The sequence below is a fragment of the Arvicanthis niloticus genome, chromosome 4 (assembly GCF_011762505.2).
Source record: "Arvicanthis niloticus isolate mArvNil1 chromosome 4, mArvNil1.pat.X, whole genome shotgun sequence".
NCBI lineage: Eukaryota > Metazoa > Chordata > Mammalia > Rodentia > Muridae > Arvicanthis > Arvicanthis niloticus.
The window spans coordinates 85,805,853-85,950,031 of record NC_047661.1 but is presented as its reverse complement, the minus strand read 5'-3'; the positions used below and the strand labels follow the sequence as shown (position 1 = coordinate 85,950,031).

Genomic DNA, 144,179 nt, shown 5'->3' with positions numbered 1-144,179 from the left:
ATTCAATTGAACATGGAATTCTGAAAAGTTGGCTGAAAACAAACTACAAGATGACTCATATTATAATCTCTGTTTGGAACTCATGTATTTAAAATGTTCATTGAAAACATATGAGATGAGGGGTTTGAATGCTGGAGCTCTGTCAATGCATATTGTAAAACTCTCTGCCGTTAAGAAGCTCATATTTCAGTTCAAAGAGACCGACATTAAAAAAATAAAGTATTAAAAAAATACAGTATTATGACATCCACGTGGGGCAGATAAGTGTTCCCCTACCTCATATATCCTACAGTCTGACTGTCTCCCAAGAGGACAGCTGCAACCAGGGAAACAGGTGAGACCCTATCTGAATACCCACATGACTTTGGACCCTTACAGAGTCCAGGAGATGTGGGACCTATCTCCTCTGCCTAAACCCCATCTTCCTTCTGGTCCACACATCCACCTAGGGCAGATTGGCATGCCCACCCCCTCCTGCACCCTATAAACATATTGCCTCCCAGGAGATCTGCCATGACCAGGGACATAGGTAGCTGTATCCAGTTACAGACAACCAGGCCAGTTAACACCAGAGATAATAAGATGGTGCAAGGCAAGGGCAAGAAAAGCCAATGTAATTTGGCACCATCAGAACCTAGTTCTCCTACCACAGCAAGCCCTAGATACCCTAACACCTCTGGAAAGCAAGATTCTGACCTAAAAATCCTATCTCATGAAGGTGATAGAGGCCTTTATGGAGGTTATAAATAACTTTCTTAAATAAGTCCAGGAAAACATGGGCAAACAGGTAGAAGCCCTTACAGAGGGAGCAAATAAATCCCTCAAAGAAATACAGAAAAACTCAATCAAGCAAGTGAAGGAATTGAACAAAACTGTCCAAGACCTAAAAATGGAAATAGAAACAATAAAGAAATCACAAATGGAGGCAACACTGAAGATGGAAAACCTAGGTTAAAGATCGGGAGCTACAGATGCAAGAATCACCAACAGAATACAGAAGATATGAAAGAAAATCTCAGGCATAAAAGATACAATAGAAGATACTGACACATTGGTTACATAAAATACACAGTGTAAAAATCGCTTCTAAACCCAAACATCCAGGAAATTTGGGACATAATAAAAAGACCAAACCTACAAATAATAGGAATATAAGAGGGTAAAGAGTACCAGTTCAAAGGGCCAGAAAATATCTTTAACAAAACCATAGAAGAAAACTACCCTAACTTGAAGAAAGAGATGGCTATAAATGTAAAAGAAGTTTACAGAACAAGAAAATAGATTGGACTAGAAAAGAAAATTCTCCAGTCATATAATAATAAAAACACTAAAAGCACAGAACAAAGAAAAAATATTAAAAGCAGTAAAAGAAAAAGGCAAACAAACATAAAGGGAGATCTATCAGAATTACACCAGACGTCTCAACAGAGATGCTATAAGCCAGAAGATCCTGGACAAATATTATCCACACCTCAAGAGAACACAAATGCCAGTACAGGCTATTGTACTCAGAAAAACACTCAATCACCACAGATGTAGAAAACATGATGTTCCATGACAAAACCAAATTTAAACAATTTCTTTTAGCTAATCCAGACCTACAGATAAAAGGAAAACTCCAAGACAAGTATAATGACTACATCCACAAAATTTAACCAGCTTACAACAAACACAAAAGAAGAGAATCACACACACACATAATACTTCTTTCAATAACAAAAATAACAGAAACTAACAATTATTGACCTTTAATATCATCTCTTAACATCAATAGAAGTCAATTCCCCAATAAAAAGACCCAGGCTAACAGACTGGATATATAAACAGGATCCAGCACTTTGCTGCATACAAGAAACACATCTCAGAAACTAAGACAGAGACTGCCTCAGAGTAAATGGATGGAAAAAAGTTTTTCAAATAAATGGTCCCAAGAAAAACACTGGAATAGCGATTCTAATATCCAATATAATAGACTTTCAACCAAAAGTAATCAAAAGAGATGGGGAAGGACACTTCAAACTCATCATAGGAAAATTCCACCAAGATGAAGTCTTAATTCTGAATATCCATGCCTAAAATACAAGGGCATCAAACATTATTAAACATTATTAAAGTTCAAAACAAACATTGAACCTTACACAACAAAAATAGGAGACTTCAGCACCCCACTTTCACCAATGGACAACTCATTGAAACATAAACTAAACAGAGACAGAGAAAATATGAACCAAATGGTTTTAACAGATAGATACAGAACATTTCACCCCAAAACAAAAGAATATACTTTCTTCTCAGCATCTCATGGAAACTTTTTAAAAATTGACCATGTGAATTAATACAAAACAAACTTCAATGTGTACAAGAAGTTTGAAATAGATCACTATGGTCTAAGGCTGGACTTCAATAATAACAAAAACAACAGAAAGCCCACATATTCATGAAAACTGAACAACTCTTTACTCAAATGATAACTTGGTCAGGGAAGAGATAAAGAACAAAATTAAAGACTATAGAATTCAATGAAAATAAAGGCACAGCACACCCAAACTTAAGGGAAACAATGAAAGCCGTGTTAAGAGGAAAATTCATAGCACTAAGTGCCTTCACAAAGTAATTGTAGAGATCCTATACTAGCAACTTAACAGGACACCTGAAATCTCTAGAACAAAAAGAAACAAACACATCCAAGAGGAGAAGGGGGCAGATAACAGCCAAACTCAAGCCTGAAATCAACAGAAACTGAGAAAATTAAAAAAAAAATCATCAGATCTTACTAAGAAAGTGTATATATATATATAAATGTATATATATATATACATTTATATATATATATTCAATAAAACAGGAAAATCACAATGAAATAGATGATTTTTCTAGACAAATACCATGTACCAAAGTTAAATCAAGGTCATATAAACTATCTAAACTGTTCTATAAGAAAATAGAAGCAGAAGCAGGCATTAAAAAAAAGCTCAGGGCCAGTTGGTTTTAGTTTAGATTTCTATCAGACCTTCAAAGAAGAGCTAATACCAATACTCCTCAAACTATTTCACAAAATAGAAACAGAAGTAACACTACCCAATTCTTTCTATGAAGTCACAATTTCTCTGTTACCTAAACCACACAAAGAACCAACAAAGAATGAGAACTTAAGACCAATTCTGCTTGTGAATATCAATGCAAAAATATTCAATAAAATTCTCATAAAGCAAGCCCAAGAACAAATAAAAACTATCATTCAGCATGATCAAATAGGCTTCATCCCAGGGGTGTTGGGATGGTTTAATATCCACAAATCCATCAACATAGTAATCCACAATATAAACAAACTCAAAGGGAAAAAACCCACATGATTATCTCATTAGATGTTGAAAAAGCCCTTGAAAAAATCCAGCACCCCTTCATGTTCAAAGTCTTGGAGAGAAGAGGAATTCAGGTCACAAACCTAAACATAATAAAAGCAATATATAGCAAAAAACAACATCAAAATAAATGGAGAGAAACTTGAAGTTATCCCACTAAAATCAGGGATAAGACAAGGCTGCCCACTCTCTCCCTACCTATTCTATATAGTACTTGAAGTCCTAGCTAGAACAATTAGACGACAAAAGATCAAGAGAGATCAAGGAGATATAAACTGGAGAGGAAACAGTTGATGGTATACATAAGCAACCCCAAAAATTCTTCAACAGAACTTCTACAGCTGATAAACATGTTCAGCAAAGTGGCTGAATATAACACTAACTCAAACAAAACAGTAGCCCTCCTTTATACAAATGATAAATAGGCTAAGACAGAAATTAGGAAAACAACTCCTTTCACAATAGCCACAAATCATAAAATATCTTGGTGTAACTCCAACCATACAAGTAAAATATCTGTATGTCAAGAACACAAGAATGTCAAGTCCCTGCAGAAAGAAATCAAAGAAGAATTCGGCAGATGGAAAGCTCTCTCATGCTCATGGATCAGTAGGATTAACGCAGCGAAAATGGCCTTCTTACCAAAAGCAATCTACAGATTTAATGTAATTCCCATCAAAATTCCAACTCAATTCTTCACAGAGATAGAAGGATAAATTCTCAAATTCATCTGGAATAAGAAAAAACACAGGAGAGTGAAAACTATTTTCAACAATAAAAGAACTTCTGGGGGAAATCATCATTCCTCACCTCAAGCTGTACTACAGAGCAATAGTGATAAAAAAAAAATGTGATATTGGTACAGAGACAGACAGGTAGATTAATGGAATAAAATTTAAGACCCAGAAATAAATATCTATGGTCACTTGATTTTTGATAAAGAAGACAAAACCAGTGGAAAAAGAACACATTTTCAACAAATGGTGCTGGATCAATTGGTAGTCTGCATAAAGAAGTATGCAAATTGATCCATTCTTATTTCCTTGTACAAAGCTCAAGTCCAAGTGGATACAGGCTTTCCATATCAAACCAGAAATGCTGAATCTAATAGAACAAAAAGTGAGAAAGAATTTTAAGCATATTGGCATAAGGGAAAATTTTCGGAACAGAACACCAATGGCTCAAGGCTCTTAGATCAACAATTGACAAATGGGACTACATGAAACAAAAAGCTTCTGTAAGGCAAAGGACAATGTCAATATGACAAAACAGCAATCTACATGTTGGGAAAAGATCTTTATCAACCTTACATCAAATAGGGGGTTAATATCCAAAATATACAAAGAACTCAAGTAGTTAGACTCTAGAAAACCAAATAACCCTATTAAAAATGGGGTACAGAGCTAAACAAAGAACTCTCAACTGAGGAATCTCAAATGGCCAAGAAACATCTCAAGAAATGTTTAAAATTCTTAGTCATTGAAGAAATGCAAATTAAAATGACCCTGAGATTCCACCTTATACCAATCAGAATGGCTAAGATAAAAAACTCAGGCAACAGCAGATACTGCTGAGGATGTAGAAAGAGGAACATTCCAAAATTGCTAGTGGAATTGTAAACTGGTACAATCACTATGGAAATTAGTCTGGTAGTTTCTCAGAAAATTGGAAATAGTTCTACCTGAAGACCCATTTATACCACTACTGGGAATATACTCAAAAACTGCTCCACCATACCACAAGGACATGTGCTCTGCTATGTTTATAGCAGCCTCATTTGGAATAGTCAGAAGCTAGAAACAACCTAGCTATTCCTCGACAGAAAATGTGGTTCATTTGCACAATGGGATACTATTCGGTTATTAAAAATGTGAAAATCATGAATTTTTGTTGGGAGCCGACTTTTAGCAGAAAGTGGCTATCAGCTTTGCAGCCATCTTGAGCCATATACCCTGACATGAGACTTGTATTACAATAGCCTACAACAGCTGAGCACACTCTGATAATCTTGGTTTAGATACCTTGGGTGTGTGAGATTAAAGGTGTGTGACTTAAAGGTGTGACTTAGAGATCAGATTTAGAGACAAGACCTAAGGGCATGACTTAAAGACGTGATCTAAAGACATGGCTTAGAAGTGAGACATATAAAAGGCGAGAAGCAGACAGGAGAGTTCAGAACAATTAGGACAGTACAACGCAGAACAATTTGGAGTAACAGAGATTCAGACACTAGGAGTAGGAATAGACATCAGACACTCAGAAGAGAACAACGAGGAGTACAACTAGGAACCAGGAACTAGAAACTCAAGACTTGGGACTTGGACTAGGAAGAGAGACTGAAGAATAAATGGGATTGAATCACACTCTGTCTGGTCTCCATTCTTCAAGTCCGTCCTCACTCTCTCTCTCTTGCTGAACCCTGACCTGCAGACCGGAGCGGCAGCTTGGGCCGGGAAACAGTGGCCACCAAGCATGGAGTGGAGAGGGCCGCAACATTTTTGGCTGCCCAAAGTGGGGCAGCTCAGGCGACAACATTTTTGGTGCCCAAAGTGAGGCTCCAGCTTGGGCCTCAACAAATTTTGCAGGCAAATGGATAAAAATGATAAATGGATATCAGAAAATATCATCAGTGGGGTAACCCAGTCCTCAAAGGACACACATGGTATGTATTCACTGATAAGTGGATATTAGCCATAAGTTACAGGATATCAAGGATGTAGCCAACAGACACTAAGAAATTTAACAAGATGGAAGGCTCAAGTAACAATGCTTCAATTCCACTTAGAAGGGGAAAGAAAAAATCATGGGGGGGCAGAGGGTGGGATGGATCTTGGTGGGAGGGGGAGAGGGAAAAGAGGGGCACGATCAGTTATGGTGGGGAGACAGGAGAGAAGCCCAAAAGGCTTCATGAGAATGAATGGAAATATGTAGCTGTTGTGGTTGGGTGGCAGGGGGAACATCTAGAAAGTCCCAGTAAACTGGAATGTCTGAGGCTCTCAAGACTAAATGGGGATGGCCTTAGCTAAAATGCCCAACAATGGGGAGATGGAATCTGACAAGATCACCTCCAGTAGGTTGGGGTCACAGTAGAGGGATGGGGTTATCAATCCACCTTCAAAATTTTTGATCCAGAATTGTTCCTGTCTAAAAGAAATATAGGAACAAAATTTGAGCAGAGATTGAAGGAAGGACATCCAGTGACTAGCCCAAATTGGGTTTTATCCCATGGGCAGACACCAAATCTTGACACTATTACTGTTGCCATGTTGTGCTTGCAGACAAGAGCCTAACACAGTTGTCCTCTGAGAATCTCTACTAGCATCTGACTGAGACAGGTGCAGATACTTACAGCCAACTATTGGACTGAGGTCAGGGAACCCTATGAAAGAATTAGGGGGGAATTGAAGGAACTGAAGGGGATGCCTACCCCATAGGAAGACCAACAATATTACCTCACTTGGACCCCTGGGAGCTCCCAGAGATTAAGCCACCAACCAAAGAACATACATGGGCTGGTTCATGCCCCCCCCAGGCCATATGTATCAGAGGACTGCCTTGTCCAGCCTCAGTTGGAGAGGATGTTCCTAATTCTGTAGATACTTAATGACCCAGTGAAGGGGAATACATGGGGGTGGTAGGATGAGTTGGGTATGGGTGGGTGAGAGAGGTGGGCAGGTGGGGAGTAGGGTGGAAAGCACCTTCTCAGAGGCAAAGGGGAAGGTAAATGTGGTGAAGAATTCTTGGAAGGTGAACCAGGAAGGGGGTAACATTTGGAATGTAAATAAATGAAACAATTAAAAAGTTCAAATCTCAAAAAAATTATGCTGTAAACTCTTATCTGAGGATTTTTAAATTGCTCATTTGGTATGGTTTAAAATCTACAAAATATGTAATGAAATTTGACTTTAAACATGTTAACAAATGGCTTATAATTAAAATCCATACATGAAAAAAAAAGAAAGAAAAAGAAAAGAATATTCTGGATATGTGTATCAAGATGTGGTCAAATGTATAATTTACAATGTGTTTTTAACATTGAATAAATGATGAATATAAATAATCTATAAAGAATTAACAAAACAAAACAAAATGGAAAACCAAAACTAAAAAAAAAAAAAATTCTCAACAGCAACTAAACCAAGATGTAAGAGGATTCTTCCAAAACACAATTAAAAATATGGCAATAGGAACTGGTGAAATGTGAAGAACATATACTGCTCTTCCAGAGAACCTAAGTTTGGTTCACAGTACCCATATTAATCTGCTTATAACTGCCTCTAATTCCAGTATTAAAAATAAAGGTGCAATTTTAAAAAGTCATCAAATTGAATAAAAACAAAATATTGTTTTGCTATTGCTATGAAACTATTGAGAACAAAGCTTTTTTTGTTTTGCTTCATTTTTGCTTTGTCATTTTTCACAACTGGATTGCATTTTCCCCTCTCTTCCTCTATGTCCCTCCCTCCATGTCCCTTCTGCCCACCTCAATGCACTCCTCCCACATTTATATTTAGAAAAGAACAGGCCTCCCATGGATATCAATGAAGTAGCATATCAAGTTGCAGTAAGACTAAGTACTTCTCATATTAAGGCTGGATGAGGTTATCCAGTAGGAAGAAAAAGGCCCCTAAAGCTGGCAAAGAATTCAGATATGGCCCCTACTTTCACTGTTAGGTTTTTCACAAGATGACCAAACTATACAACTATAACATATGCAGAGAGCCTATGTCGGGCCCATTCGGGATTCCTGGTTTTCTGCTCTGTTTCTGTGAACCTCTATGAGCCCTGGTTAGTTGATTCTGTGGATTTTCTTGTGATATTTTTGATCTCTCTGACTCCTAAAATCCTTCTTCCCCCTCTTCAGCAGAAGTTCCCACACTCCACCTAAAATTTGGTGGTAGGTCTTTTCATGTGTTTTTATCAGTTGCTGGATAAAGCCTCTCTGATTACAACTGGGCTAGGCACCAATCTGTGGGGCACTGAGCTGAGAGACAACCAGGTGTCTGGTCGAACGAGCTTCTGAACCCCGGAGACCCTTTAGGGATGGTAGGATGTTCAGTTCTGTTCCTGGCCCCCTGGATCTCTCAGCTTCCGCCCTTCACAGCCCCTCTCACAGAGAAGTTGAGAGGTCTATGACCATTGGGTCACGTAGGAATGGTGCCCCAGGCTTTTCTCACATGCATATGAGGCATCCCCAAAAACCTCAGACTAAGCCAATGAGGTTACCTGCTGCTAAAACCTTCACCCACCCCAAACTGTATATATTGAGCTTAATTGAGAAGTAAAGTGCACACAAGAACCATCCTGTTGTCCAAGAACTTCCGTTGTGGACCCTCCCCTCTTCGCCAGCTAGCCAGCTCCAGAGCTGTTAACACTGGGCAAGGGGTCTACCACCTTTCCCTGCTACCTGGCCGCACTTCCCGGTTTAGCAAAGAGCTGTAACACTTCGGAACCCTCCGACTCTCCCGGAACCTGCCTGGGACGCCAGGCTGGCTCCTTGTCAGCTAGTCGGCTCCTTATCGGCCTAGCCCGAGCCTGGACCGGTTCAGCGTGGAGAGACAGGTGCAACATCTGGGAGAGACCAGTCAGCGACAGGGCACCGGAGGCAGTGGCAGGGGCAGGCAATCTCCCCTCCCTGCTCCCGCCCTGACCCCAGCTGTGAGATCGTCGTAGGACACCCTCCAGAACAAGGGTCTTACACCAACCAATCTATGAGTTTATCAGAATATCTTTAGGCATCATTTTGTTGCCATTTTTGACAGTAATGCTTGGTTCTATCTTAGGTCTCCATCTTCCTCTAGTTCCTAGGCAGTGTCAGGGCCAGAATCCTTCTTGTGGCATGGGCTTCAGGCTGGTTGGCCATTCCCATAATTTTTCTATCACATTTATCCTAGCACATCTTGTAGGCAGGACAAATTGTAGGTAGCAGGTGAGGTGGCTTGGGTTTGTGTCTCAATCTCTTCACTGGAAGTCTTGCTTGGTTACAGAAGATGCACAGTTCAGGCTGGGTATCCCCCAATGTTAAAAGTCTTAACTAAGTTTTTAAGTGACTTCATTATTGGTAAACAGAAAAGCTACTAATTTTTGATTCTTGATTTTTTATCCTGCTTCTTTTCTAAAAGTGTTTATCTTAGGGTTGGAGACTTGCTCTGTGGTTAAGAGTACTCACTATTCTTGTGTATTACAAGGATGCTTTTCCTAGTAACCCAATGCTGTTCTCCATCTACAACTCCAGTTCTTGGGTATCTAGTTCACTCTTACGGTCTCTGTTGGACCCAGGTATACAAATGGTGCACATACATATATTCAGGCAAAGCACTCATATAAATAAAATAAAATGCAAAACATTCTGACACAAAATATCCAGGAAATCTGGGAGAAAATATGAAGAGACCAAATCTATGAATAATAGAATAGGAGGAAGGAGAATATCAGCTCAAAGGCCCAGGAATATTTTTAACAAAATAGTAGAAGAAAATATTCCTAATCTAAAGGATATGACTATAAAGATACAAAAAGCACACAGAAAACCAAATGGATTAGACTAGAAAAGAAAGTCCTTTCATTATATAATATCAAAACACTAAATGTACAGAACAAAAAAGAATATTAAAATATTCAAAGAAAAAAGATCAAATAACATATAAAGGTATATTTATTAGAAATACATCTGATTTCTCAATGAAGGCATTAAATCTCAGAAGTGCTTGCATAGATGTACTGCAGACTAGAAGATCACAGATGCTAACCCTGCTTACTCTGCCCAGCAAAACTTTCAATCACCATAAATGAAAAAATAATATATTTTATAATTAAAACAATTTTAACAATATCCTTCTACAAATCAATCCATACAGAGATAGAAAGAAAACTCCAATGCAAGGAAGTTAGCTACATCTATGAAATAACAGAAAATAAATAATATTATCCTAGAAAAATCAAACAAAGAGAATCACCACATATACACTATCACCATCACTACCAAGAACAACAAAATAATAGGAATTAACAATCACTGTTCTTTGATATATCTCAATATCAATGGCTTCAATTCCCCAATAAAAAGATGAAGATTAACAGAATGGATATTAAAACAGGAACCATCTTCTTCTGCGGTTAACAAGAAGCATACCTCAACTTCAAGAATTAACAGTACTCTGTGTAAAGGGTTGAAAAAACATGGACCAAAATGGAACAAAGAAGCAAGCTAGTGTAGCAATTTTAGTATGTAACAAAATAGACTTCAAATTAAAATTAATCAAAAGCGATGGGGAAGGAAACCCAGCTATATTCATCAAAAGAAATAGCCACCAAAATGATCTTTCAACTCTTACCATCTATGTCCCAAACACAGGGTACCCACTTTGTAAATGAAACAGTGCTACAGCTTAAATCACACATTGACCCTTAATACTCTGATAGTGGAAGACTTCAATGCCCTACTCTCATAAATGGACAGGTCATTCAGACAAAAACTAAACAGAGAAATGCTGGAGTTATAAACCAAATGAACTTAAGAAGTATTGACAGAACATTCCACCAGAACCCCAAAAAATAAACATTCTTCTGAGCTACATCACTGAACATTTTCCAAAATTGACAATATACTATAAAAATACCATAAAGCAAGTCTCAATAGATACAAGAACATTGACATAAGTCCCTGCATCCTATCAGACCACTATGGATTAAAACTGGACATCAACAACAAAATAACAGAAAGCTTACTTATGGAAACACATATGTCTATACTTAATGAAAAATGAGTCAAGACAGAAATAAATAAAAAAAGACTTTCAAGAATTCAATGAAAATGAATATAGAGCATATACAAACATATAAGACAAAATGAAAGTGGTGTTAACAGGAAAGTTTATAGAACCAAGTGACTACATAAAAGAAAAAAAAATTGAAAAGATCTCATACTGCCCTGTGGGGAGCCAGAGGAAGATTCTTTATCCATACTATGTTGCTGTAGCTGATATGATTATGTTGGGCAGAGATAATAGTCAAAAATATTTTGGAAAGAATCCTGATGTAATAGTACAACCCTATATAAAGTATCAGGTTGATTGGCTTATGCAGAGTTCTGAAGCCTGGCCTATTGAATGTGCCTCATTTTCTGGTCAGATAGATAATCATTATCCATCAGATAAATTGATTCAGTTTTGTAATCACCATGAATTTGTTTTTCCATCTTGTACTGTGCATACACCTATTGAGGAAGCATTGCTAGTTTTTACTGATGGTTCCTCATCAGGAACAGCTGCTTATGCCTTTCAAGATCAAGTAGTCTCCTTTGCTACATCATCAGTGTCAGCTCAATTGGTTGAATTACATGCTGTTATTGCTGTGTTTCAAGCATTTCCAAATCAACCCATTAACATTTATACAGATAGCTCATATATAGCTCAATCTATCCATCTGCTAGAAACTGCTGCACAAATAATGCATTCCTCAGAAGCAGCTGATTTGTTTTTACAGTGCCAACAATTTATTTTGAGGAGAAAGTATAAATTCTTTATAGGACACCTGAGAGCCCACACTGGGCTACCAGGTTCTCTCTCTGAGGGAAACACCAAGGCAGGTCTAGCTACTCGTGTAGCTGCAGTGACTTTATCAGATTCACCATCTAACTTAGATCAGGCTATAAAGGCTCATGAGTTACATCACCTTAATTCTAAAACTTTAAAAAGTATGTTTAAAATTACCAGAGAACAAGCTAGACAAATTGTTAAACAATGTCAATCATGTGTTACACTTTTACCAGTTCCTCATTTGGGCATAAATCCAAAGGGACTGATACCAAACAGTCTCTGGCAAATGGATGTTACTCATTATAATGAATTTGGCAATCAAAAATATATACATGTATGTGTAGATACATATAATTGTTTCATTTATGTGACATTATAATCTAGAGAAACAAGCAAGCATGTGATCACTCATATGCTTGCTACAATTGCTGTACTGGGTGTGCCTAAACAGATAAAGACTGACAATGGCCCAGGTTATACAAGCTCCAGTTTCTGCCAGTTCTGTGAAAAATTGGGAATACGACAAAAAACGGATATTCCATATAATCCACAGGACCAACGTATGGTAGAAAAGGCACATTGAACCATTAAATGTCAATTTAAAAAAATTAAAAAGGGGTAATGGTACCCTACCAAGGGATCCCCCAGAAATATCCTTCATCACACACTCTTTATTTTAAATTTTTTAACTTTGGATTCTGAAGGAAAATCCACTGCAGATAGATTCTGGCATCCAGATACCAAAAAGAATTTTGCAACAGTCCTCTGGAAAGACCCATTAACTGGAACCTGGAATGGGCCAGATTCAGTGCTTATCTGGGGAAGAGGTTCTGTCTGCATATATTCCCAAACTGCAGATGCCACACATTGGCTGCCAGAGAGACTGATTAAACATATAGACAACAATAACAAATCCAGGGAGGAGAAACCCCCCTGAGAAGTGTATTTTTTCTTTGCAGGAAACATGAAGATGCCTTCAAACTGGAACAGATCAACCAGCAAACTTGACTAGTGAAGTCCCCAGTGTAAAAGGAGACATCACCATCAGTACCTCCAGTGTGGCTCTATTAGACTCTTAGTTCCCCAACTTATGATTTTGTGGGAAACATTATTTAGACCCAGGAGAAAACCCGCAACCACAGTCACTATAGTTGTTTTTTTGGGTTTGAGATTGACTGGAGCAGGAACAAGGATTTCCTTACTTGTTTTGTTAATATCAAAGCTATGATCAGTTCTGTATTTCTATAGATTTAGATTCTGCTATAACACATTTGTAAACAGAATAGAAGAGGCTTATACTTTTTACTCCTTTGATAGACAGAGTTATGTGTTGCTGTTATACTAACTGTTCAGGCATTGTTAAGTCACTTGTCTCTCGGGTCTATGCTGTTCAACAAACTGATGGCTTTTGTACGAAACCCATACAGGTCCATTATTACAGGCTGGAAGTTGGGATTTGTAAAACCTCTGTCATCAAGACTAATGAGGATTAACCCCTAACTTATGCGCTAAGCCGGATAGTCAAAGATGGGTAAGAGAACACTTCAAGACCCTTACCCCTAAAAAGGGAGGCCTCACCATCCTAAGACAGGAGCTCAACCAATGGCTGTTGAGTATCCAAAGACAGGAAAGGGAGGCTGAGGTCATTTGTTCCAACCTAAGACAGGCACAGTTTCCATAAGTTTTCCCAGCCTTCCCTTTTGAAAAAAATTTAAAAAGGGGGACCTGTGGGGAGCCAACAGAAGGCAGATATCATCCTTGCAGCCATCTTGAGCCATATACCCTGATAAGAGACTTGTTTACAATAGCCTACAACAGCTGAGCACACTCTGATAACATCTTGCTTTAGATACCCAGGATTTTCCCTTGGGTGTGTGAGACTTAAAGGTGTGTGACTTAAGGGCATGACTTAGAGATCAGATTTAGAGACAAGGCCTAAGGGCATGACTTAAAGGTGTGACTTAGAGGTGTGGCTTAGAAGTGAGACATATAAAAGGCAAGAGGCAGACAGAAGAGTTTAGTACAACTTGGAACTAGGAACTAGGTTAGAGAGTACAACTTAAGAGTACAACTTGCAGTATGAATTAGGCATTGAGGAAGAAGCCACTTGGACTAGAGAACTCAGAAGAAGAATTATTAGTTATTAGGAACTTGGCACTTGGAGGAAGAACAGAGAATTAGGCAGTAGACATTAGGCACTTAGCACTTGGAAGAAGAAACTTGGAACTTGGAGGCACTAGGGACTAGGAACTAGGGACTAGAAACTCAAGACTTGGGACTTGGACTAGGAAGAGAGACTGAAGATTAAATAGGATTGAATCACACTCTGTCTGGTCTCCATTCTTTGAGTCTCCATACCTCGTGTCCATCCTCTCTCTCTCTCTCTCTCTCTCTCTCTCTCTCTCTCTCTCTCTCTCTCTTGCTGAACCCCGACCCACAGACCAGAGAAGCCTGGGGCAGTGAGGGCTAACAAGTTAGTTAGTCCCCAAGGCCTTTTGGCAGTGTGGGTCCAACATTGACAGAACGGTCCGAGACATTTTGGCCCCCAAGTGTGGGGCAGAGTGGCTCCCACATTTCTGGGGTAGCTCAGGCCACAACACTGCCAATCTAACAGCACACCTGATATCTCTTGAATAAAAAGAAATAAATGTACTCAGAAGGAAAAGATGGACAAGAAATTAAGGAATTGAGAGCTTGAATCAATAAAATAGAAACAAAGAAAAAATAGAATCAGTGAAACAAAGAGTTGGCTGTTTGAGAAAGTCAACAAGATAAACAAATGCTTATCCAAACTAATGAAAAGACACAGAAAGAATAATCCAAATTAATAAAATCATAAAAAGTTGAGGCATAACTACAGATACCAAGGAAATCCAGAGAATCAGAAGGACATAATTTAAAAACTCATCCTTCACAAAATTGGAAAATCTAAAAGAAATGGACAATTTTTCTCAAATAGAACCTTGTATCAAAAATAAAACAAAATTAGAGACAATTTAAATTGACCTATAACCTCTAGTAAAATAGAAGCAGTCATTAGAAGTCTCAAAAATAAATAACACAGGGCTAGATTGTTTTGGTGCAGAATTCTACCAGATTTTAAAAGAGGAGTTAAAGTTCATTCCACAAAATACAAACAGAAGGATCACTGACCAATTCATTTTATGAAGCTACAGTTATTGTGATATCCAAACCACATAAAGACTCCACACAAGAAGAGAATTATAGATCTATTTCCCTTATAAATATAAATATACTTTATATGTGAATAAATACATAAATATAATACTTGAATCCAAGAACACATCAAAAAGATTATCAACCATAATTAAGAAGACTTCATCCTAGAGATGCAGGGATGGTTTAACATATGAAAAATCAGTAAATGTAATCTACCACGTAAACTGAAAAAAAAAAAAAGACCATGTCATTAAATTCAGAAAAGACATTTGAAACAATACAGTCATCCTTCATTATAAAAGTACTGGTAGAGATTAGGTATATAAGGGACATACCTCAACATAATAAGGTATGCCATCATCAACTTCAATGGACAGAAACTCAAAGCAATCCCACTAAAATCAGGAACAAGACAAGGTTATTCAGTCTCTTCATATCTATTCAATATAGTACCTGAAGTTTTAGCTAGAGCAACAAGATAAGTGAGAGAGATCAGGGGGATGGAAATTGTAAAGGAAGAAGTCAAAGTATCTTCATTTGTAGATGAGAGGATAGTATATATAAGTTACTATAACAATTCTACTAGGGAACTCCTATAACTAATAAACAGTTTCAGCAAGATTAACAACAACAACAAAATAAATAAGTAAAGAAAGAAAGAAAGAAAGAAAGAAAGAAAGAAAGAAAGAAAGAAAAAAGAAAGAAAATAAAGAAAAAAATCAGTAATCTTCCTATATACAAACAACAAAACAGGCTGAGAAAAAGGCAGGGAAATTCCACCTTTCACAGTAGTAACAAATAATCTAAAAGCTTGTGGCTAGGGCAGACAACTAGCTGGTCTGCTTCTGTGAATACACCATATCCTGAGACATCCTAGAGGAGTCACTGCACTCAGAGAAGTAAGAACCCTCTCCCACCACCCTACTCTCCAGAGCTAGAACTGGGAGTCAGAATGCTCAGGAACCATCAGGCACCCAAACCCTGCCCCTGCAGAATACCACTCCTCTTCCACCCCTCCCTTGGTCCTTGTGGCTGGGGCAGACACCCTGCTGGTCTGCTCCATTGAAGACACCATATCTTGAGACATCCTAGAGGAGCCACTGCACTCAGAGTTGCAGGAGCTCAGGATCACAGGATCACAGAGATATCTGGACCCTGAGGAGTTCTGACACAAGTAAGATAACTGGAAAGTCAGGCTCCAGTCAGAGACAGCCAGTGCAGATAGCACTAGAGTTAACCAGATGGCAAAAGGCAAGCACTAGCATGTAAGCAACAGAAACCAAAGTTACTTGGCATCATCAGAACCCAGTTCTCCCACCATAGAAAGCCCTGGACACACCATCACACTGGAAAAACAGGATTTATAATTAAAATCACTTCTCATGACCATAATAGAGGACTTTAAGAAGGACATAAATAACTCTCTTAAAGACTTACAGGAGAACACAGGTAAACAGGTAGAAGCCCTTAAAGAGGAAACAAGAAAATCCCTTAAAGAATTGCAAGAAAACACAACCAAACAGGTGAAGGAATTAAACAAAACCATCCAGGATCTTAAAATGAAAGTAGAAACAATAAAGAAATCTCAAAGGGAGACTACCCTGGAGATAGAAAACCTAGGAAAGAGATCAGGAGTCATAGACTCAAGTATTACCAACAGAATACAATAAATAGAAGATTTCAAGTTGTACTACAGAGCTAGTAATAAAAAACTGAATGGTATTGTCATAACAACAGACAGAATGATCAATGGAATTTAACTAAAGACCCAGACACAAATATACATATCTATAGATACCTGATTTTTGATAAAGAAGTCAGAAATGCACATTTGAAAAAATAAGCATCTTCAACAAATGCTGCTGGTGAAACTCGATGTCTACCTACAGAATGCAAAAGGATTCATATTCATTGCCCTGCACAAAAATTAACTCTAAGTCGATCAAAGACCTAAAAATAAAATCAGACACAATGAATCTGATAGGAGAGAAAATGGAGTATAGCCTGCAATGGATTGGCAGTCGAGGCAACTTTCTCAAAAGAAGCCTGATATCACAGTCACCTAATAACTATTAATAAATGGGACTTTGTGAACCTGAAAAGTTTCTGTAAGGCAAAGGACACTGGTAATGAAGAAGTAGCCCATGGAATGGGAAAATTTTATCAACTCTATATCCAACAGAGGTCAAAAATTCAAAACCAAAAATTCAATGAAAAATGTGGAACAGAGCTAAGCAGAAAATACTAGAGGAATTCTAGTAGCTAAGAATCATACAAATACAGGAATAAAGCCATGACACAGGGTGACAACAGGATATCTAGTAGTAGTTCTGTTGTATTGATAGTGTAGTAGAAGCCAGAATCCTCCAACCAGAACAATGACTCATTGTAATGAACATTGGACACAACAGTATACTGTGTGACACACCATACCTTCCATGGAGAGTTTTTTTTTTCCTTTTGTCTGGAAGTTGCAAGGGCAGATAGAGGATATGGAGGGATGAGGATATGAGTAGAACTGGGGTGCATGATGTGAAATTCAATATCAGTAATTTTTAAAATGGGGTGCAGATCTAAACAACATTTTCAATATAAGAATCTCAAATGGCTGAGAAATACTTAAATGTTCAGCATCCTTAGCCATCAGGGAAATGCAAATCAAAACTACTTTGAGATTCCAATTTACAACTGTCAAATGGCTAAGATCAATCACAAGAGAAACAGTACATCCTGGCAAGATATTGGAGCAAATGAACACTTGTCCATTGCTGGTGGGAGTACAAACTTGTACAACCACTATGGAAATAAATGTCCTCAAAAATTATAAAGTGATATACTTTAAGACCTAGCTATACCATTCTTGTGCATATACCCAAAGGATGGTCCATTTTACTACAAGGACAGTTGCTTAACTATGTTCATTGCAGCTTTATTTATAACAGCCAGAAACTGGAAACAACCTAGATGTCCCTCAACTGAAGAATGGATGAAAAAGTGGTGTATATATTAATAATCAGTTGAAGATGACATCATGAAGTTTTGAGGTAAATGGATGCATCTAAAAAAATAATAATCCTGAGTGAGATAACCTGGGTTCAGAAAGAAAAATATGGTATATTTTTATTTGTAAGCAGATATTATCTGGTAAGCAAATGATAATCAAGTTAAAATCCAGAGATGAATGTTTTTGATGAACATAGATGCACAATTTTTTAGTAAAATACTTGCAAACCAAGAATAGGCATACATTGAGATCACCTACCATAATCAAGTTGGCTTTGTCCCAGATACACAGGGATAAAAATAGTTCAACACATGTAGGGCTAATAAATAAAAAATATAAATGGATTAAAAAAATAGAACTGCAATAATATAGGTATGGGGCTATTGCTCAGCAGTTAAAGGTACTGGCTACTCTTCCAGAGGACCTGTTTAATTCCCAGCACTCACATTGCACCTCATAACCATCTGTAACTTCAGTCAATTATCTCATAATAGTTATCTCATTAGATGTAGAAAAAGCCTTTAACAAAATCCAACATGCTTCATGAAAAATGTTCTACAGAAGGTAGGACTTGGGACAACATAATAAAAGCTACATACGACAAACCCATGTTTAACATTATTCTAAATAAAAAAAATCAAATCAATCCCATTTAAACCTTCTTGTATACTGGAAGGACACTAAATCAACATTCTGGAAAGATGGTTGCACACTCATGTTTATTGATGAGCTATTTATAATAGGTAGGAAATGGAAATATCCTGGATGCTCATCAACAGATGAATAGGTAAAGAAAATGTTGGTTTGGAGGGGAAAAGGGGGAAAGAGAAATGGTGCAATTATATTCTTTAAAATAGAAGTAATTAAATTTCAGGCTTGGAGGGAGAGTTTGGAGTGAGGGGAGGAAAAAGAAAATCATGTAATTATATTATAATCTTCAAAGAAAAACAGAACAAGATAGGGATGTCCACTCTTCCTACTCTCAACATGAAAGTAAATCTTTCAGAGGGGAGATGATCTGTTGAGCTGGTTGCTGAAGAAATAGGAAATACAGAATGAATAATGGAAAGTAGTTATGTCTTTGAAACTAGTTTCAACATGAGGATTGCAATTTTTAAAAATTAAATTAATGTTTACTTGCATTGGTATTTTGCCTGCATGTCTTGGGCTGGCTTGTGCCCAAGAATGCCAGAAGAGGGTGTTAGATAACCTGGGACTGGAGTTACAAATGGTTGTGAGGTGGGAACCAAATATAGGTCCTTTGGAATCATAACTAGTCCCTTTAAATGCTTAACAACCTCCTCACACTCACATTTATTGTAGTCCCATTGACTAAATTAATAAAGGAACCAACCTAATTTCTTTCAACAAATGAGTGGGTAATGAAACTTGGTGCATGTATAAATTGTGCACTATTTAGCTTTAGAGAACAATGAAATGAGAAAAATTGCTGAAAAATGGATGGACTTAGAATTTATACTATTACTATTAATTTATTACTATTAAGTAAGGTCACTCAAGATTCAGAAAGGTGAAAACAAATCCACAAAGCATATTGTCTTTCATATGTGGACCCTGGTCTATTGTACACACACTGTACATATGGTTATAGCAGTATAACAGAAAAGAGAACAAGACAGAGTAATAAGATACAAAATGCTACTAATGAATTCACATACATAGTCTGATTGTGTAACTCCACTGACCAATCTTTCAAGGGATAACACAATCTCAATGTAAAGTAATTCCTTAAAGGGCCAGTGTCCACATGTCATTCCATGAGGGACTGTTACTTTACAGTAACAGGATAAATTTTAAGTTATGTTTTTCATTAATATTCTTGTAGACTATATATAGTTTTAAGTACTTCCAAACTGACTATATTTTATTCTTTAGAATTGTAGCTTTTCAAATCATAGCGTATAAGATTGCTGAGATATGTTTAAAATATCAAAATTTTGATAACTCTTAACATACCAGGGAATACTGTTTTATTGTTCTCAAATCTCAAAGAGTATAACACGGTAATTTAAAACCACCACGAAATTTGGGTTTTAACTGGACCTTGCATTTATAAATTGTATCACTATTGATGAATAAACATACGTTTTACATTTAAAAATTTGAAAAGAATGTGCCAATATTGCTGACAACTTAATAAAAAAAGACTAAATAACCACCATATTGAGCAAAATAACCACCACTGAAGGACAAAAGCAGCTTTAGAGTTCTTTTGTGATAAAGATGAAAACTTAATATGAATTCAATTGATAGAGTTGGAGTTTGAGACTAGAAACATATTGTGAATATTTTTGTTGTTTGTATAGGTATGTATGTCATGTTGTATGAAGGACAGAAAATAACTGGTATATTTCTCAGAAATGCTTTGAATCCTTTGAGATAGAATGTGTCACTGGCCTAGAAATCCTTATTCTGGGTTCCCTAGCACTGGAATTACAAGTATATATCATTGTGCACTGCACTTTTCAGTTTGGTTCTGGGGACCAAACTCAATATCCTTATCACCCTGGGATAATCTTGTTATAAAGGATTCAAGCCATCCTTCAAGTATCATAAAGTGTACCAAAGGAAATAAACACTTGATGAATTTAGTGAGTAGCAAAACATTGACAGAAAAATAAACAAGCAGACTAAAATAAAAAGAATATGAAATTGACAATAAAAAGTATGTCAATCATGATTTTTTATTGGATTTTATTTAATAAACTCTTGTAGATGAGTAAAACTGCATCAGGATGTTTTCTCAATATGAACCTCTATCTTTGAGGAAAACACTTTACATCAGAGATGTTTAAAATGGAATTTGGAATATTCCATACTGTGGGGAAGCTCATTAAGTTTGGAACATAAACTCAAAATAGCTTCAGGAAGTCCCTGAAGATGACAAGACTTAGTAAGCCCTTCCCTCCTCTAGCATGAGTAAGTTGAAAGAACTGCTGAAAGATACTCTGAGACATGAGTGTTGGCCAAAAGTAAAGACCAGCTAAGTAGCCTGAAATAAACAGAAATCGGCCCTGATGCCTAGAATGGGTACAGGCTACTTGGAAAAGATATTCTTGAACTTGCTGAGCTACCTGCAGGTTGTACATTGCACTCCAGGTTCCCAGTGTTTAGGAGCTGTCATCCATGATGGCATGGGGTTGGTGATATTGCCTTGAGTTATTTCTGTTCCTCTAAGTAAACTCATATATATTCTGTAATAGACTGGTTCCCTATCTGGTATGAGCAGATTTGTGAACTTGGATGAGGTCACCAAGAAAATGAGTAGGTAGAAGCAGAGAAGCAAACAGAGAGACTGAGGCACACAGAATAATAGATTGGGAAGAGAAGGAATCATCAAGGAGACAGAATCAGTCATATACTGAGGCCAAATTGTTGTCTTCTGAAGTAAAATATGTATTTAATATCAAAGGGGAAAAAGCCACATCTGGGTTATCTTTGTACCAAATTAAAACATACACTGAATTAAAAGAACTCTATAGAGGTTAAAAGCCACATAACATGCACAGTCCTAGACTTTATACCATTTTGGATCTACAGCTCTAAATGATAGAACCAAAAAGAAGTGAGGTTTGGCAATGTACATTAGAATCTACTGAAAAATCTGAAAGTTGTCAAGCAGGGTAGTAGATGCCTGTAATCATTTGGGGGCCAGAGGCAGAAGTTACTTAGTTTTGAGACTGGGATTACACAGTGAAACCTTGTCTCAAAAAAAAAAAAAAAAAAAAAAAAAAAAAAAAAAGCTCACCCACAAAGCTTGACATTAAAAACATGATATAAACAGTCTAAGCAAGAGCCCCATTCTGATAAAAAAAATATACATATATGGAGGCAGTAAAAAAGCAAAAAAGTGTTTTTGGTGAACTCTCAATGGGAGTGAATTAGTATTTTTACTTGCTGTATTCTCTACAACCTAAAGCACTGTACCTTTAATAAAATGTGCTAAAACTTTAACCAAAGGAACATAATAAATCATGAAATTAAATTTGACTAACAATAACCAGAGAATGGAAAAACATGTAACTGGTAGCCTTTACAAGACCTGTTTAGATGAGTAGAAGAACAAAATCCAACTAGAATAGATTGGTAGGTCCTCAAAATAATAAACACAGTTACTGTGGTGGGAAATTATACAGCTAAGTGTACACTCAAGAAAATCAAAACATATGTTCGCTGAAGCTTCTATACATTCATAGGAACATTTTTAGTATCCCCCAGTGGGAACAATCCAAATGTACATATCAGATGGATGGGTATTGGTCCATTTTGATCTATAATTTCTACAATCAAACATATGCTGAAACTGTTGGAAATGTCTGCACTTATTTCTTAAATAAAACAATTCAATCTACATTACAGTTTATCTAGAAATATTTAATATTAATTTAATACTTAATATTTAGATTATATGTGGTGAGTTTATATGTAAATGTTGATCTATTTTTATGTGTTAGACTTCAACATAGATGGATCTTGATATTCTTGGTGTATTCAGGAACAAACCTTCCAGATACTGAGGTTCCATAAGATAGAATATTGCTGAGCAATAAAATGCAAAGTACTAATATATGATATGAATAAATCTCATGTGATTGGGAAAATGAAAAAAAATCACAAAAAATATACTATATGATTCCATGTACAAGAAATGCTCACAAATGGCAATTTCTACTGAAGCATGATGTTGTATATGTGATGATAAAGAATGGGGTGACAGCTAATGGTTACAGGATTTAAATGGGGGTATGGCAAGTGTTCTGAAATTATTGATGCTTTTACCCTTCTGAGCATAACTTAAAGGAAAATTTTATGGTAGGCAAATTATACTTCAATAAAATGATTACTACAAAAAGCAGAATCTAATTGATGTTTTATTACTATTTAATACTTTGCTTTACAATTTTTTCCTTGTTGTTTCTACAGTTTTCTGGATCATATTTCTAGATATTTAATGGTTTAATTTGCTAGTCTTGCTAGTCAGCTCCAGCTGTTCACTATACTCTCAAGCTATCCCAAATCAAAGATTAACCAGAGAAAATGGACGCTTCTAAAGAAAAACTATCGTTGGAAAAAAGTTTCACATGTGACTACAGTCCAGATTTACTTTTCAGATAATCTATGCAATACATGTATATACATATACCACAAAAGAAGCTAAGTAACATATAATTTAAAAATATAGAATTTTTGTGTGTGTATACCATATGTATGTAAATGCTAGAGGTCAGAAGCTGGCATTCAGTCCTCTGGAGCTCAAGTTACAGGTGTTTATGAGCCACCACATGTGGGAGTTGAGAACTGAGCTTAAGTCCTCTGGAAAAACAGCAAGTGCTCTTAACTGCTGAGTGAGCTCTCCATAAATTACATATTTGTAAGACAATTTTTAAATCAAAAAATAAAGTATATCACCAAATAGCCTAAATTTCAAACCATTCTTCAGGAATGCAATATTGTAGACATGCAAAAAACATATGCCTTTGCATTGAAAAAATTTCAATATGTTTACTATAATAGATTTTATTGATGAAATAAAAATAACAGCAAATTGTTTGTATAATTTTTATGGGTAAGAAGACCAAGACAGTTCACATATAAACTCAATGGTAAAGGTATGCTTACAGCTGACTTTATATCTTGGATTGTAGAATTTTAGTACACAATATTCTTAGGGTAAGACCTGAGGAATTTAGCTTAAAACATTAACAGAAACCTTATACAAAATGCAAAATTTGAAGAATTGCATTTCACAGAAAAATACCCAAACTTTTCTTCTAAAACAAGCAAGTCAAAATACTTTATGTAGATTATTGACAAGTCATATGACACAAACCTTTTTGGAATTCAAGTTTCATATACAAAGACACTTTCAGAGCACCTTTACAAGTAACAGAGCAGTCCCTTATAACTTGTAGTTGCTTTTGGTTTTAGTCCTCATCATACACAGCTGTCTTAAGTATAGATGAGAAACTCGAGAATGAATTTTTAACTTTTAAATTATCTTTCTGAGTAGCATGACAAAAATTTCAGTGTTCTGTTGAGGACATTAATTATCCTCTTCATTCAGTATATTTATATTGTATATAACTTGCCTGTTATTTAAGTAGACACTTAGTTGGTATCAAATGTCATGACTTTATAGTGGTTTTATTAAAAGATCTGGTATCACCTCCAGTTTCAGGTATCCACTGGGGATCCATTACAAGTAGGAGGGGACTACTGTAGTAATCTAAGTGTATAACCCATTCACATTTTATTGTTTCTGGTGCATCTTCCTACGCAATTCTTCAAGAGCTGCTTCTTTTTCTCTTAGAATTTGCTTAAGTCTTCTTATTTTTTCATCTCTTATCGTTTCTTCTAGTTCTGGTGGTGTCACTGGAAAAATATCTTCAGTATAGTTTTTATTAAAATAATTACTTTGTTCAAAAGATGTGCTTAATGTGCCTTTGTCCTGCTTCTCATGAGAACAGTCTTCTGCCTCAGTTCTCTTGTCTTCCCTGGTTGTACTATGGCTTGTGACACTGTGATGTTGTGATAGGTCTGATGTTGGTAAAATACTACTAAGGAGCTGGGAACTAGCAACATCAGTTCCATTCATGATGTTCATGACCGTGTCACCAGCATTCTCAGTTTTTCTCCTTTTTGTGTAATCCATCTTCTTCATGGTTTTTGCTTTTCTTTTCTTAAAGGAACTCTGTTGCAATGTTGAATAAGAAAAAAAAAATGTTATTACTATGCTACATGCTCCCAAATCAAAGCTGGCACGCAAATAATAGCAATTAAATTTGACTCCACAAATTTCAGTGGGGGCAACTATAGTATAAACTGAATTCTACTAAGTGGTAGCAAAATGAAAAGTCACAATCATTGTCCTGGAGAACAAGCTGGCTTATTTACACTTTCTGGCTTAAACTGGGTTTTATAAGCCATGCTGTCCCATCACTGAAATGAAACTATAACTAAGAAGTACCAAGTTTTTCATTTCATTTGCAAAGTAGGCACATGGAGAAACTTTTCCTTAAGAAAGTTAAAAAGGTTGAAGATCAGAATACTAGATTATAATGTCTAAGCATAACTATAGTGATGTACATTATTGACTATATGAGCTGTTTAAAATGTGTTAATTCTCCAATGAATATTATGCTTATTATATTTTCCCCTACACTTACCTCCTTTAAGTAATTCTTTAAAATAAGATAACTATTTGTAAAGTTTTTGACTATTTTCTTACATTACAAACGGAAAAAAAGAAGTTGACTAAAAAATACTTAGAACTCAAATTAACCAGGAATATATTTTTAATCTGTGTGTAAAATCTATCATTATTTAATGTGAGATATCTGCAAATTTGGCAAAAATCATCACTCAATCTAAAGTTCACTGAAAACCAAATAAAAGATAATTATAGCCATGTTTGTCACACATACAAAAATGCCATATACTTTAAAAATTGTTACCTGTGTTTTTTCTTCTTCCTTCACCACAAAGTCTGTATCTTTGTAAGAACTACTTTTCACCAAACTGTTAAAGGAATCAAAACCTTTTTTAGAGACCAGATGGTCAGGAATTCGAGTAAGACATACTCTCAAATCTTTAGTGAGACCAAATAACTTTTTATATTCAGCATCATTCTTCAGATATGATGCCTTAGTATGGCTTCCTTGAGAATATTTCTTGCTACTTCTTTGTTGAATATCTTTTTTTAATATTGATGCCATCTCATACTGGGTCTGGAAACGAGAAAAAAGAGAACACGATATTGCTAATTCCTTGGATTATTTAAAGGGCTAGCAAATAATCAATTTTCTAATCTTCCACAAGAGACCAGTTCATGCTTTAAAACATCTGCATTACAATTATATTTACCATGCATCCAATCAACTGAATTTGAATAAATACAAACTTAAAATATTCACAAAATAAATCTTTAATTTATTGTACAGAATAGTAACAAAAGGTCTGTTCTCAAGTAAATAAGGTGATGCTAGGTATGACAACAACTTTAAAATAATCTAGGCTGGGCATGGTACCCTGTAAGCCAGGTACTCAGGGCCAGCCTCAGCTACATATTGAGACACTAAAAAACAAAGGAAGACAAAACAAAACAAATTACAGTAAAATTTGTACAAAGACTGTAGTTTTTTGGAAAAGTCTAATGTCTTCAACCCATCTTGCTTATATTACAATTTACCTCCTTGTATTTAAAATTCAATGATTTCTGTACTGAAGGGGACAGCCACCAACATTAAGTCATTATTTAAGTAAGCAAGGAAAGTGGCTACACATGTATTTTAAGAAGAGAATGGTGGCTGACAGATATATTATTCAATTAGAGTCAACAGAAAGAAAGGCTGGAAGAAACACACTTGTCTTAAAACAACAAAACAAAACAAACTCCTGCTATGTCTTAAGTTTAAGGCATGAATACCCAAAGATATGGATAAAATCTTATTTGGCTGAAAGGCTCTGATGACTTCTACTTCATCCTTTTCATGACACTTAAAAAATTGTATTTTTTTTCTCATGATCATCACCAAAAACAAAGCAAGAAAATATTTTAAACCCTGTCTCTTATATACAGTATACACATGTACTCATAGTCACATAATTTTACTCATCTTTGAAGACCTATCACTCTCCAACTCTTCTGAACATTGTTCTGTGATTGACTTTGTCTTATGGATTTGGTGAGCTAAATAATGAAAGAGAAAGATATTGCTTAGGCTCTACCACTTGTACTCCTCAAATATTTATTCAGATGAAAACTTTAAGCATGTGTGATGGGAAATGTGTGTAGGAGACAGGTATCAGATAATTTTGAGAATTAAGAAATAGTTTCTACACATATCTATAAAAAGAGCACCCTGACATGGAAAATTACCTGTGATTCTTGGTCTCTGAAAACACACTGTTGAGAAGTAATAGTTGCTGCATCAACAGAGGAACATGTTTTCTCTATGTTCTGGACGAGATTTCCTTTTCTGGGGGCATTCTGTCCTGTCCTAAATCCATCTGGAAAAACTGGATTTATAAATACAGTCTTACACTGTTTAAGGTAGTGAGTGGACTGGTTCACAGTATGTGGATTTGTGACAGAAAGAGATGGTCTCTCCACTTTTTCATTCTTCTCTGCTCTTAGATTGGCCATGGAAGCAAGCTGGGAATTTGAAAGTGATTTTGTCTTCAACTGAAAAGATTTACTTTTAACCAAAACACTATTTAAAACCTCTTGGGATATTTCTTTGACTGGACTTGAACTTACTACCTGTGATGACTCTTTTAGAGGAGTATCAGAAGAAACAGGATTCTGCTGGTCAATTTTTGATGGCAGACCATATGTCCCCGTTTTATTCAAGAAGAATTTCCCATTACACATTATCAAAGCATTATCTTTAACAGGCACACTTACAAACTGTGTCCTGCTAGAACTATTGTTTCTAGAACTCAACAGAGGTGTATCTATTGTATTACTTCCCAGATTTTTCCTATCTACAAAAGTGTTTAAAACCTTTGAAGCCTCATTATTTGAAGACTTAACAGGAACAAGACATGGAATTCCAGGCTGTAGATACTCTTGAAAAATTGAGTTCACTGGAACAGCTTGAGGATGCTGACCACTTTTCAACTGTGTTTCTGTGGCAACATTTGGTGGAATTTGTGAGGTATTGAATGTCACTGGCTTGGGGTAAGTTTCCTGAGTTTTCTTGATAACAAAAAATTTCACTGTATTTACAGGAGGTACATAAATAACTGTTGGTATTTGGGAGGCCTCAACTTTTCCTGAAGTACTTGTGGTTGCAGTTCCAAGTATCTTTTGCTGAACCAAAGGAGGCAAAGATGATGCAAGTACGGATTTCATTTCAGCATGGGCTGGAATCTTTAAATGATGCCCAGAAGGCAAAACTGAAGAATTCACATTTGCTGGGAGTCTTGGGGTATTGACTATGAAATAAGATGAAGCATTTTGTGTTGAGGGAGGGAGGGTAAATGTTTGCTTGGTGAGATTATGAATTTTCACACCATGATTCTGAATGTTAGAAATTGGTGGTGTAAAATTTTCAGTCCCCACAGAAGTAAATCTATCTTTTTCTGATGTATCTACTACTGTTCCTGTAAGGAAATATTTTGTAGTAGTGGCTGGCTGAAAAACAGGCAATTGAACTGATGCACTTGTGGAAGAGCTGGAAATCTGAGTTTGAAAAGTAACTTGAACTGGTTTTTCAGTACTCCCTTTCAAACCATGAGACATGACTGGAGATTGAGCTACTGGGATAAGATTTCCAGAAGATTTAGGAATTGGAAGTAATTGCAGAAGTTTTTTTCCATCGGTGCCAATCGTAGAAACTACTTGGTACATGCACCCTGAAACACTTAAAAGAACATTTTAAGTAAATAAACACAACATACTACAAGTTCTATACATTTTATTTTAAAACAAGTATTTTCAATATTTTAGATAGTAAAATTTAATAACAGAATGTAATGTTAAGTTTGCAATGTAAAATAAAATTATATCAACTTTAATTCAGATCTTACAAGCAGGTTATGTAATCTTAACATTTATTCCAAAATGAAAAGGTTTCTAATTCTTTATTCAAACATAATGCTATTAGAAGACTCTTCACACTATAATTATTCTTCTCTTTTAATTCTTTCCTATTCTCTTCCTTTACTTTTAATAAGCAGGACTCTGATTCCAACTCTAATTATGCTTCTTATATTACTCTCTCCACCTCCAATTTGTTCTATCTTCTTTCTTTGACAAATTCTACTGCCAGCTGTTTTCTGTTTGAGATCTCATGTGGCGATACCTCAATTTCCCATGTTTTTATACTGTAGACTTAAGAGACATGCTTATGTATCAAAAAATTTCCTTTTTATTATTTCCGTGTACATTAGGTTTTATGTTTTACACTGAGTATAGCAAATGTTTCTAATAATTTACTATCAAGCAATTCATACGCAATACCAGGTAAGTTTAGTCGAGAGGTTTTTCCATAAAGGTTGAGCACACTGGAGAGAAAGAAAAGTTTAAAACTAGTCCATCACAATGTCCATTATTATGAGCTGTGTTTTAAATACAAATTGCCAGCTCTATAAAAAAAAACCAAGATAAAGAAATCTCTGTATAATACATTTTTTGTATATTACTTTGCATAGACTCACCAAATTGTTTATATTTAAAACCACCTTTCAGATCCTAAAAAGTACAGTGCTCTCAAGGAATGCAGGACAGTCATATCACAACTCTACTTGGAGCTTCAGTCTCGACATAAATGATACTTCCTAAAAGATGCAGTCTCTAGCTAACTTAGCTGTTTTTGTCCTTCATAATAAAATGTCATTTAATTTCATTTATGCCAAATATTATTATTATATATCTATGTTTATGTGTCTACAGATTGTCTTTCATGCTAACTCCTAAAAACATAAGTGTGGAGTACATATTCCATTGGCTCAATATAGTCTTAGATGACTAAGAGTAAATAAACAAACACTTAAAAGGACAAATATTAATTTTCAAAAGTGTAAAGTTCTGTTTTACAACCCACAGGTGTGACTTTAAAATTAAGTATAAATGAAAAAAAAAAAAAAAAATCCACACCCAACAGTCTATGTATCCTCACTACAACCCAAATAACATGTTATCTTCAGAAAGTTTTGAAACAGTCTTCTATGTATAAAAATGCATACTAGGTGGGCAGTGGTGGTGCATGTCTTTAATCCCAGCACTTGGGAGGCAGAGGCAGCTGGATTTCTGAGTTCAAGACCAGCCTGGTCTACAGAGTGAGTTCCAGGACAGCCAGGGCTATACAGAGAAACCCTGTCTTGGGGGCGGGGAAAAAAAAAGAAAGAAAAGAAAAGAAAGAAAAAAAAATGCATACTAATTTTTAGTAAAGTTAAAGAGAAATATGTGGAGGGGGTCTTAATTCTTGCTTTTGGAGTTTGAAGACCCACCTGCATTAACTCTGCATAAAGTACACTGTAACTCAACATCAATTTATTCAGCAGTAAATGAAAATGTACTCAGTGTGGGTCAAGCATGGTGGCTCATGCACATCATTTTAGCACTTGGAGTGGAAGCAACTGGAGTTGAACCTGAGCAACAATACAATACCAAGTCTTGAAACTAACCACCAACCAGCCAAGTACTAAGTTTTATGGTTTAAACACTAAGCTCTGTTAGGGGAAAGGGTCAATAAATTATAGCCTGTATTCTAAACCTAAGCCATTCTGGTTTTATGTTAGCTCACACCTATGTATAGTTTTCACATTTTAAATGGATAAAAAACACTTCAAAAAAATTCTGTACCACAAAGAGTCATGAGATTAAATTACAGTATCCAAAACTACATTACACAGTGGCTGCTGGCTGCAGCAACAGAGGTGAATATTTATAAGAGAAAGTATGGGTCTCAAAGTCTAAATATTTGCTATCAGAATCCATAAACAACATAATTGCTAAATACCTCATTAAAACTAGGTACCTAACACAGTCAGGTAATTATCATGAAGTAAGATGAATGATATATTTGAAGAGATGGTTACAACTGCACCTTTTCTTTAAATACTTTTATTCCAAGACTTTTAACCAATTTGACAACACATCCTAGGTAAAAGAGTAGAAATTCTTTTATTCTATACTTTTCACCACATTGTCTCTTAAGTTCTAATTGATTCTATTTCATCAATAAAATATTTCTGTATCATTTTTGGGATACAAGATGTATATGCAACCTCTCCTTTGTCATTTTATTCAAATCTTGTGAGCTGAAACTCAACAAGGCCAGAATGTCTTCCTTTCCACATTTTCAAAATTCCTTGGAATTTCATCTGAGGTGCCTGTATCAGAGTATATAAATTCTGTTTTCTCACTTTGCTATTTTAACCTATTAAAAATATCCTGTTGACATTAGCTAAATTTCCCTTATCTGTTAAAATTCTTTCCACATTGTTTTTCACCTTTCTGGTTCAAGGAAACATTATCCCTGTCTGAGCCTCCTACAACAGCTTTATAATTGATCTTTTCTTTCCATTTAGGTAGGTAGGTAGGTGTAGGTGTGTGTGTGTGTGTGTTCTTTGCCTTTCAGTTCAATGGGCACACTAGTCTTAATAAAGCCATTTCAGTGATTCCCAACAATTCTTTAAGCAACTAAAAGAAAATAATTATTTTTTGATGCAATGGAAGCCAAACAAAGAAAGGGTTTGAATAAAATTATATTAAAAGTTTCTGGGTGTAAAATAGGATTAAGACTAAATGTCTACAGTAGAAATAATGACATGAGTCATCATTAGTTTTAGTAAGACTAATTTAGTGGAGAAACTTATTGACATGTGGACATAAAGACAGTAAGTATATATAGCTAACAACTTTTAACTGTCAAAGGGGAAAACTTTACTCAAAAGCTTACGACCATTATTTACAATTTCTCTACATAAAATCTCTGCTCATGTAAGAGAAACTCCTTTATCCTATGTACATTATTTAACTAAGTATTCTAAATGTTCTTAGTCCATCTCCAATAACATCAAATGAAGTTCTTAATTCTACCACTTCCATAAAATATCTGCTGGTGACACCAACTCAACTTTTGTCATATAAACATTATTGATTTACTCCAGTTAATATAGGAATACAATGTCTTTACTACTATCAACTTTTTAAAAAAAGAAATTAAATATTGTTTTTCATAGTAACATTGAAATTCCTTAAGATGAGAAACTCAATATTCCTGCAATTTTTTCAAATACTAAGAATAGTAAATCCTCAAAAATATTACACAAAAAATGCAGATCATTCCAATTGAGAATCTAAAAAGCTCAGTTCCCCTTTAACATAAACATTACATTTATTAGAAAAATTTGCATAACTAGAAGATTCAACAGAAATAACCTGTTTTTAACATTATTTGTGTAGAAGCAATATTTCAAAAGACATATAACTGAACAAATAACATTTTAATAATTCATATGCTATATGTTAAAAGGTTTCCCTATTTTTGCTTGACAAAAAAATATACTATATACAGTATATTTTCTTTCTTTCTATCTATCTATCTATCTATCTATCTATCTATCTAATCTATCTAATCTATCTATCTATATTTCTTTTTACATCTGCCACTTACCCACCAAAGACAGAAAAACAAATGTGGCTTTTTCAAGCCTACATATTATTAGAGATTCATATAAACAGACCACAAATTCTTTAAGGCTAGATTATTCATATCTCCTCTGTGTCTAATAGAGCAAATTTAACATGTTAGCTGAATTGATTCCTACAAGCTATTAAAATATAATTTGATTTACTGCAATAAAATTAAATGAGTTCTTAAAACAAATGTAGATTTCTAAAGAGAAAAGTGATAAATCAGAATAAAATTCATATATACTCTTTCAACCAATATACATATTTTCCAGATTTAGTAGGAATCTTCGACTTAACAATTTAACCAAAAATCACTAAATGACTCCACTTTCTTCAAGATATTCCATTTTCTTAGAGATCATATTCTATAGTCTAATGTCATCAATAGGTTACTTAGAATTATTAGCCAGTTTGGTCACTTAGAATGATTAGCACACTAATTACATTAAACTATATGAACTGAGAAATGATACTGAAAAAAATACTAAATTTTAAGACTTAATAAGAAAAAGGGGAAATATAAAGATAACAGGCTTCTAATTCTGGCTCTTACACATACTGGCTAAGCAATTTTGGAAAACCTACTTAAGCACAGTGGTGTATATCTATAGCTCCAAGTACTCAGAAACTCAAGTAGGAGTGGAAGGGTCACTGAGTCTTGGGGTTCAAGACAGCCTGATCAATGCAGCCACAGCCCATCTCAAAATTAAAAGTCTTGCTAAATGTGCTAACAAAACTATGTAATTTCAGAGGTTTCTGGTTTTGTTTTTTACTACTCTATATGAATATTCATCACTCATGTATTAGAAATGAAATAATGAACATGTTGAAAGCTAATGAAATTTTATAGTTTTAAAAATAATGTATTTTCATCTGTTAGGAGACCAAACTTTCCCTTCTTACTATTTATAAAAATATGTAAGAAGTTATATGCTGTAATTCATGTAATAATAATAACTATATATTATTTATATAATAATATCACCATTAATTCTAATCCTAAAAGCCAAGCAAGATAGACCTCCACGGTCATCAACATTTAGCTGAAAAAATACAAAAATTTAAAATATTTTCAATACAGAAAATATTTACACAGAATTACATACTTTCTTTAAGGAGTCTTATTCATACTTTATACAAAATGCAAGGTTCAACAATTCAATTGCATAAGCAAGATTAGTGACAGAATCCAGTTAGTTTATATGGTGTTAATGTCTCTCCTAGTCTACTCTGAAGTTTTAAAGATAAAACTTTAGAATCAAAGGCTTCAAGTAGCAATGAAACATTTTCTTTTCAAGTGAACAAAGCCATATGCTGAGAGCAGTAATTTTAACTGGACATCTGTGTTTGTCTCACTTAATTCACAAATATTGACAAGAAAACTGGTATAACATCTTCCCCCAAAACAGTAATTTCCTAATCAGGTATGTATATTTTTCATTCCATTCCTTTAAATCTAATCCATAATTTCTACCATCTTATCCAAGCCCTCAGATTTCTCAAGTCACCTGAAATACAATCCTCATTCTAGATCAACACTGTCATTCATTATTCAAACTATACACCTAATCTTGTAAATACTATTCCAAAAGTTTTCTGAGTAGTCAATCTCCAATAGATGAAATAGCTACCAGACTGAAGCAACCTTTAGAGCTATTACGCTGCCTGTGGTACACAACTGAGTAAATAAGAATTCAATGCAAATCTTAATAAATTAAATGAGTACTATACTATAAATATACAGATTTATTGCACTGCTCTTATAAAACTGAGTTTCCTATTTTTATGCCTGATTAAATTAGATAAGCTAAGTAACAAACATTATCACAATACTGCTCCAAATGTTATATCAGAAAATTTAAGAAATAAAAGCATGAAAGTTTAACAAGGTGTCAAAACATAAACCAATGAAATCAATGAAGTTAAAAGTACTTATGAAAGTAACCAAAACATAACTGAATTTAAAATATTTTTAGACTTCAAAATTCACCAAAATTGCTAGAAAATGTTTAAAAGAAAGCCCAAGGGCACATTAAAAAACTTTAATGTATCACTTAATCTTACTTCTAGGATTGGAAAAGAAAAGGATCTTAAACACATAAGGTATATCATCTATATCATAAATATACAGGTAATATAATAAAATTATTTATTAAAAAGTGTTTTTTTTCTACTTTAGCTCTCTGTATAGGATACAATCTGTCTTTAAATCTCCCCAAAGTACATACTACCAAAGAGCTGTCTCTAATGATACACGATACAATGGTTCTTTCTATATCAACAGCTCATTATTTACTGTTAATGACTTTTTTTTTGTCTTTTTTGGTACTTGGCATAGTAGCAACTTCCTATAGACCCAGCTACTGGGATAGCTGATGCAGGATGGTCACTTGTTTTTTTGTTTGACCAAAGTTTTAAGGGAAAACGTTTTTAAAAAAAAATCATTTTTTTTTTCATTGCAATTAGGGTTTGTATATACTTTTAAGTAAAAGAAACCTACCTCGGCTAAAATCAGGACACAAAATCGTGTTCTTAAACTTAGAGCAAATATTTAAATAATCCTTTTTTCTTAAACTATTTCTTTACTGTTGTTATCAAATTATTCCCAGGTACCATTATTTTTATCGGAAAGTGAAGCATTAGTCTCATAAATAGTAACAAACAAAGCTGCAATAAACACCAGGTAGATTTTCTTTTTTCAACCACAATCCCCTTTTAGGAGTTTTGCTCTTAAATTCCATGGTGTTCATTTATCTTCTACAGACTTATTAATCTTTGCTTCTCAACAAATATACTCATTAACCTTGGAAAGCATAAATTAAAACATTGTTCCTCAATGATTATTTTGTTGTTCTTGCTTTTATTTGGATTAACACAAAATGTTACTGGTGTTACATTTTCTAACCAAAGAAGATTGTCACAACCCTTCACAATCATAATACTAGGTAAACCAAGGCTGGATTGTGGGCAGCCTTGGCTATGAGTTTCCTACTCAGCCAGAGCTATCCTGTGTTCGAACTGTTCCTTTGTAGAGACAACCAATGAGACACACTCGTTTCAAATGTGCTACCTGGAAAAACTGTCGTCACATTTTAAGTTTTTACTTTTCTCCGGATTAGTTGAAATTTTCAAATACTAAAGTCCCTTGTTCTAGAACACATTTTCTAAGTACATTAAAAATGGGACTATTTTCACTTGAAGGTCCAGCGCCCAGGATCTGCACTTGCTAATCCACGATGGGTGTTTTGGGGCGTCTTTGGGATTCTTGGAGCACCGCCATGTCGGTTTTCTTCCGGGGGCGTCTACTTGGTCCGCCTATGAAACTCGAGCGGATGGCGTCGGGCACGTCCGAGTCCAGGAGATGCTAACTGCGTAGCAATCACGGGATGTTTTACATTTCGGGGAGGACTGGGAGCCAGGGGCTTTGGAGCGCGCAGGGTGGGGTGGGTGGGGTGGGAGGTGTGCTGTGTAGGCGCTGCGCTCAGACGTCCCAGCAGCTAGCTCCCCCTGCGCGGCCGAACCTCAGCTGACGCGGCCAGGACAACCTAAGTTACAGGGTGTGGGCGGGCGCGTGAAGGGCTGGGAACTGGTACTTACCAGTGCGAGCCCGACTTTTCCTCTGCGGTTTTCAGAAAGACGCTCTGGAGATTATTAGACATTTTAAATGGGTGGGAGGGGACCGGACAGTGAGTAGCGTGGGGACAGCGTCCCCCAGTAGGCGCGAACCAGAGCGCGAGTGTGGAGCAGCAGCCACTGAGGGGAGCTAACAGACGTGTGTGCCGGAAGATAGTCTAGAGGGCGGATCCTCCGGCTTCCGTGGGAAGTGGCTGTAGAAGCCGGAAGACGCAAGACCGCGACCATACCCTCCCTGCTAAGGGAAGCTCACTGTTTTCCCGCGAGTCTCTGGCTACGTGACGCATCACAGTTTAGTCAGAGCAGACGAGGGGGTGTGGCATCAATGGCACCGCCCTCAAAGGGGAGGGACCGCGCCCACTAAACCGAGCCCCTAGAGCCAGCAAGCCTATGCATACAGCTAAGAAACATACGGTTACTAAGGAGAATGAGTCGCCGTGGCCCCGCCCTTATGACGTAGTCCAATCAACAGCGAAGGTTGATGTCTCTTCTTCCGGATCAAAGGAGGAACCAAAAGAGAAAGTTCTTTCACTGCCTACACGGAATGAAATACTTCCGGTGTCAAGCTTAAATTGTCTGCACTTGAACATATGCTTTTGCAAGCCAATGTAATAATGATTTAATAATGCAGTTTGATTCAGTAGACATGGGCAGGCATTTACTAGTTGTCATAAACTGCTGAGAACCTTTACATCCCTTCTAATGGCTAGAAATGATTGTCTTTTTATGTTTCTTGAAGTTTTGCTTCTACATTAATGGATTAACCATTTTCTCCATTCCGACACTCATACCTCAGTTAAAACTGTATCTTATTGTCATGTATTCAATTCCTTTAGTCTCTGTGCATTAAATCCCTTTTATAAACGTTTTGAAATTCTTCTTTAAATTTTCAGAGACCAGCTCTAAAAATTCTCTAGACTCCTACAGTTAAGTGACTATATGAGAATTGGGATCATACTGTTTAATGGGTAGAAGGAATTCTAGTTTAATTAGATGTAGAATATAATAAAAATGGTTTCAAAGATACAATTTTATTTGGCATAGGTAATATTGTATGCTCTACTGTTTAAATTTAGGACACTGATAAAGTAGACAATTTGAAGGTTTACATGGTTATTTAAAAATGGAATTACTTACCAGGCTTGGTGACACACATATGTAGTCCTAGCACTTGGAAAGTACAAGCAGGAGGATGAGGACTTTAAGGTCACCTTTGGCTACACAACAAGTAGAAGGCCACTAAGTAATATATGAACACTCGTCTCACAAAATAAGGAAGAAGAAAAGGTTTACTCATTTCCCCTAACTGCTAAATGTAAAAGATTTTTAAGAACTTCAGGTCTTGATATGTTAAGAGAAAGTGACATTCTCCTATTTCTGTATAACACAATTATTTGTCAATAAAGTGCCCCCTACCCCCTAATACTAAAAACATTAGAGAAGGTAGGTAGCCCTTAGTGCTTTCAAACTTTCTGAAATCTTTTGTATATAAAATCAAAGATACTAGGAAAAAACAACAAAACAAACAAACAAACAAACAAACAAAAAACCAAATGCCTTTTGCCACACATTATGGTGCATGCCTTTTATTCCAGAACTCGGGAAGAGGTAAGTCTAGTCTTCATAGTGAGTTCCAGGTTAGCTAGGGTTATACAATGAGACCCTGCCTTAGACTGTGTGTAGGGGACAGTTGGGGGGCTGCCTAGCTTGTTTGCTATCTTATCAATTGCCATTCATTAATTATATTTTTCATTCTGGCTTTTCTTATTCATCAGGACTAAGGCTTCAAAACTAATTATCACAGGTTGGGCTATTCAGACGTTGGGAGGACAAGAAGTTTATTAGAGATCAGTTTCTGTGGAAGAGAAGGGAGAAAATTTGGCAGAGAGAAGTTAGCTTGAGATACTACATTTCAGCAAAAACATTCTCTGTCTCAGTCCAACTCTGCAATAGCCTTCAAAGTTTTTCCTGTAGAGGAAGAAAACAGGAGCATTTACGATTAATGATAATCAGTCACTGCATCCACGCTGTGACCACAAGAAAAATAGAGTTTCATCCCCATGTTTAAGAAAGAATTCTGTAGGGCTGGAGAGATGGCTCAGCAGTTAAGAGCACTGGCTGCTCTTCCAGACATCCTTAGTTCAATCCCAGCAACCACATGGTGGCTCACAACCATCTGTAATGGGATCCAGCACCCTCTTCTGGTGTGTCTGAAGACAGCTACAGTGTACTCATATAAATAAAATAAATAAATCTTTAAAAAAGAAAAAGAATTCTGTAGTCAAGGCAATTATGGAAAGAGGCTGATATCTGAGGCATGTCTACTGGCAAGAGTCCAAGTGCTATAATAATAAGACCATGGCCACATCAGAAGAAAATCCTGGGAGTTAGATCACAGCATCCTACATGCTCATTAAACAACTCATGCAGCTGTTAATTACAATTAATGAAGTTTATCTCACTTAAAATCTTTAGTCAGCAACACCATTATTCTCTCACTCTTGAAGAAATGGCAGTATACTTTACTGTATTTCTCTCTAACTTTTGATATAGTCGGTATGCTATAAAGGGTCCATTTCTGTTTATTAAATAAACAAATTCTTATTCCTTTTTCCTCTTTTCTCAAATTTTTTCTCTCCAACTGATTATATCCATGCCCGTGATTTTAATTACTACCTCTTACCTACTATTACTCTACAAAATGTATACATAATAACACATTCTAGACACTGATAAGTGCTTTATAAATAGACCCTCATTTGCTGCAATAAACTAGTAAAATCACTATTCATTAAAGAAAAAAATCCACTAAGAAGATGTTGCAATTCTAAACAATTATGCACCAGATACAAGAGCACCAGAGTTCATAAAAGAAACACCACTAAAACTAAAATCATTTATTGGTCCTTACACAGTAACAGGGATGATTTAAATAATGCACACACACCAATAGACAGGTCATCCAGACAAAAACTAAATAAAGAAATACTGAAGGTAAATGAGATCATTAATCAAATGGACCTAATAGATATTTATAAAACATTCCATCTAAACACAAAAGAAGAACTTCTTCTCAGTAATTCAAGGTACTCTCTCTGAAATTTAAACACATACTTAGACAAAATTCAAGTCTAAACAGTTGTAAGATTGAAATAATGACCTGCATCCTATCTGACCACAACAAAGTAAATTAAATTACATTAAATAACAAACTCACAGAAACAGCAAAATTCACTATTGAATTAAAAAAAAAACAGATTAAGATAGAAGAAAGAAATTTTAAAAATATTAGAACTAAATGAAAATGAAAACACAACATACACAAGCCTATGAAACACAACGAAGGTAGTTCTAAAATCACAAGTGCCTACATAAAACAAAAACTCTGGAGAGATTTCAAATAAGTAAATCAACAGCAAATCTGAAAGTGTTAGACCAACAAGAATAACAACAAAACAAAACAAAACAAAACAAAACAGCCCCACAAAAACCAACAAATCAATCAATCAAACAAAAAACCAAAAAGAAAGGAAGAAAGAAATTACATCCAAAAAAAAAAATAGCTAGCAAGAAATAATCAAATTTGTGTTGGAAATCAGTAAGCTAGACACACATAAACAAAACTACAAAGAATCAATTGAATAAAACATTGATATTTTTGACAAAAAAAATCAATGAGATTGATAAACTCTTAGCCAGATTAACTGACACAGAAAGAAGATCCAAATTAATAAAAATAAAGACAAACTGGGTGACAGACACCAAGAAAATCTACAGAATCGTAAGAAATATTTAAAAAATCTGTACTTCATCCAATATGAAGCATCTTCAATAAATGGTGCTGTTATAACTGGCAGTCAGTATTTAGAAAAATGAAAATAGATCCATATTTGTCACCTTGCACAAAGCGCACATCCAAGTGGAACAAGGACGTCAACATAAAACCAGATACACTGAATCTATTAGGAGAGAGAGTGGGAAAGAACCTCAAACTCACTGGCATGGGGGGAAATTTCCTAAACAGAACTCCAATGGCTCAGGCTCTAAGAATAATTATCAATAAATGTGACTTCATGAAACTGAAAAGCTTCTGTAAAGCAAAGGACATAGTCAATAGGACAAATTGCCAACCTCCAGATTTGGAAAAAATCTTCACTAGCCCCACATATGTAGAGGGCTAATATCCAAAATATATAAAGAACTCTAGAAGCTAAAAAAAAAAAAAAAAAACAATAAAAAATAGGGCATAGAACTAATCAGAGAATTCACAACAAAGGAATCAGGGCTGGTGAAGAACCACTCAAAGAAATGTTCGAAGTCCTTAGTTATCAGAGAAATGCAAATCAGAAAGTCCCGAGATTTTACCTTACACTAATCAGAATGGCTAAGATCAAAAACTTAGGTGACAGCACATGTCCACCTCCAGTAGAAAGACTGGGTATCAATTTGGTGGAGGGATGGGGTTACCAACCCACAATCAGGAACTCTGACCCAGGATTGTTCCTGTCTGGGAGAACTGCAGTGACAAAAATAGAGAGGAGATGGGGAAAGGAAATCTAGTGAATGACCCAAATTGGGGGCCATCTCAGGGGAAGGCTCCAGGGCATGAAACTATTACTGATACTGTGGTGTGCTTATAGACAGGAGCCTAGCATGGCTGCTCTATGAGAGGCCCAGTAAGCATCTGACTAAGATGGAGGCAGATACTTGCACCTAGCCAATGGTCTGAAGTTGGAGACTCCTGTGATTTAACTGAGGAAAAGTTGGAAGAGATTGACCCCATGGGAAGATCAGCAATCTCAACTAAACTGGACCCTGAGTTGTCTTGGACACTAAGCCACCAACCAGGTGGCATACACTGGCTAGTCCAAAGTCCCTCACATATGTACACCAGAGGACTGCCTGGTCTGGCCTCAGTGAGAGAAGATGCACCTATTTCTTTAGAGACTTGGGGCCCCAGAGAGTAGGGAGGCCAGGCAGGGTGTGGAAGGGTATGAGCAGTGGGGACTTCTTCTTGGAGACTTGGAGGAGAAATGGGATGGGAAACTGTTGGAGGGTGGAATGATACACCACCCCAGGGGGATATTCATTCTCCTGCTGCCTCTCTGCCCAACTCCATCAGACCTGAGACTCTTGAACCATACATGTGAGCTTCCCTTCCCCCACCTTCCTATCCCACTATGCCTGGTCCTCCTAATTTGGACCTCCACCTGAACTTGTGGCAGAGCTTGCCCCCTCCCCTGCACCCAGACTACCTGCATCCAAGGATCGTAGGTAAGACACCCACTCCAATACCTGTGCCAGCTGGGACCCCCACAGAGCCCAGCAGACAGACGATCTACCCAGCTCCGATTGAGCCTCATTGTCCTTCCTGTCTGCATCTCCACCTGAACCAGTGGCAAATCAACATGCATGACCCTGGACCCCAAAGCTAGCTTGTCAGCCAGGAGGTCTACACTAACCAGCGGACACAGGAACACAGGGTCACAGGAACTCAGGAGGCTCGCTCTAACCAGGAACATGAGAGGCCTGCCCTAACCAGAGACAGCATTGCCTGCCTCCTAGGAGGCCTGTTTTAACCCAGTTGGAGACACCCAGGCCAGTTAACACCAAATATAACCAGATGCCGAAAGGCAAGCACAAGAACATAAGCAACAGAAGCCTATGTAATTTGGCACCATCAAAACCCAGTTCTCCTACCACAGCAAGCCCTGGGCTACCTTAACACACTTGAAGAGCAAGATTCTGACCTAAATTCCAATCTCATGTCGATGATAGAGGCCTTTAATGAGGATATAAATATCTCCCTTAAATAAATACAGGAAAACACAATCAGGTAGAAGTCCTTAAAAAAAAAAAAAACCAAATAAATTCGTTAAAGAAATACAGGAAAATACTATCAAACAGGTGAAGGAATTGACAAAACTATCCAAGACCAAGGAATGAAAATAGAAACAATAAAGATATCACAGATAGAGAGAGAATATATAGGATAGAAATCAGTAGCTACAGATGCAAGCCTGACCAACAGAATACAAGAGATGTAAGAGAGAATCACAGGTGTAGAAAATACCATAGAAGATATTGACATGTCAGTCAAAGAAAATACAAAGCGTAAAAAATTCCCAAACCAAAACAGCCAGGAAATTTGGGACAAAATGAAAAGACAAAACTAAGAATATTAGGAACAGAAGAGGGAGAAGATTCCAAGTTCAAAAGCTAGAAAACATTTTCAGTAAAATTAAAGCAGAAAACTCCCCTACCCTAAAGAAAAAGATGGCCATAAATATACAAGAAGCTTAATGAACATCAAATATATTGAACCAGAAAAAAATATTCCCACCATATAGCAATCAAAACACTAAATGTACAGAACAAGAAAGGGTAAAAGGCCAAGGGACATATAAAGGCAAACCTATGAGGATTACACTAGACTTCTCAAGAGAGACACTAGAGGCTAGAAGATCTTAGACAGGTGTCATGGAGAACCTAAGAGACCACAGGTATCAGCCCATGCTACAATACCCAGCAGAACTCTGAATAACCATAGATGGAGAAAATAAGATATTCCATGAAAAAAAACTAAAATTAAACTTTCTACTAATGCAGCCTTACAAAGAATACTAGATGGAAAATTCCAGCACAAGGAGGGTAACTACATCCAAGAAAACACAAGAAATTAATCAGCTCACAACAAACACAAAAGAGGACAAAACACACACATAATACCACTCCCAACATCAGAAGTAACAAGAAATAACCATCATTGGTCTTCAACATCTCTCAACATCAACACAATCAATTTCTCAATAAAAAGAAACTAGTTACCAGACTGGTTATGTAAACAGGATCCCACATTTTGCTGCATACAGGAAACACACCTCAGCAACAACTACCTCAGAGTAAAGGGCTGGAAAAAAGTCTTCCAAGCAAACAGACCCAAGAAACAAGCTGGAGTAACCATTATAGTATGCAATGAAATAGATTTTTAACCAAAAATAATCAAAAGAAATTACTTTTCTTGAGGATCCTTCTGGTTTTCATCTGTGCCAGCTGATCCTGTGCTACAGCTCTCCATATTGTCATGAGAGAGCTCTCACCATGAGAGAGCTGGTCTCCCAGGAGTGCTGACACACCTGTGAGCACAGGTAAGAGCACCACTTCTCAAACTCTTGGCTCAAGAGGAACTCACCCAGAACCATCAGGATACAGGAACTATGGAACAGCATGGGACAGGATCCTTCCGGCTTCTATCAGCAACCTGGAGCTAACCATATGCCAGAGCTCTCAATACTCAAATTCCTCCTGGATTCCTCTAGTCTCCCAGGGGTACAGACACATAGGCTGGCAGGAGGGACAAGCCACAGTCAGAGAAAACCAGAGATAACCAGATGGTGAGAGGCAAAGGCAAGAGTATAAGCAACAGAAACCAAGGCTACTTGGCAATATCAGAACCCAGTTCTCCCACCACAGTGAGCCCTGGATACCCCCAACACATCAGAAAAACAAGACTCTAATTTAAAACCACATCTCATGATGATGACAGAGGACATTAAGAAGTACATAAATAACTCCCTGAAAGAAATACAAGAGAACACAGGTAAACAGGTAGAAGCCCTTAAAGAGAAAACACAAAAATCCCTTAAAAATTTACAGGAAAACACAACTAAACAGGTGAAGAAAGTGAACAAAACCATCCAGGATCTAAAAATGGAAATAGAAACAATAAAGAAATCACAAAGGGAGACAACCCTGGTTTTGAAAACCTAGTAACAAAGTCAGGAATCATAAACACAAGCATTACCAACAGAATAAAAGAGATAGAAGAGAGAATTTCAGGTGCAGAAGATACCATACAAAACAGTGACACAACAGTCAAAGAAAATGCAAAATACAAAAAGCTCCTAACCCAAAACATACAGGAAATCCAGGGCATAATGAAAAGACCAAATCTAAGAACATTAGGTATTGAAGAGAGTGAAGAGTCCCAAATTAAAGGGCCAGTAAATATCTTTAACAAAATTATAGAAAAAAAAAAAAAAACTTCTCTAAACCTAAAGGAAGAGATGCCCAGGAACATACAAAGCTTCCAGAACTCAAAATAGATTGGACCAGAAAAGAAATTACTCCCATCACATAATAGTCAAAACACCAAATGCATAAAACAAACACAGAATATTAAAATCAGTAAAGGAAATAGGTCAAGTAACATATAAAGGCAGACCTATCAGAATTACACCAGACTTTCCACCAGAGACTATATAAAATCTAGAAGATCTTGGGCAGATGCCATACAGACCCTAAGGGAACACAAATGCCAGCACAGGCTACTATACCCAGCAAAACTCTCAATTACCATAGATAGAGAAACCAAGATATTCCATGACAAAACAGAATTTACACAATATCTTTCCACAAACCCAGCCCTACAGAGGATAATAAATGAAAATTGCAATACAAGAAAGGAAACTAAACCCTAGAAAAATCAAGAAAGTAATCTTCTTTCAACAAACTCAAAAGAAGATAGCCACACAGACATAATTTCAGCTCTAATAACAAATAAAACAGGAAGCAACAATTACTATTTCTTAATATCTCATAACATCAATGGTCTCAAAACCCCAATAAAAAGACAAATAACAGATTGGATATGTAAACGGGACCTAGCATTTTGCTCCATAAAGGAAATGGACCTCAGTGTCAAAGACCTACACTACCTTAAAGAAAAGGGCTGGAAAACAATTTTCCAAGCAAATGGTCCCAAGAAACAAGCTGGAGTAGCCATTCTAATATCAAATAAAATCCACGTTCAACCAAAAGTTATCAAAAAAAGATAAGGACACTTTATAATAATCAAAGGAAAAATCTACGAGAAGAACTCTCAATTCTGAACATCTATGATCCAAATGCAAGGGCACCCACATTCATAAAAAGAAACTCTACTACATATCAAAGCACACATTGCACCTCACACAATCATAGGGGGTGGCTTCAACAAATCACTCTCATCAATGGACAGGTCACGGAAACAGAAAATAAACAGAGACAGAGTGAAACTAACAAAAGTTATGAACCAAATTGACTTAACATATATCTATAGAACATTTCATCCTAAAACAAAAGTATACACCTTCTCAGCACCTCATGGTACCTTCTCCAAAATTGACCATATAATTGGTCAGAAAACAGGCTGCAACAGATACAAGAAGATTGAAATAATCCTATGCATCCTATCAGATCACCACAGACTAAGGCTATTCTTCAATAACAACAAAAACAATGGAAAGCCCACATACACATGGAAGCTGAACAATGATAACTTGGTCAAGGAAGAAATAAAGAAAGAAATTAAATACTTTTTAGAATTTAATAAAATGAAGGCACAACATACCTGAACTTATGGGATACAATGAAAGCAGTGCTAAGAGGAAAACTTGTAGCTTCATAGTTCTAAGTGCCTCCAAAAAGAAACTGGAGAGAGCATACACTAGCAGCTCGACAGCACACCTGAAAGCTCTAGAACAAAATGAAGCACATACACCCAAGAGGAAAAGACAGGAAATAATCAAAGTCAGGGCAGATATCAACCAAGTAGAAACAAAAAGAACTATACAAAGTATCAACAAAAACCAGCAGCTGGTTCTTTGAGAAAATCAACAAGATAGATAAATCCTTAGCCAGAGTAACCAGAGCACATAGGCACAGTACCCAAATTAATAAAATCAGAACTGAAAAGGGAGACATGACAACAGAAACTGAGGAAATTAAAAAAAATCATCAGATCTGACGACAAAAGCATATACTCAACAAAATTGGAAAATTTGGATGAAATGGACAATTTTCTAGACAGATACCAGGTACTAAAGTTAAATAAGGATTAGATAAACCATCTAAACAGTCCCATAACTCCTAAAGAAATAGTAGCAGTCATTAAAAGTCTCCCAACCAAAAAAAGCCCAGGAGCAGATGGGTTTAGTGCAGAATTTTATCAGACCTTCAAAGAAGACCTGATACCAATAATCTTCAAGGTATCCCACAAAATAGAAACAGAAGGAACACTATCCAATTTATTCTATGAAGCCACAATTGCACTTATACCTAAACCACACAAAGACTCAACAAAAAAAGAGAACTTCAGACCAATTTCCCTAATGAACACTAATGCAAAAAATTCAATAAAATTCTTGCAAACGGAATCCAAGAACATATCAGAGCAATCATCCATCATGATCAAATAGGATTCATCCCAGGGATGCAGGGAAGGTTTAATATATGGAAATCCATCAATCCACTATATAAACAAACCCAAAGAAAAACACCACATGATCATTTCATTAGATGCTGAGAAAGCATTTAACAAAATTCAATACCCCTTCATGATAAAAGTTTTGGAAAGATTAGGAATTCAAGGCCAATACCTAAATATAATAAAAGGAATATATAACAAACCAGTAGCCAAAATCAAAATAAATGGGGAGAAACTTGAAGCAATCCCACTAGAATCAGGGACTAGACAAGGCTCCCCACTCTCTCACTACCTATTCAATATAATACTCAAACTCCTAGCCAAAGCAATAAGACTACAAAAGGAGGTCAAAGGGATACATATTGGAAAGGAAGAAGTCAAAATTTCACTATTTGCAGATGATATGATAGTATACTTAAGTGACCCTAAAACTTCCACCAGAGAACTCCTAAACCTGATAAACAACTTAAGCAAAGTGGCTGGATGTAAAATTAACTCAAACAAACCAATAGCCTTTATCTACTCAAAGGATAAACAGGCCAAGAAAGAAATTAGGAAACAATACCCTCCATGATAGTCACAAATAATATAAAATTCCTTGGTGTGACTCTGTGGGGCCATGAAAGGGGACTTGGTTTTTGGTAGAAGGGTTGTATACAAAATTAACTAAAAAATTAGTATCCCTCCTATATACAAACAGCAAATTGACTGAGAAAGAATTTAGGGAGGCAACACCCTTCAGAACAGCCACAAATAATATAAAACATCTTGGTGCAACTCTAACCAAGGAAGTAAAAGATCTGTATGACAAGAACTTCAAGTCTATCAAGAAAGAAACGGAAGAAGGTATCAGAGATAATAAGATCCTCCATGCTCATGGATCAGTAGAATTAACATAGTGAAAAGTGGCCTTCTTACCAAAAGCAACTTACAGATTCTTTGCAATCCTCATCAAAATTCCAACATAATTCTTTTTTGTTTGTTTTTGTGTTTTTCAAGACAGGGTTTCTCTGTGTAGCCCTGGCTGTCCTGGAACTTACTCTGTAGACCAGGCTGGCCTTGAATTCAGAAATCTGCCTGCCTCTGCGTCCCAATTGCTGGGATTAAAGGCGTGTGCCACCACTGCCCAGCCCAACATAATTACAACAGACCTTGAAACAGCAATGCTCACCTTCATATATAAAAACAAAACACCCAGAATAGCTAAAACAATCCTGTACAATAAAAAAAATTCTGGAAACACACTGTCCCTAAATTCAAGCTATACTACAGAATAATAGTAATAAAAAGTACGTGGTACTGACTTAGAAACAGACAAGTTAATCAATGAAGTAGTATTGAAGACCCAGAAATAAATCCACACACCTAAAGACACTTGATTTTCGGCAAAGAAGCCAAAAACATACCATGTAAAAGGGAAAGGATGTTCAACAAATTGTGCTGAACTAATTGGATGTTTGCATTATAAGAATGAAAATAAATCTATATTTATCACCCTGTACAAAACTCAAGTCCAAATGGATCAAAGACCTCAATATAAAACCAGATACACTAAATCTCATAGAAAAGAAAGTGGGTGATAGCTGTGAATCTATTGGTATAGGAGACAAGTTCCTGAACAGAGAACCCATAGCTCAGGCAGTAAAATTAACAATTAATAAATAGGCCCTCATGAAACTGAAAACTTCTCTAAGGCAAAGGATATCATAAACAAGATGAAACAGCTTACAGATTGCAAAAAAAAGACCACCAAACCTGTATTTCACAAAGATATATATATATAATTTGACATATATATATATATATATATATATATATATATATATATATATATTCAGAATATATAAAGAACTCAAAAAGTTAGACACCAACAACCCAAATAACCCAATTAAAATGGGTGCACACCCTCATAGAAGCAGGAGGAGGGGGATGGGATAAGGGGTTCCTGGGTGGTGGGGGGAATGCAGTAAGGGGATAAAATTTGAAATGTAAATATTATATCCAATAAAAGAGGGGGAAAAAGAAAAGCTGTTAGAACCAACATCTTTAATAAAATGTCATCCCTCTAAAAATTATCTTGATACTAAAATTTTTTTGAGAATTGTGTATTGCAGAATACACAGCCTTGGTGTATCTACTCATCAAGCAAGCTGAGCAGACCTGCTCAAACCTTTGAAGTCCTGGAATTCTATCTGGATGCAGTGAAGACACAGCATCAGAGGTTTATCAATTCACTCTTCCCCACCCCTCTTCTAATATCTCAACACCCACAATCAGCTTGAAGAAGTTAATGAAGAGTCAGGGCCCTTATTCCCTGGGCTTGGGGACTAAGGTGGTAAATATTGGGCTGTCTTTCTAGGGAAAAGTAGTGGTTTTGTGGGAATAGGGAGGATTAGCTAGGATTTATTGCACAGTCATACCCTATTGTTAGAAATCTGTACAATTATTATCAAGACGAAGTTATAATTTCTTAAATGGCATAAATTTACTTTGATTTCAAATTTAAGGTTTTCATTTGTACAAGCTTATTGATATAAAAGTGAGATGAATATTGTTACTCTTATAGGCATTGTACCTGTATAACACATTTAGGAATACAAGGCTTAGACCCAGTCCTTCTTTAACTTTTTTAACTTATTTGAGATGGTTAGCCTGTGAGTTAAGGGACTATAGCAAATTCATGGCTTGGAGTTTACTGTTAGGGTGTTTTCTATGTTTTATTTAGAAATAGCTGAGTGGAGTTAACAGACAACAGCCCAGATTACCTTACATGGATAGTTGGTTTTCAAAACGTCACAAGTCCACAGAATTGACATTACAAACATTTCGGTATTAATGTTCATTTTGATTAGAGACCTGTCTGCTCCTGACAGCTTCCTGTATTGGATTCTGAGAAGAAACTGAGCATCTTTGGAGTTACTCCAGTTGTGGTCAGACAGCCACTAGGCAAGAATTGCCTCTTCCCATCTACAGAAAAATTACTGTCCAGAAAAGGACACACTTGCAGAAGAATAGTCGACTGATTATATCTGCCTAGACAGAGTAATTAGCCCTTAATAATTCTGCATCACTAAGGTCTGTCAGATGATCCTGGGCCAGAAGGCTGAAGATCAGATGCTCCAACATTTTGTAGTATAGGGACTGTCCAGGTGTTCAGTGGTCTCTATAAATTGGCTAAGTTTTAGAAGCTATGCTTTGTGCTTCCCATAATTTCAGTTAACTCAGTCATTCTGGATTTCTGACGAGGCTGAAAACATATAGTCTCATAGCCAGTCCTGGCTATTTACTTTGAGAGAAAAGATTTCATTAGATGGTTCTCAGCTGACATTCATTCTAAAGCCAAGAAAAAAGCCAGGTTCAGAACTAAGTGTTTTAGTTAGGAGAGATGACAGAGGTTCTGGTTAGTCAACAAAATGATGGACTGGGTATTAGGACTATCTTGTATGTCACTGGTACAAATTGGCATAATTATGCTCTAATTGTATTTTGAGAGAAAAGTTTTATTTTAACAGGAAGGATGATATGTAGGAGGAGCTAAGGTGGAACGAGTAAGAAGAGGAAGAGGAGTAAGGGGAGGAGGAGAAGAAGGAGAGGAGAAGCTAGGTGATGAGATGGAGAAAAAGAAAGAAAGAGAGGGGGGATATCGAGGCAGATGTCCACATGTCTCCACCAGTCAGATAGTTGATTGTTGGCTATTGAGTTACACTTCTGATTGAGCATTACCAAACTTATAAAGCCTTTGATTAACGTTTTTAAAAAGTGTATAAAAGCAAAAAGGAAAAGGGGGCATGGGATAGGGGTTTTCTGTGGGGGAGGGGGGAATGGGGTAAGGGGATGGCATCTGAAATGTAAATAAAATATCCAATAAAAAAGAAATATAACAAAAATATGGGTTCAGAGCTAAGCAGAGTTCTCAACAAAAGAATATCTAATGGCTAAGAAACACTTATAGAAATGTGCAACGTCCTTAGTCATCAGGGATATGCAAATCAAAACAACTCTGAGATTCCATCTTACACCCATTTAGAATGTCTAAGATAAAAAAAAACCTCAAGAGATAGCAAATGCTACAGAGAAAATGCTAAAGAATGAATAAAGAAAATGTGGTTCATTTACACAATGGAACACTACTCAGCTATTTAAAACAAGGACATCATGAAATCTGCAGGCAAATAGATGGAACTAGAAAATATCATCCTGAGTGAGGTAACTCAGAACCAAAAGGACATGCATGGTATGTCCTTACTAGTAAGTAGATATTAGCCATAGAGTACAGAACAACCACACTGCAACCCACAGTCCCAAAATAGCCAAATAACAAGGAGGGCTCAAGGGAGGATGCTTAAGTCTTTCTAAGAAGCAGAAATAAAATAGATATAGGAGGTGGATGGATGGTAGAAAGTAGGTAGGAGTGAGGATTAGGAGGCAAATAGGGTTGTAAGATCAGGTATAGGGAGAGCAGGAGAGAAAGAATGGAAATTGGGAGTTGGGGGTACATCTCTAGGATGTGCCAGAGACTTGGGACAGATGTAGCCCCAGGGAGTCTATGGATGTGACTCCAGCTGAGACTCCTAGTAGTGGGGGATGTGGAGCCTGAAGTGGTCACTTCCTATAGGCAAGCAGGACTCCTAGTGGAGGTCTAAGGGCAACAACCCACCCACAAACCTCCAATCCAAAATGTACCCTGCATTCAAGATGTGCAGGGACAAAAGTAGAGCAGAGATGGAGGGAATGGCCAACCAATGACTCCTACAAATTCAGACCCATCCTATGGGCATGAACCAATCCATGACACTATTAATGATACTCTGTTATGCTTGCAGACAGTATCCTAGCATAATAATCAGTTGAGAGGCTCCACTTAGCAGCCAATGGAAATGATGCAGAGACTCACAGCCAAATATGAGATGGAGGTCAGGGAGTCTTGTGGAAGATTTAGGGCAAGGACTGAGGAACTTGAAGAGGAGAGGGACTCCACAGGAAGACCAACTAGAGTCAATTAATCTCGACACTTGGTGGCTCCCAGAAACTGAACCACAAACCAAAGAGTGAGCATGGCCTTGACCTAGGCCCTGAGAATAAATGTAGCAGATATGCAGTGTGGTCTTCATGTGGGTACTCCAACAACTGAAGCACAGCTATTCCTGAATCAGTTGCCTGCCCATTCACTCTGTTCTGCTAACTGGGCTGCCTTGTCTTTTCTCCATAACAGAGGATGCACCTAGTCTTACTTGATGTCCCAGGGTGAGGTGATAGCTGGGATAGGATCTCATAGGAAAAGGAGAGGGGGAAAGGGGTAGGAGCTGAGAGGTGGTATTGAGAGAGGGGAGACTGGTATAGGAATGTAAAGTAAATAGATTGATATGTAAATAAATAAATAAATAAATAAGAAAAAAAGAAGCCCTCACAACATATATTTTGTGACTCTTGAATAGGGTCAGGATATTGTTCCATAGGTTGTTAGGGGCCAATTAAAATTCCCATCACTCCTATATCCACCCTGTCCTCCTTCATTTAATGATTTTTTTTGTCTGCTTCTTCTATGACTAGGCAAAAAGTTACTGTAAAAAGTTGTCCATACCGCTCTTGCCAATATCATTCACCATACATACAATCTTGTCCTGATTCCTTCCTCTTCCTATGAGATAGGACCTCTACATTTTGGATCCAAGTAATCCCAGGTGGGAAACAGGCACTGCTTCCCATAGACTATAGATCCCATAGGCTTCAAAAAATGCATAATCCTTCATACCTCATCTCATCTCCAGTGCCCTACAGCCCACAATACCTTGATTCTTTGTGGATCTCAAGTCTACTACTGCCTATCTGCTAGTTGGTCAGGAGTTTCATACTAGTGTTGGGGGTGATACATGAAGAAGAGCCCTTACTGAGTCTAGTCCTGGCCTCAATAGCTACCTGACATAATAAAGGGGCAACTCCAATATTGCCCCTCCTTGCTGTCATTGGAATAACTGCAGGTATTGCCATTTGGGACATCATGGCTGACCATCTCCCTGCCTTGTATCATCACTTTTCTTCCCAGTTCATCTAAGACCCCCAGAAGGTGGCCCAAATTGAGTCCTTGGCTGCAGCAGTATTCCAAAACAAATGGGTACTATATCTTCTTGCAGCTGAAAAAAGTGGCCTTTGCCTCTTCCTCCAAGAGGAATGTTGCTTCTATGTCAACCAATCAGGTATAGTAAAAAACAAAATCCAACAACTTCAAACAGACCTCCAAAAAACATAAGGAACAACTCAATGCTTCCCCTGGGCCGTTAAAAACCTCATATGGAAGTGGATATTGCCCTTACTGACTCCTCTCCTTATTTTCTTGCTTTTTAAAATCTCACCCTGCTTTATCAATTTCTTCCCTGCGCTAATCAAACAAGTAATCAGTTATTGTTACATGTCACTGGGGATGGGATATTCCCAGCCTAGCTCAGGTGTTCTGACTCCCCACACCCCTATTCTACCTGCCTAGTTTCCTGCCTGCCTGCAAATCAGGATGTAGCCCTTAGCTACTGCTCCATTGCCAGGTATGCTGTTATGTTCCCTGCCATTATGATAATGGGCTAACCCTCTGAAATTTTAAGCAAAGCCCCAATTAAATGTTTTCTTTCATAAGAGTTGCCTTGATCATGGTTTCTCTCCACAGCAATAGAACAGTGACTAAGACAATGGTAAATATTAATAAAGAACTAAGAGGTTTGGGGAAAAGAAAATCATCATTCACTGCTGGTAGGATTGAAAAATGGTCATTAAGGAGATCATTTTGGAGAATTCTCAAAATGCTAAAACTATCTCTACTATGTGACCCAGCTATACCACTTCTTGACTTATGTACAGTAAGGAGTGGGCATATGACTCCATAGGTACTTGCTCAGCCATATTCATTGCATCTCTAGTTTTAATAGCTAGGAAATAGAAACAATCTAAATGTCTTTCAACTGATGAACAGGTAAGGAAAATGTAGTATATATGCACTATGGAATATTACTATATAGCTATAGAAGTGAAATAACTACAAAGATAAATTGATAGAACTGAAAATATTATATTTAGTGAAGTAAACTAGACACAGAAAAAAAATGCCATATGTTTTCTCTCATCTTCAGATGTGAGTGCATTTCCTGGTGTAACTTCAGAAACAAGGAAACCAAAATGGATTATTGTTGAGTGGGAATGAAGAGGAGCAATTGTGAGGGAACAGTAGGATACAGTGATCTGATTAGGGAAATAGAGAAAAAAAACAAGAGGGGCTTTAATTAGGGATGTGAGATGAAGATAAATACAAGAGAGAAGAGTCAAATACCAGTAAGGATGTCTGAAGCAGTTATAAGGAATCCTACTATTAAACCCCATATACCTTATAATACATATGTGTCCTGTATATAAATACACATATATAGCTTTAAGTGAGTTTTATTTATCTGGGTTGACAATACTACCTCCAAGAGCCAAGGATCATCTAACAAAACACCAACACTAGGAATGAGAAATCTTTTGAGTTATTGCTAGTGCCCTTGATTTCTCCTCAGGGTTTGAAGGTAAGTGTCTGTGCACTACAGACAGAGGGCCCAGCGGCTCCTAATTTGGATATGACACAGTAGCTTCTGCCTTGGGGATTAGTTTTCATGGTATAAAAGATGAAATGCAAACTTCCAAAGGACAGAAGCAACCAACAGTTTTATCCAACTATTACCACAGTAATGACCAGCATGATATGATAAGCCTCAGAGATCAGTAGTGGTGTGCATACTTTGATGTTAACCAACAACTCTCTAATTGAATTTTAAAAGCACTCAATAAGAGATAAATCATGCCTGGTACTTGAAACCTAGATAACTTTCAGGCTAGTAAAATCATAGTTCTTGGAAAGGAACCTATAGTCACCACTTTACTAAACTAGTATAATTCCTAACCACAATCTATAAATATTTGTTGCATATCCACAGATAAATATAGTGTTTACCCCATCACCAAGGAAAATTTTCTTTTCAACAACTGGAGAGAAACATAACCAACCAGTATGTAGTGTTGCAGAATCCAGTACTAATGAATACATATACAAAACACTCCTCACCTAAGTAAGGGTCAGAGACCACTGCAGAAGATGGGTTAGAAAGATTTTAAAAGCTATAGCATCAGGAAATTTGCTGTGAGAGTGTTTCTTTCAGGAATGTCAGAAGCTACACCCATAAAGTATAACCAATAACACTGCATAAACATGAGTGGAACCGCAACACCAATAATAGACATGCTAAAGCTGATGTGAAAAATCCTTCAGGCCTCAACCCTACACAAAACTGCAGGCAACTGATAAATGCTGAATATGGGAAAATTAGTCTTCCCCAAGGAATAATATACCAGTGTGCTATCTAGTACCAAATGATAAGGACAAAAACAGTATCTGATTGTACAGGATGTATTTATCCATTTAAGAACATATATGTATACAAATATTACTGAAGGCCATGCAGGAGGAATTGACAAAAGGCTTGAAAACTTATAGAATGCAGCCCACCTGTTACCACAGCTATGATGGGTACACTTAGTGTGGCACAACCCTGAGGATTTCATGGTGTTATGGAGTTCTTCTCTGCCTGCTGCCCTCACATTACTCTAGATATAAGAATTGTATGAAAACTCTAAGGAGGTTTCTAGCCCTTCACTCTGGCATTCACAGTATGGTGCTTGATCTCTTTCAGAAACTGCTGTTGGAACAGATTAATGATTCGATCATCACCCTACAGACGAACTCAGAGATGTAGATTGTCAGCAATGACCACTAACCTTAGAAAATATTTAGAAAAAATAAAATTGTTAGTGAAGCTAGGTTGAGATGTTTTTGCTACTGACATTGATGTAGAAAATTTTACAGAATAATTTGAAGTTCAGAAAGGCACTCTTATTAGTTAAGCTAAGGATGTCTTGTGGTCAGGAAACAACAATGGCAGCACTGGGTGATGTGACTCTCACTGAGGCTGGACTGGTAATGATTGATTTCTCTCTCTCTCTCTCTCTTTCTCTCTCTCTCTCTCTCTCTCTCTCTCTCTCTCTCTCTCTCTTCTTTCTCTCTCTCACCTCCCTCCCCCTCTCTCTTTCTTTTCTTCTTTCTTTTTCATTGGATATTTTATTTATTTACATTTCAGATGTCATCCCCTTTCCCCATTTCCCCTCCCTAGACCCACCATCCCATCCCATCCTCCTCCTCCTTTATGCTTTTATACCATTTTATTTACATTCAAGTATTAAGATCAATTCTAGGTTGAAGGACTAGCAATACAATAGATGCAAATAGTCAAGGAACAAGCAAGGCAATAAACACAAGTAGTCAAAGAACAAGTAAGGCAATAAACAAAATTCCATTAACACTCCCGTGATCTCTGTTTCTAAGGGTTTATCAGGATGACCAAAATATCTGAGCCAACTTCCCTGTCCTAGCTCAAAGTCATTTTCATGTCTGAAGCCTACTTCCTTGTTCTAGCCTGAAATTTATATTCCTGTCTGAGATTACTTCTTTGTTCTAGCCTAAGATTTAGATTCCTACCTGAAATTATTTCTTTGTTTTAGCCTAATATCAGATTTCTGCCTGAAGCCTACTTCCTTGTCCCTGGACATTGTCATATTCCTGCCAAGCAGCCTATTTCCTGTCCTTGGCCCATGTCAGATTCTTGCCAAGCAGCCCAAAGGCTCTCTGCCTCTCCCCCTTTCTTATTTCATTAACAAGACTGAGCCTCTCTTAGGTCATTCTGATAAGAATGCCTTCCTTACCCATCATGGAATATGCATTATCAAAAGCAATGCACTTATGTCTTAGGTTGGTAAGGCTCTGTGCAGAATCTTACCTGTCTTTGGCTTGCCAGCCTGTTAATTTAATAATTATGTCTTGGGGTCCATTTTCAGGTTCAAGCCATGTACACTGGCTACCAACACGTTTATGCTGTTAAAGGCAAGCTTTAACATGATGGGCAGGAATAAAAGTATTCCCAGGACAAAAAGGGCTAGCACGATCAACCTATATATGCCACTCTTGAAGCTTGACTAAAATAGAAATACTGACCTCAGGCCATGTGTGATTTTATCAGCAGTATCTACCACATCAACTCTTAGCAGAGAAGCATTCTTGAAATTCATAAGCTCACTAAGCAAAGTTAAAACATCCAGAGAGGTGTTAGAATTATGCCAAATACATTGCAAGTGTCTTTAAACTTTTTCCTAATTATAATGACTACCACTGTAAATTTTAGAACTAACAGGAATCCAATGGTATTTGGCATGACACTTGAGATGGCTTGATGATTGACTTCTTATACCTATTTTTGCCCTCAGCTTCCTGATATGATTTATTAAGAATTGCTGATGGGTATATGTGCATCCTGAGGATTTAAAGCAGATATGACTGATTTGTGTTTCCTTTAAGAATCATACAAGACTACTTTTAAAGATAAATAATAAAATACTCAATCCTTTCTTTGTAACCACAACTTGCTGCCTGCCAGCAACAGAAACTGGCTGAGAAAACTACCATGCTAGCTTATATTTTGTTAATCTATAACAAGTTGCTTAGTTACAAATGTACTTGGGTTTGGGGGAATTATTTGTTCTCTTTACCTGTACTATGTAACATTATCATTTTAAAGGTATTGGGCAACATACTGTTTTTCATAATCATTCCCTAGACAAAAACTAAACCAATCACATTGTAATTTTATATTGCTTGAAAGATTTTGCTGGGATATATAAGTGATAGAAGAAAAAATAAAGTGTGGGGCTTGGAACATTGTTTCTTCTACCTATTAACTGTCTCTCTCTCTATCTCTGTGTGTGTGTGTATGTGTGTGTGCATGTGTGTGTGTATGTAAGTGTAAAGTTTGTGTGATCATGTGTTGATACATTGTTCCTTCCACCCATCAACAACAATTTGTATATGTAAAGATTGTCTCAGTGTTTGTTGGAGCTTGCTCTATCCACCAATTGGATGTACGCGTGTGTGTGTGTGTGTATGTGTGTGTGTGTGTGTGTGTATGCAAGCTCGTGTGCATTTTCTCTCTTTACTTCACTTTCTCACCAGCTGCAAAAAATTAAAAAAGCTCAGACTTTTTTTTTTTTTTTTACTGGCTTTGGAGAGTACCAACTCCAGTAAATTAAGCTTTGTTCCCTCAGAGAAAAGTCTGCTAAATAATTTCTTTAATTGTTGGCTGCCACTAAGAGCACCCATTATTAGTATCTGGACTGACCCTGTCAACAACAGCTCTAAGTGCTCACCCCAACAGCTGTGTGCCTCAGTTTACCCACCCCATAGATGCCAAAGTTGGCAATTGGGAAAATATATGTTTGTAACAACAATTAAAGAAAAGAGATGTCGTACATTTGAAAGAGAGCTAGAATGAATACATTGGAGGCTTTAGAGGGTAGAAAGGGAAGAGAATGGGATGTAATTATAGAATAATCTCAGAAAATAAAATAATGATAAAAAGAAATCCTAAGAGTAAAATGAGTAGCTACCAGAAAACATGGATACATCTAGATATACCAAATAGCCTAATGATGAATATCAATGTCTTGTAAAGTATAAATCAAAAGAAATTTCAAAATCTAAAGAAAAAACAAGTAGAAACATAAGAACTAGATGTAAGATGATACAAATGATCAAGCAAACTAGAGGTGATACTTTTGAATGTGAAAATTTTTGAATATTTAATGCAAACTAATCAAAAAAAATAAAGGTATGGGTAAAAATAAAAGATATGGCAGATAATATAAAGAAACTTAAATGATAATTAGGAAATAATTTGAAGATGTATGCATTAATAAACTTGAAAGTCTAGAAAAATGGACCAATTATATATATATATCATAAATATAATATATATTTATGATATATATCATATATATGATATATTTATGATATATATATACCATATAGAATTGTGTATACGTGTATATATATTTATGATATATATACCATATAGAATTATGTATACGTGTATATATATATGTGTGTATGTGTGTGTGTATACACAAACAACCAAAACAAACAAAACCAAACAACCAAACAACCAAAAAGCAAAAACAAAAAAAACAAACCAAAAAACAGACTGTAGAAAACCTAAATGGATTAATCATGAGCAATGAGGGTTAATAAATGATAGTATTTAGTATTTGTACTGGCTGGTTTTGTGTCAACTTGACACAAGCTGGAGTTATCACAGAGAAAGCATCTTCAGTTTAGAATACGCCTCCATGAGATCCAGCTGTAAGATATTTTCTCAATTAGTGATCAAGTGGGGAGGGCCCTTGTGGGTGCTACCATCCCTGGGCTAGTAGTCTTGTGTTTTATAAGAAAACATGCTGAGCAAGCCAGGGGAAGGTAGCCAGTAAAAAACATTGCTCCATGGCCTCTGTATCAGCTCCTGCTTCCTGACCTGCTTGAGTTCCAGTCCTGACTTCCTTTGGTGATTAACAGCAATGTGGAAGTATAGGCTGAATAAACCCTTTCCTCCCTAACTTGCTTCTTGGTCATGTTTGTGCAGAAATAAAAACCCTGACTAAGAATATTTCAACAAAAATATACCTATATTTTACTACACTTTTAAGGAACTAACATCAGGGATCGAACCACACAAAGACTCAACAAAGAAAGAAAACGTCAAAACAACTATGCTTATAAATATTGGTATGAAAATACTCAATAAAAATTTACCAAACTGAATCCAAGAACACATAAAAACATCATTCAACAGGATCAAGTATGCTTCATCCCAGTGATACAAGGTTGGTTCAATATACAAAAATCCATTATTATAATCTACTATATAAACAAATTCAAGGGAAAAAATCACAGGATCACCTCATTAGAGAAAATACAACACCATTATATGCTAAAAGTACTGAAGAGATCAGGAATTCAAGGCCTATAGGTAAATATAATAAATGCAATATATGGGAAACCAATAATCAATATCAAATTAAATGGAGAGATACTTGATGCAATGCCACTAAAATCAGGGACAAGACAAGGGTGCCCACTCTCCAAGTATCTATTTAGTATAGTACTTGAAGTTCTAGCCAGAGCAATAAGACAACAAATGGAGATCAAGGGGATACAAATTGGTAAAGAATAAATCAAGGTATCATTATTTGCAGATGAGATGATAGTATAAAAAAGCAACACCAAATATTCTACCAGAGGACTTCTCTAGCTAATAAACAACTTCAGCACAGTGGCTGGATATAAAATTAAATCAGTAGCCTTCCTTTACACAAATGATAAATGGGCTGATAAAGAAAACAGGGAAACAACATCCTTTACAATAGTCAAGATAGTCACAAATAATTGAAATATCTTAGGATAACTCTAACCAAACAAGTAAAATAACTGTATGACAAGAACTTCAAGTCTCTCAAGAAAGAAATCAAAGAAGAACTCAGAAATTGGAGAGCTCTCCCATGTTCATGGATTGGTAGGATTAACATAGTAAAAATGGCCACCCTATCAAAAGCAATCTACAGATTCAATGCAACCACCATTAAAATTCTGACACAATTCTTTGAAGACATGGAAAGAACAATTTTCAATTTCATATGGAAAAACAAAAAATCCAGGACAGTGCAAACAATTCTTAACAGTAAAAGAAATTCTGCTGGAAACTGTCCCTGATCTCAAGCAATATTACAGAGCAATAGTGATAAAAACTACATTGTATTGGTACAGAGACAGACAAGTTGATTAATGGAATAAAACTGAAGACCCAGAAATAAAACCACACACTTATGGATACTTGATCTCTGACAAAGAAGCCAAAAATATACAATTTAAAAAAGAAAGCAGATTCAATAAATGGTGCTGGTTTAACTGGCAGTCAGTATTTAGAAAAATGAAAATAGATTCATATTTGTCACCTTGCACAAAGCTCATATCCAAGTAGATCAAAGACTTCAACATAAAACCAAATACACTGGATCTATTAGAAGAGAAAGAGAGAAATAACTTCAAGCTCATTGATGGGGGGTCGTGGGTTGGTTTCCTAAACAGAACTCCAATGGCTCAGGCTCTACAATCAAGAATTGATAAATAGGGTCTCATGAAACTGAAAAGCTTCTGTAAGGCAAAGGACATAGTCAGTAGGACAAATCAATAACCTCCAGATTTGGAAAAAAATCTTCACTAATCCCACATTTGATAGAGGGCTAATATCCAAAATATATAAAGAATTCCAGAAGCTAATCTCCCAAAAATCAAACAATCTAATAAAAAATGGGGTTTAGAAGTAACAGAGAATTCACAACAGAGGAATCTAGAATGACCAAGAAGCAACTAAAGACATGTTCAAAGGCCTTAGTTATCACAGAAATACAAATCAAAATGACCCTGAGATTCTACCTTACACTAAACAAAATGGCTAAGATCAAAAACTTAGGTCTCAGCACAAGAGGAACCCTCCTCCACCACTGTTGGAATTGCAAACTGGTACAACCACCCCAAAAATCAATCTGGAGGTTCCTCAGGTAATTGGAAATAGATCTACCCAAAAACCAAGCTATACAACTCTTAGGCATATACCCAAAAGATGACCAAAACTGCCAAGGGGCATGTGCTCCATTATGTTCCTAGCAGACTTATTTGTCATAATCAGAATCTGGGAACAACCCAGATGTCCCACAACAGAAAAATGTATACAGAAATTGTGGTACATGTACACAACCAATGCTATTCAGCTATTAAGAGAAAGGATATTACCCTTTGCTTGGTCCTTTTGGCTAGGTCAGACACCTAGCTGGTCTGCTCCATTGAAGACACCACATCCTGAACCATCCTAGAGGAACCACTGCACTCAGAGCAGTGGATAAGAACTCTCCCCTACAACCCTAAGCCCCAGAGTTGCAACTGGGAGCCTGGAGCACTCAGAACCCATCATGCACCCAAACCCCACCCCTTCAAAATACTACTCCCTTTTCTCCCATCCCTTGGTCCTTTTTGCTGAGGCAGACACCTAGCTGGTCCAGTCCCATGAAGGCACCATATCCTGAACCATGCTAGAGAAACCACTTCACTCAGAGCAGCAGCAGAGGAACCACTATAGTCAAAGTAGCAGCATTTCAGGATCCCAGAGGCACCTTGAGTCCCAGGAGCGCTTATACTCAGGAGCTCAGGATCATAGGAGCACAGAGACAGTTGGACTCTGAGGAATTCTGACACAAACAAGATAACTGGAAAGACAGGCTTCAGTCAGAGACAGTGAGTGCAGGTTCCACTAGAGATAACCAGCTGGTGAAAGGCAAGCACAAGAACATAAGCAACAGAAACCAAAGTTACATGGCAATATCAGAACCCAGTTCTCCTACCATAGCAAGCCAGGGATACCCCATCACACTGGAAAAGCAGGATTAAGATTTAAAATCACGATCTGAGGCCTGGACCAGACCTCTGCCCGGTCTGCTGTTGTGTGGACCCCGGATTCCACCTGAGACATCCTGGAGACTCCACAGATCCCACAGCCAGCCTTCGGTAGGAAGATCCACACACTGCCCTAAGCCCATGGCAGGGTGCTGTGAGAGCTCAGATTCCAGCAAATACCCACCCCCACCCCCGCCCCTGCGGACTACCACTCCCCTTCCGCCCCTCTCCCAGATCTGAGGCCTGGACCAGACCTCTTCCAAGTCTGCTCTTGTGTGGACCCCAGATACCACCGGAGACATTTTGGAAGGTCCACTCAACCCAGAGCCACAGGGGAACAACTGAACTCAGAGCATCAGACAACATATCCTGAGATATCCTAGAGAAGCCACTGCACTCAGTTCAGTAGGCACCTTATCCTGAGACATCCTGGAGGAGACAGTGCACCCAGAACAGCAGACACCTAGCTGGTCTGCTACCTTGGAGGCACCATATCCTGAGGCATCCTAGAGGTACCACGGTACTCAGTGCAGCTGGAGAAGATCACAGAGACATCTGGACCCTGAGGAGATCAGACACAAGCAAGATAACTGGAAAGTAGGCTTCAGTCAGAGGCAGCAAGTACAGGCAGCCCTAGAGTTAACCAGATGGCGAAAGGCAAGCACAAGAAAGTAAGCAACAGAAACTAAAGTTACATGGCATCATCAGAACCCAGTTCCCCCATCATAGCAAGCCCTGAACACCCCATCACACCAGAAAAGCAGGATTCAGAATTAAAGTCACTTCTCATGATGGTGATAGAGGACTTCAAGAAAGACATAAATAACACTCTCAAAGAACTTAACGAGAACACTGGTAGACAGATAGAAACCCTTAAAGAGGAAACACAAAAATCCCTTAAGGAATTGCAAGAAAATGCAACCAAACGGGAGAAGGAATTAAACAAAACCATGCAGGATCTAAAAATGGAAGTAGAAAAAAATAAAGAAATCACAAAGGGACAATACCCTGGAGATAGAAAACCTAAAAAAAAAAGATCAGGAGTCATAAACACAAGTATCACCAACAGAATACACAAGATGGAAGAGAGAATCTCATGTGCAGAAGATACCATGGAAAACATTGACACAACTGTCAAAGAAAATGCAAAATACAAAAAGCTACTAACCCAAAATATACAAGAAATCCAAGACACAATGAGAAGTCCAAACCTAAGGATAATAGGTATAGATGAGGAGGAAGACTCCCAACTTAAAGAACCAGTAAATATCCTCAACAAAATTATAGAGGAAAACTTCCCTAACCTAAAGAAAGAGATGTCCATAAATATACAAGAAGCCTACAGAACTCCAAATAGTTTAGACCAGAAAAGAAATACTTCCCGCCACATAATAGTCAAAACATCAAATATTCAAAACAAAGAAAAAATACTAAAAGCAGTAAGGGAAAAAGGCAAAGTAACATGTAAAGGCAGACCTATAAGAATTACACCAGACTTCTCACCAGAGACCATAAAAGCCAGAAGATCCTGGACTGATATCATACAGACCCTAAGAGAACACAAATGCCAGCCCAGACTACTATACTCAGCAAAACTCTCAATCATTATTGATGGAGAAACCAAAATATTCCATGACAAATCCAAATGTACACAATATCTCACCAGAAATCCAGCACTTCAAAGGATAATTGGTGGAAAACTCCAACACAAGGAGGGAAACTACAATCTAGAAAAAGCAAGAAAGTAATCTTCCAACAACCCTAAAAGAAGGTAGCTATACAAACATAACTGTACTGCCAATAACAAAAATAACAGGAAACAACACTCATTTTTCCTTAATATCTCTTAATATCAATGGACTCAATTCTCCAATAAAAAGACATAGAGTATCAGACTGGATACATAATCAGGACCCAACACTTTGCTGCATTCAGGAAACGCAGCTTCATGATAAAGACACTACCTCAGAGTAAAAGGTTGGAAAACAATCTTCCAAGCAACTGGTCCCAAGAAACAAGTGGGAGTAGCGATTCTAATATCAAATAAAATCGTTTTTCAACCAGAAGTAATCAAAAAAGATAAGGAAGGACACTTCATATTCATCAAAGGAAAAATGTACCAAGAGGAACTTGAAATTCTCAACATCTATGCCCTAAATGCAAGGGCACCCACATACATAAAAGAAACATTACTAAAGCTTAAAGCATACATTGCACCCTACACAATAATAGTGGGAGATTTCAACACCCCACTCTCAGCTATGGACAGATCATGGAAACAGAAACGAAACAAAGACACAATGAAACTAACAGAAGTTATGAACCAATTGGACTTAACTGACATCTATAGAAAATTTCATCCTAAAACAAAATAATATACCTTCTTCTCAGCACCTCATGGTACCTTCTCCAAAATAGACCATATAATTGGTCACAAAACAGGCCTCAACAGACACAAAAAGATTGAAATAATCCCTTGTACCTTATCAGACCACCACGGACTAAGACTCATCTTTGACATGGACAAAAACAACGGAAAGTGGACATACATGTGGAAACTGAACAAAGCTCTACTCAATGATAACTTGGTCAAGGAAGAAATAAAGAAAGAAATTAAAGACTTTTTAGAATTAAATGAAAATTAGGACACATCATATCAAAACTTGTGGGACTCACTGAAAGAAGTACTAAGAGGAAAAATCATAGTTCTAAGTGCCCACAAAAAGAAAATGGAAAGAGCATACATTAACAACTTGACAGCACAACTAAAAGTGTTAGAACAAAAAGAAGCTAATATACCCAAGAGGAGTAGACAGGAGGAAATAATCAAACTCAGGGCTGAAATCAACCAACTTGAAACAAAAAGAACTATACAAAATATCAACAAAACCATGAGTGGGTTCTTTGAGAAAATCAACAAGATAGACAAACCCTTACCCAGACTAAGCAAAGGGTTCAGAGACAGTACTCAAAGTAATAAAATCAGAAATGAAAAGGGAGGCATAACAACAGAAACAGAGGAAATTAAAAAAATCATCAGATCCTACTACAAAGGCCTATACTCAACAAAACTGGAAAATCTGGATGAAATGGACAATTTTCTAGACAGATACCAGGTACCAAAGTTAAAAGAGGAGCAGATAAACCATCTAAACAGTTGCATAACTCCTAAAGAAATAGAAACAGTCATTAAAAATCTCCCCACCGAAAAATGTTCGGGGCCAGATGGTTTCAGTGCAGAATTCTTTCAGACCTTCAAGGAAGACCTAATACCAATCTTCTTCAAGCTATTCCATCGAATAGAATCAGAAGGAACACTACCCAATTCGTACTATGAAGCTACCATTAAGCACATACTTAAACCACAGAAAGACCCAACAAAGAAAGAGAACTACAGACCAATCTCTCTTATGAATATTGATGCAAAAATACTCAATAAAATTCTTGCAAACTGAATCTAACAACACATCAAAACAATTATCCATCAAGATCAAGTAGGCTTTATCCCAGAAATGCAGGGATGGTTCAATATTCGAAAATCCATCAATGTAATCCACTACATAAATAAACTCAAAGAAAAAAACCACATGGTCATCTCACTAGACGCTGAGAAAGCATTTGACAAAATTCAACATCCCTTCATATTAAAAGTCTTGGAAAGATCAGGAATTCAAGGCCCTAAACATAGTAAAAGCAATATACAGCAAGCCAGTAGCCAACAGAAAACTAAATGGAGAGAAACCTGAAGCAATCCCATGAAGATCAGGGACTAGACAAGGCTGCCCACTCTCACCTTACCTATTCAATATAGTACTGGAAGTCCTAGCTAGAGCAATTAGACAACAAAAGGAAGTCAAAGGGATACAGATAGGAAAGGAAGAAGTCAAAATTTCACTATTTGCAGATGATATGATAGTATACTTAAGTGACCCTAAAACTTCCACCAGAGAACTCCTAAACCTGATAAACAACTTTAGCAACCTGGCTGGATATAAAATCAACTCAAACAAATCAGTAGCCTTCCTCTATTCAAAGGATAAAGAGGCTGAGAAAGAAATTAGGGAAATGACACCCTTCACAATAGCCAGTAATAAAATAAAATATCTTGGAGTGAATCTAACCAAGCAAGTGAAAGATCTGTATGACAAGAACTTCAAGTCTCTGAAGAAAAAAAATAGAAGAAGATCTCAGAAGATGGAAAGATCTCCTATGCTCCTGGATTGGCAGAATTAACTTAGTAAAAATGGCCATCCTGCCAAAAGCAATCTACAGATTCAAAGCAATACCCATCAAAATTCCAAATCAATTCTTCATAGAGATAGAAAGAGCAATTTACAAATTCATTTGGAATAGCACAAAACCTAGGATAGCGAGAACTATTCTCAACAACAAAATAACTTCTGGGGGAATCACCATCCCTGACCTCAAACTGTACTACAGAGCAGTAGTGATAAAAACTGCATGGTATTGGTACAGAGACAGACAGAAAGATCAATGGAATAGAATTGAAGATCCAAAATGAACCCGCACACCTATGGTCACTTGATCTTTGACAACGGAGCTAAAATCATCCAGTGGGAAAAGGCCAGCATTTTCAACAAATGGTGCTGGCTCAACTGGAGGTCAACATGTAGAAGAATGCAAATTAATCCATTCTTATCCCCTTGTACAAAGCTCAACTCCAAGTGGATAAAGGACCTTCACATAAAGCCAGATACACTGAAACTAATAGAAGAGAAGTTGGGGAAGACCCTCAAATACCTAGGCACAGGGGAAAAGTTCGTGAACAGAACACCAATGGCTTATGCTCTAAGATCAAGAATTGACAAATTGGACCTCATCAAATTGCAAAGCTTCTGTAAGGCAAAGGACACTGTCAACAAGACAAAACGGCAACCAACAGATTGGGAAAAGATCATTACCAATCCTAGATCTGATAGAGGGATAATATCGAATATATACAAAGAACTCAAGAAATTAGATACCAAACAACATAATAACCCCATTAAAAATGGGGTACAGAGCTAAACAAAGAATTCTCAACTGAGGAAACATGAATGGTCGAGAAGCACTTAAGAAATGCTCAATATCCTTAGTCATCAGGGAAATGCAAATCAAAACAACAGTTGACACCAGTCAGAATGGCTAATATCAAAAATTCAGGTGATAGTAGATGCTGGCGAGGATGTGAAGAAAGAGGAACACTCTTTCATTGTTGGTGGGGTTGCAAGCTAGTACAACTACTCTGGAAGTCAGTCTGGCGGTTCCTCATAAAATTGGACATAGCACTACCTGAGGAACCAGCTATACCACTCCTGGGCATATACCCAAAAAATGCCCCAACATATAGCAAAGACATATGTTCCACTATGTTCATTGCAGCCTTATTTATAATAGCCAGAAGCTGGAAAGAACCCAGATGCGCTTCAACAGAGGAATGGATACAAAAGATGTGGTACATTTACACAATGGAATATTACTCAGCTATTAAAAATAATGAATTTGAGAAATTCTTAGGTAAATGGGTGGAACTAGAAAATATCATCCTGAGTGAGGTAACCCAATCACAAAAGAACACACATGGTATTTGCTCACTGTTAAGTGGAGATTAGCCCAAAAGTTTGAAACAACAAAGATTCAACTAACAGACCACATGAAGCTCATGAAGAAAAAAGAAGTACTGAGGATGCCTAGGTCTTTCTTAGAAGGAGTAACAAAATATCCAAGGGAGCAAATATGGAGACAAAGTGTGGGACAGAATCTGAAGGAGAGGTTGTATGGAGACCATTCCACCTGGGTATTCATTCCATGTGCAGTCACCAAAAATAGACACTGATATGGATGACAGGAAGGGAAAGCTGACAGCAGCCTGATAAGGCTGTCTCCTTAGAGGTCCCCCAGAGTCTGGCAAACCCAGAGGCAGATACTCACAGCTAACCATTAATCTGATCAAAGGTTCCCAATGGAGAAGTTAGAGAGTAAACTGAAGGAGCCTAAAGGGTTGGTGGCTCCATGAGGAGAGCAACAATACCAACCAGCTAGAGCTCTCCAGGGTCTAAACCACCAGCCTAGGAGCACATATGGAGGGACACATGACTCCAGCTGTATATGTAGGAGAGGGTGGCCTTGTTGGGCATAGGTGAGAGAAGAGATCTTTGGTACCTAGAAGGCTGAACACTGGGTGGGTGGGGGGGAATCTGAGGGTGGGGAATGGGAGTGAGGGGTAGGTGGGTAAACACCCTCATAGAAGAAGGAGGAGGGGGATGGGAAAAGGGGTTCCTGGGTGGTGGGGGATTGCGGTAAGGGGATAAAATTTGAAATGTAAATATTATATCCAATAAAAGAGGGGGGAAAAGAAAAGCTGTTAGAACCAACATCTTTAATAAAATGTCAGCCCTCTTAAAAAAAACTATCTTGATACTAAAATTTGTTTTGAGAACTGTATATTGCAGAATGATCAGCCTTTCATCAAGCAAGCTGGGCAGACCTGCTCAAACCTCTGAGGTCCAGGAATTCCATCTGGGTGCAGTGAAGACACAGCATCAGAGACTTATCAATTTGCTCTTACACCACTCCTTTTCTAATATCTCAATGCCCATAATCAGCTTGAAGAAGCTAATGAAGAGTCAGCGCTCCTATTCACTGGGCTTGGGGACTAAGGTGGTAAATGTTGGGCTGTCTTTCTAGGGAAAAGTAGTGGTTTGTGGGAATAGAGAGGATTAGCTAGGATTTATTGCATAGTCATAATCTATTAGTAGAGATCTGTACAATTATTATCAATATGAAGATATAAATTCTTAAATGGCACCAATTTACTTTGATTACAAATTTTAAGGTTTTCATTGGTACGAGCTTCTTATTGATATAAAAGTGAGATGAATATTGTTACTCTCGTAGGCATTGTACCAGTATAACACATTTAAGAATACAAGGCTTAGACCCAGTCCTTCTTTAACTTTTTTTAACTGATTTGAGATGGTTAGCCTGTGAGTTAAGGGACTATAGCAAATTCATGGCTTGGAGTTTATTGTTAGGGTGTTTTCTATGTTTTATTTAGAAATAGCTGAGTGGAGTTAACAGACAACAGTCCAGATTACCTTACATGGATAGTTGGTTTTCAAAACATCATATGTCCACAGAATTGACATGACAAACATTTCTGTATTAATGTTCATTTTGATTAGAGACCTGTCTGCTCCTGACAGCTTCCTGTATTAGATTCTAAGAAGAAATTGAGCGTCCTTTGAGTTACTCCAGTTGTGCAGTGACAGCCACTAGGCAAGAATTGCCTCTTCCCATCTACAGAAAAATTACTGTCCAGAAAAGGACACACTTGCAGAATAGTCGACTGATTATATCTGCCTAGACAGAGTAATCAGCCCTTAATAATTCTGCATCACTAAGGTCTGTCAGATGATTCTGGGCCAGAAGGCTGAAGATCAGATGCTCCAACATTTTGTAGTATAGGGACTGTCCAGGTGTTCAGTGGTCTCTATAAATTGGCTAAGTTTTAGAAGCTATGCTTTGTGCTTCCCATAATTTCAGTTAACTTAGTCATTCTGGATTTCTGACGGTGTTGAAGACCTATAATCTCATAGCCAGTCCTGGCTATTTACCTTGAGAGAAAATATTTGTGTGGATGGTCATCAGCTGACGTTCATCCTAAAGCCAAGGAAAAAGCCAGGTTCAGAACTAAGTGTTTTAGTTAGGATAGATGACAGAGGTTCTGGTCAGTCAACAAAATGATGGACTGGGTATTAGGACTATCTTGTACCTTACTGGTACAAATTGGAATAATTATGCTTTAATTGTATTTTGAGAGAAAAGTTTCATTTTAACAGGAAGGGTGATATATAGGAGGAACTAAGGTGGGAGGAGTACTGAGAGGAAGAGTAGGAGTAAGGAGAGGAGGAGAAGAGGGAGAGGAGAAGCTAGGTGATGAGAGGGAGAGAAAGAGGAAGGAGACAGGGAGGCAGATGTTCACATATCTCCACCAGTCAAACATAGTTGATATATCTAGGTTGGGTAGTGAGTTACACCTCTGATTGAGCAATACCAAACTTATAAAGCCTTTGATTAACATTTTTTAAAAAATATATAAGTGCAAAAAGGAAAACGGGCATGGGAGAGGGGTTTTCTAAGTGGGGAATGGGGAAAGGGGATGGCATCTGAAGTGTAAATAAAATATCCAATAAAAAATGGAAAAAATATTTAAAATCACTTTTCATGATGAAGATAGAGTACTTTAAGAAGGAAATTAATAACTCCCTTAAAGAAATACAGGAGAAAACAGGTAAACAGGTAAAAGCCCTTAAAGAGAAAACACAAAAATTCCTTAAAGAATTGCAAGAAACACAACTGAAGTGGTGAAAGAAATAAAACTATCCAGGATCTAAAAATGGAAGTAGAAACAATAAAGCAATCTCAAAGGGAGACTACCCTGGAGTTAGAAAACCTAGGAAAGGGATCAAAAGTCATAGATATTATCATCACCAATAGAATACAAGAGATAGAAGAGAGTCTCCTGCAGAAAATACCATGGAAAACATTGACACAACTGTCAAAGAAAATGCAAAATACAAAAAGCTCCTAATCCAAAACATCCATGAAATCTAGGACACAATGAGAAGACCAAACCTAAGGATAATAGGTACGGATGAGAGTGATGATTGCCAACTTAAAGGGCCAGTAAATATCTTCAACAAAATTATAGAGGAAAACTTTCCTAACCTAAAGAAAGAAATGCCCATGAACATACAAGAACCCTACAGAACTCCAAATAGACTAGACCAGAAAAGAAATTCCTCCCATTACATAATAATCAAAACATCAAATACACAAAACAATGAAGACATACTAAATGCAGTAAGGGAAAAAGATCAAGTAACATATAAAGGCAGAACTATAAGAATTACACAAGACTTCTCACCAGAGATTATAAAAGCCAGAAGATCCTGGACTGATATCATACAGACCCTAAGAGAACACAAATGCCAGGCCAGAATACTATACCAAGCAAAACTCTCAATTAGTATAGATGGAGAAACCAAGATATTCTATGACAAAACCAAATTTACACAATATCTTCCCACGAATCCAGCCTTATAAAGGATAATAGAGGGAAAACTGCAACACAAGGAGGGAAACTACAACCTAGAAAAAGCAAGGAGGTAATCTTCCAACAAATCCAAAAGAAGATAACTACACAAACATAATTCCACCTTTAATAACAAAAATAACAGGAAGCAACATTCATTTTTCCTTAATATCTTTTAACATCAATAGAATAAATTCCCCAATAAAAATATATAGACTAAAAGATTGTATACATAAACAGGACCCAGAATTTTGATGCATACAGGAAACACACCTCAGTGACAAAGACAGACACTACCTCAGAGTAAAGGGCTAGAAAACAATTTTCCAAGCAAATGGTCCCAAGAAACAAGCTGGAGTAGCCATTCTAATATCAAATAAAATTGACTTTCCACCAAAAGTTATCAAAAAAGATAAGTAAATGCATACTTGTCAAAGGAAAAATCCACCAAAATGAACTCTCAATTCTGAACATCTGTGCTCCAAATGCAATGGCAACCACATTCATAAAAGAAATTTTACTAAAGCTCAAAGTACACATTGCACCTCACACAATAATAGTGAGGTATTTCAACACTACACTCCCAGCAATAGATAGATCATGGAAACAGAAACTAAAGAGAGACACAGTGAAATCAACAGAAGTTATGAACTAAATGGATTTAATAAATATCTATAGAATAGTTCATACTAAAACAAAAGAATATACCTTTTTCTCAGCACCTCATGGTACCTTCTCCAAAACTGACCATATAATTGGTCAACAAACAGGCCTCAACAGATACAAAAAGATTGAAATAATCCCTTGCATCCTATCAGATCACCATGGACTAAGGCTGGTCTTCAATAATAACAAAAACAATGAAAATCCCACATACACATGAAAACTGAACAATGCTCTACTCAATGATGACTTGCTCAAGGAAGAAATAAAGAAAGGAATTAAAGACTTTTTCAGAATTAAATGAAAATGAATGCTCATCATAACAAAACTTATAGGACACAAAGGAAACAGTGATTTAAGGAAAACTCATAGGTCAAGGTGCCTACAAAAAGAAAGTGAAGAGAGCATACACTAGCAAATAGACAGCACACCTAAAAGCTCTAGAACAAAAGGAAGAAAATACACCCAAGAAGAGAAGGCATGAAATAATCAAACTAAGGGCTGAAATCAACCAAGTAGAAACAGAAAGAACTATACAAAATATCAACAAAACCAGGAGCTGGTTCTTTGAGAAAATCAACAAGATAGATAAATCCTTAGCTCAACTAACCAGAGGGGACAGAGACAGTATCTACGTTAATAAAAAGAAACTGAAAAGAGAAATAACAAGAGAAACTGAAGAAATTTAAAAAATTGTCAAATCCTACTAAAAAAGTGTATACTCAAGAAAACTGGAAAATTTGGATGGAATGGACAATTTTCTAGATAGACACAAGGTATCAAAGTTAAATCTTAAGCAGATAAACCATCTAAACAGTCCCATAACCCCTAAAGAAATAGCAGCAGTCGTTAAAAGTCTCCAACCAAAAAAGCTCAGGACCAGATGACTTTAGTGCAGAATTCTATCAGACCTTCAAGGAAGACCTAATACCAATTCTCTTCAAACTATTCCACAAAATAGAAACAGAAGAAACACGACACAATTCATTCTATGAAGCTACAATTACGCTCATACCTAAACTACACAAAGACACAACAAAGAAAGGAAACTTCAGACCAATCACCCTTATGAATATCGATGCAAAAATACTCAATAAAATTCTCACAAACCTAATCCAAGAACACAGTAAAACAATCATTCATCATGATCAAGTAGGCTTTATCCCACTAATGCAGGGATGGTTCAATATTCAGAAATCCATCAAGGTAATCTACTATATAAACAAACTCAAAGGGAAAAAACATGATCATCTCACTAGATGCTGAAAAAGCATTTGACAAAATTCAACACCCCTTTATGGTAAAATCTTGGAAAGATCAGGAATTCAAGGACCATACTTAAACATAGTAAAAAGCAATATACAGCAAGCCAGTAGCCAATATCAAACTAGAAAATTGTAGGAATCCCACTAAAATCAGAGACTAGACAAGGCTGACCACTCTCTCCCTATCTATTCAATATAGTATTAGACAAAAAGGAGATCAAAGGGATAAAAATTGGAAAGGAAGACGTCAAAATATTATTTGCAGATGATATGATAGTATACTTAAGTGACCCCAAAATTTCCACCAGAGTACTAAACCTGATAAACAACTTCAGCAAAGTGGCTGAATATAAAATCAGCTCAAACAAATTAGTAGCTTTTCTCTACTTGAAGGATAAACAGGCTGAGAAAGACACCCTTCACAATAGTCACAGATAATATAAAATACCTTGGTGTGAATCTAAGTAAGGAAGTGAAACATCTGTATGACAAGAACTTCAAGTCTCTGAAGAAAGAAATTGAAGAAGCTCTTAGAAGATGGAAAGATCTCCCATGTTCATGAATTGGCAGGATTAATATAGTAAAAATGGCCATCTTGCCAAAAGCAACCTACAGACTCAATGCAATCTCTATCAAAATTCCAACTCAATTTTTCATAGAGATAGAAAGAACAATTTGCAAATTCAATTGGAATAACCAAAAACCCAGGATAGCGAGAATTATTCTCAATAATAAAAGAACTTCTCTGGGGGTGGGGGGGAATCACCATACCTGACCTCAAGCTGTATTACAGAACAATAGTGATAAATACTGTATAGTATCGAAACCGAGACAGGCAGGAAGATCAGTGGAATAAAATTGAAGTCCCACAAATGAACCCACAGACCTATGGTCACTTGATTTTTGACAAAGGAGCTAAAACCATCCAGTGGAAAAATGACAGCAACTGGAGGTCAGCATATAGAAAAGGCAAATCAATCCATTCTTATCTCCTTGTACAAAACTCAAGTCTAAGTGGATCAAGGACCTCTACATAAAATCAGCAAAGAGCCTCAAACACATGGACCCAAGGGAAAAATTCCTGAATACAACACCAATGGCTTATGCTCTAAGATAAAGAATTAATAAATGGGACCTCATAAAATTACAAAGCTCCTGTAAGGCAAAGGACATTGTCAATAGGGCAAAACGGCAACCAACAGATTAGGAAGAGATCTTTACCAATCCTATATCTGATAGAGGACTAATATCCAATACATACAAAGAACTCATAAAGTTTGACTCCAGAGAATCAAATAACCCTATTTAAAATGGAGTACAGAGCTAAACAGATAATTGTCAAGTGAGGAAACTCGAATGGCAGAGAAGCACCTTAAAAAATATTCCACATCCTTAGTCATCAGGGAAATGCAAATCAAAACAATCCTGAGATTCCAACTCATACCAGTCAAAATGGCTAAGATCAAAAACTCAGGTGACAACAGATGCTGGAGAATGAGGAACACTCCTCCATTGTTGGTGAGATTGCAACCAACTGGTACAACCACTATGGAAATCAGTCTGGTGGTTCCTCAATAAATTGGACATAGTATTACCTGAGGACCCAGCTATAACCCTTCTGGGCATATACTCAAAAAATGCTCCAACATATAACAAGGTCACATGCTCTACTATGTTCATAGCAACCTTATTTATAATAGCCAGAAGCTGAAAAGAAGCAAGATGTCCTTCAACAGAGGAATGAATACAGAAAATGTTGTACATTTACAAAATGTAGTACTATTCCACTGTTAAAAACAACGAATTCATGAAATTCTTAGGCAAATGGATGGAACTAGAAAATATCATCCTGAGTGAGGTAACCGAAACCCAAAAGAATTCACATGGTATGCACTCACTGATACTTGGATATTAATTAGCCCAAAAGCTTGCAATATCCAAGATATAACTCACAGACCATATGAAGCTCATGAACAAGGAAGACCAAAGTGTGGGTGCTTTGGTCCTTCTTAGAAAAGTAACAAAATACTTATGGAAGCAAATATGAAGACAAATTGTGGGACAGAAACTGAAGGAGGGGCTGTCTAGAGACTGTTCCACCTGGGTATCCATCCCATATGCAGTTACCAAAGATAGACACTGATGTAGATGCCAGGAAGTACATGCTGACAGGATCGTGGTGTAGCTATCTCCTTAGAGGTCTCCCAGAGCCTGACATATACAGAGGAGGATGCTCACAGCTAACCACTGAACTGACTATGGAGTTCTCAATGGTGGAGTTAGAGAGATTGAAGGAGTTGAAAGGGTTTTCAGCCCCATGGGGACAGCAATACCAACCAACCATAGCTCCCAGAGTCCAAACTACCAGCCTGGGAGGAGAAAGGGAGGAACCAATGGCTCCAGCTCCAGCTATATATGTAGGGGAGGATGGCCTTGTTGGGCATAGGTGAAAGAGGAGATCCTTGGTCCTGTAAAGACTGGATGCCCGAGTGTGGGGGAATTCATGGGCGTGAGGTGGGAGTGGGTTGGTGGGTGGCGGGGGGCACATCTTTATAGAAGCAGAAGAAGGGTGGATGGCATGGGGGTTTCTGGGTGGGGGGAAATGGGGAAAGAGTATAACATCTTAAATGTAAATAAAATATCCAATAAAAAAAAGAAAGAGGACATTGAGTTTTGCAGGCAAATGGATGGAACTAGAAAATATTATTCTGAATGAGATATCTCATAATCAAAGGACATGCATGGTATGTACTCACTAATAAATGGATATTAGCCAAAAATAAAAGTACAGAATACCTAAGGTATAATTCACAGATCTCAAGGTTAATAAGTCAAAGGGCTTGTCAAGTGAGGATGCTTCAAACCCCTTGAGAGGGAGAAGAAAGCAATCATGGTGGGTAGCAGAGGTAGGCAGGAATTTGGTTAAAAAAGGAGAGGTGGTGAGGAAAAGGGTAACATGGTCAGGTATTTGGGGACAGGAGTGAAGCTGTGATGGCCAGCAGCATGAATGAAAACAGGCAACCTTGGGGCATTGGAGGTGGGGAGACCCTCTAGAATGTATCAGAGACCTGAGAGGTGAGAGATTCTCAGGACTCCAAGAAAGGGACATTAGATGAAATGCCCAACAGTGGGGAGAGGGAACTTATATAGCGTCCATCTTCAGTAGAAAGACAGGGTATCAAGTGGAGGCATGGGTTTGCCATTCCATAGTCAAAAACTCTGACCCAGAATTGTTCTTGTCTAAAAGAACTGCAGGGACAAAAATGGAGAATAGACTGAGGGAAAGGAGGTCCAGTGACAGGTCCAAATTGAGATCCATCTCAATGGAGACTCAAAGGCCTGACACTATTACTGATGCTATCGTGTGCTTACAGCATGGCTGCCCTCTGAGAGGCACAGCAAGCAGCTGATCAAGACAGATTCATACACTTACATCCAATCAATGGACTGAAGTCTGGGGCCCCTGTGGTTTAATTAGGGAAAGGCTGGAAGAAGTTGAGGACTAGGGTGACCTCATAGAAAGACCTACAGTTTCAATTAACCTGATACTCTGAGCTCTCTCAGAGACTGACCCACCAACCAGGCAACATACAGGAGCTGGTCGGAGGCCCCCAACACATACACTGCCTGGTCTGGCTTCAGGGAAAGAAGATGCACCTAACCCTTGTGAAACTTGAGAGCCCAGGGAGTGGAGAGGTGTAGCAGGGGTGGGGTGGGGTAGGGACATCCTCTTGGAGATGGGGGGAGGAGGAAAGGGATGAGGAACTATAGGAGGAGAGACCAGATTGGGAGGGGGACTGTAAAAAAAGATTACAGATTAAAAAAAGAACTAACATTAGTACTCTGTAAATCATTCTATAAACCAGAAATAAAAATAATATTTTAAAACTCGTTAAAAAGGGCCAGTCATACCTGGATACTAAAATTAAATAAAGACACAAGAAAACCAAGAAATCTGAGTTCAATATACTTGATTAATGTATGTCTAAATTCTTCAATAAATTACTTGTAAGCCACATTAGAGAGATTATATGTCATCACGTTGTTTGCATGAAAGAAATGCAAAGAAATTTTGACATATGCAAACTAATAAACAAATGCAGTACAATTATGATGAAGGATAATGCACATGTTCATATAAATAGTTATAAAATGCCTTTGATAAATTTTTTTATATTTTAATTACATTTCAGATGCCATCCCCTTTCCCCATTTTCCCTCCCTAGAAAACTCCTATCCCATGCCCTCTTTTCCTTTTTGCTTTTATACATTTTTAAAATGTTAATCAAAGGCTTTATAAGTTTTGTAATGCTCAATCAGAAGTGTAACCCAATACCCAACCTAGATATATAAACTATCTTTGACTGGTGGAGACACGTGAACATCTGCCTCTCTCTCTCTCTCTCTCTCTCTCTCTCTCTCTCTCTCTCTCTCTCTCTCTCTCTCTACCTAGCTTCACCCTTCCTGTTAGAATAAAACTTTTCTCTCAAAATACAATTAGAGCATAATTATTCCTAATTGTACCAGTAAGGTACAAGATAGTCCTAATACCCTGCCCATCATTTTGTTGACTAACCAGAACCTCTGTCATCTCTCCTAACTAAAACACTTAGTTTTGAACCTGGCTTTTTCCTTGGCTTTAGAATGAATGTCAGCTGAAAACCACCCACTCAGATCTTTTCTCTCAAGGTAAATAGCCAGGACTGGCTATGAGATTATAGGTCTTCAACACCATCAGAAATCCAGAATGACTGAGTTAACTGAAATTATGGGAAGCACAAAGCATAGCTTCTAAAACTTAGCCAATTTATAGAGACCACTGAACACCTGGACAGTCCCTATACTACTGAACGTTGGAGCATCAAATCTTCAGCCTTCTGGCCCAGAATCATCTGACAGACCTTAGTGATGCAGAATTATTAAGGGCTGATTACTCTGTCTAGGCAGATATAATCAGTTGACTATTCTGCAAGTGTGTCCTTTTCTGGACAGTAATTTGTCTGTAGATGGGAAGAGGCAATTCTTGCCTAGTGGCTGTCACTGCACAACTGGAGTAACTCAAAGGATGCTCAATTTCTTCTTAGAATCCAATACAGGAAGCTGTCAGGAGCAGACAGGTCTCTAATCAAAATGAACATGAATATAGAAATATTTGTAATGTCAATTCTATGGACTTCTGACGTTTTGAAAACCAACTATCCATGATAAAATTAAAAATTTATTCATATTAAAAACTCAGACTAAACTAATAATGAAAAGTCATACTTTAATGCAACAAATGGTATATATGACGAATAATAACATCATATTAAATGAAAAAGCTTAAAGCATTTTCTTTAAAATCACCATCCTCCATCTCAAATTGTACAACTGAGTTACAGTAATAAGAGCAGCATGATACTGGCATAAAACTAGATGTGTTCATCAGTGAAACTACATTGAAGACTCAAAATAAACACACACACACACACACACACACACACACAAGGACACCCATTATTTTATAATGAAGGCAAAAGTATAAACTAGTAAAAGAAAGAAACTTCAATAAATGGTGTTGGTCAAACTGGATAAATTCACATAGAAAATTCAACTCTAAGTAGAACAAGAATCTCACTATAATATCAGAAACCCCATATGTGATAGAAGATAATGTGGGGAATACTTGAACTAATTGATATAGAAAAGAACTTCCTAAACAGAATGCCAATAGCACAAACACTGAGACCAACAATTAATATATAGAAATTCATGAAACTACAGAGTTTTTGTATGGCAAAGGATACCATTATTCAGAAAAAAAGTGGCAAGCTCTATCTTTCATCACATAGTGAAATCACTAGTACCAGTAATGGGTTATATCTAATTGAGTTGTTGTCCAAAGGGGCCACATGAAAACCCCCAAACAACTCAGGCTATTGCCAAGGTTATTAGTTGTTTTCTATAAACTGAAGGGAAGCCCCTATTGCTGAAGACAACATTTACATACCTCACTGAATATGGAGAAGTTAAGCTAGTATCTACCAGAGTATTTACCTCTGCTGACTAATATTCATAGTACTGGAAGATATCTCAATGCTACCAGAAGAGAAAGGTAACTACCAACCCAGCTACAAACCCTGTGATCTACAATCATAACCAGCTGGAAGCTATATTGGTCTATTGGAGGCATAAAAGTTGTGAAAGTAACTACCAACAGATCAGATTTTATGCCCATTCAGTGAGATGGAACTCACGCCTGACACTGCCTGGGTGGCTAAAAATCTGAGACTACATAAGCCATGAGTTTAATAGGAAACAAAATACTACTGTTCTGCTAAAGGAACATATCAATAAAAGGACACCTAAGGACCTAAGGGTATATGCTATACCCATAGATCAGTGTCTTGATTAGCTATCATCAGGGAAGTTTCTTCCTTACACTAGAGAACCATAACAAGACAATGTGTATAAAGTAAGAAACTCAGAAAATTAAGTCCTAAATTGGAAGTCTTCAGCAGACTCTGTCTTGATCAGGGCTCAGGGAGTTATGCAGAAGAGAAAGCAGAAAGATTGTAAGAGCTAAAAGGGGCAGATGGCATTAAGAATACAGTCTTTCAGACACAACAGCACTGACAGACACAAAATCACAGAGAATGTGGCAGCATGCACAGGGCCTGTACAGTCCAAGCCAGATGGAATCCAGCACTGAGAGGGGTAGTAGACATGAGCTCCCATCTCTAACCAGGAAGATATTTCCAAGTAACAACATCTGGCAAAGGAAAACTTGGTTTCCTCCAATGGAATCTCACTGGCTATATAAAGTGTTTAAGGTAAGCCCAAGACCCAGCTTTAGATGCCAACGTAAAATATACTTAGTGATAGTTTGTAGATTTTTTTTGTCTCACATTGATTTGGGAATTAAAAAAAAATTACTGGTCCTTTGCTTTCTGATTTTGTAGTTGTTTGTGTATGTGTTTCTTGTGTATTTTCTTTGTCTTTTTTCAGTTATTTTGGGGTGGGGCTTGTTTGCTTGCTTTTGCTTGTTTGTTTTTAAGGAAAAAAAGAAGGCAAGGCATAATGTTAGATGGGTGGAGTGGCTGGGTGGAGGAGAGGTTAAACTGTGATCAGAATATATAATATAAAATAAATATTTGCATCAAAAAACAAGTATATCTACTTATACCACTCTCATTCAACTTGACACTTGACATTCAATCAATAACACAAAAAAGAGAGATAATAAAATTCAAATTTGAAAGAGAAAAACAAAAATCATCCCGTTTAACAGATATCACATACTCAGAAAATTTAAAAGTCTACTGGAACAATCTTATTGATAAAATAAATCTTCAAATTAACACAATAAGAAATTAATATAAAAACTAGGTTTTCTATGTACCAATAAAAAAGAAATTAAACCATCCAAACAATGATACTATGAAAATTAAGCAATATGCTTAGAAATAAACCTAATAATTGAGTGGAAATATATCTGCAATGGAAATAAGAGAAGGCTGAAAAATAATTTGAAGTTACTAAACTATGAAGCTCTCCAATGCCAAATGACCACTGCTCTGTAGACTATTATTGTGGAAAGGGGCACAATGCAAGAGATTTACAAATTCATTGCAGCCTCACTAAAACAGTAATGACATTATTCATCACAATTGAAAAACAATCTTAAAATTCATATGGAAGTACAAAAGATCTTGAATAACCAAAATAATACTGGACAAAATAAGCAATGCTGGCATTATCACAACACTTAATCCAAAATATAACATGGTGCTATATTAACAAGAACATCATGGACTATACATGCAGACATGAAAACAATAAAGTAGAATATAAGATTCAGCAAAAAAAAAAACCCTAAAACAAACAAACAAAAAACAAAAATAACCCACACAAACAGCTACAATCAATAAATTTTGGCAAAATTGCAAAACCTATACCTTGGAGAAAGGAAAGACTCTCCAAAGAATGGTGCAACAAACACTGGATGTCTATATGTAGAAAATTAAAACCAATACTTTATCTCTCATATTGTACTATTATCAATTCAAAACAGATCAAAGACCTTAACACAATATACAAACCTCTGAGATTATTAGGAGACAATAGAGAAAGCACTTTAAGATATTATCACAAAAATAAATTTCCATAGTATGACTCCAAAGGACAGAAAAATAAAAATGTACACACTGATTACAAAATTGAACAACATCTTTGGAGGAAAAAAAAAAACCTATGAATCATCAAGTGGGGCTGGAAAGGAGTTTATTTCCCAGCACCAATATCAGGTGACTTACACTCACTTTAATGCCAGTTCCAGAGCAAAACACACACACACACACACACACACACACACACACACACACACACACTACCATGACCAAAGCCATAATAAGAGTAATTAACAATCATTAGTCATTAACATTCTCAATATTGATGGATTCAATTCCCAACAGACAGATTCTAACAGATGGATGTGAAAACATGATCTATCCTTCTGCTGCATATAAGAAACACACCTCAACATCAAAGACAAATATCACTTCAGAGTAAATGGTTGGAAAAAGATTTTCCAAGATAATTTACTGAAGAAGCAAATTACTGGTATAGGTATTATAATATCTAACAAAACAGGTTTCAAACAAAAAAATTAATTAGAAGAGATGGTGAAGAACACTACATACTCATCAAAGGAAAAAAATCACCAATATGTAGTTTCAGTCTTTAACATCCATGCCCCAAACTCAAGGACACCCACATTTATAAAAGAAATATGAAATCTTAAATCACACAGCAAACTGCACACAGTACTAGTTGGTGATGTCAATATCACACTCTCACCAATGGATAGGTCATTCAGACAAAAAATAAACAGAGACATATTGGAGTTAAAAGACATTTTAAATCAAAGATATTTGACAGATGACTACAGAATATTTTAGAAAAAAATCTTCTTCTTAGCACCTCAAGAGACATTCTCTAAAACTGTCACAAAGCATGTCTCAACAGATAAAAGAAATTTGAATAACCTGTATTTTATCAGACCACCATAGATTAAAGCTGGATTTCAACAACACTGGGAACAGCAGAAAGCTGGCAAACTCATAGAAACAGAATAACTCTCTACTAAATGACTACTACATCAAGACAGAAATAAAGAAATTGAAGACTTCTTAGAATTCAATGAAAATGAATTTGTAACATACCTAAATATATGGGACACAATGAAAATAGTACTTAGAGGAAAGTTAATAACACTAAGAGCCTTCATAAAGAAATTAAGTGTGATCTCATACTAACAACTTTACAAAACACCTGAAAGTTCTAGAACAACAACAACAAAAGCAAGTGCACACAAGAAGAGTAGATGGCAGGAAATAAGCAAATTGAGGGATGAAATCAATAAAATAGAAACAAAGAGAACAATACAAAGAATCAATGAAACAACCAGTTGGATCTTTGAAAAAGATCAACAAGATAGACAAATTCCTATCCAAACTAAAAGACACAGAGAGAATTTCCAAATTAACAAAATCAGAAACAAAAGGGGGACATAAAAAAAGAAACTGAAAAGTTCAAAAAAATCCTTAAGTCATGTTTGAAAACTTGTATTTCACAAAATTGGAAAATCTAAAAGAAACAGACAATTTTCTTAAAATATACCCCTTACCAAAGTCAAAATAAACAATTTTAATAGAATTATAACACCTGTGGAAATAGAAGCAGCCATTAAGTCTCCCAATCAAAAATTAAAATTACTGGGCCAGAAGCTATTAGTGAAGAACTCTACCAGACTTTTGAAGAAGAGCTAATGCCAATGTTCCTCAAGTTATTGGACAAAATAGAAACATAAGGAACTTTGCCAATTTTATTTTATGAGGCCAGAGTCACCCTAATACTCAAACTACACAAAGATTCAACAAAGAAATATAATTATACACAAATTTCCATCATGAACATTAATGGAAAAATATACAATAAAGTATTTACAAATTGAATCTAAGAGCACATCAAAATCATGCACCATGGTCAGTTAGGCTTCATCCCAGAAATGCAGGGATGGTTCAACATATGAACATATGAAAATCAGTTAATGTAATCCACCATATACATAAACTGAAAGAAAAAAACCCACATGATCATCTCATTAGATGATAAAAGTTTTGGAGTAATCAGGGATATAAGGGACATACCTAAACACAATAAAGCCAAAGTATAGCAAGCCTTTAGTCAACATCAAATTAAATGGAAACTCAAAGCAACTACTGCTTATCTTACAAGTCTTTCACTTGCTTAGTTGGAGTTACCCAAAGATATTTTATTTGTGGTTATTGTAAAAGGTGTCTTTCCCCTAATTTCTTTCTCATTCCATTTGCCATTCGTATATTGTAGGAATACTGATTTTTCTTGAGATAATCTTGTATCCAGCCACTATGCTGAAGGTATATATATAGTGATATGTTGATTTTTCCAATCCAATTTATACCCCTTGATCTCTTTTAATTATTCCTTGTAGCTTATTCCTCCAACTAGGACTTCAAAAACTATATTGAATAGATATGCAGAGAGTGGACACCCTTGTTTTTATAGCCATTTTGGACATAAATATGGTAGTTTCTAAGATAATTGAAAATCAATCTACATCAAGTTACAGCTAAAAAACTCCTAGAGATATATCCAAAGGACACTCATCCTACCACAAACACAATTGATCAACTATGTTCATAGCACCTTTATTTATAATCACCAGAAACTGGAAACAAACTAGATACCCCTTCAACTGAAGAATGAATAAAGAAAGTGTGGTTCATTTATACAATAGAGTATTACTCAGCTGTTAAAATAAATGACATTATGAAATTTGCAGACAAGTGGGTAGAGCTAGAAAAAAATCACCCCTGGTGAAGTAGTCTAGACCCAGAATGACAAACATGGTATGTACTCACTTATATGTGAATATTAACTATAAAGTAAATGATAATCATGCTACAACCCACAGACCTAGAAAGGATAAAGTACAAGGAGGGCTTGAGGTACACAGTGCGAAGATCTCCCTAGGAAGAAGAAATAGAATAGATTCCAAGGGTGGACTGGGGGTGGATGTGGTGGAAACAGGAGGGATCAGATTCAAGGGGATGGGACGGAGCAAGATAATACTGGGAGAGATGACTGGAATTATGGAGGTATTTATAGGGTCAAGGTAGAAACCTAGTGCAAGAGAAACTTCATGGAATCCACAAAGGTGAACCTAGTAAAGAATCTGAGTTATTGGAAACATGGTGACTCAAGTGACCATCTTTTGTAACAAGACTAGGTCTCAAGTGGAGAGACTGACACACCAACCCAGCCACAAAACATTTCACTTACAGTTTTTCCTGCCTGCAGAATATTCTGAGACCAGAACCTGGCATAATTGTCATCATACAGACTCATTCAGCAAATTATGGTAGCAGAGTCCCACAGCTAAATATAAGGTAGAGCTTGCGGAGTCCTGAGGAGATGTGAAAGAAGGACTGGAGGAACCAGAGGAGTCAAGGTCACCACAAGAACATAGCCAAAAATAAATCAACTGGCCAGGACCATGGGGATTTCCAGAGATCAGTCTGACCTAGGCCCTCTGCATATATGTTATGGTTGTGTAGCTTGGTGTTCTTGTGGAATTACTAAAAGTGTGGGGGTGCTCTCTCTCTTTTGTCTGCTTTTGGGTCCCTTTTCCTCCTACTGGGTTGCCTTATCCATCCTTGATATTAGTGTATGTGGTCTTATCATAACTTGTGGTTCAGGGTTTGGTTGATGTCCCTAGAAGGCTTGCCTTATCCTGAAGGAAGGGTAGGAAAGATGTATCTGGGGTAGAGGAGGGAATGGGTGAAACACTAGGGGGAGGAGAGGGAAGGGAAAATGCAGTCAGGATATACTATATGAGAGAAAATAAAATTTTAAAAAGGGAAAGAAGTTTGCTAGATTTCATAAGAAAGCCTCCTGTTGATGGAAAATGCCCTTCTTTGCCTCTAGCAGCATGGTTACTTTTCAAATCTGTGCTGTATGAAATAGCCACAGACTTAATTGATTGACAGTTGTGTGGGGTGATTTTTAGGTCTTTAACTTTAAATATTTTTGTGCTTTTGACTACAAGACATATCACTATACATGACATACAGTTGGGTCATTTTTACTGGCATGGAACTTTGTCTTTAAACTGCCTGCTAGTCATTCACATTCAATGTTAGTAGCTATGTAATAGGTTTTCGACCTACCATTTTCCTTGTAGTCTATGTGTTTCAGGCTTTTTGTACTCTATCTCTCCACCCCTTCTTTCTTTTACATTGCATAGATTTTTCTTAGTTTTTTATATGTACATATGTATAGAGTGTATATTTAATTTTAGTCTTAACATTGCAGCTTCTCTCTGGCATACCAAAATGCTAACATCACGAGTCTTTCATTTTAGGGCCATGATTGAATAAAATGCAATCACAAAAATATTAAAATAACTTTGATAACCAAGAAGCATAGGTGAGCCTTGCTTACCTTAGCCTCCTGAATGCCAAAGTTATATGTGTGGTGCCTTAACCACAAGATGATGACTATGTTCTTATGCTGCATTCAGCTAATTTCTCAAATTTCATTTCATGCATTTTGGTACAACTAATGACTTTGTTCGTGTATATGTGTGTTGCACGCATACATGAGTGAAAAATTTTGACTGTATTGTGTTTTATAGAGGTATAATTTATAACTGATAACATTGGACCCTTAGGTAAGGATATATTTAAGCAAGCTTTGAATGTTTGACCTAGTCTCTTCAATTTACAGCAAAATGTGAGAAGAGAGAAAATTTAAGAACCTATCAGGTGAAAAGTAGCCAGGACTTAAAAGATTTTTTTTTAAAAACCTTCATTGCTATTTATATTGTAATGTAAAAAAAAAAGTATGTTATGTCAAGAATACACTGATTCTGGCCAAAAATTACTTTTGTCTAGAGATTATTTAGGGATTGGATCAATCATCTCAGTTGGAGCCAAGTATATACAGGGGATTACACTAGCAGAAATGATGCCTTCAGAGACTCCTGGGATTATACATGATTTTATAATCAAACTAGCTGCATATTTCATAGCTGAGATGAGTGAACATAAAGAGAATTTAATGATCTTCAGGTCTTCCACTCCTACCACAAACCCAGAGTTTGTGGTCTTAGAACATAAGATTGTTAACTACTAAGTTTAGAAGACTAGAGCCATCTCTTCTGTGTCAGCAGACAAGGCTAGATTCCACAAAGAGCCAGAGAGGATTAACACCTGTAAAGACGCATAAAGATGGCTTAGTGTGGACTTGTACCAGCTAGTTCTTTGTCAACTGGACACAAGCTAGAGTCAATGGAGAGGAGGGAACCTCACTTGAGAAAAATGCCCCAATATAATCAGGTTATATGAAGGCCTTAAGAGCCATTTAATTATTAACTGATGTGGGAGGATCCAGGCCATTGTTGCCAGATAGTTCTGGGTTTTGTAAGAAGCAAGCTGAACAAGCCATGAGGGTTATGTCAGTAGGAGTTAGCACCCCTCCATGGCCAATGCATCAGGTCCTGGCACCAGGTTTCTGACCTTTCGAATTCCTATCCTGACTACTTTTAATGAGGAACTGTGATAGCCAAATAAATTTTTTCCTTCCCAAGTTGCTTTGGTCATGGTGTTTTGTCATAACAATAGTAATACAAACTAAGGCATGTTACCACCACCCAGTCTCAGGGATATAACATTGCCATCTCACTAGGCTAAGGTGATATAATAGCAATCCAAAGAGGATGGTTTTTTAATCTTAAGTGCTAATGGAATTTGTTTTGCTCAGTTCAGATTTCTTTGGTATACACCATGCACTTCTTTCCAATTTTTTCTCTTTTGGAATAAGAACATCTATCCAATGTATGCTCCTACACTATATTGTGGAAGTACATATTGCTTACTTGTTTTCACAGACTTATAGCTAGAGATTGCCCCAGTGTTAATCATACCTTACTTTAGGTTACTAAGACTTGTTTTATCAGCTAAAATATTACCTATTTTGGAAAAATTTTGAATGGTGGTTTAAAAAAATGTGTACTCAGTATGTTAGCTATTTTTTGTCAACTTGACCCAAACTTAAAGGCACCTGGGAAGAGTGAACCTCAACTGAGGAACTGCATCCATCATGTTGGCCTGTGGGCATGCTTGTGAGGGCATTTTATTGTCGATTGATATAGGTGGGCCAAGCCCACTCTGGGTGGTGCCATCCCTAGGAATTGTTCCTGAGTTGTACAAGAAAGTTAGTTAAGTCATGGAGTCCAAGCTATAAGCAGGTTTCTGCCTTGAGTTTTCCCAGTACTGAATCATTATTTGTCAGTACAAGATGAAACATACCTTTTCCTACCACAGGTTGGTTTTGGTCAGTGTTTTATTACAGCAACAAAATGCAAACTGGAATACACAGCTACTGAATGCACTATAGATGTGTGTGGTTTCTGTCATTATGCACTGTTAAATTCTAGAGTGCTTGATTTTTTTTTTACTTGCTATGCTATTTATGAGAATGGGATATATAAGTTTCATACTGTAAGTGTGTTTAGACCATTCTATCCCTTTATTTCCAGTAGTGTTTGTTTTTAAAATTGAATACATTGATATTCAGTGAATACATATTTAGATTATATCTTATTGGGAGACTGTTTTCCTTATTAGTATATAGTAGTTTTGTCTCATCCACTTAACTTGTTTTAAGTATACTATGAGACATCAATTATGTTAGTTTTCTCATTGCTGAGATAAAAGACTCATAAGAAGCAATATAAAGGTAGAAGAATTAACTTGAGGTTATAGTCTATTATGGCAGGGAAGTCATGGTAGCAGAGATAAGTCTTGCTTTTAGCAGCAGAGCATGAGGCTACTTCATATTTGAGTGGACAAGGAAGCAGAGACAGAATAATGCTGGTACTCATCTGGCTTTCTTTCGCCTTTATTGTTTGGACTACAAGCCCACAGGATGGTGTCACTCAAATTCAGAGTGTGTTTTCCCTCTTCAGTTAATATAGTCTATTAATGGTCTCACAAATGTATCTCCTTGGTAATTCTGAATCCAGGCAAGTTGACAAAAAAAGATTAACCATTATAAAAGCATATCAACTACAAAGTTGGTCAAAATGTATTCTTAGTTTTGGTTTCTTAAGGTTTCTTGAGTCTCTGTGCCTTTGCCAGTGACATGTGATTTCTTATAGATAGCAAACAGTTGGATCTTGTATTTTAATCTAGCTAGCCAGTCTGTATCTTTTAGTTGGAGAGCAAGGACAATTTACATTTAGTGGTATTATTGAGAATTATGTGTTAATTGATAATTTTTTTAAAAAATATGTTTCTTTGTCCTTTTTGCTTATTCATTCAAGTACTCTGTTCTATTCTTTCTTTCCTATTCACCTAAGAGCTTGGCTAGTTTGCTGAGTTGAAAATGTTTGATTCTTTTCTACTTTTTATTAGTTCTATTAATTTCATGAATTTTTCTTGTCATCTTTTAAGCTTAGCTCCCTGCACCAATCTATGAATAGGATTCTTTTCAGTGTCTTCCCTAGTGTTGGCTTAGTGGTAATGTTGTTAGTGCTTATAGTTTGGAAAGGGTTTATGCTTCCCTTAGTTTTAAAAGCCAATTTTGCTGGATATAACAATCTTGGCTGGCAGTTAGCTACCTTAGTGTACTGAAATAACTTGTTCCATATTTTGGGACTTTTGAAGGTTTTACTTTGGGGTCTTAGTTTGCCTTTGTTGGTAACTAGACATCTTTGTCTTACAGATTTCAATATTATTTTTTAGCTCTGTTCTTATGGTATTGTAACTAGTTTGATTTGGATAGGTTATCTAGTCATCTCTAGTTGGTGATATAATTGTTTTATGTACTTAGGTGTTCATAAAGCTCTCCAGACTTGGTGAATTTTCTTCTACAGGTTCATTGAGGAAACTTCTCTAGGTCTTCAGTTTTTATTTTTTGTTCCATATCAAGGATTCTTTTTTTTTTTTTTTTTTTTTTTCCGAGACAGGGTTTCTCTGTGTAGTCCTGGCTGTCCTGGAACTCACTCTGTAGACCAGGCTGGCCTCGAACTCAGAAATCCACATGCCTCTGCCTCCCAAGTGCTGGGATTAAAGGCGTGCGCCACCACCACCCGGCATATCAAGGATTCTTATGTCTGGTCTTTTTATGTGTCCCAGAGTTGCGGAAAATTTTGTGGTCATAATTTTTCTTTCTTTGTAGTTATCAGAATAAAAGAACTCATTGCCCTTCTCGCTAATTGACATTTTCTTGATTTAGTAAATTAATGATGAATAATTTATTCACCTTTTCATTTTTAAGATATCTGTTTGAGTAGTCTTTTTCTCTTCTTTTTCACAATCTCGATCTCTGATGAGTTTTTCATGCAAACTGTGTATTGACATCTTTTGTTGTATTCAATTGTTTGCTTGAATCCTGCTTGAGGACATAGATAATTTTCAAATTAAACTTTTGAATTCTTTGTCCAAAATTCAAACATATTAATATCTTTTCATTCAGTTACAGAGGAAGTATGAAATTTTGGAAGAGTCAAAATGTTTTTCCTTTTCTTTGTTTCTTTCTTTTTTGTTTATGGTGTTTCCATATTATTTATACATTTGTAAAGATGAATACCCCTCTTCCTTCACTTTATAGGAGGGTCTTCTCAGTGACATTTTTTTTCCCTCCGGAAGTCTCAGTCCCCACCACTCAGTGGAGAAAAAAAGTATACAATGGAAACATTAAAAATATTTTAATCAGATATCTCAATATAATAAACAAAACACAGAAACTGGAGCCAACAGTTAATTCAATAAAAATTAAAATAAAGAAGCTAGGAAACTTATAAGATAAACTAAAAGGGTTTTTCTTTAATTAGGGAGTATAAAATGTTAATAAGTAAAATAAAATGGGTCTGAAAATTAAAAAGAGAGAGAAAAAAGAAGTTCTGTGGGATGAAGGTATAAGAAATGTAACAAAGAGAAAAGAAACAGTTTGATAATTTCCAAGCAAGACAGACAAATTTTAAAGAGACCAGTGATATTCCTTTCTTCTGAATAAAAAGATGGTGGTGTCCTTTTTCCAGGTCTGTGTGGGTCAAATGAGTGTTAAGTCATTTTCTCTCTTCTGTAAAGTCCAAAACATGTTAGTTTAGAAAGATCTATTTGCAGGTTGTTCTCTGTCCTGCCTTTCCCATGGATGTATATACACTATTATGACTACTAGTGGGTTGGACTCCTGCTAATGTTCTTCATATATAAGCCCATCAATAGAGTAGTCTCAGAGATGCCTTCATGCTGCTTCCAACAGCTGAACCCACTAGTTATCTGTCCTCTAATGGCAGAGTCACTCTGCCAATGTTTACACAGGTGTAAGGAATTTCCAAGTAATAACTGTTTCCACCAAAATTATCTATATGCATCTTAGAGATGGAAAGCAAGCAAACAAGAAGACAATCTGGGGTGAGATATAGGTCATGAACTATGCAAAGTGCCCTGGCCATTCCAGTCTCTCTCTCTTAGTCATCCACTGGCATTCATGCACAGCTGGTCTCACAAAACTTTAAAACTTTAGTTGAGCTGCAAATATCAAATGCCCATGTCACCTGCTTTTCCATAAAGTGAAGCCAGTACCCCACACCATGTGGATCTGTGACCCTGAGATTGCTTCCAAGTCATGGGCCATTATCTGGTCCTACACTGATACTCAGCATAGCCACTTGAGCAGTAGAAAGAAGAGACATTTGGTGCTTGGAGACACTCACAAAAAAAGCAGAAGCTTGTGCTATACTCAACTCAAAGGTTTAACAGTAATGCTTAATGTAATTAAGAGCAGTAGTGAATAAGCCTTGAAGTATAAATGGGTAGGGTGGCTTTCTCTTGGGTCTTCTTGCTGCACAGGTTACAAATTTTCTGCTTTAAATAACATTTTCACAGTGTCAGATTGTGTACCTTTACAATGTGGCAAGGCTATACTTTCCTCTTATAGATTTGCATTATTTAGCATTTTGCTTTGTTCTAAATGCTATTGTTCATTATTTCTATCATAAAGTACAGATGAATATTTCTAATCTGTCAATATATACTACTTAACTTTTATACTCCTGTACCTTTCAAGATTCCCCATTTTCCCCCTCCTGTACCTTTCAAGATTCCCCATTTTTCCCTTCAATCTTGCACCAGATGCAGGCTGATTTCCAGAAGTTCTGAGGGTTTCTAATCTATACATTTCTGAAAGGTAATTCTTGAAGACCTATTCATTTGGAGACTTCACTCAGTTTTCCACCACTAAAAGATTAATCACCTCTCTAACCAACACACCAAAGTGATCAGGTTTCCTGCACATAAGCCTTTGCAGAACAAACTACATCGAAACTATATCAAAAGATATTACATTTTATATATGACATTAATAACATACTTGGGTATATAAATATACATTCACAACTATAAAGATGAGGCAAAACAATGATCATGTTAGATAAATTGGTATAATCCTTTTGGTAACCTTTAGCTGCCAGCTTGATTAGCTAAAGGGATTTCCAGATAGATGGCAGAACATTTCTGTGAGTATCTGTAAGGTTATTTCAGGGAGAAATGAATATTTAAATTTGAAGATTGAATAAATAATACCATTCCAACTTAGTGAAAATAGCACCACTGAATTAATTTAGGGTCCAAATTGGAAAATGATACAAGAGAGACAATTTATCTTTCCAAGTTCAGTGGTAATTCTCTTGTTTTTCAGCAAGGATGTACTGGTTTCAGTCTTTTGGACTCAGTGAATCATATGACTGACTTTTCTGCTAAACAGCATATAGTAGGAATTCTTAAATACCCTCAACTGCTTATTTCCATCTTAGAGATAGTTTTATAGTTGTAAAAAAATGATACAACTACTCATTTTCTCACTAGATTTTTGTCAGATGAAGCTATCTATTTCTTCTAAACATGCTTCTACTATTACATTGCTATCTACCACAAATATACAGCAGGCAATCCTGGCATATTATCCTTGAGTCTCCAAAACTCAAGGGCTAAATAAACTTTTTTTTTTTCAAAGTTAGTATACTTCAAATATTTTGTGACATAGTGCAAAACAGATTTAACACACCTTGAACCTCAAAGCATTTACAAAAGCATTTTGCAGTAAATGGAAAGACATTTGTGAAAACTGCCATTTTCCTCATTCCTGTCTATAATGCTCACCAGAAGAAATTTTCTTTCAGATAACAATGACAGGAATATGTTTTTGCTGTTCTTCAGTGCTATGTTATAATTTGGTTTGGTGAGTTTATTTAAATGTTAAAAAATTACATCTGTCTGTCTGTCCATCCATCCATCCATCTATCCATCCATCCAGCCTGCCAGCCATCCATCCAGCCAGCCAGCCAGCTAGCTTTCTATTTATGTGTGGGAGGTGGAGATATTTGCATGCCTCAGCAGTGCATTTGTGGAGGTCAGCAGGCAAGTTCTGAGAGCCAGTTTTCTCTACTATGTGAGTTCTAGAGGTTGAACTAGGGTCTAAGGCTTGGAGACAGCTATGTTTATCTGCTGAGCTATGTGAAACAACTCACCAAGCAAAACTGTAGAGATGATAAAAAAAATAACACAATGGTTCATTACATTGATGACATTATCCTGACTGGATCTAGTGGGCAAGAAGTAGTGACCAATCTAGATATATTGGTGAGACATTTTAATGTCATATAATGGGAAGAATATGCAAGTAAAATCCTGAAGCCTTCTGACTCCATGAAATTTCTAGATTTCTGGGACTCTGGTGAGTAAATCATTAAATAGATTTCTCCATAGAACCAAGAAAGAGCCTTAGTATACCTATTTAGATCTTGAGGGATACAATTTTCTCATTTGGTACATTACTCTGGCCTGTCATTTAATGAAGAGTAAAATAGCTGCTAGCTTGGAATAGTGCCTATGACTGATCTTTGATTTAGTACATACAGGTTGATATAATTACAGATATTGATTTCTTACAGAGCTAGAAACCTGGAATTCTAAGAACACGCCTAACTTGATGTCTAGTTAGGCTACTCCCTAGTAAACAGAATTCAGGTTTTTGTTGTTGTTACTGTTTTTTTGTTTTCCATTATAACCTCAACTAGAAAAAGAGGACTGGCTGTGTCTCTGAAATCTCTTTTATAAGATCACAGACCCCAATTGTGAACATTCTACACTAATTACCTCCTCATCTTCACTAACTTCCACTATAACAATGAAAATAAACACATACATTTGAGGCATGGGTCACAAATATCTGCACCACAGCAATATGCAGCAGATGCAAGTTGCTGTGCAAATTTCTCTTTTCTGGTGGAGCTACAGTATGAAAAACAAACAAACAAAAAAACAAAATAATAATAATAATAAAACCCAATAGTGCTCAAAGTTTCAGTGACAAACTAAACTGCTACCTGAAACCACAGGGAGTGAGAAAGAATGAATCTGCATGCCTGCAGGAACAACTTATGATACGAGAGCTACAGCTTTATCATTTTTATAGGATATTTCTGAAAGACAGAAGTGAATGGAACAATCAACCTGGCTGTGCACTTTGCTTAGATATAGAAATGGACAGATATATAACTGTATAAGGATCCACAGAATATACCCAATTGCCTTCACTGTCAGGTACCTGGAAGAAAAGGAATTGTGAAATTTATGACAAAATATCAAAGGAAGATGTATGAGGATAGGGCTACTGGAATTATTTTAAGTATATATTTAATGTAAAAATTGCAAAGATCTGAGTAAAACTCTCATTAAAAAAATATATAGACCATGCTTTAGTCTATTTCTGAATCAGTTACAATTTAGACTATATAATTTACAAAGACAAATCCCCTGTATTCCAGAAATTAAGAAGTTCAATGTGGAAAAACTAAAATCTGAAGAGGGCTGCTATCTAACTCTAACATGGACTTTGGTTGTTCTGCTCTCAGATGGAGGTAAGTGGAAGAACAAGTCTTTCATGAGGGCAGAGAACTCACAGTCTAATCATGTTCTACAGTCTCTACTTCTTAATAGCATCATATTGGGTCTTAGTTTTCCAGATGTGAATTGTGAATTGTGAAGGAACAAAAACATTCATACCATTGCATCTGGATAATAAATTAAAAGAATTATCTACCACCTCCCACCTATTATAATGGCCAAAATATAAGGCTAACATATATGATAGTGAAAATATGGAAAAATACTAGACATAGTGCACATAGAAAATTTACAGTTACTCTGAAATAAACGTTTGAAATGATTTTTTTCTTTGTTTTTTGTGTTTGTTTGTTTGTTTGTTTGCCAACCTAAACATACTACTCAGAAATAATTCTTCTGGGTATTTACATAAATTAAAAACTTGTATCCACATGGTGTATAGCAGTTTCTTCTGAGATTAAAATACTCAATCTTGGAGGGAAATTCCTCAAGACATAGGATGTGGAAAGGAAGGTTCAAGAGTATATTTTAAGACACAGTATTTACGAGAAGGTTAAACAGGGTGTTCTAAGGAGAGGTGAAATGTTCTGTCCTTCAGGAATGGTCTTAAGCTCAGAAAGTAAACTCAAAGGGTTAAGGAAGTCACTGAAGCTGACTAGATTCATTAAATGCCTCCTTCCCTAAGTATATAAAAGCAGTAAAGGCTGCTAAAAACCAGTCTCAGGCAAATGGAGCTTTTTTAGAAAAGACTCACACCACTAAAGCTTCCTGGAAGTAGCAGAGAGCAGCCCAACTACCTGGAAGAGGTTCAAACAAAAGGAACTACCTGGACCCTGTTAAGCAGCCTGCAGGATATACAGTGTGTTCCAGCTTTCCTGCTTTCATAAGCTGCCACCTATGTTGGGGTGGGCTTTTATTGATGCTTCTGTCTTTGAATCATTTTCCTCTTGTAAGCTCCTCTAAGTTTCCTCAATGAAACTCTCTAACTTGGACTACTGTGATAGCTGTTCTTTGTTCTGTTATCAGTTCCCTATCTGAGGCAAGTTGTTCATGCCTTCCCAAGAATAATGTCACACAGTACCACACAAAAACTGAATACACACTTTCATGACAATTTTACTTGTAATTGTAAAAACTCAGAAGCAACAGGATATTTTCTAATAGGCAAATGACTAAAGAAATATGACATAGCCATATGATGGAATTTTTAAAATGACACATAACACATAAAAAGCCATGGCAGAATCAAGTAGTTATTGTTAGCTAGAGGCTATCTGAAAGCCTGTGTGTTGCATAATTCCAACTACATGGCATGATGATAAAGGAAAAATTATGGAGGCATTCAAAGAAGTGTAGTTGCCATGCTCAAGGGAAAAGGATGAATGAGTAAGTAAGGCATAGAAAATTTTTACAGCAATAAAACAATAATTTATTTTGTAATGGTAAATATATACATTATTTATGTTTATACATGTAATGTACTCATAGATTGGTCAAAAACCATAGCATATATAACACCAAGAGTAAACATTTTGAATAGTAATGTATCATTATTGGCTTATCAATTGTAACAAGTAAGCCACAGGAATATACAACGGTAACAATAAGGGGGGAAAGGGTTGGAGGTGAGGGGTAGATGAAAAGTTTCCAGTTTCTGCTTAGTTTTTTTCTGGCTCTCTAAAACTATTTAAAAATAAATGATTTTAAAATGTCAGAGAATACCTCCCAAGGAGTTAACATCTACACTGAAAAATATGGTTTCAATCAATGATCTTGGCTTGCTTGCATTTATCGGAGTTCTCAGAGCAAATGACCAACACGATTTTTATTGACTACACATTTTTATTTATCCACAACATTCACCAATGGACAATTTACCTTTTATCCCTCTTCAAGCTCTTAGAAATAGCTCTCCATCCTATTTCAGTGGAAAAAGCTATACCTGACAATGCATATACACTTAAACTGGTGTCATGTTTTGTGTTTGTCTAATCCTTTTATCATTATGCTTCTGAATTCAGGTCCAGTTGTAGCACGTGCCAATGCATCATTTCTTCATGTATAGTACAGTTTCTTAATGCAATTCACCTGTTGATGGACATTTGGATTGTTTCACTTTGGGCCACTGGAAATGCTGCTGCTACGAACAGACTTGTGAAAGTTTTGTTTGAGAAGCACCCAGATATGGTGGTATATGCTTGGAATCACAGCACAGGAACATGGAGGAGGATCAACAGTTTAAGGTCAGCTTTAGGTGCATAGAAAGTTCAAGACAAGCCTGAACCACATAAGTCCTTGTCTCAAAAACATACAAATAAATTACATTTTATGGACTGAATGTGTGTGTGTGTGTGTGTGTGTGTGTGTGTGTGTGTGTGTATGAATGCAAAGACAATTCATTGAAAAGAGGTCCATGAATTGGAAGGAAAATAGGGAGGGATTTATGGGAGGGTTTGGAGAAGAAAGTGAAGAGAGAAATGTTGTAATTATAGTCTCAAAAACAAAAATAAAAGGAAAGAAAAACAAGCAAAAAAAGAAAACCCTTGTTTTCACAGCTCTAGAACTGCTGGGTCAAATGGCAAATTTTTCATTTAGTTTTTGCAAAACTGCTAACCTGTTTCCAATAGTAGATATATCATTTATGAACTCAGGCAAAATATGTAACTGTTCAAATTCTTCCCCATACTGTCTGTTATGCAATATTTTAAAATCACAGCCATCCTAGTGAATGAAACTGGTCTCCATGTGTGGTACCGATTTGCATTTTCCTATTACTAAGGATTTGTTTTCATCTTTTACTATTTATGTAATTTCTGAGGAGAAATGTCCACTAATATCCTTTGTCAACTTATGAATTGGCATTTAAATTTTATGTCCTATTGTATTGTAAATACATTTCATCTGGCACAGTAATTGTTTCTGGGGACAGTGTGACATTTTAATACATTATGCAATATGCACTGATCAGAGTAAATGGCATATCTTCACTTCAGGCATTCTTCATTTCTTTATAGTAAAAAAAGGATAGGTTTATTCTTTTTGCCTTGGCCATAGATTAGAGTACACGCTTTTCCACAGGAGGTTCTCTTGACCAATGAAGATCCGAGAGCCTCTGCTGCTCACTCAAGCTGCACAGTCAGCTGGTCCTTCAGCGCCAGCGGTACTCACCGGCCTCGCCTTGTTTGCCCTGCTCCTTGCGCGGGTCCCGCCAGCCATGACAGCCAAGTGATACAAAGGGCTCTGGGGAGTGAGCTCCGGATCTAACCACCTAGGAACGCTGCTGTACGGAGTTCCCAAGTGGAAGTCCTTGGGCTAATACCTGCGCCAGCTACTGTAGCTTTGGTTGTGACGTCACGCCCGGAAACTGCAGTTCCCGCGAGAGATAGCAGCTGAAGTCGGTTGCCGGGGAAACACGCATAAGTAGAAGACTGGTTAGGGTTGTAGGCGGAGACATCCTTGAGGTCTCCACTGCCGACAAACCTTTCAGCCCCAGAGCTGGAGCAGGACCTAAGCTGCTGCTGCAGATTGTTTAAATCAACCAGGTGGGGCAATTTTGAGACGTGATCACAGAACAAACATTTAACTTTGTAAAACAGAGTAATAGAGTTTTTTTTTTCAACTTAAGTTGGAAAAGGTAAGCAAATACAAAGTAGCTTTTCTTTTGGACATCTTGTGTGCTAGTATTCTGGTTTAGTCAGTTTGGAGAGTCCATGCCTTCTTTAGGTTAGGCCAGCAGTCAGCATAACACCAACTGAAGAATAATAATACTCTTAACTTTTATAACCTGTCCAACTTCATCAACTATGAAGAGGCTCCTTGTAATGTGGCAGATCAGGAACAATATATTTAATCCACGGGTATTATTTAAAATTATATACATACTTTTGAATTTACACTTTTTATTGGCTATTTAATTTATTTCCATTTCACATGTTATCCCCCTTTCCATTTGCCCTCCATAAACGCGTGATCCCTTCCCCCTCCTCCCTGCTTCTATGAGGGTGCTCTCCCAATCACCCACCCACTCCTGCCTCACCACCCTAGCATTCGCCTATACTGCGGCATCATGCCTCCACAGGAACAAGGGTCTCCCCTCCTACTGATACCAGATAAGGCAATCCTCTGCTACTTATGCAGCTGGAGTTATGGGTCCCTTCATGTATACTCTTTGTTTGGTGGTTTAGTCCCTGGGAACTCTGTGGGGTCTAGTTGGTTGTTATTGTTGTTCTTTCTATGAAGTCGCAAACCCCTTCAGTTCCTTCAGTCCTTCCCCTAACTCCTCCATTGGGGTCCCCATGCTCAGTCCAATGGTTGTCTGCCAGCATCTGCATCTTTATTGGTCAGGCTCTGTCAGAGCCTCTCAGGAGACAGCTATATCAGGCTCCTGTCAGCAAGTGCTTCTTGATATCAGCAATAGTATCTGGCTTTGGTGACTGTATGTGGGATGGATCCCTAGGTGGGGCAGTCTCTGGTTGGCCTTTCCTTCAGTCTCTGCTCCACTCTTTGTCCCTGCATTTCCTTTAGATAGGAACAATTCTGGGTTAATATTTTTGAGATCAGTGGGTGGCCACATCCCTCAACCGGGGGCCATGTCTAAACACTGGATATGGTCTCTATAGGTTCTATCTCCCCTTTATTGGGTATTTCAGCTGATGTCATCCCCTTTGGGTCCTAGGAGCCTCTTGTTTCACTGGCATCTGAGACTTTCTAGTGGCTACCCTCAGTTCTCCATCCCCAACTGCTACATACCTCCTTTCTCCTGACCCTCTGTACTTCTCCTGGTCTCCTCTCATACCTGAACCTGCCCCCTTTTCCCGCCCCCTCCTCTCTCCCTTTAAGGTCCCTCCTTCCCTTTATATTTCATGATTATTTTGTTCCATTCCCCTTTCTAAGTAGGACTGAAGTATCCACACTTTGGTCTTCCTTGTTCTTGAGCTTCATATGGTCAGTGAGTTGTACCGTGGGTATTCCAAGCTTTTTGCCTAATATCCACTTATCAGTGAGTGCATACCAAGTGTGTTACTTTGTGACTGGGTTACCTTACTCAGTATGATATTTTCTAGCTCTAATTGCCTGTGAATTTCAGGAAGTTATTGTTTTTAATAGCCGAGTAGTAATCCATTGTGTAAATGTACCATCCTCTGTTGGAGGACATCTGGGTTGTTTCCAGCTCTGGCTATTATAAATAAGGCTTTTAGGAAGCATGTGACCTTGTCATACATTGGAGTATCTTTTGGGTATATGTCAATGAGTGGTAAAGCTAGGTCCTCAGGTAGAACTATTTCCAATTTTCTGATAAGACACCAGAAAAATTTCCAGAGTGGTTGTAAAACATTTCAATCCTACCAACAATGGAGGAGTGTTCCTCTTTCTCCACATCCTTGGCAACATGTTTTGTCACCTGAATTTTTGATCTTAGACATTCTGACTAGTATGAAGTGGAATCTCAGGGTCGTTTTGATTTGCATTATCCTGAAGACTAAGGATGTTGAACATCTTTAGGGTCTTCCTGGCCATTTGAGATTCCTTAGTTGAGAATTCTATTCAAAGAATCAACAAAACCAGGAGCTGGTTCTTTTAGAAAATCAACAAAATAAACCCTTAAGCAGACTAACAAGAGGGCACAGAGACAGCATCCAAATTAACAAAATCAGAAATGAAAGGGGAGACATAACAACAGAAACCAAGGAAATTAAAAAAATCATCAGATCCTACTATAAAAGACTATACTCAAAACTACTGGAAAATCTGGATGAAGTGGACAATTTTCTAGACAGATACCAAATACCAAAGCGAAACTAGGATCAGATAAACTATCTAAACAGTCCTATAACCCCTAAAGAAATAGAAGCAGTCATTAAAAGTCTCCCCACCAAAAAAAGTCTGGGACCAGATGTGTTTAGTGCAGAATTCTATCAGACCTTCAAAGACCTGATATAAATACTCTTCAAACTATTCCACAAAATAGAAACAGAAGGAAAACTACCCAATTTGTTCTATGAAGCCACAATCACGCTTAAACCTAAACCACACAAAGATCCAACAAAGAAAGAGAACATCGGACCAATTTCCCTTATGAATATTAATGCGAAAATACTCAATAAAATTCTCACAAACCAAATCCAAGGACACATGAAAGTGAACATCCAACATTGTCAAGTAGGCTTTATCTCAGGGATACAGGGTTGGTTCAATATATAGAAATCCACCAATATAATCCACTATATAAACATACTCAAACAACAAAACCAGATATCTCATTAGATGCTGAGAAAGCATTTGACAAAATTCAACATCCCTTCATGGTAAAAGTCTTGAAAGAACAGGAATTCTAGGCCCATACTTAAACACAGTAAAAGCAATATGCAGCAAACCAGTAGTCAATATCAAACTAAATGGAGAGAAAGTCATATTATACTAATTCAACACATATATGCTGTGTATGAAATCAGATCAGGGTAAATACTCGACAAAGAAATAGAAAATGATAACTTTGGAAGAAAAAAAGAGCACCAGGAAGTATAACAGAGCTAAGTGTAGCACTCAAGGAGATGAAAAGTTATGTTTTTAAAGGTTTGATGCAGCAACGTTCTTCAATATAAAGCTGATACAAATGCAGTTGAACAGGAGGGTCAAATTCAATGCCATATCAAGCAGAAGAACTTGGAAACTTTGGCCACCTGGTTCTGGCTTTAAAGCCAAGGAAGCAAAGAAAGGCTTATTGAATCCCCTATTTCCTTTTGCATCTAAGGAATGTCACTGAGGCCAGGGTTGTGCCAGGGCTGTGCCTGCATGTAGCCTCAGAGAGGGTACTTTGTGAAGCTGTGAAGGTGAAGCCTAGATTGTTTTGGAAACCCCACAATGTTAGAGATGCCAGCATCAAGTGTCATTACCTGCTGAGAAAAGCTGCAAAATTGTACAATCAACTCAAGAAAGAAATACTTTGCAGTGAACAAAGCTTAAAAGAGGTTATGCAGTGTGCTTTGGTATATAAAATTTGGAGTATTTCCTGCTAATTTTTGTTCGTTAGTCTAGTATTTCCTCACTATGTTCCCTTTCCAACCTTTTTGAGTGGCCATGTATATTCTCTGTTATTGTATATTGGAAGTATATGATCTTCTTTTTTAATTTTGATTTTACAGGAGGTTACAGTTAAGAGATTGCCATGAGTCTCAGAGACTTTGAACTTTGGACTTTTTAAAACAGTGTTGAGACTTTCATAGACCATGAGGATTTTTGAAGTTGGACTGAATGAATTCTTCAATTATAATGTAGTTATGAACATATGGGGACTAGGGAGTGGAATGTTTAATTTGAGTAAGATTGGCCCCTATAAGATCATATATTTGAGTACTTAATCACCAAGGAGTGAAAGGATCTCGGAAGTGTGGTTTTTGTAGAAACTATCTCACTGGGGGTGGGCTTCAAGGTTTCAAAAGCCCATGCTCAGAGCAGCCCCCTTTGTTCTCTCTGTACCTGGATCAGGGTGCATCTTTCAGCTACTGCTCACCTATTTGCATGCTGTAATGCTTCTCACCATTATGACAAGACTTTGGAGTTGTAAGGAAGACCCCCAATTATTATTTTCTCCTTAACCATGATGTCTCTTCACGGAATAGAACAGTGACCAAAACCCCTTCTAATTGTAAGTTACATCTTTTCACTTGTACATTTCATGATTTCCCTTTTCTTTAGAACTGAAAAAAATTTGAGGACATACATATATGTATCACATGTTCATCATCCATTTATTAGCTGATAGAATTTGAGGATCATTACAATCCCTAGCTGTTGTGAGTACAGCAGCCTTGAACATGAATGTTCCAGTTTCTCTGTAAATGGAAGTGATACAAGAATGGCATTCATTGGCTCATATGTTTTAATGCATCATCATCATCAAGTAGTGGCACTGTTTGAGAAGGAACAGGTAGTATGAACTTGTTGGAGTGGGTGTGGCCTTGTTGGAGGAGTCTGCCACAATGTTACCATGCTCTCCACCATGACTATAATGCACTAAACTTCTGAAACTGTAAACAAGTGACTATTAAATTATTTGTCTTATAAGAGTTACTATGGTCATGGAATCATTTTACAGCAATAGGACACTGACTAAGACAATTTAAATATATGGGTAGGAGCAATGTAGTTAGATCATTTAGTAGTTCCATTTTAAATCTTTTTATAAATCCCAGACCACTGTTGATCATCATTTGTACTCCTACCTAGAGTATATATTAGATCTTATTTTTTGCCATATCATCTTCAGTATTTGTTGCATTTGTTTTCTTGAGGATAGCCATTATAGTTGTGGTAAGATGAAATTTCAAAGTGATTTAAATTTCCATTTCCCTGGTGAATACAAATGTTAATTTTTTTCAGAATACCTATTCATATTTTTGTTTTTCTTTTGACACCTATATATTCAATTCATTAGTCCATTTTTTGGATGACAGGCATTTGATGTTTAATGTTTGTATTTATTTATATATTCTAAATAGTAACCCCTGTGTGAAGTAAAGCTGATAAGCATTTTCTATCATTTTGTGGGCTCACTGTTCATTCTCTGATGGTCTGTTTTCTTTTTAATTTCATCTCATCCTATTTGTTAAATATGGGACTATTTTATGTGTTATTAGATTCCTATTTAGATCTATTTTGCTTGTATTTATATTCCATAATTTGTTACTTTTATTTTCGCAGTTTCAAAGTTTCTGGTTATAAACTAAGGTCTTTGATAAAACTTGAATAAATTTTCTTTTTGTATAGGAAAATAGATATAGATCTAATTTCATATTCTAGCTGGTGAATACTTACTTTTTGCCAGCACCACTTTTTATTATGAGTATATGCATTTTGCACCTAATAGAAATTTGGTGTTCATAGATATACTTGCTTACCTCTGGGTCCCCCATTTATTTCACTTATCTCTGTTTTTGTACCATGCTATCTTTGTTACTATGGTGATATAGTATTGTTTGGGGTTGGGTAAAGTGTTATTTCTAGCTGTTTTATCTTCTGTTTAAGATTGCTTTAGCTATTTGTGGCTTTTGTATTTCCATGTGAATTTAAGAATTGGTTTTCTTATTCTATGTAAAATGGCTTTGGGACAAGGCTTATGAATGAGAAAAAAATTTAATAACTTCATATTTAATAGAAGATTAATATCTAAATTAAATTTAAAAAAACTAAACAATTTGGGAATCAAGGAAACAAATAACCCACATTGTAAATGGATACAGATATAGAGGATTTTTAAAAGGTGAAACACGGATGGCTAAGAAACATTTAAGGAAATGCTCAATATCCTTACCTAACAGTGGAATGAAAATCAAAATTACATTGAGATTTCATCTTATACCAGCCAGAATGGTTACTAATAGTGATAAAGGACAGCTCTTGTTGGCAAGGCTATGGAGTAAAGAGAGCACTCATCTATTGCTGGTGAGGCTGTCACCTTTTATAGTCCCTATGAAAAGAAGTTTGATAGTTCTTTAGGAAGCTGAAAATATAGCTATCTCAAGATCCAGCTATAACACTCTTGAAAATATGCTCAAAGGACTCTACAACCTACAACGGAAGCACTTGTTCAACCATGGTCATTCCTACTCTGATCAAGTAGCCAGAAATTGGAACCAGTCTAGATTTTTCTCAATGAATAATGGATAAAGAAAATGTGTTAGTTATCACAGGGAGATGTTCATTCTCCCACCATCTTTCCTCCACCTTGATCAGATTCCTGAACCATACAGGTAAGCTTCCCTTCCCTTCCCTTCCCTTCCCTTCCCTTCCCTTCCCTTCCCTTCCCTATCTTCCCTGCTGGTGAGCCCTCTGGGCCAAGCCAAGCTGCCTTGAGCAGCCTGCCTTCCCAGGGAGACCTCCATTTTCCTGCTGCCTCTTCCTGAACTCCATCAGACCTGAGAATTCTGAACCATACAGGTTAGCTTCCTTCCCCAACCCATCTTCCCTGCTGGCTGAACACTTTGGGCCAAGAAAACTGCCCTGAGCAACCTGCTATCCCAGGGGGAACTCCATTCTCCCACCACCTCTCCTCTACTTTCATCAGACTCCTGAACCACACAGGTAAGCTTCCCTTTCCCCACCTATCTTCCCTATCAGCTTATCCTTCTAGGAAAAACTAAGATTTCCTGAGCAGCCTACTATCCCAGGGAGACAGCCATTCTTCCTTCCACCTCTCCATGAACCTTCATTGGACATGAGGTTCCTGAACCGCACATAACTGCAGGTCTAGAATCAAACAGACTAAGGATACCCATCAGATGTCTGCCACACCAGAACCATTGAGGTCTGCCCCCCCCCCCAATAATACCACCACCAACAAGGACATCTAGGCATGAAAATAATCTAGATGGCCAAAGATCCTTGAAAGAACAAAATCAAGAAAACCAAGGGCAACATGACACCTTCAAAGTACAACTACCCCTCTACAGTAAGCCCTGGATATCCTAACACAAGAAAATGACCTTAAACTCAATCTTATAAAAATGATAGAGTTTTTTTTTAAGGAAATGAATAAATCCCTTAGAGAAATGCAGGAAAATATAATAAAACGTGTAGAGGTATTTAAAGAGGGAACAAAAATAATCCTTGAAAGACAAAAAGGAAATTAATTAAACAGGTTAAAGAAATAACTACAACTGTTTAAGACTTGAAATCAGAAATAGAAGCAATAAAAGAACCACAAACTGAGAAAATCCCAGAGATGGAAAGCCTAGGGAAGAGAACATGAAAAACAGATGCAAGCATCACCAACAGGAGATAGAAGAGTGAGTCTCAGATGTAGAAGATATAATAGAAGAAATTGATACATCAGTCAAAGAAAATATTAAATCTAACAAAAAATCCTGACACAAAACATCTAGGAAATTCTGGATATTATGAAAAGGCCTAACCTAAAAATAATATGACTAGAAAAGGGAGAAGAGTCCCAGCTCCAAGGACCAGAAAAATATTCTCAACAAAATAATAGAAGAAAACTTTCCCAACCCAAAGAAAGAGATGCCTATATACATATAAGAAGCTTATAGAACACCAAGTAGACTGGACCAGAATAGGAAAACCTCCTGCCATACTATAATCAAAACTTAAAATCTAGAGAACAAAGAAAGAATATTAAAAGCAACAAGGGGAAAAGGCCAGATAATACACAAAAGTAGACCTTTCAGAGTTATACTGGACTTCTCAGCACAGACTCCAAAAGCTAGAAGGTCTTGGACAGATATCTTGCAACTTCTAAAAATTCAGAGTACCAATCTTGAATACTATACCCAGAAAAACTCTCAATCAGCAAAGATGAAGAAAATTTTTTCAAGAAAATCTAAATTCAAATAATATCTATCCACAAATGCAGCTCTACAGGAAAATTTCAACCCAAGAAGGATACACACATCCAAGAAAACACAGGCAATAAGTGATTCCATACCAGCAAATATAAGAAAACACACACACACACACACACACACACACACACACACACACAAATACTACCAACACCAAAATAACAAAAAAACCCCAATCACTGGACATTAATATCTTTCAATGTTAATGGATTCAGTTCCCCAATAAAAAGACATGGGCTAACAGAATGGATGCAAAAACAGGAATCCATCACTCTGGTCCTTACAATAAATACACCTCAGCTATAAATATAAACATTGCCTCAGATTAAAGGGGTGAAATAAATTTCCAAGTAAACAGATCCAGGAAGCAAGCTGGAGTAGCTATTCTAATATCTAATAAAATAGACTTTCAACCAAAATTAATCAAAAGACACAGATAAGGACACTTCGTACTCATGAATGGAAAAACCTACCAGGATGATATCTCAATTCTGAACATCTATACCCCACACACAGGGGCACACAAATTTATAAAAGAAACATTACTAAAGCTTAAATCACACATTGAATTCCACATATTAGTAGTGGAAGAATTCACAATGGAGGAATCTCAAATGGCCAAGAAGCACTTAAAGAAATGTTCAAATTCCTTAGTCATCAGGGAAATGCAAATCAAACTTACCCTAAGATTCGACCCTACATCAATCAGAATGGCTAAGATCAAATACTTAAGTGACAGCACATGCTGGCAAGGATGTGGAGAAAGAGTAACACTCTTCCATTACTAGTGTAAGTGCAAACTGGTACAACCACTCTAGAAATCAATCTGGAGGTTCCTCAGAAAATTGGAAATAGATCTACCTCAAGACCAAGCTATACCACTGTTGGGCATATACTCAAAAGATGTGCCACCATGCCACAGGGGCTTGTTCTCTACTATGTTCATAGCAGCCTTATTTGTGATAGCCAGAAGCTGGAAACAACCTGATGCCACACAATGAAAGAATGAATATAAAAATTTTGTTTCCACATGTTCCCACAATGGAGTACTACTTAACTATTAAGAATGAGGACATCATGAATTTGCAGGCAAATGGATGGATGGAACCAGAAAACACCATCCTGAGTAAGGTAACTCAGACCCAAAAGGACATGCATGGAATGTACTCACTAATAAGTGGATTTTAGCCAGAAAAAATACAGAATAGCCAGGATACAATTCACAGAACTCAAGAAGGTTTACAAGCCAAAGCCCTAAGTGAGGATGCTTCAATCTCACTTGGGAGAAGAAAGAAATCATTGGAGACAGAGGGAGGGAGGGACCTGGTTAGGAGAGGGGAGAGGGAAGAGAAAAGGGGAACATGACTAGGTGTGTGGGAGAAGTAGAAACTGGAAAAAAACCCTGAGGTTCAGCAGAATGAATGGAAATCTCTAACCTTGGGAAGGTGGACTACAGGGAGGACCCTCTAGAAGGTACCAGAGACCTGGGAGGTAAGAGACTCTCAGGACTCAAAGGGAGGGCTCTTAGATGAAATGCCCAACAGTGGAGATGGTGAACTTGTAGAGTCTACCTCCAGTAGAAAGACAGGGCATCAACTAGAGGGATGGAGTTGCTATCCCACAGTTAAAAACTCCAACCCAGAATTGTTCCTGCTTAAATGAACTGCAGGGACAAAATTGGAGAAGAGATTGAGTGGAAGAAGGTCCAGTGACAGGCTCAATTGGGATCCATCTCAAGGGGAGGCTCCAAGGCCTGAGACTATTATTGATGCTATGGTGTACTTACAGACAGAAACCTAAGATGGCTGCCCTCCAAGAGGACCAACAAGTAGCTGACTGAGACAGAAGCAGATACTTGCACCCAACCAATGGACTGAAGTCGGGGACCCCTGTGGTTAAATAGGAAAAGGCTGGAGGAAGTTGAGGAGGGTGACCCCATAGGAAGACCAGCAGTCTTATCCAACCCAGACCCCTGAGATCTCTCAGACACTGAGCCACCCACCAGGCAGTGTACATGAGCTGGTCCAAGGCCCTCCAATACATGTACAGCAGATTACTGCCTGGTCTAGCCTCAGTGGAAGAAGACTTGCCTGACCTTTGAAAGACTTGAGGCCCAGGGAGTGTGGAGTCTTGGCAGGTCAGTGAAGTGGGAACATCCTCTTGGAGACAGAGGGGAGGAGGAATGGGATGAGAAACTGTGGGAGGACAGACTGGAAGAGGGTTGAAGAATGGACTCTAAAAATATATAAGCAAAAACATTAGTGGGATACTTCAACATCCCACTCTCACCAATTGATAGGACATCCAGACAAAAACTAAACAGAAAAATAATGAAATAGACATTATGAATCAAACAGAGCTTACAGACATCTATGGAATATTTCACCCAAACATGAAAGAATATACCTTCTCAGCACCTCAAGGATCCTTCTCCAAAATTGACCATCTAGTCTGCCACAAAGCAAGTCTCAACAGATTCAAGAAAGTTAAAATAATGCCTTGTATCTTATCAGAACATCATGGATTAAAATTGGACTTCAAAAACAACAGAAACACTGGCAAGGTTCAACACTCATGGAAATTGAACAACTCTACTCATTGATATCTGTGTCACATAAGTCAAGAAAGAAAACTTTCTAAAATTCAATGAAAATGAAGGAAGAACATACCTAAATTTATGGGAGGCAATTAAAGCAGTGGTAAGAGGAAAATTACTAGTACTAAGTGCCTCCATAAAGAAATGAAAAAGTCCTCATACCAACAAGTAGAAAATAGACCTGAAAACTCTACAAGGAAAAAAAAGCAAACATATTAAAGATGAGTTGAAGGCAGGAAATAATCGAAATCTGCACTGAAATCAATCAGAAACAAAGAAAACAATGCAAAGAATGGTTCTTTAAGATAAGTCAAGATAAACAAACCATTAGACAAACTAACCAAAAGACAGAGAGACAGTATCCAAATTTAAAAAAAAAGTAATGAAAAGGGAAACTCAACAACTGACTCTGAGAAAATTTCAAAGAATCATTAGGTCTTACTTCAAAAGCCTGTACTCCACAAAACTGAAAATCTTAATAAAATGGACAATTTTCTAGATAGATACCACTTACTAAAGTTAAATCAACATCAGGAAAACTATTTAAACATTCCCATAACCCCTAAATAATTAGAAGCAGCCATTAAAAGTCCCCAAGCAAACAAACAAACAAACAAATGAGGCCAGAGCCAGATGGTTTTAGTACAGAATTCTACCACACTGTGAAAGAAGAGCTAATACTAATACTCCTCAAACTATTTCACAAATAATAAACAGAATGAACACTGCCAAGTTTATTCTATGAATCCACAGTCACCCTGATATCTAAACCATATAAAGACTCAATAAAAAGAACTTTAGACTGATTTCTCTTATGAACATTGATGAAAAAATACTCAATTAAAACACTCAAAAACTGAATACAGGAAGACATCATCCATCACAATTAAGTAGGCTTCATCACAGGAGTAAGGAATGGTTCAATAATTGAAAATCCATGAACACAATCCACTATATAAACAAACTGAAAAAAATCACATAATTATCTCATTAGACACTCAAAAAGCCTATGATAAAATCTAACCCCTCCTTCATGTTAAAGGTATTAGAGAAATGAGGAATAAAAGCACATACCTAAACATAATCAAAGCTATATACTGCAAGCCAATAGCTAACATGAAACTAAATGAAGAGAAACTTAAAGCAGTTCCACTAAAACCAGGGACAAGACAAGTCTGCCCACTCTATCCCTATCTAGTTAATATAGTACTTGGAATTCTAAACATAGCAATAAAACAACTAACAGATTATGGGAATACTGATTGGAAAGGAAGTAATCAAAGTATTGGTATTTGCTGAGGATAAGATAGTATACATAAGAAACACCAAAAATTCTATGAAGGAAGTCCTATAGTTGATAAACACCTTCAGCATGGTGGCTGGATAGAAAATTAACTCAAAGAAACTAGGAGCCATCTTTTTTATTATGAAGTAATTTTTAAATTTTTTTTTAATATTTTATTTATATTTCAGATGCCATCCCCTTTCCCCATTTCCTCTCCCTAGAAAACCCCAATCCCATGCCCCCTTTCCCTTTTTGCTTTTATACATTTTTAAAATGTTAATCCACAGCTTTATAAGTTTGGTAATGCTCATTCAGAAGTGTAACCCAATATCCAACCTAGATGTATAAACTATCTTTGACCAGTGGAGACACCTGAACATCTGCCTCTATGTCCCCCCCTCTTTCTCTCATCACCTAGCTTCACCCTTCCTGTTAAAATATAACTTTTCTCTCAAAATGCAATTAGAGCATAATTATTCCTAATTGTACCAGTGAGGTACAAGATAGTCCTAATACCCAGTCCATCATTTTGTTGACTAACCAGAACCTCTGTCATCTGTCCTAACTAAAACACTTAGTTTTGAACCTGGCTTTTTTTCTTGGCTTTAGAATGAATGTCAGCTGAAAACCATCCACTCAGATCTTTTCTCTCAAAGTAAATAGCCAGGATTGGCTATGAGACTATAGGTCTTCAACCCTGTCAGAAATCCAGAATGACTGAGTTAATTATAATTGTGGGAAGCACAAAGCATAGCTTCTAAAACTTAGCCAATTTATAGAGACCACTGAACACCTGGAAAGCCCCTATACTACTGAACATTGGAGCATCAACTCTTCAGCCTTCTGGCCCAGGATCATCTGATAGACCTTAGTGATGCAGAATTATTAAGGGCTGATTACTCTGTCTAGGCAGATATAATCAGTTGACTATTCTGCAAGTGTGTCCTTTTCTGGACAGTAATTTGTCTGTAGATGGGAAGAGGCAATTCGTGTCTAGTGGCTGTCTCACCACAACTGGAGTAACTCCAAGGATGCTCAATTTCTTCTTAGAATCCACAACAGGAAGCTGTCAGGAGCAGTCAGGTCTCTAATCAAAATGAACATTAATACAGAAATGTTTGTCATGTCAATTCTGTGGACGTCTGACGTTTTGAAAACCAACTATCCATGTAAGGTAACCTGGACTGTTGTCTGTTAACTCCTCTCAGCTATTTCTAAATAAAATATGGAAAACACCCTAACAATAAACTCAAAGCCATGAATTTGCTATATTCCATTAACTCATAGGCTAACAGTCCCAAATCAGTTTAAAAAGTTAAAGAAAGACTGGGTCTAAGCCTTGTATTCCTAAATGTGTTATACAGGCACAATGCCCATAAGAGTATCAATCTTCATCTCACTTTTATATCAATAAGAAGCTCATACCAATGTAAACCTTAAATTTGAAATCAAAGTAAATTTTGTACCATTTAAGAAATTATAGCTTCATCTTGATATTAATTATACAGATTTCTACCAATAGGTTATGGCTATGCAATAAGTCCTAGCTAGTCCTCCCTGTTCCAACAAAACCACTACTTTTCCCTAGAAAGACAGACCAATATTAACCACCTTAGTCCCCAAGCCCAGGGAATAGGTGCGTTGACTCTTCATTAACGTCTTCAAGCTGATTACGGGCATTTAGATATTAGAAGAGGGGCAGGGGGAAGAGTAAATTGATAAGCCTCTGAAGCTATTTCTTCACTGTATCTAGATGGAATTCCAGGACAGTGGAGGTTTGGGCAGGTTTGCTCAGTATGCTTGAGAAATAGATACACCAAGGCTGTGTATTCTGCAGTATACAATTCTCAGAACAAATTTTAGTATCAAAAAAATATTTCTTTTGCCTAGAGGGCTGACATTTTTTAAAGATGTTGGTTCTAACAACATTTCTTTTTCCCCCTTTTAAAAATTGGTTGTAATATTTACATTTCAAATTTAATCCTCTTATCCCATTCCCACCACCACCCAGGAACCCCTTATCCCACCCCCCCTCCTTGTGCTTCTATGAGGGTGTGATTTTTCCAGTTTCTATGATGCTGTTTCCATTAACATAAACTGCCTCCTAAATATCTAAATCCTTCCCTTTGTGTAGTTAAGTCTCCTATTTTTCTTTCTATTCTTTTCTTTCTTTTTTTTTGTCTTTTTCTCTCCATTTTTCCCTTTTTTCCATCCTTTTTAAAAAAATTGGGTATTATATTTACCTTTCAGATTTTATCCCCTTACCCCATTTCCTCCCACCACCTAGAAACCTCCTATCCCATCCCCCTCCTCATGCTTCTATGAGGCAGTGCCCACACCTACCCCCCCACTACTCCCTCCCCACCCTCACATCCCCCCCAACTCTGTTCGTTTTGGGGGGACCAAGAAACTCCTCTCCCACCTATGCCCGACAAGGCCATCCTCACCTACATATACCTTTGGAGTCATGGGTCCCTCACTATGTGCTCCCAGGCTGGTGGTTTAGACCCTGGGGGGCTGTGGTTGTTTGGTATTGTTGCTTTCCTCCTGGGGTCACAAACCCTTTCTGCTCCTTCAGTCTTCTCTCTAAGTTCTCCATTGGGAAACCCCTCATCATATCAGTGGTTAACTGTGAGCATAATCCTCTGAATGTGTTAGTCTTTGGCAGACCTCTAAGTAGACAGCTATATCATAATTCCTGACAGCATGCACTTCCAGCCATCCACATCAGTGTCTAGCTTAGGGGACTGTACATGAGATGAATACCCAGGTGGAATGGTCTCCTGATGGCCCCTCTTTCAGTTTTTGTTTCATGTTTTGTTTCCATATTTGCTCCCTTGAGCATTTTTGTTACTCGTTCTAAGTAGAACTGAGGCATCCCCTCTTGGTCTTCCTTCTTCATAAGCTTCATGTGGTCTGTGGGTTGAGTCTTTGCTATTCCAACCTTTTGGGCTGACATCCACATAACAGTGAGTAAATACCATGTGCATTCTTTTGTGATTGGGCTAACTCACTCAGGATGATAATTTCTAGATCCATCCATTTACCTAAAAATTTCTCGAATTCATTATTTTTAATAGCTGAGTAATACTCCATTGTGTAGATGTAGCATATTTTTTTATCCATTTCTCTGTTGAGGGACATCTTGGTTCTTTCCAGCTTCTGGCTATTATAAATAAGGCTGCTATGAACATAGTGGAGCATATGACCTTATTATATGTTGGACCATCTTCTGGGTATATGCCCAGGAGTGGTATAGCTGGATCCTCAGGTAATGCTATATCCAGTTTTCGGAGGAACCGCCAGACTGATTTCCAGAGTGGTTGTACCAGCTTGCAATCCCACCAGTGATGGAGGAGTGTTCCTCTTTCTCCACATCCTTGCCAGCATCTACTTTCACCTGAGTTTTTGATCTTGGCCATTCTGATTGGTGTGAGGTGGTATCTCAGAGTTGTTTTGATTTGCATTTCCCTGATGACTAAGGATGTTGAGCATTTCTTAAGGTGCTTCTCAGCCATTCGAGTTTCCTCAGTTGAGAATTCTTTGTTTAGCTCTGTACCCCATTTTTAATAGGGTTATATGGTTGTCTTCAGTATAATTTCTTGAGTTCTTTGTATATCTTGGATATTAGTCCTCTATAGGATGTAGGATTGGTTAAGATCTTTTCCCCATCTGTTGGTTGCTGTTTTGTTTTGTTGACAATATCCTTTGCCTTACAGAAGCTTTGCAATTTTATGGGGTCCCATTTGTCAATTCTTGATCTTAGAGCACAAGCCATTGGTGTTCTGTTCAGGAACTTTCCCCCTGTGCCTAGGTATTCGAGGGGTTTTCCCACCTTCTCTTCTATTAGTTTCAGTGTATCTGGTTTTAAGTGAAGGTCTTTTATCCACTTGGATTTGAGCTTTGTACCAGGAGATATGAATGGATTGATTTGCATCCTTCTACATGTTGACCTCTAGTTGAACCAGCACCATTTGCTGAAAATGCTGTCCTTTTTCCACTGGATGGCTTTAGCTCCTTTGTCAAAGATCAAGTGACCATAGGTATGTGGGCTCATTTCTGGATCTTCAATTCTATTCCATTGATCTTCCTGCCTGTCTCTGTACCAATATCATGCAGTTTTTATTACTATTGCCCTGTAGTATAGTTTGAGGTCAGGTATGGTGATTCCCCCAGAAGTTATTTTGTTGTTGAGAATAGTTCTAGCTATCCTGGGTTTTTTGTTGTTCCAAATAAATTTGCAAATTTTCTCTTTCTATCTCTATGAAGAATTGACTTGGAATTTTGATGGGTATTGCATTGAATCTGTAGATTGCTTTTGGCAGGACAGCCATTTTTACTAAGTTAATCCTGCCCATCCAGGAGCATGGGAGATCTTTCCATCTTCTGAGGTCTTCTTCAATTTCTTTCTTCAGAGACTTGAAGTTCTTGTCATACAGATCTTTCACTCTGTTGGTTAGATTCACTCCAAGATATTTTATATTATTTGTAACTATTGTGAAGGGTGTCATTTCTTTAATTTCATTCTCAGCCTGTGTATCTTTTGAGTATAGGAAGGCTACTGATTTGTTTGAGTTGATTTTATATCCAGCCACTTTACTGTAGTTGTTTATCAGGTTTAGGAGTTCTCTGGTGGAGGTTTTAGTGTCACTTAAGTATACTATCATATCATCTGCAAATAGTGAAATTTTGACTTCTTCCTTTCCTATTTGTATCCCTTTGACTTCCTTTTGTTGTCTAATTGCTCTAGTTAGGACTTCCAATACTATATTGAATAGGTAGGATGAGAGTGAGCAGCCTTGTCTAGTCCCTGATCTTAGTGGGATTGCTTCAAGTTTCTCTCCATTTAGTTTGATGTTGGCTACTGGCTTGCTGTATATTGCTATTACTATGTTTAGGCATGGACCTTGAATTCTTAATCTTTCTAAGACTTTTAACATGAAGGGATGTTGAATTTTGACAAATGCTTTCACAGCATCTAGTGAGATGATCATGTGGTTTTTTTTCTTTGAGTTTGTTTATGTAGTGGATTGCATTGATGGGTTTCTCAATATTGAACCATCCCTGCATTCCTGGGATAAAGCCTACTTGATCATGATTGATGATTGCTTTGATGTGTTCTTGGATTCGGTTTGTGAGAATTTTATTGAGTATTTTTGCATCAATATTCATAAAACAGATTGGTCTGTAGTTCTATTTCTTTGTTGGGTCTTTGTGAGGCTTAGGTATGAGTGTAATTGTAGATTCATAGAACGAATTAGGTATTGTTCCTTCTGTTTCTATTCTGTGGAATAGTTTGAAGAGAATTGGTATTACGTCTTCCTGGGAGGTCTGATAGAATTCTGTGCTAATGTAAACCTTAAAATTTGTAATCAAAGTAAGTTGGTGCTATTTAAGAATTTATATCTTCATCTTGATAATAATTGTACAGATTTTTACTGATGGGTTATGGCTATGCAATAAATTCTAGCTAATCCTCTCTATTCCCACAAACCACTACTTTTCCCTAGAAAGACAGCCCAACATTTACCACCTTAGTTCCCAAGCCCAGGGAATAGGGGCGCTGACTCTTCATTAGCTTCTTCAAGCTGATTATGGGCGTTGAGATGTTAGAAGAGGAGTGGGGGGAAGGGCAAATTGACAAGCCTCTCATGCTGTGTGTTCACTGCCTCCAGATGGAATTCCAGGACCTCAGAGGTTTGAGCAGGTCTGCCCAGCTTGCTTGTTGAGTAGATACACCAAGACTGATCATTCTGCAATATACAATTCTCACAACAAATTTTAGTACCAAGATATTTTTTTTTAAAGAGGGCTGACATTTTATTAAGGATGTTGGTTCTAACCACTTTTTTTTTCTCTCTTTTATTGGATATAATATTTACATTTCAAATTTTATCCCCTTACCCCATTCCCCCCACCACTCAGGAACCCCTTATCCCATCCCCTAACTCTTGCTTCTATGATGGTGTTTACCCACCTACCCCCCAATTCCCCTCCCCACCCTCAGATTCTCCACCCCCCCCCACTGAGTGCTCAGCCTTCAAGGTACCAATTACCTCATCTCCCACCTATGCCCAACAAGGCCATCCTCCCCTACATATACAGCTGGAGTAATGTGTCTCTCCATATGTGCTCCTAGGCTGGTGGTTTAGACCCTGGGGAGCTTTGGCTGGTTGGTATTGTTGCTGTCCTTATGGGGCCACCAAACCTTTAGGCTCCTTCAGTTTACTCTCTAACTTCTCCATTGGGAACCTTTGATCAGATTAATGGTTAGCTGCGAGTATCTGCCTCTGGCTATGTCAGACTCTGGGGGACCTCTAAGGAGACAGCCTTATCAGGCTGCTGTCAGCTTTCCCTTCCTGACATCCATATCAGCATCTATTTTTGGTGACTGCACATGGAATGAATACCCAGGTGGAATGGTCTCCATATGTCTCCTTCAGATTCTGTCCCACACTTTCATTGGTACGAGCTTCTTATTGATATAAAAGGGAGATGAATATTGTTACTCTCATAGGCATTGTACCAGTATCACACATTTAGGAATACAAGGCTTAGACCCAGTCCTTCTTTAACTTTTTAAACTGATTTGGATGGACAGCCTGTGAGTTAAGGGACTATAGCAAATTCATGGCTTGGAGTTTATTGTTAGGGTGTTTCCTATGTTTTATTTAGAGATAGCTGAGTGGAGTTAACAGACAACAGTCCAGATTACCTTACATGGATAGTTGGTTTTCAAAACATCAGAAATCCACAGAATTGATGTTACAAACATTTCTGTATCAATGTTCATTTTGATTAGAGACCTGTCTGCACCTGACAGCTTCCTATATTGAATTCTAAGAAGAAATTGAGCATCTTTGGAGTTACTCCAGTTGTGGTGAGACAGCCACTAGACAAGAATTGCCTCTTCCCATCTACAGACTAATTATTGTCCAGAAAAGGACACACTTGCAGAATAGTCGACTGATTATATCTGCCTAGACAGAGTAATCAGCCCTTAATAATTCTGCATCACTAAGGTCTATCAGATGATCCTGGGCCAGAAGGCAGAGGAACAGATGCTCCAAAGTTTTGTAGTATAGAGAGTGTCCAGGTGTTCAGAGGTCTCTATAAATTGGCTAAGTTTTAGAAGCTATGCTTTGTGCTTCCCACAATTATAATTAACTCAGTCATTCTGGATTTCTGACAGGGTTGAAAACTTATAGCCTCATAGCCAATCCTGGCTATTTACCTTGAGAGAAAAGATTTGAGTGGATGGTCATCAGCTGACATTCATCCTAAAGCCAGGTTCAGAACTAAATGTTTTAGTTAGGATAGATGACAGAGGTGCTGGTTAGTCAACAAAATGATGGACTGGGTATTAGGTCTATCTTGTATCTCACTGTTAAATCGGCATAATTATGCTCTAATTGTATTTTGAGAGAAAAGTTTCATTTTAACAGGAAGGATGATATGTAGGAGGAGCTAAGGTGGGAGGAGTACTGAGAGGAAGAAAGGAGTAAGAAGAGGAGGAGAAGAGGACCGGAGAAACTAGGTGATGAAAGAGAGAAAGAGGGGGGAGACAGGGAGGCAGATGTTCATGTATCTCCACCAGTCAAAGATAGTTGATATATCTAGGTTGGGTAGTGGGTTACACCTCTGATTGAACAATACCAAACTTATAAAGCCTATGATTAACATTTTTTAAAAATATATAAATGCAAAAAGGAAAAGGGGGCATGGGATAGGGGTTTTCTAAGGGGGGAGAATGGGGAAAGGGGATGGCATCTGAAGTGTAAATAAAATATCTAATAAAAATGGAAAAAAAAAGAATTCTGTGCTAAAACCATCTGGCCCTGGACTTTTTTAGGTGGGGAGATTTTTAATGACTGCTTCTATTTCTTTAGGAGTTATGCAACTGTTTAGATGGTTTATCTGCTCCTCCTTTAACTGTGTTACCTGGTATCTATCTAGAAAATTGTCCATTTCATCCAGATTTTCCAATTTTGTTGAGTATAGGCCTTTGTAGTAGGATCTGACGATTTTTTAAAATTTCCTTTGTTTCTGTTGTTATGTCTCCCTTTTCAGTTCTGATTTTATTAATTTGAGTACTGTCTCTGCGCCCTTTGGTTAGTCTGGCCAAGGGTTTTTCTATCTTGTTAATTTTCTCAAAGAAACAGCTCCTGGTTTTGTTGACATTTTGTATAGGTCTTTCTGTTTCAGCTTGGTTGATTTCAGCCCTGAGTTTGATTATTTTCTGCCATCTACTACTCTTGGGTATATTAGTTTCTTTTTGTTCTAATGCTTTCAGGTGTGCTGTCAAGTTATTAATGTATGCTGTTTCCATTTTCTTTTTGTGGGCACTTAGAGCTATGAGTTTTCCTCTTAGTACTGCTTTCATGGAGTCCCACAAATTTTGATATTATGTGTCCTCATTTTCATTTAAATCTAAAAAGTCTTTCATTTCTTTCTTTATTTCTTCCTTGACCAAGTTATCATTGAGTAGAGAGCATTGTTCAGTTTCTTCATGTATGTGGGCTTTCCATTGTTTTTGTCCATATCAAAGACGAGTCTTAGTCCCTGGTGGTCTGATAGGGTCCAAGAGATTATTTCAATCTTTTTGTATCTGTTGAGGCCTGTTTTGTGACCAATTATATGGTCTATTTTGAAGAAGGTACCATGACGTGCTGAGAAAAAGGTATATTCTTTTGTTTTAGGATGAAATGTTCTATAGATATCAGTTAAGTCCAATTGGTTCATAACTTCTGTTAGTTTCATTGTGTCTTGGTTTAGTTTCTGTTTCCACAATCTGTCCATAGCTGAGAGTGGGATGTTGAAATCTCCCACTATTATTGTGTGAGGTGCAATGTATGCTTTAAGCTTTAGTAATGTTTCTTTTATTTATGTGTGTGCCCTTACATTTGGAGCATAGATGTTCAGAATTTCAAGTTCCTCTTGGTACATTTTTCCTTTGATAAATATGAAGTGTCCTTCTTTATCTTTTTTGATTACTTTTGGTTGAAAAACTATTTTATTTGATATTAGAATCGCTACTCCAGCTTGTTTCTTGGGGCCATTTGCTTGGAAGATTGTTTTCCAACCTTTTACTCTGAGGTAGTGTCTGTCTTTGTCACAAAGGTGTGTTTCCTGTATGCAGCAAAATATTGGGTCCTGTTTATGTATCCAATCTGATAGTCTATGTCTTTTTATTGGAGAATTGATGTAATTCATATTAAGAAATATTAAGGAAAAATGAATGTTGTTTTCTGTTATTTTTGTTATTGGCAGTGGAGTTATGTTTGTACAGCCACCTTCTTTTAGGGTTGTTGGAAGATTACTTTCTTGCTTTTTCTAGGTTGTAGTTTCCCTCCTTGTGTTGGAGTTTTCCACCAATTATCCTTTGAAGTGCTGGATTTGTGGCAAGATATTGTGTAAATTTGGATTTGTCATGGAATATTTTGGTTTCTCCATCAATATTGATTGAGAGTTTTGCTGGGTATAGTAGTCTGGGCTGGCATTTGTGGGTTTTTTTTGGGGGGGGCCTATATAAAAGGATCTTCTGGCTTTTATAGTCTCTGGTGAGAAATCTGGTGTAATTCTTATAGGTCTGCCTATATGTGTTACTTTGCCTTTTTCTTTTACTGCTTTTAGTATCTTCTCTTTGTTTTGTATATTTGATGTTTTGATTATTATGTGATAGGAGTTATTTCTTTTTTGGTCTAGTCTATTTTGGGTTCTGTAGGCTTCTTGTATATTTAAGGACATCTCTTTCTTTAGATTAGGGAAGTTTTCCTCTATATTTTTGTCGAAGATATTTACTGGCCTTTAAGTTGAGAATCTTCACCTTCATCTATACCTATTATCCTTACGTTTGGTCTTCTCTTTGTGTCCTGGATTTTCTGGATGTTTTGTGTTAGGAGCTTTTTACATTTCACATTTTCTTTGACTGTTGTGTCTATGTTTTCCATGGTATCTTCTGTGTATGAAATTCTCTCTTCTATCTCTCGTATTCTGTTTGTGATGCTTGCATTTATGACTCCTAATCTTTTTCTTGGGTTTTCTATCTCCAGGGTAGTCTCCCTTTGAGATTCCTTTATTGTTTCTACTTTAGTTTTCAGTTTCTGTTGTTTACATTCTTTTTTTTTTTTTTTTTTTTTTTTTTTTTCGAGACAGGGTTTCTCTGTGTAGTCCTGGCTGTCCTGGAACTTTTAGACCAGGCTGGCCTCGAACTCAGAAATCTGCCTGCCTCTGCCTCCCAAGTGCTGGGATTAAAGGTGTGCGCCACCACCACCCGGCTGGGCTGTTGTTTACATTCTTATGCTCGCCTTTTGCCATTTGGTTAGCTGTAGTGCTACTGGCAGTCACTGGTTCTGACTGGAGTCTGCCTTTCCAGTTTTCTTGGTTGTGTCAGAACTCCTCGGGGTCCAGATGTCTCTGTGATCCTGAGCTCCAGCTGCTCTGGGTACAGTGGCTCCTCTAGGATATTTCAGGATATGGTGTCTCCATGGTAGTAGACCAGCTAGGTGTTTGCTGCTCTGAATGTATTTGCTCCTGTATGATGCTTCAGGATATTTTGTCCTCTGTTCTGCAGCTTTGTGGGCCGTGTCCTCTCTAGGATGTCTGCAGCTCTGCGGTCCTTGACCTCTCTTGGGTACCTCTGCAGCTCTGTGGTCTGTGACCTCCCTAGTGTGTTTTGGACTCAGTTTCCAGAGGGGAGCAGATAGTCTGGGAGACTGCTCCAGCCACCCCTATCAGGGACAGGGGCGGAAGGGGAGTGGGTCTCTGCAGGGGCAGGGTCTGGATGCCAGGTGCCCTCTGGGGGCTCCCTGCTGCTAGTTGTGCCTCTAAGGCCTAGGGCAGTGTGCATGTTCTCCTATCTGTTGCTCTGCAGTCTGTGACCTCCCTGGGGTGCCTCCAGACTCACTTTCCAGAGGGGAGCAGATCAGCTGGGAGACTGCTCCAGCCACCAGTATCTGGGCCAGGGGCCCTCTTTTATTCAAATGATAAATGTGCCAAGAAAGGAATTAGGTAACCACCATCCTTTACAATAGCCATGAATAATATAAAATATCTGGGTGTAACTCTAACCAACCAAGTGAAAGACCTATATGACAAGAACTTCAAGTCCTCAAAGAAAGAAACTGAAGAAGATCTCAGAAGATGGATAGATTTCCCATGCTCATGGATAGGTAAGATTAACATAATGAAAATGGTCGCCTTATCAAAAGCAATCTACAAATTCAGTGATATTCCCATCCAAATTCCAGTACTATTTTTAAATAAAACTTGAAAGAGCACTTCTCAACTTCATATAGAAAAACAAAAAACCCAGGATAGCCAAAACAATCCTGAACAATAAAAGAACTTTGGGAGGAATTACCAACCCTGACCTCAAGCTGCACTATAAAGCAATAATGATAAAAACTGCATGGTATTGGTACAGAAATGGATACAATGATCAATGGAATTGAATCAAAGACACAAAATAAACCCCAAATACCTGTGGACACTTGACTTTTGATAAAGAATCCAAAATCATACACTGCAAAAATGAAAACATCTTTAACCTATGGTGCTGGAGTAAATGGATGTCTACATGTAGAAAAATGAAAATATATCCATAATTACCACTCTGCATATAACTCAAGTCCAAGCAGATGACGGAACTCAACATAAAACTTGATATACTAAATCTTATAGAAGCAAAAATAGGAAATACCCTTGAATGCCTTGGTACAAGAGACAACATACTGAACAGAACACTATAACACTAATGGCTCAGGCTCTAAGACTAAAAATGAATAAATTGGAAACCAAAATTGCAATATAAGGCAAAAGACACTGTCAATAACATAAACCAGAAGCCTTCAAATTGGGAAAGATTCTCTGCCACCCCTACATCTGACAGAGGGCTTGTATTCAAAATTACAAAGAACTCAAGAAGTTCTAACAACCCAAATAACCCAACTGGAAATTGAGGCACACACCTAAACAGAATTCTCAACATAGGAATATTAAATGCTGGAGAAGCACTTAAAGAACTGATCAAAGTCATCAAATCCTTAGTCTTCAGGAAAATGCCAATGAAGACAAATGTGAGGTTCCATCTTATACCCATCAAAGTGACTAAGATCAAACACTCAAGAGATAGCACATGTTGGCCAGGTTGTGGAGCAAAGGGAACACTTCTTCATTGATGGGAGACATGTGAACTTGTGCAATCACTTTTGAAACCAATTTAGCAGTTTCTCAGGAAACAGAATAGTTGTACCTCAAGACCCAGAAATTCCACTCCTGGGCATATACCCAAAAGATGCTCCAGCATCACACAAAGATACTTGCTAATTTGTGTCCACAGCAGCTTTATTTGTAACAGCTAGAAAATAAAAATAACCTGGATGTCCATCAACACTAAATCCAATAGAACAGAAAGTGCGGGATAGCCTTGAACCCATTGATACAGGAGATGACTTCCTGAACAGGACACAAATGGCTCAGGCACTAAGATCAACAATCAATAAATGGGACCTCATGAAACTGAAAAACTTTTGTAAGTCAGAGGACATTGTCAACAGGACTAAATGGCAACCTACAGATTGGGAAAAGATCTTTACCAACCTTTTATCTGACAGAGGGTTAATAACCAAAGTATATTAAAAAAAAAAAACCTCATGATGTTAGACACCAACAACCCAAATAACCCAATTAAAAATGGGTACAGTGGTAAGCATAATTCTCAACAGAGGAATCTCTAATGGCTGAGAAAAAATGTTCAAATTAAAAAATGTTCACTGTCCTTAGTCATCAAGGAAATGCAAATGAAAACAACTCAGAGATTCTACCTCATACCCATAAGAGTTGCTAAGGTCAAAATCACAAGGGACCATGCATGCTGGCAAGAAAGTAGAGCAAGGGCAACATTCCTCCATTGCTGGTGTAAGTGTAGACTTGTACAACCACTCTGGAAATCAACTTGATGGCTTCTCAGAAAATTGGGTAATAGCTCTATCTCTAGATCCAGCTATACCACTTTTTGGCATACACTCAAAAGCTACTCCATCATACCACACAAACACTTCATCAACTATGCTCATGAAAGCTTTATTAGTAATATCCAGAAACTGGAAACAACCTAGATGTCCCTCAACTAAATAATGGATAAACAAAATGTTCTGTATCCATACAATGGAATACTACTCTGCTTTTAAAAGCAAGGACATCGTGAATTTTGCAGGCAAATGGATGAAACTAGTAAATATCATCCTGAGTGAGGTAACCCAGGCCCCAAAAGACATATATTGTTATGTACTCACTTATAATTGGATATCAGCCATAAAGTACAGGGTAATAATCCACAGACACAAGAAGCCCAATAACAAGGAGAGTCTTAAGTGAGGATGATTGAATCTTTCTCAGAATGGGACATGAAACAGATATCAGAAGTAGATGAAAGGAGGGAATTCTGAGTCCTGCATGGCCATGTGAAAGGGATGATGTGACACAGTTCCTGCCTTTGAAGAAAAGGTACTATGTTATGGGCCTTAATGTGTGTTGATAGTTGCTAGGTGTAAGACTTGCTTGTATAATAATGTACATAATTTACTTTGTTACTTCCTCAGTAGATTTCTCCCTGCCAAGGTTAATGACTCTATGATAATCAGAAGACTAGTCTGGGAGGCAAGGGAAATGCTATAACCTTCATGAAAGCCCTTAAGGCTGTGGGAAAGAACTCTAAAAGCATGAGTTTAAATATATATAAACAAAATTTCTCAACTAGTTAAAATATAAGGATGTAATATGAATTATATGAGGGGGATCTAAAAACCCAGAGGCAGCTGTATTATCAGTCAGCTTGTTAGAAAGATATTAAGAAAGTAGATAAAGAGACATAAAGAGATGTGAAAAGTGGTGACTTCAGGGAAATGTCCCACCCACCTGATTTTATTGTTTATTCTTAGAAAGGCAGGTAGATTCCTGAGTTTAAGGGCAGCCTGGGACAGAGTGAATTTAGGCCCAGGCAAAATGATGATCTCAGAGTGAGAGCTTACCCAGCAAGCTTATTGTCTGTGCTTACAAAGGCAGACAGATCTCTGTATTCATTTGCAATGCTTAAAAAATGTACTTGCTGTCTTTTCCTAAGAATCAGGGACTAAGGTCATAAAATGCTCATTCTTAGGATAATCAAATGGGAACTTAGAGAAAATTACAGAATTAATATGTAAATAAAAGACTGGGCCAGAGGGAAATGCTTGGAGACTAAAAACACCTTCTTTATTATTTTTTGTAGCAGGATTTCTGACTTTGGTCAGAAAATACAAGAAGTTTTTCTAGCAGCTTTTCTGACATTAGTTAAAAAATTCATGAGCTACCTAAATAGCTTTTTACAATGTATTTTTCTAGCAAGAAAGGGCTAGCTAGAGCAGAGAGCTGTTTGGAAAAACATCTCAAGCAAAACACATTCCTTTTGTTGCTCCAAAACACCCCTTCCTTGGGTCCCCAACCAAGATGAGCCTGATACTTGGCAAGGGAACTTGGGAGAGGGGAATGGAGGGGAGCAAGGGTGAATCAGGGGTTGGGAGAACAGAAGAGAGAGAATAAAAATTAGTGGTGATTGTGGGGAATATCTAGGATATGTCAGAGACCTGGGATCGAAGCAGGGGTGTGTCTCAGGATATCAGGGTGCTGGAACTTTTAACAGTGAGAGATATGGATCCTAATATGACCACTTTCTGTAGCCAGGAAGGACCTCTAGTGGGGAGATAAGAACAGCAACCTGCCCACAAAACCTTTGACCTAAAGTGTGTCCTGCCTACAAGATGTGCAGGGACAAAAATAGAGCAGAGATGGAGAGAATGGCTAACTAAAGACTGACCCAAATTGAAACCCATCCCATGAGCAAGAACCAATCCCTGACACTATTAATGATACTCTGTTATGCTTACAGACAGAATCCTAGCATAACTTTCCTCTGAGTAGCTCCACCCAACAGCCAAATAGATGCAGAGACCCACAGCCAAACATTAGATGGAGCTTGGGAGTTTTGTGGAAGAGTCAGAGAAAATATTGAAGTGTCAGGACCCTGGGTTTTGGGGGTGTGGCTGAACACCTGCTGTTGTCCTGTCAGGGTCCGGGGTTCGAGACCTGTGCCCAACCAAGAACCAAGCTATCCTTTCACGGCTCCACAATCCACACCTAGTCAAACTGTAAAGAGTAAGTAACCACAGAATGAGTCCTCAACCACAACTGATAAATCTATAATACAACCCCTATATCTAAGACACAGAGAAAATTGTAAGAGATGGAAATATTATAACACCCTAAGGACTAGAATACTTGCTGGTAGACAGTTTCTTCTACTTATTAAAGGAAAGCTGTGCCTGTGAAATCTCAGCAATAAAGTTGCCTAAACAAGACTTATGTAATGATAACACCAGATGGTATGCCAACATGAATGTGGTAAACTTCATAAGGTTCCAAACCTACTACAGGGCTTCTGAGAGAGGAGCATCAGTTTTCTCCCAGGAGGAGCTTCCTGATAGATTATCTAAAACCAAGAGGGCTCAGCCCTAAGCACATGCACTTACAAGCAACATTAAATGGAATGAATGGGATATATGAAGAGGCTGTAAATTTGAGAGTGAGTGGGGGTTCATATGAGGGATGGAAGGCAGAGAATCTGGGGTGGGAATAATGTAAGAAAATAATGCAAATAGCAAATATACTACTCTTGTGTGAAATCCTAAAAAAAAATGTTAAAGTTAAAAGTTAAAACAATGGGGGTGACCTTAGCAAAAATGCTCAACAGTGGGGAGGTGGAACCTGAGGAGACAACCTCTAGTAGTTAGACAGGGGCCACAGTAGAGGGACGGGACACTAACCTACCTTCAGATTTTTTGACCCAGAATTGTTCATATCTCAAAGAAATGCAGGGACAAAAGTGGGGCAGAAAGGCAGATGGAAGGAAAGTCAGTCCAGTGACCAGCCTAACTTGGGATCCATCCAATGGGTGGGTGCCAAATCCTGACACTATTACTGATGCTATATTGTGCTTTCAGATTGGAGCCTAGTATTGCTGTCCTCTGAGAGGCCCTACCAGCAGCTGACTAAGACAGATGCAGATACTTACAGCCAAGCATTGGACTGAGGTCAGGGACCCCTGTGAAAGTTAGGGGAAGGATTGAAGGAGCTGAAAGGGATGGCAACCCCATAAGAATGCCAAAAGTGTCAATTAACCTGGAACTCTGGGAGCTCCCAAAGACTACACCACCTACCGAAGACCATACATGAACTGGTCCAAGGCCCCCAGCACATATTTAGCAGAAGACTGCCTCTTCTGGCCTCAGTAGGAGAGATGTGCCTAATCCGGTAGAGACTTGATACTCCAAGAAAGGGAGATATCCAGGGTGTGAGAGTACCATCTCATAGGAAGGGGAGGGAGGATGGAGTGAAGAACTCTGGGAGGGGCATTTTGAAGGGGGCAACATTTGGGATGTAAATAAATAAAATTAATTTTAAAATGATGAAAGGAGACAATATAAAGGACACAACACAAGGAGACAATAAGTACTCTTATTGAACATGATAAAATTCTATACATGAGACCCTGAATGTTCAGTAATGTAATTTTATACAGGAGACTGTTGAATCATACAGTGTGGAGGTATATCTTTCTCTATTCAATTGTTAATTCAGAGAGCTAAATGCTGGCAGGATCTTGGTATTGTTATTTCTATGGTCCATCATTAGTCTCATATCTTGTAAATAATTGTTATTCCTCACTTGCCTAAGGCAATCTAGATTTGTATCTGATAGGCTACAATAAAAAACTGATGGCCAATATCTGGGTAGGAATTTGAAGGCAGAACTTCCAGAGAGATAGAAAGACAATGAATGGGAGGAGAGGCAGATATGGGAGATTCAGCTAGTGGACTAGATGAACTGATGAACCAGAGTGGAGCAGAGAGGTAGAACTGGCCACATGCCAGGATGTCCTGCCAGGATTAGTCAAGTTAAGTTAGATGAGCCAGCTTGAAGACTGCCCAAGATGAAAGACCTAAACTTTAAAATATTAAAATTCTCTGTGTCATTATTTATATTGCTGGCAGGCAGGTCTGAGATAGTCCCACTATATGAGGCCCTAAACACTCAATGATATGATTCTATACATGAGACTCTAAAGGTTCAATAATAAAACTCTATACATGAGACCCTAAATGTTCAATAATGAGATTCTGTACATGAGACCCTAAATGTTCAAGTATACAATGCTATATATGAGATCCTAGATATTCAATGGTATGGCTCTATACATGATATCCTTAATGTTCAATATGAGTCTATACGTAAGACCCTAAATGGTCAATGATATTATTCTATAAATAAGACCCTAAATGCTCCTCCAGAAAACATTTTAACTGATAAATATTTTCAATAAAGTTGCTAGATACAAAATTTACACAAAAAATTCAATGATCTTCCTATATACTGATACTTGGCATGCTGAGGAATAAATCAGGGAAGCAGTCCAATTTATAATTGTCTCAAAAATACTGTGTAATAAGACAAGAAAGCTAAAGGCATCTACAAAGAAAAATTTAAAATATTCAAAAGAAAAACTCCAATGCTTACTTAATGTTATAAAAATTCTCTTGTATGAAAATTAGTCTACAGATTGAATTCAATTATCATAAAAATATCAACATCAGCCAGGCAGTGGTGGCGCATGCCTTTAATCCCAGCACTTGGGAGGCAGAGGCAGGCGGATTTCTGAGTTCGAGGCCAACATGGTCTACAGAGTGAGTTCCAGGACAGCCAGGGCTATACAGAGAAACCCTGTCTCAGAAAACCAAATAAAATATATATATCAACATCATTTCACTCGGAAAATGGTGTCCACTGCTGTGTTAAACTGTTTCTGGAAAATAGGAAATTCCCTAATATTGGTGGGATAGGAATCTGGATGTAAAGTCTGATCAGTTAGTGACTAACGTGAGCCTTGATTTCTATGAGAGTCCAATGGGAAGATAATATTTGGTATGAATTAGGGAGAGGCAGATGGCAGATTTTTCATCCAAAGCCCACCAGGAGCCAGTTTTGACTATTCTTACACAAATAGAAAGTGTGTATTCTTGGTAGCCAGTGCTTCAATCTAAAATCAGATCCCTGCTGCAAAGAACTCTTAGTCTGTAGAGATAATGCAATTCCTTTTACTGGGCTCCCCACAATGAATGGTGATGAAATTGTAACTTTATAAATAGATTGAAGTAAAATAGAAAAAAAATGTATTACTGCTTAAGACTAAGATATTAAAAAAAAAAAAGCTGTGAGTGGAAAGGCAGAACTGTAAAAGCCAGTATTTAATTGTAGATACTTTCCAGCTGGTTCTTTGCGGGGAGCTAAACCCAGGAAATTACCTGCTGTTCTAGAAAGTCTAGTCAGTACAAGGTTAAGAAAGGACTTTCACAGGTCTCAGGTCCCAGGAACTTAAAGAACATCTGGCATTTCCTTGGAGCTGGTTATGACAGTGAGATGGTCTAGGGCAATAAGGATGTGACAGTGGACTGGTCTTAGACAATAAAAATTTCATAGTGGGATAGCCCTAAGCAATGACCCTCGCCCAAACTTCCTGGTTTGCTGTGTCTTTATAACCTGCCCCTAAAATTAAAGTTTCAGAGCTTGATCAGAACCCAGACTTGCTCTCATTCTTTGTATCTCTTGTCCTTTCATTCGTTCGCCCCCTTCCCTAAGGTCTTGTCGAATCCCCGAGGGCTGGGGCAATTCTTAAGAATTTAACTGATATTAATTGCTTTTTTACTTTGTGTATAGCTATTTGTTCCCCATTTCCACCCTCAGTGTAATAATTTTTGTACAAATTGACTATGTTTGCAGAAAACGCTGATACTAAGATACCCTCTATAGAATTTAAGCACAAGAAGGCTTAGAAAAAAACTGTACATGTTCCAAAGTCATAGAACATAGGAAATGGTTATGTTTCTTAAATTAACCATGAGCTCAGTAATGTCAGCATAAAATAGACCTAGCAGAGACATGTCAACATGATGCACCAGAAAAAGGCATTCTGTGCCCCCAGCTACACATGAGGAATTTGGGAAAGCATTTGGATCCAGATGTTCTTGGCTGTGATCAGAAATAAGACTCACTGGCAGCGCAATAACCCATAGAAACACATAGCTGGGTTTTAAGCCTCAGTGCCACATCAGAGCTTGAAATGGCTCTAAGTTTTGAGCTTATTCTTTTTCAGTAGTAGTCTAAAATCAATCCCAATACTGGTCCTGAAACTCAGAAATAATTATGACTCCCTGAATCTTCTTGACAGGTCTGTTCACCTTGGTGCTAAGAAGGGCCATATAAATAAACTCATTTTTTTTTTCCTCAAAAATTGAACTGGTAGAGCTGTCAGCCTAAACATCTACCCAGTGACCTGTAAGAATCTTCCATGGACTCATGGAAGCCACATTTACTCAGACACCCAATAGTAGGTCCACTGTCTGCAGTTACTGAAGTGGATCTTCCTCCCAGAACAGCTACCAGAAACCCTGGCAATAGCTGTGTTAGTCACACTTTTCTTCACTGCGACTAAATACTAAAACATTTTAAAGAATAAAGTTTTGAATTTGTTTATAGTTTCAGAGGTTTTAGTCCATTGTAGTAGGAAGAACATGGAAAAGCAGATAAGCCTGACATCATAGAAAGCAGTGGGGAGAAAAAGTCAGCACTAGCCCTCTTATTTTGTCTGGCCTCACAATCAATGGATTATGCTACTCATATCCATTACCTGTCTGAAAATGTTTTCATACATGTGTACTCTACTAATCTCTGGAGCTTCTGGTTCTAATTAAACTTAAAGCCAAAGTTAATCATTTCTGATTCCCAAGAGGCTCATGAACATCTCCTAATGTAAAATATTTTCAGTCCATCTCTATTAGTCCTCAAGAGTCTTAATAGATTCAGCAGAGCAGCTGAACTCACAGAATTACAGTTCATGCAACAGATCCTCTGTGTGGTTTTACGTTGACAGTTGAATGGCTCTTGAATTTAGGACTACATTTAATCTGAATGTAAACAAAACAGCTTGCCTGGCTGCACTAGTTGAGATGTTTGCTTTCATCTTTCTAGATTATTTCATAAAATATTCGTGGTGATGTAGCAAAAATTTCCCTTAGTTGATTAAATAATAAAGACAAGAAGCCAATGACTGGGCGAGGAGGAGGTGGGGCTTCCAGGTCCCAGGAGGAAAAGGAACACAGGAGAAAGGAAGCTTCTTTTTGAACAGGGGATCGAGGTGAACAATATGTAGGCGGGGTGCTGTTCGAGTGGCAGAATCCGTCAGGATCTGCCACCAGATTTCTAGCAGAATAATTGGTGAATTTAGGATGCTAGATTTCACTCCCACCAATTGTGTTGATTCTAAACTAAGATTGTCTTGTGTTTTCCAGTTCGTGGAGACACAACTGAGCTCCAGAGAAAGCATGGCAGAGCATTGGGTGGGCAAGAGTGTGTCCCTGGGGAGGAAAGAGCAATTTCGTGGCTCTGGGAAGGCAGAGCCAGCTTTGGTGAGACAGCCTTTGGCAAAAGGGAAATATGTGGTCTTGGGCTATGTGCCTGGCTGGGAACAAACGGAGCCCGCCTGACAGTGCCTAGCCACTAATAGCGTGGCATGGTTTGCATTGTTTTTTAATAATTACCGCAACATGGTATATATCTTGAGCTACTAAATGACTTGAATAATTATATTCTTTTGTTGGTATTGTTTTTTCTTGCCAAAGAGTATGTAGACTGAGAAACTTGAAAAGAGCCTTGGTTTTAAGTGGTAGCTACCTCATTACAAATTCCTCAAGTATAACATTATTAGTCTTTCAGTATAAGTTGACTGAGTACTTATCTAAAATCCAGGCTTGTCTCCACTAAATAGTCTGGAATTTTGTGAGTATCCTCCTAATAACTAGGAGGGAAATGGGCATTTAGTGTATGAAGAAAGTGCACTGCATACTCCAGATAGCCAGGAGTAAGTTCTTTCTTTTTTTCTTGTTTTTTTTTTTTTTATTTTGAGATTATGATATAAAGAACATTTCTCTATTTTAAAATTTTTTTATTATTCGTTTTTAGTACATTTCACACCAAGCACCCCAATCATCTCCCCATTCTCTCATATCTGCTTCTGAGCTTGCAACCTGTCCCTCAACACACACAGACATACACACAGACACACACACACACACACACACACACACAGACACACACACACACACACACATACACACACACAAATGTTGTGGAAGCCGCACTGTGTCATAGTGTGTTCCCCAGTATACCCTGTTGTACAATTCTTTTCTTGCAGATGTTCATTCCAATGAGTCATTGGTCTGATTTGAGACCTGTGGATTCTGCTACACTAGCAATACTGGATCCTCACTGGAAATCCCTCTCGGATATCTTATGTTGCACTGTTTCATGGAGATTTTAAAGACTGGCCCCAATATGTGTGCTCCAGCAATTCATCGATGGGGTAGATGTTGGGGTGAACCAACTCAAAGCCCAGGATCTGTGCCTGGAAGATAACTGAACTGATCAGCCTGCCAGCTCTCCAACATGAACATTACCAGGACAAGCTCTCTAGCACTGTCCTGGCCAGGAGCTGTCAAGTCACAGAGCCAGTTGCCTAATTACATGCCCTTGGGGCTTGCCCACACACAATTCCCATGACCAGTTCTACTTTGATATCCAGGTGAGGTGCAGCCCAATGAAGGACTGGGACAGCTCTTCCTCTCTCATGACCCCAGGGCCAGCTCTCCTGCCTACCACAGGTAGTGAGGGCTGAGGGAGGGACATGGAGAAAGGTCATCTCTTCCTTATCTGTGCAATTGCACAACAGACAAGTTGTAGAGCCAGGTCTCCTTTGCTCATGCCCTCATGCTGGCTTAGCAACAATTTCTGCAATTTCTCAGGCAAGGTGCAGGGCCAGATATCCCAAGTGCTGCAGCTGTTGATGGGTGGGGCCAACTTTACTAAGGTGCCTAGTTGAGTGATGGAGACAGTTCTGCGTAGCCCTCAGACATCAACATTAATCCTGTTGGCAGCCCTGACCAGTGACATCTGCTTGATCTTTGGCACTAACATACCCTTGATACCGCAAGGCCACAAACCCAGATATGGCTCTCAGTGACAGCACAGGCTATCATATCACCATGGCCTTTGGTAGCATTCATTGGCTACTCACATCAGGTTTTTCCTCATTACCTTTGAGTCTTCAGTTCTGCCACTCTTCATTGTGCATACACCTTTCTCTTCCATTTCTACACCACTTGCTCATCTTACTAGCACCTAGAGTCTCTGGATGTTGGGAATCATCTCAGGAGTGGTTGTAGGAGAGCTATGTCCCACCTGTGCCATGTGATACTGAGCAGTTGTCTCAGGCATGGCCTTCTCTCTGGGACTTGCTTGGTGCTGGACTAGTTGTTATCTTGGGCTTGCTTTCCTCCAGGGCCAGTCAGGGGATTATGAAGTATTCTTGATCATGGCAAATGATTGTTTTGATGTGTTTTTGAATTCAGTTTGCTAGAATTTTCTTGGCTATTTGCATTGATATTTATAAGTGAAAGTGGTCTGAAGTTCTCTTTGTTGGGACTTTGTATGGTTTAGGTATCAGAGTAATTGTGACTTCATAGAATGAATTAGTGGTCCTTCTGTTTCTATTTTATGAAATAGTGTGAGGAGTGTTTGTATTAGCTCTTCTTTTAGGTCTGGTAGAATTCTGCACTAAAGTTATCTGGCCATGGCCTTTTTTTCCAGGGCAGGGGTGGAGTTGGGAGGTTTTAAATGACTTCTTCTATTTTCTTAGGAAATATGGGGCTGTTTAGATAGTTTACATGCTCTTGATTTAACTTTGGTGCATGTCAAATTAAATGGAGAGATACTTGAAGCAATCGTACTAAAATCGGGACAAGACAAGGATGCCCAGTATCTATTAAATAAAGTACTCAAAGTTTTAATTAGAGAAATAAGACAACAAAAGGAGATCAAGGGGATCCAAATTGGCAAGGAAGAAGTCAAAATATCATTATTTGCAGATGGTATGATAGTATATAACTGACCCAAAAATTTTACCAGAGAACTTCTACAGCTGATAAACAACTTTAAAAAGTGGCTGGATATAAAATTAACTCAAACAAATTAGTAGACTTCATTTATACAAATGATAAGTGGGCTGGGAAAGAAAATAAAGAACACCATTAACAATAGTCACAAATAATATAAAATATCTTGGTGTAACTCTAACCAAACAAGTAAAAGACCTGTATGACAAGAACTTCAAATCTCTCAAGAAAGAAATCAAAGAAGACCTCAGAAACTGGAGAGAGCTATGCTCATGGATTGGCAGGATTAACACAGTAAAAATGGACGTCCTACCAAAAGCAATCTACAGGTTAAATGCAATACCCACAAAATTCCAACACAATTTTTCAAAGACGTGGAAAGAGCATTTCTCAATTGCATATGGAAAAACAAAACGGGATAGAGAAAACAATACTTTTTTCAGATTAAAAACTTTATTCAAGTAAAAATTAGAAAAATATCTGAAATTTATGTTAGAGGTAATATATACAAGATGATGGAAGGCAACTTCAATAGGAGAAGCACCTACAATGGCACTTGGAAGAAATAAGTTCAAGAGAATTATTGTACAGCATGATGACTGTAGTTAATAGCAATGTACTCTTGAAAATTGTACAAAGAATAGAAAGTAAGTGTTCTATTAACAATGACAATGTTAGATGTGCATATGTTAATAATTCAGTTTAGTCATTCTACATTTCATATATATTTGCCTGCCTAGCATTAGAGATGCTTGGTTACACAGTTTGTAAATGTGGGACCATCCTGTCCTGCATAGAAAACTCAAAGTCAAGGTGAACAAATGTGATAACTGTGATGACAGCCTATTTATAGACAAGCAAAACCCAAATATATATTGCAAACATATTTGTTGTATATCCTAAGTATATATAATTTTAATGTGCCTACAAAATGAAAATTATATTAATAATAATATTGAAAATTGTTAGCAATAACATTACAGTACTTTGAATTCTTCAGAGAAAATTTTTTTAAAGAAACAGAAGCCTTGGAATGATTTATTTTTTTCTTTTATTGAATATTTTCTTTATTTACATTTAAAATGTTATCTCCTTTCCAAGTCTTCCATCCTGAAATTCCCTATCTCATACCCCCTTCTCCTGCCTCTATGAGGGTGCTTCCCCACACACCTGCCTACTGACTCCTGCCTTCCCACCCTGGCATTCCCCTACACTAGCAGATTGAAACCCCCACAGGACCAAGGGCTACTCCTCCCACTGATGACCAACAAGGCCATTCTCTGCCACATACATGGCCAGAGCCATAGGTTCTTCTATGTGCACTCTTTGGTTGTTGGTTCAGTCCCCAGTTGCTCCACAGGGTCTGGTTGGTTGACACTGATACTCCCCATGGGGCTGCAAACACCCTCAGCTTCTTCAGTCCCTTTCCAAACTCCTCCATCTGGGACCTTTCAATCAGTCCAATGAATGGCTGCAAGTGTCAGCCTCTGTATTTGTCAGGCTCTGGCAGAGCCTCTCAGGAGACAGCCATATCAGGCTCCTGTCAGCAAGTACTACCAAGCATCCTCAGTAGTGTCCAGGATTGGTGACTGTATATGGGATGGATCCACAGGTGGGGCAGTCTCTGGATGGCCTTTTCTCCAGTCTCTTTTCCACACTTTATCTCCATATTTTCTTCTGTGAGTATAGTTACACCTTCTAAGAAGGACTGAAGCATCCACACTTTGTTCTGCCTTCTTCTTGAGCTTCATGTGGTTTGTAAATTGTATCTTGGATATTCCAAGCCTTTGGGTTAATATCCACTTAGCAGTGAGTGTATACTATGTGGGTGTTCTTTTGTGATTGGGTTATCTCACGAAAGATGATATTTTCAAGTTCTATCCATTTGCCTGAGAATTTCATGAAGTCATTGTTTTTTTAATTTGATATTTTATTTATTTACATTTCAGATGTTATCCCTTCCCCCCATAAGCCCCTATCACATCCCTCCTTCTTCTTCTTTTTTGCTTTTCTATCATTTAAATTACATGCAAGTATTAAGGTCAGTTCTAGGTTGAGGAACTAGCAATACAATAGATGCTAATAGTCAAGAACAAGCAAGACAATACAGCCAGAGAGTCAAAGAACATGCAGGACAATAAACAGAGTCCTGTGATTACTCCTGTGATCAGTATTTTTAAGGACTTATCATGATGACCAAAATATCTTAACCTGCTAGGACTTCCCTGTCCTAGCCCAAAGTCATTTTCATGTCTGAAGCTTACTTCTTTGTTCTAGCTTAAGTTTTAGATTCCTGCCTGTAAGTACTTATTTCTTCTAGCCTAGAATTTAGATTTCTGCCTGAGGTTACATTTTTGTTCTAGCCTAATATAAGAATCTGTCCTGCATTCCATTTCCTTGTCCTTGACCTATGTCAGATTCCTGCCAGGCAGCCTCACATCTCCCCTGCCCCCTTTTATTGCACAAACCAGACTGAGCATGTCTTAGGTTGCTCTGACAAGAATGCCTTCCTTACCTGTCATAATATGCATTATCAAAAGCAATACACTTCTGTCTTAGGTTGGTAAGGCTCTGTTCAGAATCTTACCAGTCCTTGGCTTGCCAGCCTGTTAAATTAATAACTCTGTCTGGGGGGTCCATTTTCAGTTTCAAGTCGTGTACTTTGGCTGCTGACCTGTTGATGAAGTTAGAGACAAGCTTTAACACAATGGGCAGGAATAAAAGAATTCCCAGAACAAAAGGGGCTAGCATGATCAAGCTATATATGTCATTCCTGAGGTTTGACCAAAATGGAAATACTTACCTCAAGCCATGGAAAATTTTATCAACATTATCTGCAGCACCAAAGCTCAACAGAACAGCTTTCTTTAAATTCATAATCTCATTATGCAAAATTAAAGCATCCAGAGAGGTGTTAGAATTATGCCAAGTACTCTACAGGTGTCTTTAAACTTCTTTTTAAATTATAATGACTATCATTGTGAATTAGTAACATTTTTTGCTAGATGATCTTAAACAAGGGTTAGTGCAAGCATTAAGGCTCTTATAATTGTCAAGCTAAAACTGGTTCAGTTCCTTCTACAGCATCTATTGTAAGTTGCATTGACTATATACTTACTAATTGTGTTAGTGTGTTGAAACCTGACATGTCTGCTATGGGGATCTAGCAACTAGCTTTTGTCTTACTGTCCTGAGTATTAGAAAATCTTGATTCTCTGAAAAACTCTGGAAAGTACTGGAAAAAGTGAGTTTGGCTTTAAGCAGAAGCAAGAGGGTAGTGGGCTTGAGTATTGCTCGTATAACAGTTTTAATTACATCAATTGCTAGCACTACTGCTTCTGCAATAGATTTGACACAAGAGGTTAAGAAAGCTAATTTGTTAATCATCTAGAAGTCATTGTTATTAATAGATAAGTAGTACTCCATTGTGTAAACATGCCAAATTTTCTGTATCCATTCCTCTATTGAAGGACATCTGGGTTCTTTTCAGTTTCTGGTTATTATAAATAATGCTGCTCTGAACATACTGAAGCATGTAACATTGTTATATGTTGGAGCATATTTGAGTATATGCCCAGGAGTGGTATAACTGGATCCTCAGGTAATACTATGTCCAATTTTCTGAGGAACTACCAGGCTGCTTTCCAAAGTGGTTGTACCAGTTTATAATCCCACCAATAATAGAGGAGTGTTCCACTTTCTCCACATCCTAGACAGCATCTGCTCTCATCTGTGTTTTTAATTTTTTTCTGACTGTTGTGGGGTGGAATCTCAGGATCATTTTGATTTGCATTTCTTTGATGACTAAGCACGTTGAACAGTTCTTTAGGTGTTTCTGGGCCATTCAAGTTTCCTCAGTTGAGAATTTTCTGTTTTGATCTGTTCTCCATTTTTAATAGGGTCATTTGTTTCTCTGGCATCTAACTTCTTGAGTTCTTTGTATATATTGGATATTAGCCCTCTATTGGATGTACGATTGGTAAAGATCTTTCCCATGTCTGTTGGTTGCTATTTGGTCCTACTGACAGTGTTCTGTGCATTACAGAAGCTTTGCAATTTTATGAGGTCACATTTGTTAATTCTTGATCTTAGAGCATAAGCCATTGGTATTCTGTTAAAGAAAATTTCCCCTGTGCCCATTTTTTCGAGGTTTTCCCCACTTGCTCTTGTATTAGATCCAGTCTATCTGGTTTTATGTGGAAGTCCTTGATCCACTTGGATTTGAGCTTTGTACAGAGAGATAAGAATGGATCAATTTGCCTTCTTCTACATGCTGACCTTCAGTTGAACCAGCACCATTTGTTGAAAATGCTGTCTTTTTTTCCACTGGATGGTTTTAACTCCTTTGTCAAAGATCAAATAACCATAGGTATGTGGGTTCATTTCTGGGTCTTCCAATTCTTCAATGGAATATTGATCTATCTGTCTGTCACTGTAACAATACCATGCAGTTTTTAAAAAATCACTATTGATCTGTAGTACAGCTTGAGGTTAGGGCTGGTGATTCTTTTAGAATTTCACTTACTGTGGAGAACAGTTTTCACTATTCTGAGTTTTATATTATTTCAAATGAATTTGAGAATTGCTCTTTCTATCTCTATAAAGAATAGAATTGGAATTGTGATGGGGATTGCATTGAATCTATAGATTGCTTTTGGCAAGATGGCCAATTTTACTATAATAATTCTGTCAATCCATGAACATGAGCAATCTTTCCAACTTCTGAAATCTTTCCATATTCTTTTTCAAAGATTTGAAGTTCTTATTGTACAGATCTTTCACTTGGTTTTTTAAAGTTACACCAAGATATTTTATATTGTATGTGACTATTGTGATTAGTGTCATTTTCCTAATTTCTTTCTCAGCCAGTTCATCCTTTGAGTATAGAAATGCTACTGATTTGTTTGAGTTAACATTATATCCACCCACTTTGCTTAAGTTGTCTACCAGGTTTAGGAGTTCTCTGGTGGAATTTTAAGGGTCACTTATATATAGAATCATATCTTCTGCAAATAGTGATATTTTGATTTCTTCCTTTCCAATTTGTTTCCTTTTGACCTCCTTTGTTTTCTAATTGCTCTAGGTTAAACTTCAAGTAAAATATTGAACAGCTAAGGAAACAGTGGGCAGCCTTTTCTAGTTCCTGATTTTAGTGAGATTGCTTCAAATTTCTCTTTATTAGTTTGATGTTGGCTACTGGTTTGCTGTATATTTCTTCTACTATGTTTAGGTATGGGCCTTGAATTCCTGATCTTTCCAAGACTTTTACCATGAAGTGATATTGAGTTTTGCCAAATGATTTTTCAGCATCTAATGAAATAATCATGTGGTTTTTTCTTTGAATTTGTTTATGTAGTGGATTACATTGATGAATTTCTGTATATTGAACCATCTCTGTATCCCTGAGATAAAGCCTACTTGATCATGGTGAATGATCATTTTGTTGTGTTCTTGGATTTGGTTTGTGAGAATTTTATTGGGTAGTTTTGCATCAATAATCATAAGGGTAATTGGTATGAAGTTCTCTTTCTTTGTTGGTCTTGGTGTGGTTTTTGTATCAGTGTAACTGTGGCTTCATAAAATAAATTGGGTATTATTCCTTCTGTTGCTATTTTGTGGAATAGTTTGAAGAGTATTGGTATTAGGTCTTCTTTGAAGGTCTGATAGAATTCTGCACTAAACCTATTTTGTCCTGGGATTTTTTTGGGAGGTGGGGGAGACTTTTAACAACTGTTTCTATTTTTTAGAGGTTATGGGAGCATTTAGATGGTTAACTTGGTACATTGTATCTATCTGAAAAATTATCCACTTCATCCAGATTTTCCAATTTGGTTAAGTATTGGCTTTTGTAGTAGAATCTGATGATTTTTAAAATTTTATCAATTTCTGTTGTTATATCTTTCTTTATGTTTCTGATTTTGTTCATTTGGATGCTGTCTTTGTGCCCTCTTGTTAGTCTGGCTAAGGGTTTATTTATTTTGTTGATTTTCTCAAAGGACAAGTTCCTAGTCTTCAAGATTCTTTGTATAGTTCCTTTTGTTCTACCTGATTTATATTAGCACTGAGTTTGATTAGTCTGTGGTGATCTGATAGGATACATGGGATTATTTCAATCTTCTTGTATCTGTTGAGGCCTGTTTTATGAGTGATTATATAATGAGTTTTGGAGAAGGTACCATGAGGTGCTGAGAAGAAGGTATATTCTCTTTTTTTAGAATGAAATGTTCTATAGATGTCAGTTAAGTCCAATTGGTTTATAACTTCTGTTAATTTCACTGTGTCTTCGTTTAGTTTATGTTTCTATGATCTGTCTATTGATGAGAATGGGGTGTTGCAGTCTCCCACTCTTATTGTTTGAGGTGAAATGTGTGCTTTGAGTTTTAGTAAATTTTCTTTTATGAATGTGGGTACCTTTGTATTTGGAGCATAGATGTTCAGAATTGAGAGTTCTTCTTGGTAGATTTTTTCCTTAGATGAGTATGAAGTGTTCTTTCTTATCTTTTTTGAGAGATGGGGTTGCTATCACATAGTCAAAAGTTCTGACCCATCACTGTTCCTGCCTAAAAGAACTTCAGGGACAATAATGGAGAAGAGACTGAGGGAAGAGGGTGCAGTGACCAACCCAAATTGGGATCCATTTCAAAGGGAGGCTCTAAGGCATGACATTATTACTGATGCTATGATGTGCTTACAATAGCCTAGCATAGCTGCCCTTTGAAAGGCTCAACAAGCAGCTGACTGAGACAGATGCAGATACTTACACCCAACCAATAGACAGAAGTAGGGGACCCCTGTGGTTGAATTAGGGAATGGCTAAATGAAGTTGAGGAGGAGGGTGAGCCCATAGGAAGACCAGCAGTCTCAACTCACCTGGACCCCTGAGATCTCTCAGACACCGAGCTACAAACCAGACAGCTGGTACAAGGCCCCTGACACATATGCAGCAGATGACTGGTCTTGCCTCAGTGAGAGAAGATGCACCTAACCCTTGAGAAAATTGAGGCCCAAGGGAGTGGAGAGACCTATTAGGGTATGGGGTATGGGGATATCCTCTTGGAGATGGGGGAGGATGAATGGAGTATGGACTAGGAAGGGGATAATGACTGGACGATAAAAATGGATTAAAGATTTTTTTTTAAAAAAATAAAACTTTTAAAAATAAAACTAAAATAATTCCTGTATCTTATCAGACCATCAGAAATTAAACCTGTACTTCAACAACAAAAGAAACAACAGAAAGCCTAAAACTCATGGAAATTTAACAACTTTGTACTCAATGAACACTGTGTCATGGATAAAATAAAGACATAAATTATTTTTTAGAGTTTAGTGAAAATAAATTCACAGCAAACTCAATCTTATGAGACACAATGAACACAGTGCTAAGAAAAAAGTTCATAGCACTATAAATGCCTTCATTAAGAAGTTGGTGAGAATGCCCTTAATCAGCTTGAAGAAGTTAAAGAAGATTCAGCGCCCCTATTCCCTGAGCTTAGGGACTAATGTGGTTAATAATGGTCTGTCTTTCTAGGGACAAGTAGTGGTTTTGTTTGAACAGGGGGGATTAAGCTAGGACTTATTGCATAGCCATAACCTATTGGTAGAAATCTATATAATTATTATCAAGATGAAGTTATAATCTCTTAAATGGTACAAAATTTACTTTGATCTCAAATTTAAGGTTTTCGTTGGTACGAGCCTCTTATTAATATAAAAATGAGATGAATATTGATACGCTCATGGGCATTGTGCCTGTATAACACATTTAGGAACACAATGCCTAGACCCAGCCCTTTTTTAACCTTTTTAACTGATTTGGGACGGTTAACCTATGAGTTAAGGGACTATAGCAAATTCATATTTTTGAGTTTATTGTTAGGGTGTTTTCCATATTTTATTTAGAAATAGCTGAGAGGAGTGAACAGACAACAGTCCAGGTTACCTTACATGGATAGTTGGTTTTCAAAACATCAGAAGTCCATAGAACTGACGCTACAAATATTTATATATTAATGTTCATATTGATTAGAGACCTGTCTGCTCCTGACAGCTTCCTGTCGTGGATTCTAAGAAGAAATTGAGCATCTTTGGAGTTACTCCAGTTGTGTGGTAACAGCCACTAGGCAAGAATTGCCTCTCTCCATCTACAGACAAATTACTGTCCAGAAAAGGACACACATGCAGAATAGTTGACTGATTATATCTGCCTAGACAGAGTAATCAGTCCTTAATAATCCTGCATCACCAAGGTCTGTCAGATGATTCTGGGCCAGAAGGCTGAAGATTTGATGCTCCAACGTTCGGTAGTATAGGGGCTTTTCAGGTGTTCAGAGGTCTCTATAAATTGGCTAAGTTTTAGAAGCTATGCTTTGTGCTTCCCACAATTATAGTTAACTCAGTCATTCTGGATTTCTGACGGGGTTGAAAACTTATAGCTACTGACCTTAAGAGAAAAGATTTGAGTGGATGGTCGTCAGCTGACATTCATCCTAAAGCCAGGTTCAGAACTAAATGTTTTAGTTAGGATAGATGACAGAGGTGCTGGTTAGTCAACAAAAGGATGGACGGGTTATTAGGACTATCTTGTACCTCACTGGTACAAATTGGCATAATTATGCTCTAATTGTATTTTGAGAGGAAAGTTTCATTTTAACAGGAAGGGTGATGTGTAGGAGGAACTAAGGTAGGAGGAGTACTGAGAGGAAGAAAAGGAGTAAGAAGAGGAGAAGATGAAGGAGAGGAGAAGCTAGGTGATGAAAGAGAGAAAGGGGGGGAGACAGGGAGGCAGATATTCATGTATCTCCACCAGTCAAAGATAGTTTTTATATCTAGGTTGGTCAGTGGATTACACCTCTGATTGAACAATTCCAAACTTATAACGCTTATGATTAACATTATTTTAAAAAAAATGTATAAATGCAAAAAGGAAAAGGGGGCATGGGATAGGGGTTTTCTAAGGGGGGAGAATGGGGAAAGGGGATGGCATCTGAAGTGTAAATAAAATATCTAATAAAAAAATTTAAAAAAAAATTTTAAAAAATTAAAAAAAAAAAGAAGTTGGTGAGATCCCACATTACAGGCCTTACAATGTACTCTAAAGCTCTAGAACAACAACAGCAGCAGCAACAACAACAACAACAAAAAGCAATCATACTCAAGATGAGTTGATGGCAGAAAACAATCAAACTCAGGGCTGCAATCAATAAATTTGTAACAAAGAAAACAATACAAATAATCAATGAAGCAGAGTTTGGTTTTTGAGAGATTCAACAGGATAGACAAACTTCTAGTAAAACTAACTAAAAGACACAGAGAAAATAACCAAATTAACAAAATCAGAAAAAGGAACAGAGGAGGTGGAAACAATAGACAAGGAAATCAAAACAATCATTAGGTCTTACTCAAAAAAACCTGTACTCTATAAAATTGGAATTTCTAAACAAAATGAATGATTTTATTGGTAGATATCACTTAACAAAGTTAAAGATCAGATAAACATTTTTTTTAAAGTACCTCTAATTCCTAAAGAAATACAAGTCATTAAAAAGCTCCCACCTACAAAAAGCCCAGGGCAAGAATGTAACTAGATTTACTACAGAATTTAACTATACTTTCAAACAAGAACTAATACTCCTCAAATAATTTCACAAAATAGAAACACAAAGAACACTGCAAATTCATTTTATGAGTTGACAGTCACCCTGATACCTAAGTCACACAAACACTCAACCAAGAAAGAGAATTTTAGATTAATCTACCTTATGAACACTGATGCAAAACTAATCAATAAAATACTTGCAAACTGAATCTAAGAGCATATCAAAATCATCATCCACCATAATCAAGTAGGCTTCATACCAGAGGTGCAGAGATTCTAAGGGACAGACCATAGATGAAATGCACATCAGTGGGGAGAAGGAACTGGTAGAGTCCATCTCCAGTAGAAAAAATACAGAACATCAAGTGGAGGTATGGGGTTGCTATCACATAGTCAAAGGCTCTGACCCATCACTGTTCTTGCCTAAAAGAACTTCAGGGACAAACATGGAGAAAAGACTGAGGGAAAGGAGGTTCAGTGACCAGCCCAAATTGGGATCCAGCACAAAGAGAGGCTCCAAGACCTGACACTGTCGCTAATGTTGTGGTGTGTTTGCAGAAAGGAGCCAGGCATGGCTGTCCTCTGAGGGGCCCAATGGGCAACTGAAAGAGTCAGATGCAGATACTTGCACCCAATCAAAGGATGGAGGCCAGAGCCTCTCTGTGGTTGAACTGGAGAAGGGATGGAGAAAGCTGAGAAGGAAGACAACCTGATAGAAAGACCAGCAGTCTCAATTGGCCTGAACCCCCAGGATATCCTGGACACCATCTTAGAAATAGGGGAGGAGCAGTGGGATGAGAAAAAGTTGAAGGGTGGACCAAGAGGAGAAGAATGACTGGACTATAAAACACGATTAAATAATAATAATAATAATAATAATAATAATAATAATAATAATAATAATATAACAATAACAACAATAAATGACTACAATCTCATTATATGCTAAAAAAACCTTTGTCAAAATTCAACAGATCTTCATAACATACCTCTTGGAAAGATTAGCAATATAAATGATATACCTAAGCATAATAAAGGCTGTTTAGAGAACAGAAAGTGAGAAATAACCTTGAATGCATTGGTATAGAAGCCAACTTCCTGAACAGAACACCAACAGCTCAGGCACTGAGATCAACAATTAATAAATTGGACCTCATGAAACTGAAAATCTTTGGTAAGGTAAAAAACACCATCAAAAGAACAAAACAGCAGCCAACAAAATTGGAAAACATCTTCATCAACCCTATATCCAAAGGGCTGATATCCAAAATATATAAAGAACTTAAAAAACTAGGCATCAACAAACTAAATAATCCAATTAAAAATTAGGGGACAGATTTAAACAGATAAGTCTCAGTAGAGAATCCTAAATGGTGAGAAACACTTTAAAATGATCAACATTCTTACCCATCAAAGAAATGCAAATCAAAAGTACTTTGATACCCTGTTAAGGTTATATTCAAAATCAGTGGCACCCAATCTGGCTTGTTGTTACAGGACCACCATGTTCCCAACTAGACAAGGCCTGAGGCCAAGAGCAGTGGTGTTCTCCTGCCCACTCCTCAAATCTGACCACAGCTCGTGCCAGTCAAAGCATCAGCCCTTGCACCCACAAGATTCCAGTGAGGGAGATGGCTCTGCCAATCTACCACTCTGTCTCCACAATGCTTGGCTGAACCTAAACCATCCTGCCAACAACAAGGTACTTGGTAGAAATTAGACTCTAATGCTTAACGATTATCCAATAGCTTTATATATTTGGTAATGCTCAATTAACAAGATACCCACACAATTAGAGTTGTTTCCCAATATCTAACCTTAAGATCTTACCCAGGACCATTAGGACCGTCCTGGACCTGTGGTTCTTCATGGCGTCTACATCTCTGCTCTTCTCTCTTTCTTCATCCCTCCTCTTTCTTCCTCTCTTCCTCTCCTCCCAACTCCTCACTCTGCCTATCTATCATACAGCCCAATCGCCAAGCTTTATAAAAATGTAGTAGGAAGATATCCCACTATAATACTCCATCTTACATCTCTCTGAATGGCTAAGTTAAAAAAAAAAAAGTAATAAGTAACAGCTCATGATGTTGAGTATGAGGAGCAAGGGGAATACTCTTCCATTGCTGATGGGAATGAAAACTTGTATACTCACTATGAAAATTAATATGGTTACTCATCAGAAAATTGGGAATAGATATATCTTAAGACTCAGCTATACCACTCCTGGGCATATACTCAGAGGACTCTATACTACCACAAGGACACTTACACAACTATAATTACAGCAACTTTATTCATAATAGCACAAAAGTAGAAACAAGCTAGATGTCCTTCAACCAAAGAATGGATAAAAATGTGTGGTATATACAAAATGGATTATTATTCAGTGTTCAAAAGCAACAATGTCATGAAATTTGCAGGCAAATGGATGGACCTAGGGAAAAAATATGCTGAGTGGTGTAACCCAGATTCAGAAAGACAAAAATGCTATGTGATTACTTATAAGTGGATATTATTTGTTAAGTAAAAATAATCATGTTACAACACATTAATGCATAAAGGATAAGTAAAGTGAGGGGGCTCAAGGATAGAAGCTTGGACAAGGGAAATATAGATTTTTTGTGTGGACTGGTTTGTGAAGAGGGGAACAGAAGGAATCAGGCAGGGGGAAAGTTAGAGGAATGGAATATGGAGGAA

The 144,179-nt window shown here is 37.3% G+C and overlaps 1 protein-coding gene across 5 annotated transcripts; it reads right to left on the bottom strand.

The window, feature by feature from the left end:
* Positions 1-22,957: 22,957 nt before the first annotated feature.
* Lrif1 (ligand dependent nuclear receptor interacting factor 1) lies at positions 22,958-96,909 on the bottom strand. Of its 5 annotated transcripts, none has more exons than XM_076933088.1 (4): positions 96,719-96,909; positions 26,983-28,471; positions 25,559-25,831; positions 22,958-24,795 (listed from the first exon to the last, which is right to left on the bottom strand). In XM_076933088.1, the coding sequence occupies exons 2-4, from the start codon at positions 28,456-28,458 to the stop codon at positions 24,355-24,357; spliced, it is 2,190 nt and encodes a 729-aa protein (XP_076789203.1). In that variant the 5' UTR covers positions 28,459-28,471; positions 96,719-96,909; the 3' UTR covers positions 22,958-24,354. The 5 variants fall into 5 exon arrangements, with proteins under 5 accessions (XP_076789203.1, XP_034357222.1, XP_076789204.1 ...); XM_034501331.2 differs by lacking the exon at positions 96,719-96,909 and adding an exon at positions 35,848-36,378; XM_076933089.1 differs by lacking the exon at positions 96,719-96,909 and adding an exon at positions 35,848-36,328 and having other exon boundaries at positions 26,983-28,463.
* Positions 96,910-144,179: the final 47,270 nt, after the last annotated feature.

Excerpts from the sequence above, each read along its gene's own strand:
- Lrif1 (XM_034501331.2), bottom strand. The coding sequence starts at position 35,909 with ATGTCTAATAATCTCCAGAGCGTCTTTCTGAAAACCGCAGAGGAAAAG. Across the intron at positions 28,472-35,847 it reads GAAAAGTCGGGCTCGCACTG|TGTTTCAGGGTGCATGTACC; the intron begins GTAAGTACCAGT and ends TGTTCTTTTAAG. Across the intron at positions 25,832-26,982 it reads TCAGAGACCAAGAATCACAG|ACCCAGTATGAGATGGCATC; the intron begins GTAATTTTCCAT and ends TCTCGTTTCCAG.